This window comes from Ipomoea triloba, chromosome 9 (genome assembly GCF_003576645.1).
Source record: "Ipomoea triloba cultivar NCNSP0323 chromosome 9, ASM357664v1".
In the NCBI taxonomy this organism is placed as follows: Eukaryota; Viridiplantae; Streptophyta; class Magnoliopsida; order Solanales; family Convolvulaceae; genus Ipomoea; species Ipomoea triloba.
The window spans coordinates 24,143,314-24,287,492 of record NC_044924.1 but is presented as its reverse complement, the minus strand read 5'-3'; the positions used below and the strand labels follow the sequence as shown (position 1 = coordinate 24,287,492).

At 33.2% G+C, this 144,179-nt stretch overlaps 6 protein-coding genes and 1 non-coding gene across 12 annotated transcripts; 5 read left to right on the top strand and 2 right to left on the bottom strand.

Moving 5' to 3' along the window:
• Window positions 1-14,461: 14,461 nt before the first annotated feature.
• LOC116029799 lies at window positions 14,462-16,833 on the top strand. The gene is made up of 9 exons (XM_031271841.1): window positions 14,462-14,488; window positions 14,807-14,996; window positions 15,147-15,243; window positions 15,336-15,460; window positions 15,553-15,637; window positions 15,721-15,841; window positions 16,051-16,233; window positions 16,313-16,537; window positions 16,648-16,833. The coding sequence occupies exons 1-9, from the start codon at window positions 14,462-14,464 to the stop codon at window positions 16,831-16,833; spliced, it is 1,239 nt and encodes a 412-aa protein (XP_031127701.1).
• Window positions 16,834-57,973: 41,140 nt separating this feature from the next.
• LOC116029797 lies at window positions 57,974-59,751 on the top strand. The gene is made up of 2 exons (XM_031271840.1): window positions 57,974-58,918; window positions 59,068-59,751. Exons 1-2 carry the CDS (start codon window positions 57,974-57,976, stop codon window positions 59,749-59,751), a joined length of 1,629 nt encoding a protein of 542 aa, XP_031127700.1.
• A 1,722-nt stretch (window positions 59,752-61,473) lies between these two features.
• Window positions 61,474-64,673, bottom strand: LOC116029796 (zinc finger BED domain-containing protein RICESLEEPER 2-like). Its single transcript, XM_031271839.1, has 3 exons — window positions 64,026-64,673; window positions 61,617-63,431; window positions 61,474-61,512 (listed from the first exon to the last, which is right to left on the bottom strand). The coding sequence occupies exons 1-3, from the start codon at window positions 64,671-64,673 to the stop codon at window positions 61,474-61,476; spliced, it is 2,502 nt and encodes an 833-aa protein (XP_031127699.1).
• A 2,854-nt stretch (window positions 64,674-67,527) lies between these two features.
• LOC116030009 (CCR4-NOT transcription complex subunit 1) lies at window positions 67,528-86,523 on the top strand. 2 transcript variants are annotated; one of them, XM_031272087.1, is made up of 51 exons: window positions 67,528-67,858; window positions 68,474-68,771; window positions 68,912-69,140; window positions 69,553-69,892; window positions 69,990-70,103; window positions 70,707-70,835; window positions 70,946-71,137; window positions 71,229-71,423; window positions 71,699-71,836; window positions 71,952-72,071; window positions 72,157-72,410; window positions 72,758-72,861; window positions 73,224-73,318; window positions 73,412-73,651; window positions 74,223-74,384; window positions 74,517-74,595; window positions 74,719-74,786; window positions 75,177-75,322; window positions 75,455-75,563; window positions 75,666-75,812; window positions 75,924-75,971; window positions 76,051-76,179; window positions 76,276-76,515; window positions 76,596-76,727; window positions 76,830-76,915; window positions 77,020-77,125; window positions 77,256-77,351; window positions 77,499-77,651; window positions 78,219-78,392; window positions 78,478-78,713; window positions 78,838-78,955; window positions 79,040-79,165; window positions 79,654-79,698; window positions 79,891-79,968; window positions 80,075-80,191; window positions 80,550-80,676; window positions 80,746-80,846; window positions 80,940-81,077; window positions 81,160-81,240; window positions 83,049-83,195; window positions 83,284-83,409; window positions 83,555-83,602; window positions 83,673-83,819; window positions 83,905-83,966; window positions 84,139-84,295; window positions 84,404-84,595; window positions 84,680-84,784; window positions 84,955-85,089; window positions 85,195-85,437; window positions 85,639-85,740; window positions 86,156-86,523. In XM_031272087.1, the coding sequence occupies exons 1-51, from the start codon at window positions 67,760-67,762 to the stop codon at window positions 86,303-86,305; spliced, it is 7,203 nt and encodes a 2,400-aa protein (XP_031127947.1). In that variant the 5' UTR covers window positions 67,528-67,759; the 3' UTR covers window positions 86,306-86,523. The 2 variants fall into 2 exon arrangements, with proteins under 2 accessions (XP_031127947.1, XP_031127946.1); XM_031272086.1 differs by having other exon boundaries at window positions 74,223-74,423.
• Window positions 86,524-88,593: 2,070 nt separating this feature from the next.
• Window positions 88,594-100,154, bottom strand: LOC116028394 (DNA mismatch repair protein MSH5). 5 transcript variants are annotated; one of them, XM_031270106.1, is made up of 35 exons: window positions 99,988-100,154; window positions 99,807-99,856; window positions 99,286-99,317; window positions 98,949-99,043; window positions 98,602-98,682; window positions 98,378-98,522; window positions 97,939-98,002; window positions 96,795-96,949; window positions 96,592-96,693; window positions 96,467-96,494; window positions 96,337-96,368; window positions 96,197-96,254; window positions 95,869-95,955; window positions 95,413-95,469; window positions 95,212-95,313; window positions 95,087-95,131; window positions 94,255-94,332; window positions 94,136-94,186; window positions 93,978-94,059; window positions 93,315-93,388; window positions 93,125-93,224; window positions 92,772-92,868; window positions 92,579-92,668; window positions 92,396-92,460; window positions 92,246-92,313; window positions 92,089-92,165; window positions 91,812-91,898; window positions 91,235-91,296; window positions 90,907-90,968; window positions 90,318-90,371; window positions 90,134-90,219; window positions 89,746-89,777; window positions 89,637-89,660; window positions 88,961-89,076; window positions 88,594-88,867 (listed from the first exon to the last, which is right to left on the bottom strand). In XM_031270106.1, the coding sequence occupies exons 1-35, from the start codon at window positions 100,064-100,066 to the stop codon at window positions 88,778-88,780; spliced, it is 2,607 nt and encodes an 868-aa protein (XP_031125966.1). In that variant the 5' UTR covers window positions 100,067-100,154; the 3' UTR covers window positions 88,594-88,777. The 5 variants fall into 5 exon arrangements, with proteins under 5 accessions (XP_031125966.1, XP_031125967.1, XP_031125968.1 ...); XM_031270107.1 differs by having other exon boundaries at window positions 92,246-92,304; XM_031270108.1 differs by having other exon boundaries at window positions 92,246-92,304; window positions 98,450-98,522.
• Window positions 100,155-101,944: 1,790 nt separating this feature from the next.
• Window positions 101,945-102,015, top strand: TRNAG-GCC. The gene has a single exon. It is a non-coding gene; the product is annotated as a tRNA-Gly (tRNA).
• A 22,243-nt stretch (window positions 102,016-124,258) lies between these two features.
• Window positions 124,259-125,579, top strand: LOC116030886 (cyclin-U2-1-like). The gene is made up of 2 exons (XM_031273247.1): window positions 124,259-124,723; window positions 125,245-125,579. Exons 1-2 carry the CDS (start codon window positions 124,308-124,310, stop codon window positions 125,513-125,515), a joined length of 687 nt encoding a protein of 228 aa, XP_031129107.1. The 5' UTR covers window positions 124,259-124,307; the 3' UTR covers window positions 125,516-125,579.
• Window positions 125,580-144,179: the final 18,600 nt, after the last annotated feature.

Genomic DNA, 144,179 nt, shown 5'->3' with positions numbered 1-144,179 from the left:
CTCTTGCATGGCTTGCACCCAATCTGGATCACATAGAGCCTCTTCGATCACCTTAGGCTCTATTTGAGATAGAAAGCAAGCAAACGTGCTTTCTCTGTATGCTGATCTGGTTTGAACTCTGTCACGTACATCTCCAATCACTTGATCAGCAGGGTGATTTCTCAGCCATCTTAGGTCGGGTTGTGGCTCCTCAGTTGATGCTTCCGTTGAAAATTGAGATGTGGGTTGAACATCTATGATCTGGTTTTGATCAACTGAGTCAGGAGCTTTCTTCTTGGTAGACTCTTCATCATCTGATTCTGACTGGAGTTCCGCTACGTCTCGGACTATAGACTGCTTGTCTTCGAGAGGTAAGTTTGATCTCTCGATAGACTCTGGCTGATCTTCCTCAGCTGCTTCCGTTGTCTTTGATGGTTGATCTCTCGATGCCCNACGTCTCGAACTATAGACTGCTTGTCTTCGAGAGGTAAGTTTGATCTCTCGATAGACTCTGGCTGATCTTCCTCAGCTGCTTCCGTTGTCTTTGATGGTTGATCTCTCGATGCCCTTTCATCAAAGGTAACATGTATGGACTCTTCAACCACTAAACTCCGCTTGTTGAAGACTCTGAATGCTTTGCTTGTTGATGAGTATCCTAGAAATACTCCATCATCTGCCTTTTCTTCAAAAGTTCTTCGTTGAGCCTTCCCATTGTTGTGGATATAGCATTTGCACCCGAATGTGTGGAAGTGGCTTACATTCGGTTTTCTTTCATTCCACAACTCATATGGAGTCTTTCCAACTCCTTTCACGATCAAGGACCGATTTTGGGTATAGCACGCTGTGTTGATTGCTTCTGCCCAAAATCCTTGTGATATGTTGGCTTGTGAGAGTATGGTCCTTGCGGCTTCTTTGAGAGTTCTATTCCTTCTTTCAGCAACCCCGTTCTGTTGAGGCGTTCGAGCAGCTGACAGTTGATGATGAATCCCGTTCTCGTTGCAGTAGCTCTCGATTACTTGATTTATGAACTCTCCACCTTGATCTGACCGGATCTTTAGTATCGAGACATCCTTTTCAACTTGAACTTGCTTCAAGAGATTTGGCAGGACAATTTTTGTCTCACTTTTCTTGGTTAAGAACATGGTCCATGTGAATCTTGTGTAGTCATCTACTACCACAAGAGTGTACTTCTTTCCCTTTATGCTGGGTGGATCCACTGTGCCAAATAAGTCCATGTGAAGAAGACTTAATGGTCTAGTGGATGATGTCTCGGCTTTGCTCTTGAAGGAGGATTTGATCTGTTTGCAACGTTGACATGCCTCACAAATTTTATCCTTTCGAAACGTCACTTTGGGCAGTCCTTCCACTAGGTTCCTCTTAGTAAGCTTGTTGATAGTCTTGAAGTTCAGATGACTAAGCTTACTATGCCAATCCCAGCATAAATCTTCCTTGCTCCTTGCTAGCATACATAGGGATGGTTTTGCAGACCTCCAATCCACTATGTACATGTTTCCTTTCCTTGCTGCTTCCAAGACGACTTCGAGAGATTCCTCGCTCATAATCTGGCATTTGCTTTTGGTGAAGATAACTTTGTAGCCCTTGTCACAGAACTGGCTTGTACTAAGGAGATTGAACTTGAGCCCTTCGACGTAGGATACTCCCTTAATAACCAGCTCATTCTTTTGAATTTCACCAACAGCTTTTGTGCGTCCCTTCTTCTCGTTGTCGCCAAATGTCACCAAGGGACCTTCGATAGGTTGGATGTTCTCTAGCAGTGTTAGATTTCCCGTCATATGTCTCGAACATCCACTGTCAATGAACCACACGTCCCTGGTGTCCTGCAAGGCAATTAAGCAAGTTTAGGTACCCAAACTTTGGGTCCTGGTGGGTTAGTGAGTTTAGGCATCCATTTATACCTTGTGCCCATTATTCCAGGCCTAGGCGCAATGTAGCCATTGTACGTTTGATAATCATAAGGAATGCTAGCAAAAGTTTTAGGCCTCTTTGGTGCATAAATCAACTTAGGTAGAGACTTTTCGACCGGCTTATGCACCATGCCTTTCATACGCTGTTTGGTCATGTGAAATTGCTGAAAGTGAGGTTTCTTCCAGAACTTGTGATTTGATGACCAATTCTCACTAGATGGATAGAGTCTTCCTTTCTCCATCCGTGAGTTCCTAACTATGTGGATCTCAGACCTTCCATATTTGCCTTGAGGTGCATTATATGGAATGTAGCTCTTTTTGTACTTGGAATGGCCTTGCGAGAGATAGCAAGGTGATCTCTCGATATTGTTTACCCGGCCATTCTTCGTAGCTTTCCTATACTTTCCATTGCTGGTGTATAGGGACGGTTTATGAATAGCTACTCTGGTCTTTTCTGTTGGTCCTTTATGACCTTTATTTGGTTTGGGTTGAGATCCTCCATTTCTTGAAGTTCCCAAACCATTGGTCTGTTTATTTCTCGAGAGATGGTCTCGATGGAACCCTAGACCGGTTCTATCACTTGTAGGTCTGTGATCATTCACCATTTTCTCCATAGCTTTGGAGGAATTAGTGTATGATGCTATAACCTTTCTAAGATCATTTTCTGTGATCTCTCGAGTTTTGCACTCTTCAGTTAGTTGGATTATTTTAGCTTCTAACTCACTTACTTTGAGAGTTAGCTCCGAATTCTCTTTCGAGACGTTCTTAAGCATATCTCTTTCAGCAGTTAGCTTGCTGTTTTCCTCCCTGATTTTGGCATGAGTGCTATTAGCGACTGCGAGATCCCTTTTAAATGTTTCAAGCATCTCAAAGGGATCTTCATCGCTTCTGAAAGAAGAACAACGAGAGGTAGAAATAGAGCAGCGAGATGTGGAAGTAGAGGTTACCTCATTGTCAATGGCCATTAGGCATTGATTCTCTTCTTCCTCGGTGTATAAGCAGATGAGCCCCCTCTCATCCTCTGAGCTGCTGCTGCTTTCACTGGAGCTCGACGTCTCGGACTCCTCGATTGTTCTCTCGAGTTCCTCAGCAACAAGCGCCTTTCTGCGCAGATGTTTCTTTGTATCTCCCTTGAAGCCACTTTGTGCTGGCTTCTCTTTAGGTTCCTCCTTTCTCCTGGAGTTCCTACATTCTAGGCCTTGATACTTGCTTACCTTAGGGTAAGGACAGTCAGCCTTGAAGTGCCCCGGTCTCCTACAGTTGTAGCATAGACCTTGATCTTCTTCCTCCATTCCTCTGGATGTGTATTTCTCATTTTTCCTTCTTGAGGAGGAAGGTGAACTTGTATTGCTTTCCGGTGTCTTCTTCATGAACTTCCTGAATTTTCTTATGAAGAAAGCAAACTGTTCGTCAGATAAAAAATCAGTGGGATTAGAATCTGACCTTGAGGAGGTGGTTGGTTGGTCCGCAACCAGTGCCACATTCCGTCTGTCCACCACGTCCTCATCTCTTGGAAACATCTCAAATTCGAAGGCTTTGAGATCTCTGAATAGTTGGTCGGTTGTGGTGTTCTTCAAATCCCTGTGATCACGCATTGTGATCACCTTCATTTCCCACTCCTTGGTAAGGCCTCGTAAGACCTTCAGGTTTAGCTCCTTTTGTGGAATCTCCTTCTCGAGATCACTGATCTCTATTGATAGCTTCATGAAACGAGATTCCATGCTGTCGATGCTCTCCCCTGGCTTCATCTTGAAGTCCTCGAACTTCTTCATGGCCACGGTGAGCTTGTTCTCCTTCTCCTGTTCGTCACCTTCACCAATCAACATCAAAGTATCCCATACCTCTTTCGCCGTTTTGCACTTTCTTACTTTTGGAAAGATGGTTTCGTCTATAGCTCTGAAGAGAATATCCTTGGCAATGTTGTCCAAGTTGTTTCTCTTCCTATCATCACTTGTCCATTCTTCCCTAGGTTTGGGGACATACTTTGGTGTATCTCTGGTTTGCTCAGCAGTCGTGTTTACCATCATGATCTTGACTGGTCCAGATGTTATAACTTCGGCCATCTCATCATGGAGGGCTGATAGATACGCAAGCATGCGTGTTTTCCAGTCATCGAACCTGCTAAGATCAAAGAGAAGATGTCTCGACAACATGCTATCCATATTAGAAGAATTATCTCGTGCTTTGAAAACTTTTAAAGGATTTTTCAAAGAAGGATCTCTAGGCAATATAAACAAAGGTTTATATCGATCAGAGAACTTGCTCTGATACCAATTGTTGGTCCCAAGGGGATGGGGTACAAGTCTAGAGGGGGGGGGGAATAGACTTGTATAAGATTTTGCAAATCTTTTCGACCTCTCGTGTGTATTGAACTTAGGATGTTTAGGTTCGATACCTCACGAGGTGAAGACAAAGTTTTATGCGCAGCGGAAATGTTATCCCCTTTTAGTTAGCACGAGTTTGAGTTAGTTCGAGAGGTGTGTTTATATGCAGTGCAATCGAGAGGTTAGCGAGAGATAAAAGCAGTAAGTAAATGCAAGAGAGATTTTTAAGTGGTTCGGCCAACCCGCCTACGTCCACTCTTCTTCCAGAAACTCCCTGGAAGGATTGCACTAAAAACTTCCCTTTTTAGTACAATATCGAGCGCTTGAGCTTTGATCACGAAGCCCGCCTCAAGCCTCAGGTTTTTCGCCCCGCTTCTTGTTACTCCACCTCTCGAGCACTTGACCTTTGATCACCAAGCCCGCGTCAAGCCTCAGGATCTTCACAAGACAGCTCCCAGGTTACTCCACCTCTCCAAGGTCTTTCTCCCCGCTTCCAGCTACTCCACCTCTCGAGCACTTGACCTTTGATCACCAAGCCCGCGTCAAGCCTCAGGTTTTTTTCACTCGGACAGCTGCCAGGTTACTCCACCTCTCTTGCTTAATCCAAAGCAAGGTGTTTTTGGTTGTCACAGTTGAATGTAACAGGCTCCAATCTGACCACAAGCTATCGTTGAATCAACTTCGATGTAGAGCAGCTTCGGTCACCTTCTGGATGTATAACAGTTTAAGCTTTGTAACTCTCTTGAAACACTAAGATGTGTTTTCTCGCTGTTTTGAATATCAGGATGATATTCCAAGTTGAGCACTTGCACTTGAACGTTTTAGACAGACACTTCTTAAGAATTTCGAACCTCTTTTCTTTTTAACTCCTTTTTCTCTCTTTTTCCCTTTTTTTTCTTCTGTGTCTTTACGTCCTTATATATGAGAGTAGAGGAATAATTCCGTTGGAGGGAAAATTATTCCGTTTGAAATTTGTCTCCCATGCTGATCATGGGTCTTGCATATTTTCAGCATATTTCATGGAGTGGTGATCTTGTAACTTGAACCTCTTTGTCTTGTAGTGAATGTTCCATAGTTCACTTTTCTTGAGTCCATGCTCCACTTTCGTCTTTTGGTAAAAGTTACTCTTTTTATATTCCCATTATTCCTTGTTTGTAGGGAATCAGACCACTTCAGCATTGGTGCACCTTTTGACCGTTTGTGGTGGAAATCTGACGTGTCATCCATTTCCGCCCATTTTGAAATCTTCACGTTCGGCACCTCTTCATTATTCCATCTCCATGATATTCTTCTTCTCCAGACTTTAAGTATGACCGTCCTTCAGCTTTGTTGGAGAATTGTTAGTGTATCGAGACCAAGGTTGATATCTTGATTGCTTAATGTCTCGAACTCAAATATCGAGAGGTCTATCTCTCGAACTCTGTTTATGTCTCGAACTGGATAACTGTATCGAGAGGTCCTACCTCTCGAACTCTGCTTATGTCTCGAGACTTAGTTGATGTCTCGCAGACCCTTATTCCTCCAGTGTTGTCCCATGCCTTCTTCTGATCTGTCTATATGATTACAATACACGAGACTTCTAAGATGTTCAAACAAATTTACCTCAAGCTTAAATATTTTCCGAGTTGAGCTCAAAGTTACCCGGTTGTATTTTCGCTCTTGGTTTACTTGTCGAACTTACAGCGTTTTTGCCTATGCATCGAGACTCGGGGATTTCTACTTAACAGTTGGTATCATCAAAACCTATTACATGATGTTCCTAACATTAATTACTTGGGGATTGGTTGACAAAGAGAGTACTCAAATAATAACCCAACAAATTGAAGCGGAATCACTCTATTTTACTCTTATTGAATTAAATAAATTAGTAGTTACACCAAAAAATGATACATATGTATTTCTTTAATATCATGAAAAAAAATAAAAAAGAATAGTTTGAAATCAATTATATTAACTACTTGGGGGATTTGTTGACAATGAAAGTACTCAAATAACCCATTACCCAGCAAATTGAAGCGAGAAACTATCTTTTAATATCTTTGGAATACATAATATTTTAAATTTTCAAATTTTTATTAATTTATTTAATCTTTTTTCTTAAACTAGGGATTTCTTTATCCACAATAACTCATTCAACAATAATGGTTGAACCAAATGAACCCCAACCAGAACACCTAAAGGAAAGTCCATAGCTCCTATATCATAATCTCATTGTATGACGTTGTCATCTATGCTACCAACAATAATCGAATTACAAATAACACACTACCAACAAAAAGGAAGAGAACAAATAGTAAAGATGAAGACAATGACAATGTTACTCAAAAAAGAATTAAGAACACTTAGAANGAGACTTCTAAGATGTTCAAACAAATTTCCCTCAAGCTTAAATATTTTCCGAGTTGAGCTCAAAGTTACCCGGTTGTATTTTCGCTCTTGGTTTACTTGTCGAACTTACAGCGTTTTTGCCTATGCATCGAGACTCGGGGATTTCTACTTAACAGTTGGTATCATCAAAACCTATTACATGATGTTCCTAACATTAATTACTTGGGGATTGGTTGACAAAGAGAGTACTCAAATAATAACCCAACAAATTGAAGCGGAATCACTCTATTTTACTCTTATTGAATTAAATAAATTAGTAGTTACACCAAAAAATGATACATATGTATTTCTTTAATATCATGAAAAAAAATAAAAAAGAATAGTTTGAAATCAATTATATTAACTACTTGGGGGATTTGTTGACAATGAAAGTACTCAAATAACCCATTACCCAGCAAATTGAAGCGAGAAACTATCTTTTAATATCTTTGGAATACATAATATTTTAAATTTTCAAATTTTTATTAATTTATTTAATCTTTTTTCTTAAACTAGGGATTTCTTTATCCACAATAACTCATTCAACAATAATGGTTGAACCAAATGAACCCCAACCAGAACACCTAAAGGAAAGTCCATAGCTCCTATATCATAATCTCATTGTATGACGTTGTCATCTATGCTACCAACAATAATCGAATTACAAATAACACACTACCAACAAAAAGGAAGAGAACAAATAGTAAAGATGAAGACAATGACAATGTTACTCAAAAAACAAATAGTAAAGATGAAGACAATGACAATGTTACTCAAAAAAGAATTAAGAACACTTAGAAAAATGACAATGTTACTCAAAAAAGAATTAAGAACACTTAGAAAAATTCAAATTAAAAGTAGTATAGAATTAAGAACACTTAGAAAAATTCAAATTAAAAGTAGTATTTATTTAGACTATCATTTAAAAATTCAAATTAAAAGTAGTATTTATTTAGACTATCATTTTTAGATTCAAATTAAAAGTAGTATTTATTTAGACTATCATTTTTAGACCAAATATTTAGGCTATCGATTTTACAAGGTTGCAAACATTTATTTTAGTAATAACTAGTGTTTTACCCGTGCGGTGCACGGAAAATTTTTTATTATGAATTTAAATAAAAAAATTTAAAATATAAAAATATTAAAATATATTATATTTTTGTATATATTTGGTCAAGTATCAATTATCATAGCATACAAAATTAAAATTTTGTATGATTAATATAATCTCTAATCAGGTATATATAAATTTATAAAGAAAAATTTACATAATTAAATTGAATTATTCCTAATCGTATTTTATATATATTATAATTCTAACAATATGAATAATAACTAAGAATATTATACATAGAAATTAAAAAAATTGTAAATTTTAAACATTGTATATGTGATTTTAAATTCTAATCAGATGCATTTTCTTATATGATTGTGTAATGCAGTGTATATACAAATAATATTTATTAATATGTATATATCCAAATTCTATAATGTAATTTTTTCAATTATAATTTATATTGATATATTATAATTAAAATAATTAAAGTTTAAAAAGTTTAAAAAATAGCCTTTTAATTCTGTATGATTAATATAGTGCATAAGTATATGTATGCATACATTTTTAAAAATATAAATATGTACTAACACTTATTTTATTAATTATAATTAAGAAAATTACATTTATAAATTAAAAAAATTTAATTTTTAAATTTATATGGATTAATGTAGTCCCTAACTATATTACATATTTAGACGAATGTTTAAAAAATTTTTATTTTTTAATTAAGAGTATGAGTTTAGACATATTTTAAAATATTTTTTTAATAAGTAATCAGTGTAGTAATTAATGTGTATAATTACGCCAGTAATCACAATTCTATAAAAAATGTGTATATATTTTCATATTGTACAAAATATTATAAATATAATATATGTCTACATAAATGGATAAAAAGAGAAATTGATATTTTTTTTATTATATAGATATTGATAAATATTGTATAATTGTTTTCCTTGCATGAAAAAACATTCTTATTTTAAAATTTTACATTGATATCTGAGTTTTGTTTCAGAATCTACTTTGGTGATATTTTAAACTTTGAGTAACACTTGTGTGAGACCGTCTTACAAGTCTCAATCCATAAGATGGGTCAGATCTTTGATTAATGGATCAAATATTTGATTAATGAGTCGGATCTTTGACCTCGTTAATTAAAGATAAAACCCGTCTCACGGATTGAGATCATGAGACGGTCTCACACAAGTTTTTGTCTTAAACTTTTGTTTGTTATCATAAATAGTAATAGATGTCTGGAAATCATTTAGTTTTGTTTCTAAATATTTTCCAACCCATAAATGAAACACAATCAAAACATCTCTAGATCATCATTTAAATAATAGGTCCATAATAGACTTTGTAGTTCAATATTTGTAGATCTATGATATGGGTTTAACTAATTTATTGAAAATTTATTTCTTTTAGGAATTCTATTTTAATTTACAATTGTATTAGGGATAGGAACTGTATTACCATATTTTATAATATTACGCAAACCATAATATTATAGGTCTGTTTTGGGCGGGAAGTTAAAACTGAGGATATTGTTTTTATTANAAAGAATTAAGAACACTTAGAAAAATTCAAATTAAAAGTAGTATTTATTTAGACTATCATTTTTAGACCAAATATTTAGGCTATCGATTTTACAAGGTTGCAAACATTTATTTTAGTAATAACTAGTGTTTTACCCGTGCGGTGCACGGAAAATTTTTTATTATGAATTTAAATAAAAAAATTTAAAATATAAAAATATTAAAATATATTATATTTTTGTATATATTTGGTCAAGTATCAATTATCATAGCATACAAAATTAAAATTTTGTATGATTAATATAATCTCTAATCAGGTATATATAAATTTATAAAGAAAAATTTACATAATTAAATTGAATTATTCCTAATCGTATTTTATATATATTATAATTCTAACAATATGAATAATAACTAAGAATATTATACATAGAAATTAAAAAAATTGTAAATTTTAAACATTGTATATGTGATTTTAAATTCTAATCAGATGCATTTTCTTATATGATTGTGTAATGCAGTGTATATACAAATAATATTTATTAATATGTATATATCCAAATTCTATAATGTAATTTTTTCAATTATAATTTATATTGATATATTATAATTAAAATAATTAAAGTTTAAAAAGTTTAAAAAATAGCCTTTTAATTCTGTATGATTAATATAGTGCATAAGTATATGTATGCATACATTTTTAAAAATATAAATATGTACTAACACTTATTTTATTAATTATAATTAAGAAAATTACATTTATAAATTAAAAAAATTTAATTTTTAAATTTATATGGATTAATGTAGTCCCTAACTATATTACATATTTAGACGAATGTTTAAAAAATTTTTATTTTTTAATTAAGAGTATGAGTTTAGACATATTTTAAAATATTTTTTTAATAAGTAATCAGTGTAGTAATTAATGTGTATAATTACGCCAGTAATCACAATTCTATAAAAAATGTGTATATATTTTCATATTGTACAAAATATTATAAATATAATATATGTCTACATAAATGGATAAAAAGAGAAATTGATATTTTTTTTATTATATAGATATTGATAAATATTGTATAATTGTTTTCCTTGCATGAAAAAACATTCTTATTTTAAAATTTTACATTGATATCTGAGTTTTGTTTCAGAATCTACTTTGGTGATATTTTAAACTTTGAGTAACACTTGTGTGAGACCGTCTTACAAGTCTCAATCCATAAGATGGGTCAGATCTTTGATTAATGGATCAAATATTTGATTAATGAGTCGGATCTTTGACCTCGTTAATTAAAGATAAAACCCGTCTCACGGATTGAGATCATGAGACGGTCTCACACAAGTTTTTGTCTTAAACTTTTGTTTGTTATCATAAATAGTAATAGATGTCTGGAAATCATTTAGTTTTGTTTCTAAATATTTTCCAACCCATAAATGAAACACAATCAAAACATCTCTAGATCATCATTTAAATAATAGGTCCATAATAGACTTTGTAGTTCAATATTTGTAGATCTATGATATGGGTTTAACTAATTTATTGAAAATTTATTTCTTTTAGGAATTCTATTTTAATTTACAATTGTATTAGGGATAGGAACTGTATTACCATATTTTATAATATTACGCAAACCATAATATTATAGGTCTGTTTTGGGCGGGAAGTTAAAACTGAGGATATTGTTTTTATTAATAGTATAGATTGCGTTGCAGAGAAATATATATACTGAATTATTACCATTAGTAATTCTAGTCTAGAATTGTATTACGAATAGGAACGTAGGGAAGAATATATTTTATTAGGAATTCTATTTTAATTTACAATTGTATTAGGGATAGGAACTTTATTACCATATTTTATAATATTACGCAAACCATAATATTATAGATTTGTTTTGGGCGGGAAGTTAAAACTGAGGATATTGTTTTAATTAATAGTATAGATTGCATTGCAGAGAAATATATATACTAAATTATTACCATTAGTAATTCTAGTCTAGAATTGTATTACGAATAGGGACGTAGGGAAGAATATATTTTATTAGGAATTCTATTTTAATTTACAATTGTATTAGGGATAGGAACTGTATTATCATATTTTTTAATATTACGCAAACCATAATATTATAGGTCTGTTTTGGACGGGAAGTTAAAACTGAGGATATTGTTTTTATTAATAGTATAGATTGCATTGCAGAGAAATATATATACTGAATTATTACCATTAGTAATTCTAGTCTAGAATTGTATTACGAATAGGAACGCAGGGAAGAATATATTTTATTAGGAATTCTATTTTAATTTACAATTGTATTAGGGATAGGAACTGTATTACCATATTTTATAATATTACGCAAACCATAATATTATAGGTCTGTTTTGGGCGGGAAGTTAAAATTGAGGATATTGTTTTTATTAATAGTATAGATTATAATGAATTTTCTATATTATCTTGGATTCATATACTTTGAGTTAGATATTTAAATAAAAAAATTCGACATTCAATTACCCCGGTATAAAATTCTCCTATATAATCTTGCATTGATATACTTTCAAATATTTATTTAAATATAAACATTGGGCATTAACCCATTCGCGCAATGCGCGTATAAAACTAGTATGTATATATATATATATATATATATATATATATATATATATAATTTGAAATAAAGTTATATATATTAGAAAAAGAAGTAGAAACTATAATTCAAATCCATCAAACAAACTAAAAAAAATTTCAATTCATAACTTTCATAAAACGATGAAATATCCAAAAATCACAATAAAAGAAGTCCATAATAATATTTTAGAATAAAATTAAACACAATAAAATTCAAATTTCATATTGTTGAACATCAATAATTGGTGTAAGGTCTTAGCCTGCTAGAATTAGTACTGTCAAAGCGGGCTGGCCCGCCCCACCGCGGGCCAAATTTCTGGCGAGTTTTTGCGGGCCGGCCCATTTGTGTAACCCTAACCCGCCCCCGCGCGGGTTCGCGGGCGGCCCGCGGCGGGCTTTTCATCTTCAACTTTTTTTTTTTTAAAAAAAATAGTAATATATATTCACAGTGTGTGAATATATATATATATATATATATATATATATATATATATATTTATTATTATTATTATTATTTTTCTTTTTTTTACTTAGCCCGCGGGCCGGCCCGCGGCCCGTACGGGTTAGCCCGCGCGGGCCGCGGGTTAATTTTGGCCAGCCTCATTAGGCCCGTATTTTCGCGGACCTATTTTTTCATGACCCTAACCCGCCCCACCGCGGGGCAGGTGCGGGCCAGTCCGCGGACTTTGGCCCACTTTGACAGCCCTAGCTGGAGTAATTTCATCCTTAGTCATATTCATGATATCTTCTATAATCTCATTCAAGTCGGTTTATCTTGAATCTTCAAATTTTCAAAATAAACATTATAAGTCAATAAATATAACTAATAATGAAATAAAGAAAAATAAACAATGATTCTATTTATAAACTTTGTAAAAAAAAAAAAAAAGAATAGCATTACCTAAATCCCCAAAAAACCAATCTTTGCAACAGACAATTCCTTCTACAACTTCTGGTTAACCAATTTCTATCAATAAAATGAGCCGTAAGACATATATACCCATCAGTAGTACCAGAAGTCCACAAGTCTGAAGTCAAACTAACCCTACCAGGTGTTTCATCAAGCATGAATTTTATCTTATCATTTTCTCTTCGGTGCAATTTAACCATATCAGCTTTAGCAGTATTCCTAGAAATAGTAGGCACATCATCCTTTAAGTAGGGGAAAACAGTTCGAAAACCACCATATTCGACAAAAGATAATGGCATATTATGCATAACAATTGCAGATATTAGTAACTCCCGGAACTTTTCTTCACTAAATTTGCTAGTCTCATTAACATAGATCCATTCTCACCACCAATAAGCATTTGACCTATGTCACGTGTATTTTTCTAACACAATATCTGCACTTTGCTTTGATTACAGTCTCACCATTTGTATTCTTGGTGACCAAACGATCAAAATGATCCCATACCTGTGGTCTCAACTTTCTTTTGCGTTTCAGTGACTTTTTTTGATCTTTTTGTTATTCTTCAACTTCATCAACTTCTATACAATCATTTAGATCTTCAATTATTTCAACATTGTTATTAGTAATATCTCCAATTTCCATTTTTCCTAACCTGTGAACCTACAAAATTAAACACAATAAGAGTAAATTCAACACAATTGTTCAGACTTTTGCAATTCACCAAAATATATAGCATAAACCTAGCCTTTTAGCAAAATAAAAATACTATAAATCTATAATCTGTAGTAGAAATACTATAAATCTATTAAATCTTCATATATATAAATTTCTAAACAACAATTAGCAGTAGGTAAAATTCCAAAACTCCCAAATCCCAAATTCCAAACTAGTAGTAGGTAAATTTTCAAAACTAATATTCATATATATATATATATATATATATATATATATATATATATATGTATATATATATATATATATTAAAGGTTGCAAAAATTGCTAGGCGCCTAGGGGGCGCCTAGTTTTTTTTTTTTTTTTTAATTTTAAAAAAATTAAAAAAAAATATTTTAAGTGTTAATAATTGTAAAGTGTTTAATATTGTAAGTCTTTACACTTTAATAGTTGAATAGTTAATACTTATTAAGTTATTAGTTATTATTTATTAATTATTTGTGCATTACGTATTAGTTTAATTTAGTTATTACTTATTATTTTATTAAGTTATTACTTATTAGTTATCCTTCTAACAAACAAAGTCATATGATTTCGGCCAATCAAATGGCTCCATTTTCCCGCCCACTTGAAACTACGACGTTTTGGTTTTGGCTTTACGATTTCATGTAGTTTTCCCGCTCATGTTTACGTACAGTTTTGGCGATAATCAATAATCAATTACTATCAATCAATTACTATCAATTACTATCAATATATCAATTAGTATTTAAGTTTGACTTAATTACTATCTTTTCGCCTTCCAATTTATGGGAAGTTGTTATAAATAAATTACAGTTCTTATATATCAAGGCAATCCATCAGACTCAAACTACTTAAATGCCATATTGATATTACATACATCACATACATTACATAAACCCTAATCATATCATTAGGATTTCGAATTTCAAAATGCAGGCATGCGTATTAATCACCATGTCGTTTCGTTTATCGGTGTCTTGATAGGTTGCATCTTATGGTCATTCTTGGTCATTCTTCAGGCTCCAAAATCTTCTATAAAATGGATTTGCTTCCTTCTTTTTGCTATGTATTTCTTTTGCTGGCCGTTTTCCCTACCTTACAAAACAAAATGTCAATGTTGTATGTCTTAGCAAAAGACATTTCCCCTCAATCCTATAAGAAAGCAATTAGATTGAGATTGATTCGTACTTACACTGTGACTTAAGGTAGGAACAAATCTGCTATCAAGAGTCAAGAATGTATTTTTCATGACATTGAGGTTATTTCTACTCCATAATTGCTTCATGTTAAACTGCTAAATGTTATAATAAATTGTTAATAAACTGCTAATATTGAGTATAAAGTTTTTTAGTTTCTATTCTTTTTTTTTATAATATTTTTGTAGGGAACCTATGTTCATGCAAGTATACATGCTGATTTTATAGACCAATTTTCAAATCTGCTAAAAGAAGGTAAAGTTTATGCTGACAAAGACTTTGTGGCCGTGTCTTACTACCACCAGTATAAAACTACACAGCATAAATACATGATGAGGTTTAATCAATACACAACTATTGAGAGACATAGGAGAAAAGGTTTTCCAAGCCTTTTATTTCGTATTAAACCTATTGAGGACTTATTGCTGGAAAAGTTGAAGAGAAACAGTTGATTGGTAAGCTGTTTGCATTTTCATTTTTTTTTTACATATACATCATACTTCTCAACACATCTACATTTCATTCTAGATGTTATTGGTAGAGTAGTTGAGTTCTATTCTCCTAAGGATAAGGTTATTGCTGGTTTCCCCACACAGTTGGTTGATTTTTTGATTGAAGACTCAAAGTAAGTTTCTCAATTACTTACAAGGTTTAGATTATTTCATGTTTTTTTTACATGCTTTACACTGTTTCACTACACTTTTCCTGTTTACTTAGGGGAAATCGAATAAAATGTACATTATGGGATGAACATGTACCTGCTGTTATGCCATTTTTCAATAACCATGTGGATGGCCATTTGATCGTTTTGCTCCAACTTTTTCGTGCCAAAATAGTTGACAGTAAGTTCCCCTTCCCTGCCATCATAAATTAAAATATCAATCAGATTATTTCTTTGCTTGATTTATACATATTTTTTCTGTATTTTTTTTAGGTGAGGTCAGGATTTCAAGCTCATACACTACTACAAAAGTTTTATTCAATTTGGACTGCCAAGAGTTTGCAGATTTCAGAAATAGGTAATCTTAATCCCCTAACAACAGTTTTTACCTTTCTTATATCTAAAATCTCTAAAATAACATGTAATGATTTCATTTAACAGTTTGAAGGTTAATTGTAGCCCACTCAGAAGTATTTCAGTGCTGTCTTATGGTCATAATGCTAATAATTCCCAATCTCCTATGGTTGTCAGCACAATACGAGATTTGTATGAAAGGGCTGAGGTAAGCATAATCAGATTTGTGCACAACAAATTCAGTACAAACTAATTCATTAACTACTTTGTTACAGCTAAGTTGATTTTTATGTATTTCAAATTTGCAGGAAGGCTATTATTATGTCCCAGGTACCATTGTATCAATTGAGAGTGGAAAGAAATGGTTCTATAACTCATGCAGAAAACCAGGGTGCTTTAAATCACTTATTCTTACAGAGACTTACTACTTTTGTGACACCTGACACCTGCAAGACTAATTGGGCAGAAGGGAATGTGAGATACAAAGTAATTGTTAGGGTTCTAGACAAAACAAGTGATGCACCTTTTGTATTGTGGGATAAAGACTGTTTTGACCTTCTGGGCATTACTGCCTATGATTTGAAAACCAAGTATTCTATGGTAATTTTTTTTTATTTAACTCACTAAAAATCAATTCCTACTAACTGTTTTAATTCTACTAACTATTTGTGTTTCACAGGCTAAGATGCAGGTTCCAGCTGAGTTTGAACAGCTGAGGAACAAATCTATGGTGTTTAGAATCAATCTCAAGAATGAACACATTAGGAACCCAGCAAAGCCTATATCAGTGTTAAGTGTTATTCATAATGAGGAATTGCAAGCTCAATACTGTCCATCTATGGTGGATGATCACGATGAATTATCTAGGATGGTAGAGGAAGACGCAGATGACCTAGAATCAGATGTAATTGACTTTATATAACAGATGCCCTGTAAATCTAATTAGTTTACTTACATAACAGTTTTTTACTACTAAGCAGATGATCTATAAGTACTATCTTTTTTCATACACAGGAAAGCGAATCAGGTGATGAGGCTATTAGTCCATCAGTGCAAGCTAACTTGAAGCTAAAAGGTGTGGCCAATGATCAAGATGAAGTTAACACAGGTGTTATTAAGAGATGCCTACTTGACCAATTCTCATCAAGTCAGAATTTGAAGAAGTCTAGGCCATTAGTGATCAAGCAAGAAAAGAATTGATGAGAATTGCAAAACTATTGGGTTCTATGTTCCAGGGTTTATGGTTTTTGAACAATGACATTGTTAGACTATGCAGTAATACTGCATTTTTTGGAGAGTTGAACTCTCATTTTCAACTAAATATTTTTTCCAAATATTAATTGCTTAGTACACCCATTACTTGCTTCTGTTTTTTTTTCTTTTTTTTTGAATGCAGGTGCTTAGTTATGAAGAGTCAAAGCTCCAGGCAGTATAACATGCAGTTATTTATTTTTGTTTACCTTGAACATGTATCTAACAGTAGCTATAATAGTATTTGTTTTTTTTTTTTTTTGTAAATCATAATGTGATGTACATTCTATTGTCAACTTAAATAATAAGAAATTTTGTTTTGTTAATGGCAGCTATCAATTTAAACACTTAGACTACATTTAAATAATTAAAAGTACATATTTATTGCTTAATGGCAGCTAAGTACATATTTATTGCTTAATGGCAGCTATGATTTTAAACACTTAGACTACATTTAAATAATTAAAAGTACAAGGTAAATTTTGGATCTAACTTACCAGGAATATTTCTGCTATACTCTTCATGATGCGTCCTTCCAATGATCTCCATTCTCTTGAATATTTCTGCTAACAGAAAATAACACATGGCTATTTTTCCTTTTTTACAGTAATACAAACTTACAGCATAAAACATTTTGTGTTCTTAACATTGAAAGTAATTTATACTTATCATTATTTAAAATCACAAACAGTTAATCATTTACAGTAATACAAACTGTGAGCATAAAACATTTTGTCTTCTTAACATTTAATGAAATTTACACTTATCAATATTGAAAATCCCAAACAGGTAATCATTTATAGTAATACAAACTTAGTCATAAAACTGTTTGTCTTCTTAACATTCAATGAAATTTACACTTATCAAGTTTTAAAATCCCAAACACCTAATCATTTACACTGACACAAACTTAAAGCATAAAACTTTTCAAATTCTCAACATTCATTGAAAATTACACTTATCAATGTTTAAAATCCCTGAAATGTAATCCTTTAAAACACACTTCATCCCTCAACTTCTTCTATACTAGGTATAAGCATTTTACACAGAGAATACCAGGTATAAGCATTTTACAGAGAGAAAAAACCAACACAAGTAATTTGCCAAATTCCAGCACACAATTACATGAAGAAATTAACACAATCCTGTGTTATAGGCAATAAACATAGAGGAACAACCAACAACAAAGGTATTTATCCTCTACTCATGCTATGTATTATCTATTCTTCCAAATTATGTCGTTAACCCTATACTATAGTTTAAAGAACTCATCTTTATTTGTACTTTTTTTGCTGGAAGCTTCCTCTGTTAGAACACAACATAAGAAACACATATTTCAAATTTTAGATACACTTATTTTAAAAAACAAGAGCAGTACAGAATAATTGTATACCAGCGAATTAGAGGGATAGAGTTAGGAATTCTTATCTTGGTATACTGGGAAGGATATTTCTAGAGAGATTGAGGCGAGGTACACTGATGGAAATGTACATGCACCCGATTAGAGCTTCAAATAACCCTAGATTGAAATGAAATCATCTAAGAACGCATTACTACACAGATCCGTAAAATCACAGTAAGAATACCAAATTTAATCAAAAATATAGTTTAATTTGTAATCAGCTGCTATAATCAAAGATCGATGGCAAAAATTACCCGAATGTTCGAACGTTTCATTATTGCCAGAATAGACGAAATATAGATGATTTGAGTAAAGGATTAGAACCGAACTGAGTTAGGGATACTTAGCTTTGAACAAATATGGGCTTCTGGCGATAGGATTCCGACATTAGAGACCAAGAACAACAGCAGAACACTGTCGAGGAGTGTTCTAGAGAGAGAGACGAGAGGTGATGAAATGGGGGGTTCCTCTTGCCTGAAGCTACGTCCACCTGCTTTTTAGTTTATATATATATGTGTGTGTGTGTGTGTGTGTGTGAGTTATTTTTTTCAATAAATGATTGAAAATTAATAGGAGTTTATATTTACTTGAAATTAATTAATTGAATTACTATGTTATCTTACATTGCTATTCATTAATTAATTTTCCATTTTGTGTTTTAGGATTTTTAATCTATTTATTTATTCTCTAATAATATTATGTTTTTTTTTTCATTTTATATTATTTTAATCACGTTATGACTAAAATTTTTGATGTTGTGTGTTAGGAATTTTAATTTATTTCTTTATTATATCATAATGTTATTCCTTTTTTCCTTTTTTTAAATTTTAATACCCTAAATGCTATTTATTCTTTTCTAATCATTAAATATATATATATATATATATATATATATATATATATATATATATATATTTACGTTATTTTAAACTACTTTAATTTTTCTTTATCACATTCTGATTTAGAAAATGAAGAGCCACGAACATCTATTTTAATTCCTTCAAGTTCAAATGATGTCAATTTCAATAAGCACAATCCCCATGTGATTTTGACCAATAAAGTATTTTCGGTCAACACACCCAAAAGTCAACTAACACAAGGTCAGTTTATATTTTTTAATAATTCATATATTTTTAATTACCGTTTAGTCTATGTAACAATTTCGTTCTAATTCAGTTTTGGTACATTTTTTTTTCCAAACAGATAATCAACTCACCAAAATAACAAAGTCATGTGTTATAGGCAATAAAAGAAAAGCAACAAACAACAACAAAGGTATTTCTCCCGTGTGCTTATCCAAATTTTTTTTGGTTACATTTTATATTATTTTAATCACGTTATGACTACAATTTTTGATGTTGTGTGTTAGGAATTTTAATTTATTTCTTTTTTATATCATAATGTTATTCCTTTTTTTCTTTTTTTAAATTTTAATACCATAAATGCTATTTATTATTTTCTAATCATTTAATATATATATATATATATATATATATATATATATATATATATATATATATATATATATATTTACGTTATTTTAAACTACTTTAATTTTTCTTTATCACATTCTGATTTAGAAAATGAAGAGCCACGAACATCTATTTTAATTCCTTCAAGTTCAAATGATGTCAATTTCAATAAGCACAATCCCCATGTGATTTTGACCAATAAAGTATTTTCGGTCAACACACCCAAAAGTCAACTAACACAAGGTCAGTTTAATTTTTTTAATAATTCATATATTTTTAATTACCGTTTAGTCTATGTAACAATTTCGTTCTAATTCAGTTTTGGTACATTTTTTTTTCCAAACAGATAATCAACTCACCAAAATAACAAAGTCATGTGTTATAGGCAATAAAAGAAAAGCAACAAACAACAACAAAGGTATTTCTCCCGTGTGCTTATCCAAATTTTTTTTTGGTTACATTTTATATTATTTTAATCATGTTATGAGTACAATTTTTGATGTTGTGTGTTAGGAATTTTAATTAATTTATTTATTATATCATAATGTTATTCCTTTTTTTCTTTTTTTAAATTTTAATACCATAAATGCTATTTATTATTTTCTAATCATTTAATATATATATATATATATATATATATATATATATATATATATATATATATATATATATATATATTTACGTTATTTTAAACTACTTTAATTTTTCTTTATCACATTCTGATTTAGAAAATGAAGAGCCACGAACATCTATTTTAGTTCCTTCAAGTCCAAGTGATGTCAATTTCACTAAGCACAATCCGCACGTGATTTTGACCAATAAAGTATTTTCGGTCAACACACCCAAAAGCCAACTAACACAAGATCAGTTTATATTTTTTTAATAATTCATATATTTTTAATTACCGTTTAGTCTATTTTTTTAATAATTCATATATTTTTAATTACCGTTTAGTCTATGTAACAATTTCGTTCTAATTCAGTTTTGGTACATTTTTTTTTCCAAACAGATAATCAACTCACCAAAATAACAAAGTCATGTGTTATAGGCAATAAAAGAATCACCAAAATAACAAAGTCATGTGTTATAGGCAATAAAAGAAAAGCAACAAACAACAACAAAGGTATTTCTCCCGTGTGCTTATCCAAATTTTTTTTTGGTTACATTTTATATTATTTTAATCATGTTATGAGTACAATTTTTGATGTTGTGTGTTAGGAATTTTAATTAATTTATTTATTATATCATAATGTTATTCCTTTTTTTCTTTTTTTAAATTTTAATACCATAAATGCTATTTATTATTTTCTAATCATTTAATATATATATATATTTACTAATAACTTAGAAAATGAAGAGGCCCGGACATCTCTTTTTGTGCCTTCAAAATCATGTGACGTTAGTTTGACTAATAACACTCCTGACGTGAGTTTGACCAACAATGGATTCTTTCTCAACACACCCAAAAGTCAACTAACACAAGGTCAGTCTTTATTTATTTTTTATTATTTCCTATATTTTTAATTACCATTTGGTCTATTTAACAATTTCGTTCTAAATTGGGTTTGCTACATTTTTTTTCATTTTCCAAACAAATAATCACCTGACCAAAATAACGGAGTCATGTGTTATTATAGGCAATAAAAGAAAAGCAAAAGCCAACCACCAAGGTATTTCTCCCGTGCTATGCCCAGTTTCTTTCATTATATTTAATTTTTTTATTTCAATTAGTTTTCGGTAAAAATTATGCTCTCTTTACTTTTTAAGAGAAATTAGTTGTTTATATATCTTATTTTTACATTACTATTACACATTAAAATTTTTAATCTGTTTCTTTATTTTGCCATAATGTTATGAATTGGGTTTGATTATTTTATATTATTTTAATCAACTTTGTTTTTTATCACGTTATAACTTAGAAAATGAAGAGGCACGAACATCTCTTTTTGTGCCTTCAAATTCAAGTGATGTTAATTTCACGAACAACACTCTGCACTTGAATTTGACCAATAAAGTATTCTCTGTCAACACACCCAAAAGTCAACTAATACAAGGTTAGTCTATATTTTTTTTTATAATTCCTATATTTTTAATTACACTTTACGGTTTAGGTAACAATTTCGTTGTAATTTAGATTTGCTACATTTTTTTTCATCTTCCAAACAGATAATCAACTCACCAAAATAACAAGGTCATGTGTTATAGGCAATAAAAGAAAACCAACAACCAACAACAAAGGTATTTCCCCCGTGTCTTAACCCAATTGGTTCCATTGTCTTTACTTACGTATTTCATTTAGTTTACTGTTTTGATTATGCTCTTTTAACTTCTTTAAGATAAATGAGTAGTTTATATATCTTCTTTTTCACATTTCTATTACACATTAAATTTTTTTTGTTCTTATCAGTATGCTATGAATTGGGTTTTACGATTATTCAATTTTATTTTTATTTTAATACACTAAATTCTATCTATTTTATTAAATTCATTAGATATATGTATTTAAATGATATTTAAATTAAAATATATATTTTAGAATTTCTCAATTTCTTTTTAATTTTAGTAACCTGAATTGATTTCCATTATTAAAATTCTTTAAATATGTGTATATTTATATTGTTTTAATGATCTTTTTTGTTTTCACCTAATGAATTAGAAAATCAAGACCCGCAACCATCTCTTTTTGTTGGTTCAACTTCATGTGACATTAGTTTGACTATGAATACTCCGAACTTGATCTTCAACAACAAAGTATTCTCCGTTACCACAAACAAAAGTCAACTAACATATGGTAAGTCTATATATTCTATATTGTAAACAATGGGACAATTCTATATTTTTTTAATATCTTTAAATTCTTTCTGTTCATATTAATTTATTGTGTTATTAGATACTAAATCCTTTCCTATATATACGGATCCGACATTTGAAGAAGCATCATCCTCAATGAACCGTTGTTTAATGGAAGATTTTGATGATGCGGTTTTAAATCAACAATCACTTGCATCTTTAACAAATGGTAGGTTTGATCAATTTTTTAAGAATTATTTGCCAATTTTCTAATTATTGAAACTTATGTAGGTGAATATTTGGATTTTGCTGATCCCACATATTTATGTGCTCATTGTGGAGCGCTGTTTTGGTTGGAAGAACAAGTAAACAAATCAATTGGTACTAAGAACCCCAAGTTCTCACTTTTTTGTACTCACGGAAAAATTCAATTGCCCAAGCCTGCAACTCCACCATCTCATATTTATGGTTTGTTTTTCAATTAAGATGATCAAAGTAAACATTTTCTGGAGAATATTAGGTCTTATAATAATATGTTTTGCTTTACATCAATGGGAGGAAAAATCGACAGATCCATCAATGTTGGCACAAGCCCACCTGTATTTAGATTGCATGGCCAAAATTTCCATTTAATGGGGAGATTGCTGCCACAACAAGGTCAAAGGCCCAAGTTTGCCTAGTTGTATATTTACGACACTCAGAATGAAGTTACCAATAGAATGAATGCAATCGGGTAATTTAAACATCTTACTATAGAAAATCAATTTTAAGTATTCTTATGCCCTAATGTTATCATATATTAAAATTTATTTCACTGTGTTTTCCTGCATTGTTATTTTTGTAGGGACAATGATACTACCAACAGATTGCATCTTGATATTGTTCAAAATATTAAAGATGCTTTGGATGAAAACAATGCATTCATGAAGACATTTCGCAATGCAAGTGCGCATATTCAGAATAATCCTACAGCAGAGATCAAAATCAAATTGATAGGTAAGAGATCAAAAGATGCTCTGACATATAACTTGCCCCAAGTTCAAGATAGGTTGGATCATACATCAACATTATTGTATGCAAGAAGGTTGTTGCAACAATATATTGTTGATGCTTATACTATGATAGAGTCTGGCCGTTTAGTCTACATTAGGACACACCAAAAATCTTTGAGATGTGAATCTTATAAGTGCTTGACTGATGCTCTGACTAATGGAGAAGTAGATCCTATTGCTCAAGGAAAGAGGATCATCTTGCCATCTAACTTTACTGGAGGTGCCAGATATATGATTCAAAACTACCAAGATGCAATGGCCATTTGCAAAGTTATGGGTTATCCTAGCCTCTTTATTACTTTTACATGTAACCCAAAGTGGCCCGAGATAGAGAGGTTTTTAAAAGCACGAAATTTAAAGGTGGAAGATAGGCCAGATATTATATGCCGAGTTTTTAAAATGAAGCTAAACGCTCTTATTTTAGAGATTCGCAATAATAACCTTGTTGGTCCCAAGGGGATGGGGTACAAGTCTAGAGGGGGGGGTGAATAGACTTGTATAAGATTTTGCAAATCTTTTCGACCTCTCGTGTGTATTGAACTTAGGATGTTTAGGTTCGATACCTCACGAGGTGAAGACAAAGTTTTATGCGCAGCGGAAATATTATCCCCTTTTTGGTTAGCACGAGTTTGGGTTAGTTCGAGAGGTGTGATTATATGCAGTGCAATCGAGAAGTTAGCGAGAGATAAAAACAGAAAGTAAATGCAAGAGAGATTTTTAAGTGGTTCGGCCAACCCGCCTACTTCCACTCTTCTTCCAGAAACTCCCTGGAAGGATTGCACTAAAAACTTCCCTTTCTAGTACAATAACGAGCGCTTGAGCTTTGATCACCAAGCCCGCCTCAAGCCTCAGGTTTTTCGCCCCGCTTCCAGTTACTCCACCTCTCGANTTTCTTCTGTGTCTTTACGTCCTTATATATGAGAGTAGAAGAATAGTTCCGTTGGAGGGAAAACTATTCCGTTTGAAATTGGTCTCCCACGCCGAACATGGGTCTTTGCACAATTTCAGCATTTTTCATGGAGTAGTGGTCTTGTAACTTGAGCCTTTTGTTTTGTAGTGAATATTCCATATTCCACTTTCTTGAATTCATGCTTCACTTGCTTCTTTTGGATAAAGTTACTCTTTTTATGTTCCCATCATTCCTTGTTTGGGGAATCTGACCACTTCAGGATTGGTGCACTTCTTGACCGTTTGTGGTGGAGGTCTGACGTGTCATCCACTTCCGTCCATTTTGAAACCTCCCGCTCAGCACCTCTTCAATATTTTATCTCCATGATATTCTTCTTCTCCAAACTTAGAGTATTTTATCTGCACATGTTGACTAACATTCAGCCTCTTGGAGAAGTGCCGGTTTATCGAGACCATAAAAGATGTCTCGACCACTTGATGTTTCAATCCCATGTATCGAGAGGTCTATCTCTCGAATATTCTTTACGTCTCGAACTCGATAGATATATCGAGAGGTCCTTACCTCTCGAACTTGGCTTGTGTCTCGAGACTTAGTTGATGTCTCGTAGACCCTTATTCCTCCAGAGTTGTCTCGTGCCTGCTTCTGATCTATCTGTTTGCTTACAACACGAAAACTTCTAAGTTGTTCAAACAAGTTTACCTTAAGCTTAAATATTTCCCGAGTTGAGCTCAAATTACCCGGTTGTATTTTCGCTCTTAGTTTACTTATCGAACTTACATTGTTTTGCCTATGTATCGAGACTTGGGGATTCTTACTTAACAGTTGGTATCATCAAAACCTATTACATGATGTTCCTAACAAACCTTTTTGGAGTCGTTTCAGCAGGTAAATCATGTGAAATTTAATTTCTAATTAATCAGATTATCATTTTGTTTGAAACTAATTATTTTTTTTCTCCAGTCATTTATACTATTGAATTTCAGAAAAGAGGGTTACCGCATGCGCATATTTTGGTATTCTTGACAAAGAATGACTCTCCTAAAACCCCAAAAGATATAGACATGTGGATATCTGCTGAGATTCCAAATGAGATATGTGATCTGAGTACTACAAAGCCGTTCAAGAATTCATGATGCATGGTTTTTGTGGTTCATGTAGGAAGAATTCACCCTGCATGGTAAATGGCCGATGTTCTAAATTCTTTCCAAAGAAATATGTTACAAATTCAATGTTGGATCGTGATGGGTATCCAATTTATCGTAGGCGTGACAATGGCCGCACGATAAAGAAGAATGGGATCGATTTGGACAACAGATATGTTGTGCCTCATAATAGGTACTTATTGATGAAATACAAGGCGCACATTAATGTGGAATGGTGTAATCAGTCAAGATCAATTAAGTACTTATTCAAGTACGTCAACAAGGGAAATGATTGAGTAACTGCTGAGTTCTACAATAGTACCGTTGATGAATCCACTGGGAAAGAAATTGATGAAATCAAGATGTACTACGATTGTAGGTATATCTCACCATGTGAGGCTGCTTGGAGGATTTTTTTCTTTTGACATACAATTTCGGAATCCTTCTGTGGAACGCTTAAGTTTCCATTTACCAAATGAGCAATCTATTATATTTGATGATGGTGATAATGTTGACAGTATTGTTAATCGTCCGACAGTGTCTCAGAGTATGTTCACCGCATGGTTTGCAGCTAATTTGAAGTATGAGGATGCTAGGCAGTTAACCTACTCTGAAATGCCCAGGAAATTTGTTTGGAAGAAAGACAAAAGAGAATGGCATCCTAGACAAAGAAATTTTGCAATTGGAAGGATTTTCTATGTTCCACCAAAATGCGGTGAATTATTTTATTTGAGATGTTTACTAAACTTGGTGAGAGGTCCCAGAAGTTTTGAAGAAATAAAATTTGTTGATGGAAAGCAATATATGTCATTTAGAGATGCCTGTTACGCTAGAGGATTGATTGAGGACGACAAAGAATATGTGGACGCAATTTTAGAGGCATCACTATGGGCAACTGCTTATTTGTTAAGGAAACTTTTTGTCACGCTGTTGACATCAAGTTCAATGTCAAAGCCAGAAATTGTGTGGGAAGCTGTTTGGATACATCTAGCAGAAGATGCGGAATACCAAGCTAGAAAAACTTTAGGATTCCCAGGTACATATATATATATATATATATATATATATATATATATATATATATATAGACACACACACACACACACACACACACACACACACACACACACGATAGTATTACTTTTATGCATTACAAGATAAAGTTGAAATGTAATTCTTAATTCCATTACATTTGTTATTTTCCATAGATGTAGTTCTTACAGATACACAAAAGAAAAACTATGCTCTGATAGAGATTGACAAATTATTGAGTTCTTGCAACAAGTCATTACAAGATTATCCACTAATGCCTATACCTGATGGACCAAGTAACAGTTTATTAGTGAATCCTCTGATATATGAAGAACTATCATATGATCAGCAAGTATTAAAAGAAGAACATGACCTATTGGTGGGAAAGTTAACTGAGGAGCAGTTACTGATCTACAATAAAGTTATGTTTAATGTGGATACCAATAAAGGAGGGCTATTTTTTGTTTATGGATATGGTGGTACCGGGAAAACATTTTTGTGGAAGATACTGTCTGCTGCTTTACGGTCAAGGGGAGAAATTGTCCTAAATGTTGCATCCAGTGGTATAGCTTCACTATTGCTACCAGGTGGTAGGACTGCTCACTCAAGGTTTGCAATGCCGATTTGTATAAACGAAGACTCAACATGCAACATCAAGCAAGGTAGTCCATTAGCTGAACTCATTGTTAGAGCAAAGCTAATCATTTGGGATGAAGCCCCTATGATGCACAAACATTGTTTTGAAGCATTGGATAAAACAATGAGAGACATACTCATATTCTCTAATACTTCAACCTCAACAAAGACTTTTGGGGGAAAAACTGTTGTCTTAGGTGGTGATTTCAGACAGATACTTCCAGTTATTCCCAAAGGAACAAGACATGATATTGTCTAAGCAAGTATCAATTCTTCATATCTGTGGAATAATTGTGAAGTTTTGCGCCTTACAAAGAATCTAATACTGCGTAGTATTACAACTGAAGAAGAAATTGAGAAATTAGATACATTTGCCAGATGGATTGCGGACTTAGGTGATGGAAATCTTGGTGGTAATAGTGAAGATGATTGCAATATAAATATTCCTTCACAGTTTCTATTGCAAAACAAAGGAGATCCTATCAAACAAATTGTTGAGGAAACATTTCCTTTATTTGGTACTGGTGTTATAGATCCTAACCAGTTAAAGAGTAGAGCTATTTTGGCACCAACATTAGATGTTGTGGATCAAGTCAATGAATACATGAACAATTTGAATCAAGCTTCATCAAATACTTATTTAAGTTGTGATTCTGTTTGCAAAGCTGATACCAATGACAATATGTTGGCCGAAGTGCACACTACTAAATTTTTAAACAGTTTAAAGTGTTCTGGTGTACCAAACCATTCGTTATCATTAAAGGTTGGATCTCCAATAATGTTGTTGTGGAATATCGACCATTCGATTGGTCTTTGTAATAGTCTAATAGAACACGATTGATTGTTACCAAGTTAGGTAACCATGTGATTGAAGCCAAGATATTATGTGGCACACATTATGGAACAAATGTATTGATACCCCGGCTACCGTTGATTCCGTCAGATCCAAGACTTCCGTTCAAATTTCAAAGGAAGCAGTTTCCTGTTATGTTATCCTATGCAATGACAATAAACAAAAGCCAAGGACAAACATTGTCAGTAGTAGGGTTACTCTTAAAGAAACCAGTCTTCAACCATGGTCAGTTATATGTTGCAGTTTCCCGTGTTAGTAATCCGGATGGCCTCAAAATCCTAATTTCTGATGAAACCAAGGGGTTAGTCAACTGTACACAAAATGTGGTTTACAAAGAAATTTTCAATAATTTGTAATTGTATTTTCCATTCAATATTTAATGAAGCCATAATATTTTGGCCAATGACATTGCATCATTTTCTCGCTTAATGAATACTACGTCGTTTCGGAACCATATTTTGTTTAAGGATCAGATTTGTTAATCACCAAGATATTCACCTTCGAATTAAAGACAAAATTGATTCTTAATAATCTTTTGGGATTCCCTAAGTTATTGGAAGTTGTTACAAATTCAAACTCTAAATGTATACACGGCAAACTTAATGAATGTAAATGATCTAAATTTTTTCCCAAAATGGTCCCTCGACTATTGCTCATTCTCAATTTTGCATTTTGACTTTCAATTGCACCTAATGTGGTCCCTCGACTTTCAAAAACTAACCCAATTTGGTCCTCCGTTACATATTCCGTCAAATCAGTGTTAAAATGGAGGGTATTTTCGTCCATTTACCTATTGTTAGCCTAATAAACATTGAGAAATAGTTGAAGGACCATTTTGAGAATAGTCAAGGGACCATTTTGGGAAAAACTATTTTATTTATTTCATTTTTGTTTATTTTCATTGTTTAGACTCTATACAATTAGAATTTCGATACATTTTTTTCTTACAAATATAAATAGTTAAAATCGCGCAATCCAACCTCAAAATTTTTAACTTTCTTTACAGACTTTTCCACTCTAAATATACAAACCATTCCTATGAAGTTTTACAATAAGTTCCGTAAATTTCATAAATACTCATATACATTTTTTTTTATGTTCATAGACAATCAATCACTATGTATCACATTAAATATTACTTTTACCATTGAAAATAATATTTTTTTTCAAGCGTAGACACCCAAAGAGTGTAAAATGTAGGGAAAATATTGGACCGAAAGGTAAATTTTTCTAGTAAACTTCTCAGGTGAGCCGAAAAGTAAAATCCCGTCAATGTTTCCTGCAATATTTTCTGTATTTGATTTCGAAGTAATTATTAAATTTTATATTAATTTACATTATTTAAGATATTTTATGACATCTTTTATATGTTTTCCTCTTCTTATTTTTTTATTAATTATTAAGGCAAGTATAATTTATTTTGTAATGTGGACATATTATTTTTAATAATTTTGATTTAATTAAATTATACCTTAATTATAAAAATCCTACCTAATAATTTTAGTATATTACACGAGACACAATAATTATTATAAATAATGTTTAATAATTGTCAATTTGTATTCAACAATAAAATTTATAGTTAATTTTTTAAGTCAATCATAAAATCTTTTGTGTTGTGGGCACATTATTTTTAATTATTTGAGTTTAATAATATTATATCTTATTTATAAAAAGATCCAAAGTAATATATTTAGTACTACGGATGTGACTAAGAATTATTTTAATCGGTGCTTAAAAAATGAGTATTTATAAAATTTACGAAAGTTATTGTAAATCTGCATAGGAATAGTTTGTAAAAAAAGTTAAAAATTTTTAGGATGGATTGCAAGATTTTAACTATTTATATTTGTAAGAAAAAAATGTATAGAAATTCAAATTTTATAGAGTCTAAAAAATGAAAATAAACAAAAATGAAATAAATAAAATAGTTTTTCCCGAAAGAGTCCCTTGACTATTCTCAAAATGGTCCCTCAACTATTTCTCAATGTTTATTAGGCTAACAATAGGTAAATGGACGAAAATGCCCTCCATTTTAACACTGATTTGACGGAATATGTAACGAAGGACCAAATTGGGTGAGTTTTTGAAAGTCGAGGGACCACATTAGGTGCAATTGAAAGTCGAAATGCAAAATTGAGAATGAGCAATAGTCGAGGGACCATTTTGGGAAAAAACTCTAAATTTAATTTTACATATTAAATTAAATATTACAATGGTACCGTATGTAAATACTCAGAAATGGCGTTTCAGTATCCGATGCAATTAATGGTTCACCAAATCCTTCTATAAAACACGTTCTTCAACCCTTGCAAGTCAATTTAGTCATGTGCATACAAGGAGAGCTATCCCAGTTAGGCTGGTCCGTGGTCGTAGCATTTTTAGGTACAAGCAAATACCCGGAGTATTCCGGGGTTATCGATCCACAGGGAAGCGGGGTATCAAGCACTAGTTACTAATTAATTTACGAGAAGCTATTCCTACGTTAACAATGGGTATTTATCTAAAATTTGTAAACAAATTAAATGAAGCAAGGCAAACGGATTTTTATATACAAGAGATTAAGAGCGGGATTTTTGGAGGTCAAAGTGTTTAATCACCTAGTGCCAATCTAAAGTGAAATAATCATTCGGGTTAAACAAGTGTGGATGATTGCAATCTAAAAGGGAAAGATTACTCTCGTAATTCAATCCCGAAATAAGGTAATTGGAATACTCACTCTCGTGAGCTATTCACAACNTACTCACTCTCGTGAGCTATTCACAATAAATCCCTTAATCAACATGTCCTCTCTCGAGGTACAAGAATCAAGTGCAATTGTGGGTGCTCTAATTCATAGACAAATTTAGCAATGAAACAAGTAATTAGGATCCTTAACTACAAGCATCAAGAAATTAAGCCACAATTACAACACAAGTAATAAACCCAAATAGATATTTCATTCAAGCAATTCAAGAACTAGGCACATAGGTTCATAAACACTTATCAATCCAAAAATCCCAAAGGAAATCTTAGCCAAACATGGCTATCTTAGTTTCAACAAATATACAATAAAGCTTTAAAATAGAAAAGAGATGAAAAAATTCTCCCGAATGATGCCTCCAAGCTCTTCTCTTTGATCTCTCTTCTCCAATTGATTTTTCCTTTCAAGCTCTTTGAGAAGATGATAGCTTCCCTTTCTTGCTCTCCTTTGTCCAAAATCCGCAGCCAAGCTTAGGGTTTGAAGAGAAAATGATGCTTAGGGTGGAGAATGGAGGGCAAAAATGACAATTTTTAGAAGTTTAGAATCGCAGATCTGCGACATTCGACGCGTCGAATCCAACATTCGACGCGTCGAATCCAACATTCGACGCGTCGAATCTTTACAGCGCCGAAACGAGGCTATTCTGCTTCATTTTTGGGATTTTCGACGCGTCGAAATTTGAGTTCGACGCGTTGAAAATTCCTGTGACGCAGTTCCGACTTGCATCCTGATTTTGACTCTTTTCCCTTTCGAATTACACTTTGATGTCTTCATAAGAGTTGTAGCCCTTGAAGTCTTCTTTCCAATGGTTTAAGAATCACCTCATTTGGATATTTCTAGGCTGAGATATGGTCCAATTACCGAGGTGTCGCCATATTTAGCAGAAATTACAACTCTTTGATCTTTTGACCATTTTCCCTTTCAATCTACACTTTGATGTCTTCAAAAGAGTTGTAGCCCTTGAAGTCTTCTTTCCAATGGCTCAAGAATCATCTCATTTGGATATTCATAGGAAGAGATATGGTCCGATTACCAAGATGTCGCCATGGTAGCGGGAATTACAACTCTTTGGCTCTTTTGGATTGGCTTTTGTTCACAAATGGTTCTAATGCACTTCTAAACACATCAAAAACATCTAAACCAAGCATTATACCATTTTAAATATGAAAACATGGAAATAAGCATTGGACACAACATTTTATCACACAATTGACTATAAAACCTAAATAAAAACACAAGTAAAATAGGTACAAATGAGAGTGTATCAGTCCGAGTTGAAGCAAAGCAAGAGCAAAGAATGCATTTTTTTACGACAAAGAGGTAATATTAATATCACATTTTCACATGTATTATTTATGCATCCTTATGATCTATATTGTTTTTTGTTTTTTTTTTTTAAAGAATAAGCTTGAGAAACTGCAGAACATTAGATATTCACTGCCCATAAAAAGTATGACATATTTTTTTTTATGTTCCCCTACGTTACAAATCATGAATAAGATATCTAAATCCTCCTAAAGATACATCGTTACCTTTAAATCTTTCAGGGAGTACTTTAATATCTTCTTTTCCATATTTTTCCAATTTATTATCCAATTATTATTGTTTAAAATCACCAACTACTAATGGTCGTGCATCGCACGGGTGCAATACTAGTTACTTATTAGACTATTAGAGTATTAGTTCATACATTATAACATTAATAATTTAAATGTTTAAGATTTAAAATTTATAAAAAAAAAAAAAAAAAAAAAAAAAAACAGTCGGCCGGCGGCTTAGGCGGCCTAGGCGCCCGGCCGCGATTTTTGCAACACTGTATATATTAAATATAATGTATATAATACAACTAGTTTACAAATGCATATAATATATATTAAATATAATGTATACGAAATTACGAATTAATGCACTGCAGTTTACAAACACATATAATAATATAATATATATTAAATATTCCTGACACTATTTCGGTTCTTCTGAACTAATTTATGCTATTGAGTTTTTGGTTTCAAAAAATAATATATTTTAAATATAATCTATATCTATATATATATATATATATATAAACAAAATTCTCTAAAACGAAATCCTATTTCCCGCCCAAAATATTGTACATTAAAACAATAAAATAATATTGTACAATAATATTAAAACAAGAAATCCTAAAAATGAAGAAAATGAAGCAATTGTAAGGTTACATTAATTTGATAACTACTTACTATTTACAACCACCATATCTATATAATCTATATATATATATATATATATATATATATATATATATATACATATATATATATATATATATATACATATATATATATATATATATATATATATATATATATAAACAAAATCCTCCAAAACGAAATCTTATTTCTCGCCCAAAATATTGTACATTAAAACAATTAAAACAATAAAATAATATTAAAAGTACAATAATATTAAAACACGAAATCCTAGCTATAACATCAAAACATTGTTATATATTAGTATTAGTACATCTATATCTATATATATATAAAAACAAAATCCTCCAAAACGAAATCCTATTTCTCGCCCAAAATATTGTACATTAAAACAATTAAAATAATAAAATAATATTAAAAGTACAATAATATTTAAACACGAAATCCTATAACATCAAAACATTGTTATACATTAGGATTAGTACATTATTATAATATATATATATATATATAAAATCCTCCAAAACGAAATCCTATTTCCCGCCCAAAATATTGTACATTAAAACAATTAAAACAATAAAATAATATTCAAAAGTACAATTCTACATTACAATTCCTATGCATCACAATTCTACATTACAATTCCTATCATACTACAATTCTATCGTAATAAGACTACTATATATAAAAACAAAATCCTCACTTTAAGCTGCTCGCCCAAAACAGTCCTCCTAGATTATTACCTATTTTCCTATTCGTTGTACAATTCTACATTACAATTCTTATTCATTCAAATATCGAGGAGGAAGAAAAAACTAAATGCGATACAGTAAACATGAATATACTTAAGTTATAAAAGTATAATTACACATATATTATCGTAATTGACTATTAATAATTGTCTAATAATTATTATGATAATTAAACTAAATATTGGTCGTTGAATTTATTTTTATTATAATTATAATTAAATTATTTCTAATTTTTCTCATATTTATTTTAGTAATAATATAATTACATAAGTAATTGTTGTAGATAAACAAGTCATATGTTATTCAATAAATTGAGTAATACTTTTGCACTAATCTTATAATCAAATAAATGTACATGTTCAATATTAATTTTTTTTTATAATTTTGTCTTTATTTTTATTATCTAAATATATAATAAAAAATTTATCTATGCATCGCACGGGTAATTGGACAATTATTTGCTTTAATTCAAGTAAGGAAAACAGCGCTATATAATATATATATATTTTTTTTGAATCAGTATTGAGGCTCAAACCCACCACCTCCCGTATAAAGAGAAGGGTTTGATGCCACTGGACTACAAGGTCCTTGGCCAAATGAAACGAAATTAAACATACAATATTGCAAGTATTATGAACTTACCGTAACTAGTGGCGATCAAAGCATTACGGAGTAGATTATTTGTAAAGCTTCATTAGTTCAGCCATCAAGGGAGTATTTGATTCTTGAAGCCTTGACAATTTCACGATAAAAATTTGAGAATTGAGTTAAAAGTCTAAAACCATCTAAATTCTCACGTGAAAGATTATTTTATAGAATAAATATAAATATAACTAAATAATAATAGAACTTTCCAAATTCCAAGTCTTTTAGGGTTTTTAGTTTTTAATTTCCTTTTATATTAATTATTAAATAAGTAAAATATAACATTATAAGAATGGTTCATAGCGGGTTATTAACAGGTTCGTGTAAACGGGTTAACACGATATTATTAACGAGTTCTTAATGGGTTAAACGGGTTGACCTGTTCAGACACTAAAATGTTACAAATTCTACAAATTTTCACATTTCACTTTCCAATGTTACGCACCAGCATGTCAGCCACTCACTTCCATTTTGATTTAATTTGTTTTTGGGTTTTGCTTTTCCAAAGCTAACTATGCAGCATATGAGATTGCCAGCCACCCTGCACCACTTTGGTTCGTCATCTTACGCCACCACCACCCACTACAACCAATAATATTACGGAGCACAATTTGCTTTATAATGGTTCTCGGATCACCAGCTCGGGGAATGCCAAGGTGCACCTGCTCAAGATGGTTGGGGAGCTTTGAACGCACCGGGCAGTACAGAGAGATGGGCGTGGTTGTCCAGTGCCCCGTTAATGAATCCTAGACCAGCGTGACATGCTCAAAGATGATGATTCTAGAGATCTGCTCGGGGAACCTGCTTGGAAAAGAGGTGTACGAAGCCCGATCACCTTTATCTTATTTCATGCTGAGCAAATTCAGTGATTTGAACATGATCAAAATCTGTTCCGCTCCAAAGCTTGGAAGGACCATTCCTGGCCTTTTCCCTAGTTTGCCCGAGCATTTACGCTGTGGTTGGCGCGACCGGAGCTGTGCGCGTTGCACGGGTATTTCAATTTTATGAAGTTACGAACCTCTTCCCAGATTTTGGTTTTGATTTCCCTTGGTCCACCCTTTTTGCCAAAATGTGATGCAAGGTCAAAGGGCAAAGCAGAAGAATTATGGAGAATTCAAGGCCACAATAATCCATGTTAAATGTAGAGCGAAATCGGGAGGCCAACTAGAGAAAAGACTCCGACCAACGTACATATGCATAACTTCAAGACTACGTGCATGCTTGGACATCTTGGTGACACGTTCTCAGCATGTGACCGGGTGAGTGCACTCCTATCATTTCCTCGATGCCATACAGACCAAATTCCATGAAGTTTTGATTGGGCAAGGATGGTTGAGATCATGCGAATGCATGTACACCCCATTTTTTAGGTAGACACGTGTGAGTCTAGGTCTTGGTAATCTTCTTGCACCATTTAATTTCTACCTTTTCTGAAATTTTTCCTTCCACTACCTTGGTTATCACAATCCACCACCACATGAAGCCAATAGAAAATAGCTGAGCTTTCCTTATTTCTTGTTTTTGTTTTTTCTAGCACAACACTCCATGAACCGCCACCCACCATTGACCAATCAGAATCCATGCAATCCCTCCTCATGCACTGCCAAATTCAGCATTAAGAGGACCAAGACACCACTCTTCCTTGTTACTCCCACTCCACCGCCCACATCTGCCAACCTAAAGAGACTGCAAAGAACCACAAGCCAACTGAGCCACGCCGGACGGCAAGCAGGCAGCAGAGATTTGTGGGGCAGTGCTTCGCAAAGCGGATTCGGGCGGCAGAAGTGGTGGTGGGTTGCGGTGGTTGACAGTGTTGGTTCAGGCCGCCGGAAAGAGCTACAGACGCTGGGGAGATCCAGAGTCACCGGGCTGTTGTAGGTCGATGAAGGCAGAGGCCGCGATGGTTGCCGGCTGGAGCGGGTGACATGAGGGGATGGCGAGATGCAGACATGCAGTGTGGCGGTGGCCGTCAGCGGTGCACAAAGGGAGTGCCGGAGATAAAAGTGCGAGCAAAAATAATGAGGTCAACTGAACTCGTTGAATAATCACTTTTCTAGTGATATTCCGCCTTTGTATGCGAAGCAAATGTACAAGAATTGCTTTTTGGGGGATTCCGGGTTGTGTGGAGAGTGATTGGAGAGATGAAGGCAATCATTCTGGTTATGTTTGGTTGCTGAGGTTAATGTTTGTGCTTGCTGGTTTCACAAGGAGAGGAAATCAACGGGCGATCTTGCAGGTGATGATGTTGCTTCACCGTTTTTTGGTGGTGGTTGATGTTGCTAATCTGCTCGCCGTCGACCAAGAGCTTCAATTCGCCAATTGACCCTTTTTTAAAGAAAGCGTTGTCTTCGTAGATTTGCTCAAAGTAAGACATGCAAAGATTAAACTCGTGATTTTTATCTTTCTTGAACTCTGCTTCCAAGTTCTAGACTGCAAGAGCTAGTCTTTGGCCGGATGTGCAACATGCATCTCAAAAATGGTGGATGCCATTTTCCTCCTCCATTCGCAGATTGCACTTCTTCATTTTGATGGTTGAGGATAGGCTTCTAGCAGCGGTCCCCACAGACGGCGCCATTTGATAGTGTTAATTTCTTCATGCACTCCAATGTACAAAATACGTATAGAAGTTGTATGTAAAGCATGATCTTGAATGGAAAATTAGCCCTCAAATTCATCTCTTTTATTGCTTAATCTTGAATCACTCAGAGAGAGGAGAGGGCTTGGTTTCTCAAGTCTTTCTAGAGAGAAGTGGAGAAGGGGAGGAAAAAGCCCCTTTCATGTAGGACTAAAATCTTTTTTATAGGTTCATGCCCGTACTTGTATACCAAAATACGTATAACGTACTTAAGGCCGTATACCCGGGGTGTATTCCCTATCAAAAGGGATTTAGGAAAGAGATGTTATTCAAAAGTTGATGTTCAGACAAGTTGTGCATTTGTTCAATTTGATTTAGATGGGAATGGGATGTGGACTATGACAAAGCACAAGAAGCTTCATAATCATGATCTGGTTCCACCGAGCAAGAGTTATCTTTTACGGTCATATAGAATAGTGTCTACGAATCATCTTTCCTATCTAAAGGATTTGAAGAAGAGCGATGTTTCTATGGCGGATGGTATAAGGTTTCTTAAAACACAATCGGAGGGAGGTCACTACTTGTTGGTTTTACAAGTAGGGATGCATATAACTCTTTATGCACTAATGTTGAACAAATTGGATGGAACTTACTCAAACACATTGATTGAAATATTTAGGCGAAGGCAGTCAAGTGAAAATGATTTTTTCTTTGATTTTGAAGTGGATGATGAGTCAAGGTTGTGTAGTTTTTTTGGAGGGATGGAAAATGAAGCGGGATTATGATTTGTTTAGAGATGTGTTAGTTCATGATATAACATATCGTACTAACAAATATGATATGATTTGTGGCCCATTTGTTAGTATGAATCACCATTGTATGAACGTCATGTTCGGATGTGGGTTTTACTAAACGAGAGGATTGAGTTGTTTGTATGGTTGTTTAGGTCATTTTTAAGATCTATGGATGACAAAAGTCCACAAAGTATAATGGCTGATCAATGCTTTGCTATGGCTGCTACTATTTCTCAAGTTTTTCCAAGCTCACGACATCGCCTATGTATATGGCATATTGGTGAGAATTCAAAGAAACACATCAATGGATTAAGAAATCAAAAAGATTTTTAGACATATTCAATTGTTTGCTGAAATATACTGATACAGAGACAAAGTTTGAGCTTTATTGGACAAGGTATGCATTTTGATTAATGGTTGATCAATGCTCTGCTATGGCTGCTACTATTTCTCAAGTTTTTCCAAGCTCACGGCATCACCTATGTATATGGCATATTGGTGAGAATTCAAAGAAACACATCAAGGGATTAATAAATCAAAAGATTTTTAGACATATTCAATTGTTTGCTGAAATATACTGATACAGAGACAAAGTTTGAGCTTTATTGGACAAGGTATGCATTTTGATTTAACCTTAAACTTAGGATTATGTGTGTCCTATTGAGTGTGTATGTGTATTCTGTTATACAATTCTGTGCATTCTGATTTTGAATTCCATAAATGAGTAAACAAAAATGACTTTTAGTAGACTTAAGATTCTGTGTATTCTAGAAAGTGTTTCTGTGTATTCTGGTATATAATTCTGTGCATTATAAATTTTTCAATTTCATACCTCAATATATAGAGTTGGATAATATTTAGGCTTAGGATTATGTGTATTATAGTGAGAGTTTATGTGTATTCTCTTATATAATTCTGCACATTATAAATTTTAGAGTTCTATACCTTTTCTAGACACAAATGATATTTCGTAGACATATGATTATGTGTATTCAGTTGAACATTTTTGTGTATTCTATGTTACAATTCTATGCATTATGAATTTGAATTTCATACCTTAGAATACATAAAAGACATTATTTAGACTTATGATTATGTGTATTTTTCAGTCAATTTCTGTATATGTATTATAGTATTTGAATAGGTTTATATAGGTAATATATACGTTATTTTATTTCAGGATGGTTACAACATACAAATGTCATAATAATTCTTGGATTGAATAGCTCTATCAATGTAGAGAAAAATGGTGCCCTGCATTTATCAAAGATTATTTTTCCATTGGTATTTTATCTTCACAAAGGAGTGAAACTACAAATCACTCTATCTCTAGAAAGTTATCCAAAACTGCTGGACTATATGATTTTTATAGTTCGTTTGTTGGTGTTGTCTTAGAGTGGAGAAGTAGAGAGAATGTTGAAGATGTTCGTTGTTCCCAAGGTGTACCTACAATGGCTATGGATCACGTTAAGATTCTTTCACATGCTAGGGAAATTTATACGATTGAGATATATTACTTGTTTGAAGAACATTTTTTTAAATGGGCAGCATGCTATCAAGAGTGTGTGCTATTTGAAGATGGTGTGTATAAATATCATGTTTGGAGGCCTGAGGTTGATATTATTAGGCATGAAGGGATTTTTAACATTAGAGAGTTGGATATTGGCTGTAGTTGCAAGTTGTTCACTGAAAAGGGGATTCTATGTTGTCATTGTTTACGCATTTTAAATGTGCATTGTGTGTCTGAAGTCCTTGAGAAATATATTTTGGAGAGATGGACTAAAAAAGTTGTTGAAGAGAGAATGTTGATTTTGCATCCACATCTCAAGAGTTATAATGTTGCCTATTCTGTTTGGACTTTAGAAATCACTAGGAAATTTCAAAGGTTGGTTGTTTCTTGCCAAGAAAATAATGAAGGACGAAAAATTTGCAAGCAAGCAGTTTCATATGCCAAGAGAAGAATTGAAGTTGAGTGTGGTCCTATTTTGTTTGAAGATGAAGATTGTGACATAGAATCCTCAAGCGATATTATAAAGGAATAAAGGATCCATCAAGCAAGCGGTTGAAAGGGTTGCGTAATAGAAAGGTAAGTACTATGATTGAAAAGAAATACAATAAAGCAAGGGGACGAAAACATCTTGCTCATATAGCTGCATCTAAAACAAAATCGGTTGTTCAGTCTCAAGTTAAAGATGTTATTTATAATATTGTTGGAGATGGATATCTTGTGCATCCAAGGTCTAGAGGTTCAAATTTTTGTCATTTTAGGTCAATTGCAAATCCAGAGGATAATCAAAGTGTATCTTAATGTGTGTATGTGATCAGTGATATAAGTTGATCCGCGTGTAGGTGTTTGTTCTGTTAGCTTTTTTCAAATCAGAAGTTGTATGTGTTATACACAGAATTATTACGCGTAATACATAGAGTGTTACTTTAGGATACACAGAATTATTTGTCATCAATCATAACATGCACAACAACATAAACCATTTGATGTTATTATCATATATTGCACTATGTACAGAAATATAACATATAATACACAGACTGATACTTTGTAATACACATAATGTATATTTCATCCCATACCATATCCATAGATACAAACCAGTTGGGTTAATACATAGAATGATACTTCTTAATACATATAATGATACTTTGTAATACATTGAATGTATATTTCAACCCATAACATGTCTAGAATGTACTAAACAGAATTCTCAAATGTAATACACAGAATTCTTTAACGTAGTACACAAATTTTTTTAACGTAATACACATAATTATAACCCATAATGCACAGAAGTAATTGCAATACTGTACAAAAACTTAATAGATATGCCACCCCATAATATAACATGAGACAAAAAGATTTTTCATTATCAGCGAAATAAATGTTATTTATACCATTTTTTCACATCCTTACAAGTCTATGTTCGAAACACACCATTACAATTTCACATCCCAACAAATCAGATGAAGTTTCAGTTTGATTTTTTATATTCGTTCTTTGCTGCCTTGGTAACTTCTGCCAGCTAGTCATTCATCGGCCACATGATTATATTTGCTGCATATTTTGCTCGCATTGATCTCTTTTAAAAACATATTCCATTTCTATTCATTTAACCAACCAAACACTAAATTACAAATCCTAAAGAATATTCCTTCAATGAACCAAACAATAGAATACAATTCATGTTCTATTCTTACGGACCTTATCTATTCCATTCCTTATGGAATAACATTCCTATTCTCTCAAAATTCATTCTATGAACCAAATGTGCTATTAGAGTTTAAATTTACTCATACAAAATTTAAAATTTATATCTTTTTCTTATTTCTAAATATAATTTTCTTAGTTATTACAGAGTATTTATGAAATTAAGGGGTTAACCTAGAGTCTAATAAAGCTTGAGTGATTAAAGCTTAGATTTAACTTAGCAATATCAAACTCATTGTGGTAATTAATCTTGCTCAAAATGATGAACATGACATAATCTCTTGAACAATCTAAACACACACATAAAACGAGCAGCAAAGAAGAAGTTAACTAAGCTGCAAATTGTAAAGAATGCACATGGCTCGTTTGGTAACCCAATTCAAAGTACGAATATTCCTACATCTAGGGGGAATCCCATAAACAAGACTACTGATGTGTAGCAAAAATGAGTGATGGTGAGTGTACGGGTGTGAAATGTCGTTCCGCTGAGGATTGGGGGTTATGGCACGCAATATGCAATCACAAAACTAGGCACTAGCACAAGGAAATCAACAAGAAGCTAAGCAAACAATAACAAGGTAGAACAAACACATATAAACAATAGATACGTGCAAAATAAAGAAATAGGACTCAAGTTAGGGGCATTACCATCTAGATGCTTTAACCCTTAAGTTTGGGGAAGAACATTAACCCTAGGTTCTTGAGGCAAGCACTAAAGGATCCAAGTTTCCACAAAGATTAGAACAAGGATTGCCCCATTTCCATGGTGTATCAACCTAAATTCTTGAAGAACAAAAGCTATTTAAGCCCCAAATCTACCGCTATTTCCATAGAAGAGAAAATGGGTTTGAGATTGGGTTGGTTCAAGTCTCCCATCCAATTCTCATTGAGATGGAAGACTTTTCAAAGACAAACAACAATCATTGTACACTAATCATTGAAAGATAGAAATAAACCCAATTCAAACTCAAGAACCCTAAATGGGTTTCTTCCCTTTTTTCACAATAATCACAAGCTAAGCATCAAAATAGATAATACAACCCTAACTCAAGCTCATAAACTAACTACTCATAATTAAATAGCATAAAGAACACAAAAACACAAGTAATAAACATAAATCTTGCAAAAGAAAAGGGATAAAGGAAAGAAAGCTTTTCTATTGAAATGGTTGGTGGAATCTTGAAATCCAAGCTTCAAATTCAAGATTACAAGCTCCGAAAGTGCTAAAAAACATAGATCTAAACCTAATCTAACCTAAAAATATGAAAGGGAGTGAATGGGAGTGTCTAGGGTTCAACTATGGGTCAAAATCGAGTTCAAAATGCTCAAAAAGAGCTTAAATACTGAACAGAGTAGGTGCCATACGGCCTCTCATACGGCCATATGCATGGTCGTATGCTTTTGTGCAATTTACAGTGCGTTTCTCAAAATTCTGTGCAACTGCTTTTCCTTCTAGGCTATTTTTAACCATCAAAAACACTTCATTAGCTTTTATGGTCTTCATCAAAGTTGTATCCCTTCAGATTGGCTTTCCAATAGTGCAAGAATCACCTCATTTGGACATTCCTATGCTGAGATATGGTCAAAATACCGAACAGTGACAGATTTGGACGAAATCTGAAAGTTTGGACGATTTTGACCCCTTTGTCTTCCTTTTAAAACTTTAATGTCTGAATGAGAGTTGTAGCCCTTTGAGTCTTCATTCAAATGGAACAAGAATCACTCAATTTGAATCTTTATAGGCCGAGATATCGTCCAATCACTAAGATGTCGACGTGCAGAAATTTCAACGCATTGACCTTTTGCTTCTCTTTTGTTTTAGTTTGTCCAAATGATCAAATACCATTGAAAATACAACTCTTAGGCTCCCTTGGAAGTGTTGCACCCATATTTATAACTTCTCCTTGACTCTCATTGACTCCAAATTCATCTAAAGTGCTTGAAAATCACCATCTTTGCTTCCAATACTTTCTAACTCATACTCCTTGCAAAATAACACAAATAAGCACTAATTCTCATGAAATTTGGAATGATCTAAAAGCAAAATGACTTAGCGAAAGGGAGAAAAATATAGACAAATGAGCATTTATCAACTACCCAATTCACAATTACTTTAAGAAATGATTCCATGAATCATTCAACGGTGTACACAGTAGAATTCAACAACATCATGCTAGAACTTAGCTATATTTGACGAATACTCTAGTGAAGAATTGGCCTCTAAATCTCGCGATCTTCACAATTTTGGCTCCCCTTTCAATTGCAGCTTACTCTAACTCCCGTCCAGATTTGAATGGGATTCACAGCCTAATTAACAGTAAAGAGTTGAAGAAACGACTTGATGATTTATCTTGATTTAGCACACAATCTATCTAGAAGTGAATTCTCAATCTTTTTTTATTTATTTATTTAAAGAGCCTATGTCTTCAAGATGGAGCCAGTTGAGGTTTTATATGAGAACATTTGTACATTTATATACAAAAAAATCTTATGGGTTTCCAAACAGGTTAGGCCCGTTTACTTCAATTTTTTGTTATCTATTTTCTAATTTTTCATTTTTCATTCTCTGTTTTCTATTCAGAAAACTTATTTACTAACACTCATTTTTTTAAATTTATTTATTTTTTAGTGGGAAATATGTTTTAAAAAGTTATACCTTTCAAATTGATACATCCATCTATAATGAACAGGTCCGCTAACTTTAGCCTCATAAGATAAATGAATGGGTAAGTGCACCATGGAATCAAAGAACTCATGTGGAAATTTTTTTTCTAACTTACAAAGGATTTTTATAATGTTTTTCACCAGTATTTCCAAATGTTGAATTCGTAATTCACTTGAACAAATTTATATACTAACGTTATTACAAATTTGCAAATATTTATTGTAGTGACAATTATAATTAATCTCTCATATATTATCTTGCATTCATATACTTTGAATTACATATTTAAATAAACAAATTAGACATTCAATTACCTATGCATTAACATCTCCTATATAATCTTGCATTGATATACTTTGAAGTACTTATTTAAAAATAAACATTGGGCATTATCTCATTTGCGCAATGCACGTGAAAAACTTTTGTTTGTGTGTGTATGTGTGCATATATATATATATATATATATATATATATATATATATGGTGATATGAGAACAAAATTAAGCCGTAAAAATCAAGAGATCAATGACTATGATTAAAAGTTAACACTCTGAATTCATACGCATAATCAACAATCCAAATCCTCTATAATATCAATTAAGGGGTAAATCTATCAAAGTAAAATTCTAAACTTCCGTCTAAATAAGTAAGTCAATAACAAAATAAGCCTATTTTTTTACATAACAAAATAAACTCATCTTTGAATATAATCGTTTTTCTCTTATTTAATTTCTTTCTTTTCGCCAAAGACCTTGTGGTCTAGTAGCATCCGGTGTCCCGGTTGTAGAACTTGAGAGAATAATGTGTATTCGTATATATCTCAATATGTAGAACTGTACAGACTACCAATACTTATACAAAATAGAGGAAACCCTAATGGGCTTATCTATAAACGGGCTTTAGGGTTTAACACTCCCCTTCAAGCTGGAGAGTATAGATCATATGCTCCAAGCTTGTTACAAATATGCCCAACTCTAGGAGCTCTAAGAGACTTTGTTAAGATATCAGCCAACTGATCTGCAGAGTTGACAAAGCTAGTCTTGATACTCCCATACGCAATTTTCTCCCTGATAAAGTGGCAGTCAACTTCAATATGTTTGGTTCTCTCATGAAAGACAGGATTTGAGGCAATATGAAGAGCTGCTTGGTTGTCACATATTAATGTCATTTGAGCTACTTGACCACACTGTAACTCTTGAAGTAAATGCTTCAGCCATATCAACTCACACATGACAAGAGCCATAGCACGGTATTCAGCTTCAGCACTGGATCTAGCAACAACATCTTGTTTCTTACTCTTCCAAGATATAAGATTACCACCAATGAGTACACAGTAACCTGAGGTAGATCGTCTGTCAAAAGGACAACCAGCCCAATCTGCATCAGAATATCCCAACCTGAGGTACCTCTATCTTCATACATTAAACCTTGCCCTGGGGCTCTTTTGATGTACCTCAGAACCCGAACAGCAGCATCCCAATGAGTATCACAAGGACTTTCAAGGAACTGGCTTAATACACTGACTGCAAAGGAAATATATGGTCGAGTGATTGTGAGATAATTCAATTTCCCGATTAGTCTCCTGTATCTCTCTCGGTTAGACAATGGCTCCCCCTGTCCTGGTAGAAGTTTAACATTTGGATCCATTGGATTATCCACAGGTCTACAATCCAACAAACCAGTTTCTTATAGAATATCCAAAGCATACTTCCTTTGAGAGATAACTATACCACTGTGAGACTAAGCTACTTCAATACCAATAAAATATTTCAGCTTGCCCAAATCCTTAGTCTGGAATCGACTGAAGAGATACTCTTTCAGCTTGGATATGCCTTCTTGATCACTTCCTGTAATAACAATGTCATCTGCATACACAACAAGATATATGCATTTCCCACTAGAATGGCGATAGAACACAGAATGATCAACTTCACTTCGAACCATACCAAACTCACACACCACTGAGCTAAATCTCCCAAACCAAGCTCGTGGAGACTGCTTTAAACCATACAAAGAGCGGCGAAGCTTACAAATCAAGCCAGAAGACTCCCCCTAAGCAACAAACCCAGGTGGTTGCTCTATATAAACTTCCTCTTTAATATCGCCATGGAGGAAAGCATTCTTGATATCCAACTGGTGTAGGTCCCAATGATTAATGGCAGCCAAAGACAACAACAAGCGGACTGATGCAATCTTAGCTACAGGAGAAAAAGTATCAGTATAATCCAAACCAAAGATCTGCGTGTAGCCTTTAGCCACCAGCCTTGCTTTAAGGCGATCAATCTTACCATCAGGGCCCACCTTTACAGTATAAATCCATCGATATCCAACAACAGTCTTACCATCAGGGAGAGGTACCAACTCCCAAGTGCCACTGGATTGAAGAGCCTCCATTTCTGTCAACATGGCTTGGCACCAACCTGGATCTGAGAGAGCCTCACTAGTAGTCTTGGGTATAGGCATAGAAGACAGATGAGACAGGAAGGCATAGTATGGGGAAGACACACGATGATAACTCAAGAAGGTATATATGGGATGGGGATTACAAGTAGAACGTGTACCTCTACGAAGATCAGTAGGTGCCTCAGTGGGATCAGTGACAAATTCCAGTGGAATTGGTAGAACCGCAGCAGGAGGATCAGATTGTCTGGGTGAGTCAATAGGAGTCTCAGCTGGTGTATTGCGAGGACGGCGATGATAAACCTGAAGTGGGGGGTTAGGAGCAGCTGGAGGATCAGGTGGAGGACGTTGGGCAGCTGGAGGATTAGGTGGAGGACCAAGGTAAGGAATATGAAGGACTTCTCGACCGGTGTCTTTTGGAGAAGGCTGGAAGAAAGGGGATGACTCAATGAAGGTGACATCAGCAGACACAAGTGCCTTTTGAGTGACGGAGAATAACACCTATAACCCTTTTGTAGCTTGGAATAGCCCAAAAACACACACTTAACGGCTTCAGGATCCATCTTTGACCGCCCTGGTGTCATGTTATGGACAAAACAAACACACACAAAAACCCGAGGAGGAAGAGGGAAAAGATTAACAGAAGGATATACAATAGAGTATGGGGTAAGGTTGTTTAAAACAGATGATGGCATGCGATTGATCAAATAACATGCAGTAAGGATAGCATCAGCCCAAAAATGAGAGGGAACATGATAATGCAATATCATAGTACGAGCAATTTCTACCAGATGCCTATTTTTTCTCTCAGCAACCCCGTTTTGCTGAGGTGTGTAAGCACAGGACTTTTGGTGTAACATACCCCGAGATTGCATAAAGGTTTGGAAAGGAGCAGATAAATACTCTTTGGCATTGTCACTACGTAAAACACGGATGGGAGTACCAAATTGGGTTTGTATTTCATTGCAGAAATTCTGAAAGATTTTAAACAACTCAGAACGATTTCTCATTAGAAAAACCCAAGTACAACGTGAATAATCATCAATAAAGGTTACAAAATACTGGAAACCTAAGGTAGAATTGACTCGATAAGGACCCCAAATATCTGTATGCACTAAATCAAAGAGGGACACAGCCCAATTATTGACTCTTCTTGGAAAAGACTTACGGGATTGCTTTCCAAGATTACACGACTCGCAATCTAAAGACTCAACAGAGATACCCGGAACCATCCGTTGAAGTTTGGATGGGCTCGGATGACCAAGACGACTATGGATAAGCAAAGGTGGATCTGTGGATGCACTGGCAGCAACACCCCCTCGCATGTAGTAAAGACCCTGTGACTCAAGCCCTGTGCCAATCACCTTCCCCGTACTGCGATCCTGCACAATAACCGAATCAGCACAAAAGGTTATAGAGCAATTATGGGTACGGGTGATTTTACTCACAGAAATAAGGTTGAAAGGACTATTGGGCACATATAACACAGACTCTAAGGGGAAAGAGGGAATGGGTGAAGCCTGGCCAACACCAACAGCTGGAGTTTGGTGACCATTTGCTAAAGTAATCATGTGTAAAGTTTTAGAATGAGAAACATTAGACATAAGCGAGACATTACCAGAAATATGATCTGAGGCACCTGAATCCAGTATCCAAGTATTAGGAGTATTGGAATGAGAGAGACAAACGAGAGAAGAGGTACCAGTATTGGAGGAAGATGTGGTAGTGGCTTCTCAAGAGGCTTTAAATTGGAGGTACTCTTCATAGTCATTTGGGGCAGAACTACTATGAGCCTGAGTCTCTAAACCAGTGGTCTGCACCATATTGACAGAACGTGAGGGCTTGCCATGCAGCTTCCAGCAGCGATCCTTAGTGTGCCCCACCTTGTTACAGTACTCGCATCTACGGACACCACGGCGACCACCATTGTTACTGGTATGTCCAAACAGCTCCTTCTCTACTGTTCGAGAGACTAAAATAGAATAATCTCCAATGGGCTCAACAGGAGGAGCAGATGCAACTCGGAGTAGTCTAGCAGCAGTCTCATTCAATGTGGGTACAGTAGGGCTAGCCAAAATTTGATCACGAACATGTGCAAGGTCAGGACTAAGGCCAGCCAGAGCAAACACCATAAAGAACTTGTCATACTGCTTAATGTGCTCATCAGCATCCGTCTTATGTGACATGAGATTATGGAACTCCTGTTGTATAGCTTCAATCTGGCCTAAGTATTCAGACATATTCGAATCAGCAGTTCCACGATGATTAAGGACATTTGCGAATTTCGTGACTAGTGAATAGAGACCCTGAACATCGTTGGTGTATAAATTCTTCGCTTTATTCCACACCTCATAACATGTCTCATAAGTCTTATAAATGTTATGGAGCTTAGGGTCAATTGACTGCCATAACATGTTTGTTAATATGGCATCGACCTTCTCCCACTCATCCTTCTTTTCTTTAACATCTACACCTTTCATATCTAAATGTGCAGACACTCCTTGCCCCTTGAACCACAATTTAACAGATGCAGCCCATGATACATAGTTCTCACCCCCAACTAACTTATCAACCGTAATAATAGGGTAGGAAGTAAAGGAATGTGTAGATGATGCCATAATAGGTAAAACAAAGAAGAGAATACACTGTTTTGAAGTACTGGTCAGTTCGCCGGAAAAGTCCATGGCGAACAGCGGCGGCCGGCAGCGAACGGCGGCGGCCGGTGGCGGTGACCGGCGACTGCAGCGGAAACGATCGGCACTAGGAGATGCGTTTCCTCAAGCCGAGTCCAATGGTGGCAACGGCTACTCAATCGGAGATCGGAGGAAGAAGATATGGCCGGAAAACTCCTGGACTTCCCGGCGGCGGTGGCGGCGACGGCACGTGCGGCGGCGAACGGCGACCGGAGTTGGACCAGAATGCTCGCGACGACGTTCATGAGGGACTTGTGGTGTCAGTTTGGAGAAAAAACCACGAGGCCGAAGTGGAACGTGAATTAGTTCACGATCTATGGGACTTCCGGCGAGGCGGCGGCGGTGGCGGCAGGGATTGGGTCCTAGGGTTTAGGCTCTGATACCATGTAGAACTTGAGAGAATAATGTGTATTCATATATATCTCAATATGTAGAACTGTACAGACTACCACTACTTATACAAAATAGAGGAAACCCTAATGGGCTTATCTATAAACGGGCTTTAGGGTTTAACACCGGTTAACACTCCCACATGGATGATTGGAGTGGGTTCGAGCCTCGGTGGAGGCAACTGTGACTCTTTGTGTTTATGTGTGTCGCGTTTGCATATATATTCAAATTTGTGTGCATTAATGAATGAGTTTACAAATTGAGTGCAAAAAAATCAACATTAGTTCACACTACCTTTAAAACCCAACACAATACGTAACACATCGTCATCTTAAATAGATGGTGACTTTTGTTGATGGACAATTCATTTAGATTTGAATTCTGATGATAATTCCAATTAGCCCCATGGATATCCACCGTACCCTACTCCCATCTTTATTGATAAGATTTTTTGGGGCAAGGTCTTAAAAAATTAAACCCGCAGTGGGTTGGGTTATATGTGAGATGTGTCAAAAACTAAAATAAGAAACAAATTATTTTTGTAGACAAAAATGAAAAGCTTTTGAAAGTTGGACTAAAGTGAGAAAAGAGCATTTGAGAAATGCGTTTTATGTCACAAACACATCTCCCAAATGCGTTTGTACATTTTAGTTTATTTTTCTCTCATATTGACTACATACGCAAGTGGGACTTGCGTCTCATGTATTTAAAAAACAAAAGTTGGTCGCCTTCTCCTTCGTCGGAGAAGGCGACTAGTTGGTCGCCTTCTCCTACGCTTCTGTGGCGACCAACTGTTTTTTTAATACATGAAACACAAGTGAGACTTGCGTCTATGGCCAACATGTGAGAAAAAACAAATAAAATTAACAAACGTATTTGGGAGATGCGTTTCTGACATAAAATGCATCTCCAAAATGCTTTTTTCCACTTCAGTCCAATTTTCAAAAGCTTCTTATTTTTGTCAACAAAAGTAATTTGTTTCCCATTTCAGTCTTTGACCCTATGTGAGATATATATACTAGTATTTTCTACGCGTGATGCGCGAAAATTCGTGCCCAATATTAAAACATTAATTAAAATTTTTAATTTGAATTATATATACACAAATAATATATGTATTTTATATATACACATATATGATTTACCATTCATAGAAATTTAATTAAAATATAATAACCATTAAATTAATTATATAATGATTTTAATAAAATGATAATTAAAGAATAGGAAAAAGATATGATAGATATATGTGTATGGTAATAATTATGGAGTTAAAGTAACGGTGTTATAACGGTGTAAGGGTAATTTTGTATAACAAGAATTTATTAGGGGCAATTTTGTCTAATAACATTGAAGTGTACAACATTTAAAGTATAATGTATACATTTATTAGCATACAAAAAGATGGACATAAATCAAGGATATAACCTTGATTGAGACTTATTAAGTTTTTAGATATATATATATATATATATATGCAAAATTCACATAAAACCTAACATAAACCACCATGATAATTAAAATAATTAATTAATAGTAAAATAAATATTAGTATATAGTTAATTCAAAACATTTGTATTACTCTTGTTAATTTTATACTATTTTTAGTTTTAAACTAAAACACTTATTTGAAAAAAGTTAACAATTTAGTTATTATATTTAAATGTTTTTATTATTTTGTGCTTGAGTTATTCAAAATATTTCTCAATTATAGTGGTTTTTCCCAATTTCGTTCTAAATGACTTTGCTGACCTAATGGAGTCCCAAACATTTGTGTTTTTGCTCAATATAGTCCTCTGTTTGTTATTTTGTCAAATTGGTGTTAAATAAATGGACAATTCAGTAATCTCAATATTGACATCTCTTTACTCTTACGCCTACGAAGTGCAAAATCCATGGTTGCAAAAATCGCGCCTAGGCGCTAGACTGTGCCCGACCGCGTCGAGGAAGGCCGAAATCGGCCTCCCCCGCGGCCGGGTGCCTAGGCGCCGCCTAGGCCTCCTAGCCCGCCTGGGTGTTTTTTTTTTAATTATAAATCTTAAACATTTAAGCTATTAATGTTATAATTTATTAACTAATACTCTAATGGTCTAATAAGTAATAACTTAATTAAATAATTACTACGTAATAACTAAATTAAACTAATAAGTAATGCACTAATAATTAATAAATAATACGGAGTAATTAATAACTTAATAAGTATTAACTATTTAACTATTAAAGTGTAAAGACTTATAATATTAAACACTTTACAATTATTAACACTTAAAATTTAAAAAAAAAATTAAAAACTAAAAAAAAACCTAGGCGCCTAACGATTTTTTCAACCTTGGCAAAATCCCTCTTTCTTTTATGAATTACTCCCAGACCTGTGAATCAAATTTTATATTCGTAGGTTTGGGAGTAATTATGGGAGTAAATCGTAAAAGAAAGAGGGATTTCACACTTTGCAAGTCTAGGAGTAAAGAGATGTCAATATTGAAATTACTAAATTGTCTATGTATTTAACACTGTTAGAGATATAAGGGTTAGTTGAGAGATCTACTCTTAGCCCTAGGTTTTAGTGTTAGAAACCTGTAGCTATGGTTAGTTCTACACTAGTATAAATAGCTCTACTCTCCTGTACATATACACACAGAACATATATACGAATACTTAGTTGAGTTTTCTAGATAGGTATTCTATTGTTTAAAATGGTATCAGAGCCTAGTGGGCATTGATCTGCGCAAGGAGGCGACGCCGCCAAAGGAAGCGGAGCTGCCACGCGCCGCCGCTGACCGAAGCTCTGGTGACCACACGCCGGCGCGTGAGGCCTTTTTCCGATGATCTTGTGCGACGACGATCACACCAGGAGTCTCGTCGTGAAGAGGAGGTTTGACCTAGGTGGAGAGTGAGAAGTTTTGTTGGGGTATTCTCCAGGTTTGTGTTGTTTGTGCCGTGAACAACCATGCTGCCAACACTGGACAGTAGTAGCAAATGGTGGTGGACAGTAACAACAGATGGTGGTGGACAACAGTAGTAGATGATGGTGGTGGTTGTCGCCGACAGTTTGGAATTGGGGGTGACCGGCAATTTATGATAGAGATAGTGGAAGAGGTGGCGCAGACAACAATAGGTCTGTGTAGGGGTGGAAATAGGTTAGGCCGAGCCAGGCTTTAGAAATTTAGACCTGGGCCTGCTATGGAAATCTAAAGCCTGAGCCTGGGCCTGGGCCTGCATGTAGGCTTTTTTTTAGGCTCAAGCCTGAGCCTACAGTTGGCCTGGCCTGGCCTGAAGCCTTGTTTAAAAGCCTATTTAATATATAGTGTTGAATTAAAAAGTTTGTCCTAATTATTGGCAAAAAGGAATCCCAACTCAAGTCGGAAAGAAGATCACAAAGACTGAAGATCAAATCCCAAACAAACTAGGAATAATACTAGTACTGTTTTTATTCTGATTAGTTGGGTATTTAAAGAACTTCTCAACTAAACCTAAGACACGAATTTCCTAGCCAACATTGTGAGGTATAAGAGGTTTTTGAGAGGATTCTAAATTCCCCTATAAAGTAGTACATTGTTTAGTACAATAGATTAGATAGGAGAAGATCAATCTATTGTGTAATCTCTGGTCCCAAAACTATGTACTTTGAATATTGAGCTTTTAGTGGATTTAGGCAAATTCTCAAGACTGAGAAGTGCCTCGCAGAATAGGGTTTTTTTTTTCCAAACTGCGTTATCAAGTCTCTTGTGTTACAACTATTGTTTTAACACCTCTGTGTGCTGCGCGCTACATTTTTCAATTGGTATCAGAGCCAAACTGCTTAAGTTATTAGCAGGATCCTAATGGAATTCCCCAGAGAAGGACTATCAAACAACAGGCCACCAGCCCTAAGTGGTACAAACTACTCCTATTGGAAAGCAAGAATGAAGATTTACATATTAGCCCAAGGAGAAAGAGTATGGAATGCTGTTGAAAACGAATGGAAACATCCCCTTGATGACAATGACAAAGCAAAAGGTCGTGCTGATTGGAGCGAAGAAGAACTCAAAGAATTCGACTATAACTCAGAAGCTATGAATGCCATCTACGGAGCCATAAGTGAAGAAACATTCAAACTAATTGCTGCCACAAATGTAGCAAAAACAGCATGGGATATATTGTGTGATCATCATAAAGGAAACTCGACAGTCAAACAATCAAAACTACAAATGGTCCAAACTCAATTTGAAAATCTGAAGATGGAGGAAGAAGAAGATATCACACAGTTTAATGGAAGAATACTAGAAATTGCTAGAGAAGCCTATAACTTAGGAGAACCCATCCCTGAAAACAGGTTAGTAAAGAAAGTGTTACGATCATTACCAGAAAGATTTATGATGAAAGTAACAGCTATTCAAGAAAGCAAAGATCTCAATACCTATAAGTTAAGTGATCTAATGGGAAACCTTAAAACATATGAGCTTGAGATGTTGCAAAGCAAAAAGCCCAATGGTAAAGGAATAGCCCTTCAATCAAAACAGGAAACCAACTCAGATGAAGATACTGAAAACATGGAAGAATCCATTGCATTGCTGACAAAAAACTTCAACAGAGTTCTCAAGAAATTTAACAAATTTAGAAACAAAAACAAAAGCTTCTCAAATAATCAGGGGAATCCATCATTTGCACAAAACCAATCCATTAATACCAAGAAGAAAGGAAATTCAAACCTAGATGGAATACAGTGCTATGAATGTAAAGGATATGGACACATTCAGTCAGAATGTCCAAACTACCTAAGGAGGAAGAACAAGACATATGTAACAACCTTGAGTGACGACTCAGATAGTGAAGAAGAGAACAACACAAATTTTGTGGCCTTTCTCACAAATCATGAAGGCAATGATGAATCAGAGGGGGACATGCAAGATCTATTAAACTCCTACACACAACTGCATGCCAAGTGGGAAAAAATCATCAAAGTAAACCTAAATCTCATGCAAGAAAATCACTTTCTTAAAAGTGAAAAAGAAAGAGAAATACTTTTCACAAAGAAACTCAAGAAAAGTTAATGAAATCGCTAAAAGAAGAAGATAGGTTACTACAGGAAATAAGAAGACTAACTGAAGGTACAGTACAACCAGACTCAACAACAAGAAAAGATTCTGCAGTCGAAAACAGAGAAGTGTTGCAACATCACTTTCAACACCGAAGAAGAATCAGATGTTACTACTGTCACAAATTAGGACATATCAAGGCATACTGCTATAAAAGGCAAAATGATCTCCATAACATAATCTAGGTAAGGTAAGAACAAAAACCAGCCCAAAGAGTCTGGGTCAGAAAAAATCAAACACCAATCACAGCCTATACTTCAAAAATCAGCAAAGAGACGAGTGTTTGGTACTTTGACAGTGGATGTTCAAGACACATGACAGGAAACCCAAACAATCTAGAGGACATCCATTACAAAAGCGAGGGACATGTAACCTTTGGAGATAGAGAAAAGGGGCAAATCATTGCTAGTGGAACACTAAATGTCCATGGTCTACCCAGATTACCAAGAGTCTTCTTGGTACAAGGTTTAAAAGCAAACCTTATCAGTATAAGTCAACTATGTGAAGATGAACTGAAGGTAGAATTTTCAAAAGAAAATTGCAAAGTGTACAACCAAAGACATGAATGTGTCATGATGGGAAAAAGATCCTCAGATAAATGCTACACATGGGATAGTCACTTAACCTGCAATCAAACCACCATCAATCAAGCACTCCTGTGGCATCAACGTATGGGGCATATAAATTTTCATGATATGAAAAAGGGACTAAAAGGAGGGGCATACCGAGGTGTTCCAAAACTGGACATTGATGAAAATAGAAAATGTGATGCTTGTCTTGAAAACAAAATGACAAGAAGTAGCCACAAAAGAACACCAGGAATTCATACCTCAAGGATTATGGAACTTCTCCACATGGACCTATTTGGACCCACTCAAACAGAAAGCATAGGAGGAAAAAGGTATGTTCATGTAACCGTTGATGATTTCTCACGATATACATGGGTAAACTTCCTCAGAGACAAATCAGAAACATTCAACGCCTTCAAAATCCTCATCAACAAAATACAAAACGAAAAGGATCAAAAGGTAAGAAGAATCATCCGGTTAAGAAGTGATCATGGAAGAGAATTTGAAAACTCACAGTTCAAAACATATTGTGACGAGAATGGAATTCATCACGAATTCTCGGCTCCTAAAACACCGCAACAAAACGGGGTAGTTGAACGGAAAAATCGGACCATACAAGAAATGGCAAGGGTCCTACTGAATCATAAAAGAATATCACCAAAGTTCTGGGCAGAAGCTGTAAATACCGCATGTTACTTGATCAATCGAGTGTACATACGGAAAGAAACAAACATGACACCCTACCAATTTTGGAAAGGTAAGACACCAAATCTAAAACACACACATGTGTTTGGTAGCAACTGCTACATACTGAGAGATAGAGAATCCTTAGGAAAGTTCGATATCAAGAGTGACAAAGGAATCTTCCTAGGATACTCATCAAACAGTCGGGCCTTTCGTGTGTTTAATCTCAAGACAAACAGTGTGATGGAATCCATAAATATAACCATCAGTGATGAAGATTCAGAAAGAAAAACTGATAATGAAGAAGACTCAGAAGTTGTTGAAACAGCAGTTCCACCACCAATGAACGGCTCTACAGAAAAACAGAAACAGAGACCAAATCAGAAGATGAGGGTGAAGAAACAGAGACCAAATCAGAAGATGAGGGTGGAGAAACCAAAAGACAGCCTGTCATACCAAAATCAAGAGCTCAGAAAAATCACCCCCTCGAAAATATCATTGGAGATCTATAAGATGGAATAAGGACTAGAGGAAAAAAGAGAGACTACCACAAGATGTCTGAAGGAGATTTTTGCTACACATCAAAAATCGAACCAAAGAACACAACAGAAGCACTGCTAGATGAATTCTGGATAGAAGCCATGCAGGAAGAATTAGAACAATTCAAAAGGAATGAGGTATGGGAATTAGTCTCCAAACCACAAGATGTCAATGTCATCGGAACAAAATGGGTCTATAAAAACAAAACTGATGAACAAGGAAACATAGTAAGGAACAAAGCCAGACTAGTAGCCCAAGGGTACACACAAGTCGAAGGAACAGACTTTGAAGAAACTTTTGCACCGGTAGCCAGAATTGAGTCCATACGGCTTCTAATAGCCGTAGCATGCATCCTAAAAATGAAACTGTATCAAATGGATGTAAAAACCACATTTCTAAATGGGTACCTAAAAGAAGAAGTCTATGTAGCTCAACCAAAAGGCTTTGAGGATCCATATCATCCTGAACATGTCTACAAGCTCAAAAAGGCACTATATGGCTTAAAGCAAGCTCCACGAGCTTGGTACGAGCGATTAACCCAATTCCTATTGAACAAAGGTTACCAAAGGGGGAGTGTAGACAAGACACTATTTGTAAAAACCCATAACAAAGATATCATGATTGCACAAATCTATGTTGACGACATAGTCTTTGGATCAACACAAAGCTGCTACAAGAACCAATTCATTACAGATATGGAAGGAGAATTTGAGATGAGTATGGTTGGTGAACTCAGCTACTTTCTGGGGCTACAGGTTAAGCAATTAGAAAATGGAATCTTTGTCTCACAAAGCAAATACGCAAGAAATCTTGTCAAAAGATTCGGGATGAATGAAAGCAAAGTTGTCAGAACACCTGTTCCAACAACAGAGAGGATCTCTAAAGATTCAGAAGGAAAACAAGTGGAACAAACCCTGTATCGAAGCATGATAGGATGCCTACTCTATTTAACAGTCAGCAGACCAGATTTAAGTTTTGGGGTAGGAATATGTGCCAGATATTAAGCCAATCCCATGGAAACACATCTAAAAGCTGTAAAAAGAGTTATCAAATATGTAAAGGGGACCATTGATCTAGGCATATGGTATTCCTTTGACACAAACCAACACCTATCTGCTTACTGTGATGCAAACTGGGCGGGAAATATGGATGATAGAAAAAGCACATCAGGAGGATGTTTTCTACTGGGAACAAACTTGGTGTCTTGGTTAAGTAAAAAACAAAGCTCTATATCCCTATCAACAGCAGAGGCCGAATATATCGCTGCTATGAGTTGCTGTACACAACTATTATGGATGAAACAGATGTTAGAAGACTATGGGATTCACCAATCAACAATGACCATATACTGTGACAACAAAAGTGCAATAGACATCTCCAAAAATCCTGTTCAGCATTCGCGAACCAAACATATCGACATTAGACACCACTTCATAAGGGAATTAGTTGAGGATGAAATTGTAACGCTCACACATATCAGTACCGACAAACAATTGGCAGATATCTTCACAAAAGCACTCGATGGAAACAGATTTGCAAAGTTAAGATCTGAAATTGGCTTATGCCAAGTGTAAGCTGTTTGATAATAATAATAATAATAAATAAAAAAAAGGGGTGCTTCACGAACAAAACATAATTCATCTAATCGGCCCACTTATGGCCCAAAATCCATCCAAAGCCCACAAAATAAAAACCCTTAGTGGTCTTCTTCCCACGACTCCGTCCTCTCCAAACAACACCCACGACACCACTACTCCACTCACACCATCACCATACCACTACCTTCCTTACACAAAATTAACATCCCACAACATGGTTAAAACCCGCAATCAAATCAACTCAAGCACTTCGGGAAACACACAAGACATGAAAAGGTCAAAGAAAGCTAAACCTCACGTTCCTCGGAGGGGAACTTCGCAACCCGAAGGCGTCGGCAGCTCCTCTGTTGCAGAGTACACCGGCGACCCAACCACCATCATCATGAACCCAGTATATGTGTCACAGGTGCCGTTCCAAGAGATTCAAGACAACAGAGCATCACTCGCCTCAAATCTTGCATCTCCAGGTAATCCGATCTCACCCTCTGTCGAAAATGAAGAAGTAGCTAACCCTATGCCAATGGCGGCTAATCTGGGGGAGAATGTGATTGCAAATCCGGATGATAAACTCTATCAATCCCCGTTGGCCCTCAATCGGGCGTGTCAACTGTTAGATGAAGAATCGAAAGAAGAACGAGTGAATATCCAAAAGGGGATTTTTACACCCAAACCTAGGGTTCCAAATTCGTCCCCCTCGGACACTCTTGAGAAGGATCTATATGTTTTTCTGGAAGAAGAAAGAGAAACAGAGCCTCAAAATGAGGACACTGAGATTAATTTCCATCCTAGTATGTTAAATACAGAACACCTCACAACTCAAAGTGTTGAAACCCCTGTCCCAACACGTACAAAACACCTCCCGACTCAAAATGTTGAAACCCCTGTTCCAACACCATCAACAGACAAAATAGAGAGAAAAAGGAAGAGAGTAGATCCATTTGAAGGGGCAGATCCGCGGGCTAAAAGACCTGAAGATTTCCCAATTTCAGCCAGACCCCCTAGAGGAAGACCTAACATACCACCTCCAAGAAAACCAAAGACAAACAAGAAAAAGCAAAAGGAAACAGAAGAGGAGACCAGCTGGAACAGTGAGAAAGAAGCAAGTGAAACTGAAGAGATATCAGAAAATGTGGGGACAAGAACACGTGCAAGAAAGTCACTAAGGAAACACACTGCCAAAGAAAAAAGAAAACAGTGGCTGAAGAGGAAAGTGGTACACAAGCCAACACATCAAATCTGCCAAAACCCTACAGTAAAAAATTTTTGACCAAACAAAATGCCACAAAATGGGAAAAATTCACAACTAGAAAGATCATCAGTCAAAAACTCCTAGTGCTTGATAAAATGAAGGATAGTGAATAGATCTCAGAAATTCTCACTCACAGTCAATTGCTTGGAACAGTAACAAACATTGAACTATATGAAGAAAGTGTCATTCATGAATTTTACAACAATCTGGGAGCAGGAACATCAACCCCAAGTGATCCAATGTACGGGAAGATCTACCTAAGAGGTAAATTCTATGACTTTACACCCTCCTTGATTAATGACTACATGGGCACCTCAACCATAGAAAACTCTACAAGCATCAATAGTGAACAAGTTGCCCAAGAACTGACAGCTGGTAATGTAAGCTTTGAGAAGAACAAAATCAAAGCAGCCTCTCTAACAAGCAAGTATGCCATACTCCAAAAGATTGCTCTGGTTAACTGGATGCCCTCACTCCATGAAAACACTGTTAAGTGGAGTCTAGCAGAACTACTATACAAGATTGGTAAAAGAATCAAGATCAACTTTGGAGAAATTGTGCACAGCCAGATCATGAATTTAGTAGGAAATGGAACTCCCAAAGCTTCTCTAATATTTCCCAACCTGATTTACACACTGCTGGTCCAACAAGCACTCAAGCAACAGAAACCCACAATTCCAGTCAAAACACTCTCAATAACCATCAAACTAAGGAAGGGAACACACCAAAATGACTTGACAACTACCACTCCAAAGGAAGATCCAACAGATAAAACCATCCTCATGAAATACTTCTAGAAAATACTAAAAGAAATAGTGAAAGAAGAGAAAATGATCACAAAGAGACATCTAGAACTCAAAGAAGAAAAAACAGAGGTACTACAGTGGTTGCAAGCACTAAAGAAAGACACAGAAGAAGAAATCAGTCAAGAAGAAAGACAAGAAGAAGAAGAAGAAGAGACTTAAGGAGAAAACTCAGAAGAAGAAGGTGATCAAGAAGAAGGAGAAGATGATCAAGATGTTGGGAGTCAAGAAGAAAGTCAAGAAGAAGAAGAAGGTGATCAAGATGTTGAAAACTCTGTTTCAACACCTTCAGAAAATTTTTGAGCAAAAAGGGGGAGAAGTGTATTAAGTTTCTAGTATTTTGGTCCTGGTCTTACTGGCTTTTTGGAGAAGTATTCTGGCCTTACTGTTATACTGCATTTATTTTCCTTGCTAAACATGCTAAACATGGCTTTTGTGATAATTATGTTGGTAGGACAGTTAAACATGGCTTTTGTGATAATTATGTTGATAGGATAGTTGCAGCATCTTTTGTTGCTGATGTACTGTCCCAAAAAGAAACAGTATGCTACTGCTAGTTTTTGCATTATCCTTGATGTAGTGGAAATCAAGAAGAAGGAACAGTATGCTGCTGCTAAGTTCTCTTTGCATTGTCTTTGGGTAGTGGAATGAAGTGACAACACTAATGAGTAGATTGCTAATGATGAACAAATGATCCAGATCTTTTACAAATATTGAAAAACAATTCCATGTTGTTATAATCAGCTCCTTTATACTCCCAAGACCATTGTGAACTCAAGTCACAAACAGAAGATTCAAATTTCAACAAGTCCTAAAAGGGAGGATCAACTAAGGGGGAGAAATCAAGGTTTTTTGCCAAAAATTTGACAAAGGGGGAGAATGTTGAATTAAAAAGTTTTTCCTAATTATTGGCAAAAAGGAATCCCAACTCAAGTCGGAAAGAAGATCACAAAGACTGAAGATCAAATCCCAAACAAACTAGGAATAATACTAGTACTGTTTTTATTCTGATTAGTTGGTATTTAAAGAACTTCTCAACTAAACCTAAGACACGAATTCCCTAGCCAACATTGTGAGGTATAAGAGGTTTTTGAGAGGATTCTAAATTCCCCTAGAAAGTAGTACATTGTTTAGGTTACAATAGATTAGATAGGAGAAGATCAATCTATTGTGTGATCTCTGGTCCCAAAACTATGTACTTTGAATATTGTGCTTTTAGTGGATTTAGGCAAATTCTCAAGACTGAGAAGTGCCTCGCAGAATAGGGTTTTTTTTTTCAAACTGCGTTATCAAGTCTCTTATGTTACAACTATTGTTTTAACACCTCTGCGCGCTACATTTTTCATATAGGCTTTTAAAAAGGCTTGTAAATAGATCCTAAATAGGTTTTGAGCTATTTAAATAGGCTTTGAGCCTATTTAAGGCCTACATTTTAAAGCCAAGTATACCTATAAAAAGTTTACAAAAAATACCTAAGTTTATAATAATCATAAAAGTTCATATTTCATAATACATTATCCAACACCAAAAGTTCGTAATAAAATTCAACAGTACAACTAATACAAGTTGTGTACCACAAGTCCATAATACAAAAGTCCAATGGATCAACACAACTACATAAATACAAGTTTAACAACAACAAAAGCATAAATCTATAATACAAACATAATAACAACAATGTAAACATAGCAATATTCAAACATAAAATGAAACAAGTCACGGCTTAAGCGTAATCTCCTCTTGTCCAGAATCCTCCTACACAAACACAATGAAAAAAAAAATGATAATGAATAAGTAAGTCCATTACAAGATAAAACTTTAAATTTTAAATAAGTAGTAATATAAAATAATATTCTTACCTTTTCTTTTTTCTTCAACCCATACTTGTTACGAAGCCAATCCCCACCACAAATAAGAGCTTCAATAGATTGTTCATTTAAGCTAGCACGATATTCATTAATCACCCTTCCCCCGGCACTAAATGTGGATTCAGATGCCACACTTGAAATAGGAACAACTAGTATATCAGCAGCCATCTTTGACAAAACTTTGAACTTTAAACTATTATCTTTCCACCACCCTAAGGCACAAAAAGATGAAGAAGAACAAGAATGAATAACAAGATTTTCCTCAAGATAAATCTCCAACTCTGATTTTGTAAGAGGAATTGATTGATTTCGGTGGACCATAGTCAATATCTTTTGCATCCCTTTATCCATTTGCTGTACACCATGAACCACATTGGTGCTTTCAACATTGAATTCACTATGTCCACTAGTAGAGGAAGCATCTTGACTAAACAAGTTCACATAATCAAGATATAATTCTTCTAATGCCCTTTTCACCTTTTCCACATTCTTATCAACATCACTTTGTGTTTTATACAACAAGGGAAAAGTTATCTTAATACTATTTAACTTCATCCTTGGATCTAAAACACATGCAATAGACATTAGCAAATTACATTCCCCACAATATTTATCAAATTTTGCTTTCATAGGTATTTCCATCTCACTCATGAACATATCAAAAGACTCAGTTGCATTATCAATAGCCTTTTTCACCCTTTGAATTTCAGCAAGATACAAGTTAGAAGTAGGGTAATCACTACCTGATATGACATGTGTGGCATCGTTAAAAACCTCCAAAAGTTGACAAACCTTCTCAATCTTGTCCCAATCCTCAAATGATGGTGCATACTTATAATGTGGTTCTTTTTCATTGTAATATGAAAAGGCATATTTAAATTTAGCCGCAGTACACAACATCAAGTATGTAGAGTTCCATCTTGTTGGACAATCAAGAACAAGTTTCCTCTCTTTCAATCCTTTTAATTCAACAACTTCATGAAATGATTTTAACCTTGCATCTGAAAAATTTATAAACTTGACACTTTCACGAACATTGAGAATGACATCTTTAATAGTGCTAAGGCCATCTTGCACTAACAAATTCAGAATGTGAGCACAACATCTAACATGGAATAATTGTCCATCAAGTACCATTTTACTGCTCAATGACATATTTTCTTTCAAACTTCTTACACAAGAGTCATTGTAAGATCCATTGTCAACGGTTACTGAGAATATTTTATTCTCAATACCCCATCCTCTCAAACACTTAAAAATAGCATTTGCTATATCTGTTCCCCGTCTAGGAGGAGGCACTTTGACAAAATTCAAAACTCTCTTTTGAAGGTTCCAACTTGCATCAACAAAATGACCGTTTACAACCATGTACTCAACTACTTGGTGACTTGACTTCCACCTGTCTATTGTAATGCTAACCTTACTCACATTATTCAAAATTTTTTTCAAAGTATTCTTTTCAGCTTCATACAATTGCAAACAATCGCTTCTTGCTGTTTTACGAGTGACATTTCTTAAATTTGAATTTGCATATTCAAAAGCCCACATGAACACTTCATCCTCTACGATGCTAAATGGTTGCTCATGCACCATGATTGCACTAGCAATAATCTCTCTCATCTTTTCATTGGAGTATTTACCACCAGGAATAATGAAAGGATTTCCTCCAGATTCAATAGGCGGGAGAAATTGTAGCGTTGTTTGCTTATTTTCTTGAGAGATATGCAACTTTTTCTGCAAGCAAATCTCTGAGTGCCTCTTAAGATGGCTAGTGCTTGCCCCCCTTCCACCAGTAGATAACTTATCCTTACAATACAAGCACATTGCTTTCTTTAACTACTCAACTACTCAACTAGTAAACATTAAACACTAAACTAGTAAACTTAATAATTAAACAACTAAACATTAATAATTAAACTAGTAAACAAATAATTAAATAAACCAAGAAACATTAATCAATATAAATTAAACCAGTGGACTACTAGCTCTTAATAATTAAACAAGTAAATAATAAATTAATAATTAAACCAATAAACATAAAACAACAACTCACGTAGAAGTAATAATTAAACAAGTAAATAATAAATTAATAATTAAACTAATAAGCATAAAACAACAACTCACGTAGAAGATTTTTTCAATTGCGGATGAAGACACACGTTTGGATTTGTTCAATTGGGATGGGGAATATCGATTAGGGTTATTTGGTTAATATATATATATATATATATATATATATATATATATATATATATATATATATATATATATATATATATATATATATATATATAGTGGGGGTTATATTATAAATATGAAAGATATTAGTTATAAAATAAAATATATAATAAATATAAATTANTTACTGCTCAATGACATATTTTCTTTCAAACTTCTTACACAAGAGTCATTGTAAGATCCATTGTCAACGGTTACTGAGAATATTTTATTCTCAATACCCCATCCTCTCAAACACTTAAAAATAGCATTTGCTATATCTGTTCCCCGTCTAGGAGGAGGCACTTTGACAAAATTCAAAACTCTCTTTTGAAGGTTCCAACTTGCATCAACAAAATGACCGTTTACAACCATGTACTCAACTACTTGGTGACTTGACTTCCACCTGTCTATTGTAATGCTAACCTTACTCACATTATTCAAAATTTTTTTCAAAGTATTCTTTTCAGCTTCATACAATTGCAAACAATCGCTTCTTGCTGTTTTACGAGTGACATTTCTTAAATTTGAATTTGCATATTCAAAAGCCCACATGAACACTTCATCCTCTACGATGCTAAATGGTTGCTCATGCACCATGATTGCACTAGCAATAATCTCTCTCATCTTTTCATTGGAGTATTTACCACCAGGAATAATGAAAGGATTTCCTCCAGATTCAATAGGCGGGAGAAATTGTAGCGTTGTTTGCTTATTTTCTTGAGAGATATGCAACTTTTTCTGCAAGCAAATCTCTGAGTGCCTCTTAAGATGGCTAGTGCTTGCCCCCCTTCCACCAGTAGATAACTTATCCTTACAATACAAGCACATTGCTTTCTTTAACTACTCAACTACTCAACTAGTAAACATTAAACACTAAACTAGTAAACTTAATAATTAAACAACTAAACATTAATAATTAAACTAGTAAACAAATAATTAAATAAACCAAGAAACATTAATCAATATAAATTAAACCAGTGGACTACTAGCTCTTAATAATTAAACAAGTAAATAATAAATTAATAATTAAACCAATAAACATAAAACAACAACTCACGTAGAAGTAATAATTAAACAAGTAAATAATAAATTAATAATTAAACTAATAAGCATAAAACAACAACTCACGTAGAAGATTTTTTCAATTGCGGATGAAGACACACGTTTGGATTTGTTCAATTGGGATGGGGAATATCGATTAGGGTTATTTGGTTAATATATATATATATATATATATATATATATATATATATATATATATATATATATATATATATATATATATATATATATATAGTGGGGGTTATATTATAAATATGAAAGATATTAGTTATAAAATAAAATATATAATAAATATAAATTATATATATAAACAGGCCAAGCCTGCGGGCTCGTAGGCCAGGCCTTTACATATAGGCCTGAGCCTATTTACATAAATAGGCTTTTAAATAGGCCTAAGCCTGGCCTTTTTACTAAACAGGCCAGACCAGGCCAGGCCTTAAGTAGGCCAGGCCGTAGGCCCCTACGTAGGGGCCTAGCCTATTCTCACCCCTAGGTCTGTGCTGGAAAATGACCAACCCTGGAGAAGGATAAAGTTTATAAATAATTAGGCAGTAGGTTTTTGTTTTGAGTTGTTTGGTTTATCTCGTCAATAAGTCTTGAAAGTTTATGTTTGGTTTATCGTATTTTTATGGCTTGTATAAGTTAATTGAATATGTGGTTAGTATCATATTTGGAGTAGTGCCAAGGTGTGAGAGTTGGAGGCAGTCCTTGTACAAGGGTGTTGCAGTGATGGGCAGCACATGTGCCAGGGGTGGTGTGGACTTGGCAGATGTCGCGGCTATTGTGGAAGGCCGGCGGCTGAAGAATGGTTCAGGAGGAACCAGTTTGTGCGCACGCAACAAGAAAACTGGAAAACATGTGTGTTAGGCAGCAGTGATAAGGGTTTGTGGAGTGAGAGGCCAGTGCGCTGCGGTGTTAAGCAGCGGTGATAAGGGTGTGGGGTGTGAGAGGTAGGTGCGCTGCGGTTGTGGTGTTTGGCCTGGTTTGTAGCTTTGTGGAAGCTTTGTTGGTGCGACAAGGTGCATTGTGGACTGACTTGGCACAACATGGTTCGAAGGTTCAAGTGGTTCAAAACTTATGGTTCTAGATGTGAAGTCTTATGGTTCATGTGACACATATGTAACAAGTTTGGCATATTGAAATCTATGCTCCAACTTGAGGGGGGTGTTATAGATATAAGGGTTAGTTGAGATATCTACTCTTAGCCCTATGTTTTAGTGTTAGGAACCAGTGGCTAAGATTAGTTTTACACTAGTATAAATAGCTCTACTCTCCTGTATATATACACACAGAACATATATACGAATACTTAGTTGAGTTTTATATATAGGTATTCTATTGTTTAACAAACATCAAATGGAGGGAATAATAAACGAAGAACTAAATTGAGCAAAAACACAAAATTCTAGGACTACATTGGGTCACCAAAGTCGTTTAGGACGAAATTGAGAAAAATGGGTCACCAAAGTCGTTTAAGACGAAATTGAGAAAAATGATTATAGTCGAGGATTATTATTATTGTTATTATTTTTGAAGTTTTTTAATAAAATACTAAAAGGTGGGCACTCCCAGGGTGGGGTGAATTTTGAAGGGTTGAGGTTAGGATGAGTGGAGAAATTATAAGGGTGGATCAAGATGGTGGATGTAGCTATTAGGATGAGTGGAGAAATTATAAGGGTGGATGTAGCTATCCCGACGAAATACCTACTGAAGTATTGGGGTTTGAACCGACTTCTTATTTGAGAAGCGAAATTATAAGGGTGGATGTAGCTATCCCGACGAAATACCTACTGAAGTATTGGGGTTTGAACCGACTTCTTATTTGAGAAGCCACAACTATGCCGCTCGACCGGAAGGTTTTTGGCTTTAAAATCTAAATTAGTATTGAGGTTTGAACCTGAGACTTCTTATTTGAGAAGTCACAACTATGCCGCTTGACCGGAAGATTTTTGGCTTTAAAATCTAAATCTAGATATCAATAGTTGCCACAAGGCCTTTGGCTTTAAGATCAAAATCTAGATATCAATGGTTGTTTTGTTCGTTGATTGGACATCTTCTAGTTGTCATTGACAGCTGATGGCTATTAATTTAGAAAAATTTAAAAATTTAAAAAATAAAAAATAACAAGTAAAACAAAAATTTGTACATTAGTCTAATTAGTGTTACTGAATTTATTAAATGTTAAAATTATGGACTAATTACACTATTTTGTCAATTTATGGTATCTCATTGAAAATTTTCAATTAAAAAACACTAATTTCACTATTTGTTTTTTTTTTTTTTGAGTACTACTGACTCTGTTATAATGTAGTATCCTACTTTCTCAACCTCTGAAGCACAATGAGTCAACAGTTGTCTCCACTGAGGCTCCAACCCATTCCCATCATCTATGTAGGAGTGTTAACCGGGACACGGGATACCACTAGACCACAAGGTCTTTGGCCACTTATTTATTTAAGGGTAAATTGACACATTTTTCTATGAAAATTATGGACAAAGTTAGGGCTAAAATTTAGATATTAAATAATACATGGGATAATCATGTATATAAATAAAAGAATTGTACCCAAAAGGAATTATTGGCAAAAATAAATGCAAGAAAAGAGAAAAAGGGAAGAGAGAGACTGACAGTAGCAAAGGCAAACAACGTAGGCTCAAGTGCTCAACACACATAAAAAACCCTATCGTGCCCCACTTCAACGTTTCTCTCATCGTTTCCAAATTCCAATCCCTTTTCAGTTCGATCTTCGCTATCAAACCTCTGAATCCATTTCGATCTCACTTTGCTCTGTTTATTCTTACTCACAAAATCCCCAAAAAGAAAAGAAGAACTCTAGGCTCAGTTCTTCGCGATGATTCCGTTCGCTTCGACCACTTCGTCCCAGATTCGGTATTTGCTGCAGAGCTTAAATGATTCCAACTCTGACTCGGTCTTCCAGGAGCTCTGCCAGGTTATATACTTACTTTCCATTTATCTATCGCTGTATATATCGATACGTTAGTCTGTGGATGGATTTTGCGTATTCATGTGAACGCACCTATTTATGCTGTCACTGAATTTCTCATTCCTTGTGGTATTTGTACGTTATTAAAGATTGTAGCTTTGGGATCCTTAATTATTGTTTGATTGTATGGGCATTGTTGAACCCTTAATTTTGCTTATTTATTTAAGTTGTCTCACCACTGATGTCCAGTCTTTGTGGATGTGGGTTGTGAGATATCTTTGTCTCACCACTGATGGTTTAGCTTGTTACTTGGGAGAGAGTGGTGGTTATTATGGAATTAGGGTGTATTTGCAACTTTTGAGGGTTGGTAGCATCCATTGACACACTTCTCTTTGCTTAGGGTCTTGGCTATTCAAAGAGCCAAAATTATAGATTTGGAATGCAATTGCTGGGTCAGGCACTTAAACAAAGCACACAATTGAAAGCTTAGTATTTAATCTTACGAAACCCTTTCATAAACATGTTTTTTTTTTTTTTTTTTTTTGAAATCCTGAAGGGTTAAGAATTTAGTGGGCATGGCTTTTATGCATCAGTTAGCTGATTTAGCCTATTTAACTGCAGTTTGCAACATATGGAATTGAGGGAAGAATACTGCTGCTTGGAACCATCTTTGATTACCTGAGTATTTATGGAAAAGACCTGAAGAATATTCAATTCGATGCAGTTTATTCTTCAATTTTCAAGTATATCTTGGATAAACCTAATTTCAGCACTGTTTTCTGTGTGTCCATAAGAGGTGTTACAATTAATGAGGAGTTTCTGGAAAATCTGTGTAATGCATTACGGTTGTCGGTATCTGAGAAAATTGAAGTTGGTCTTGCTTTGTCTGATTCTGAGAATGCTGATGTCAAAATGTGTGGTAAGCCCTTTTTAACCCATCACTACTGAGAAACTTATGCTCAGATCAATGTTGCTTTATTATATTGAATATAATGACAGCTAGATACACAAAGTACTGATGCTTTATATTCCAATATGGAACCTATTAATATATTTCAGGGAAAAGCTACTGCATGGGCCAGATTGTCGAATTATGTTCAAATCAAATGTCTTTTGATTCTGTGGAACACATTCAGAGCATTCTATTGTTGATTAATCAATCTGAAGGCCTTTCTAAGCATGTAGATTTGTTTATGCACATGCTGTCTCTTGTCCAATCAAAAGGAGGATCCCAATTCATTTTATCCCCATTGCTTTCTGATGAACTTCGTGAAGTCAACTTTTGGAGGTATTTTTTGCTGATATTGACTTCTTCTTATTGCTGTTATTTTCATTATTATTAGTTTTGGTGCATCTGAGGGGAATGGAGTGAATGGGAATTGAACTTAAGAACTCTTATATAGAGTCTTGGACTGTTATTATTATTTCTTAATAATTAATAATAGGAATTTTAACTCCATATTATAACATTACATACACACACATGTATATGCATATTTTTTCTTTAATTATAGTTTTCCGATTTAATTATAGTTTTCCAATTTAATTATAGTTTTCCAATTTAGTTATTACTACAATAACAATATTATTATTATTATTATTATTGTTATCACCATAATCATCATAATATATGTGTGTATTAATTTTGAACTCTAGTTTTCCAACTCATTTTTATCTTTTTATAATTTTATTTGCTGTAGGAACTTTGATGATTTTAATGAAGACAGTGAAGATGATTTTGATGCGCTTTTAATGGAAATGGAAAAGGAAATGAGCATGGCTGATACAATGAAAGAGCTGGGTTATGGATGCACAGCTAATGCCTTGCAATGCAAGGAAATCTTATCTCTTTTCTTACCATTGACTGAAATTACTGTTGCAAGGATACTTGGAATGATTGTTCGTACCTACTCTGGTCTGGAGGATAATCAGAATATATTTTCAACATTTCGAGCTGCTCTTGGGAGTACCACTGTGTATGATTTACCATCGCCAAGTTCTTGGAATGGTGATGTACTTATTGATGCAATCAAGGAGCTAGTGAGTTTACTTGTTTCTTTTATATATTCATCAATATTCATCAATTATAGGGTCTGTATTCTGTGTTTTGTTTGCTAATTCTTATTGATTTGCACAGGCGCCTGGGCTAAATTGGGGAACTGTTATGAAAAATCTAGATCATGAAGGGTTTTATGTCCTTAATGAAGCAGCTTTTGCCTTTCTTATGTCCATGTACAAATGTGCATGCCAGGTATGTATGCCAAATTTAACTGTGCCTTAGCATGTTCACTTTATTACGTGGATGTTTGGCTGCATATACAGTTTGCAGTGCCAGAAATTTGGGTCAGTGGGGAGAATGTACACTCAATAATAAGACCTAAAACATTTATATTATTATATTAAAATAGAAATACTATTAGAAGTGTAAAACTTAGTTATCATTATTCTTGATATGTGCTTTAAAATAAAATAAAATTAGGATTTCAAAATTTCAAGTTAAACAAAGAAGTTTTTATGATTACTGACTTACCGTTTCTCCTTAAATCAAATTTAAAAATTCAAAAAATTTGATAAATTAAATTTTTTTATTGAATAGACTAATAGTGTGATAAGCTGAAAAGGAAAGAAAATGTTAGATTTATGGCAAAAAGGGTTTCTTTAGACTAGTGCAAATTGGACTTTAACTTGTAGATTTATTATTAATCATGCTGTTTTTTTTGTTATTTTTTAAACTAATGTGTGGGTGCGGTTTTGTCTTTACGTACTAATATTCACTCCTGGTTGTTTAGAATGAGTGGGTGACTACCATGTTCTAGATGCTAGTTTTGTAGTTTAATTTGCATTTGTGGCTTAGGATCCCTTCCCTCTACAAGCTGTCTGTGGCTCTATCTGGAAAAATTCTGAGGGGCAGTTATCATTTCTTAGTCATGCTGTAGTGGCTCCTCCAGAAGTATTTACCTTTGCTCATTCTGGGAGGCAAATGGTATGTTTCTTTAATTTAGTATCTTCTTTTTTTTTTTTTTTTTTTTTTTTTGTTTTTTTTTTTTTTTGGGTTTGTTTGGCTGATCTGAACTGCCATCACTTTATGAGCAGGCCTATGTTGATGCCGTGAATGACCATAAGTTTCAACATGGACATTCAAACCATGCTTGGTTGTGTCTTGATCTTCTGGAAGTGTTGTGCCAGCTTGCTGAGAGGGGACATGCAAATTCTGTTCGATCCATTCTTGAGCACCCTCTTAAGCACTGCCCTGAACTCTTACTTCTTGGCTTGTCACACATCAATGTACTGATCTTAAAACACAATGTATCTTGTGAATCCTTTTCATTGTTTTCTGTATTGACATTGAATAGCAATCTTGTTATACCAAATGCAGACGGTGTATAATCTCCTTCAGCATGAAATTTCTTCAACAGTTTTCCCTATGATACTGAAAAATGCGCCAGGGATGGGTATGATTCATTATTTATGGCATGTCAATCCAAGCATTTTGGTGAGGGGTTTTGTGGATGCTATAACAATTGATACAGACAATATTAGCAGAGTTTTGGAGGCCTGCCAAGAATTAAAGGTTTGAGTTAATTTCAAATTGAAGAGTTTTAGGTACATTGTGTTTCTTATAATATAAAATTGTTTTCTTGTAATATAAATGTTCATTATTTTTCTTCTTTTAGATAATGAACAGTCACATCCTTTGGTTGGAGACTTTTCTTTCAAATGAAAACTTATACAATCTGTGCCTAACATTCCCCATTTGCCCTCTTCCCTCTCTTTTATCCTCCTTTGCCAACAACATGGAAGGAAAGATAATATATCTTGCATTGACCAAATTCCTTTTTAATGCAGATTCTTTCACCAGTATTGGATATGCTTCCTTCTAATCTTAGTATTAGACTTGCTGCTGTAGCCTCTATGAAAGGACTCATAGATCTTGAGAAATGGTTGAATACCAACTTAAGTACATATAAAGATAAGTTTTATGAGGTAGTTTCTCTTGTTAAATTGAGTTTCACTTTCACATTCTCTAATTTCTGTATTATTCCTGTTTGTAATGTGAGAATCTTGACTGTTGGGCTGAAATTTGTCTTGCTACTTATAGGAATGCCTAAAGTTTCTAAAGGAGGTTCAGTTTGGCTCTCAAGATGTTTCAACTAACTGCTTTCATCCCCCTAACACACTGTTGAATATTTATTTGGAAGCTTCTTCCATGTTCATTAAGGTTTTGGGTTTAGCTGTTGGACTAATTCATTAACAATTGTGCCCTTCATTAGTGTTCATCTAATCCATTTGCTTGTTATGTCCAGCTGCTTCAGTCTCATACTGGGTTAATTTCCTCTCATTACTTATCTGAGGAATTGGAGAAGCTAAATATGACATACATGAATTCTAACTCAAGGCTTAAGACTGTTGGTGCTTCTAATTCGTCAACTTCAGATGCTCATGCTGATGACATTGAAGCAGAAGTAAACTCATATTTCCAACAAATGTTTCATGAGGAACGGTCGGTTGAGTCAATTATTCAAATGCTTTCTCATTTCAAAGAATCTTCTGATAAAAGGTTTTCTACTTTTCTAATGCTATTCCACCTGTTGTCAAATTACTACACTTAAATGCCTAATTCTGTCAAAATATTTTATTGGGTATAATTTCTATAATTTTCGTTTGCATGTTGTTATGAAAGTGCACTTCTCAAACTCTGTAAAGAAAAAAAAATTGAGTTAGCGTGTAATGCTTTCACATAATGCGGTTTGGGGTAGGAAGATGTGTATGTAATGTTAAATATATTTTGTACAGAGTTTTTCCTAGGGGATTGGGAAAGGATTTCTATTGCATGTACATGCTGGGAATGATCAGTGATTGATCAAAGCATACTCTATAATGCCTAACCTTTATTTTTGCTTGCAGGGAACAAGCAGTTTTTGAGTTTATGATTGCTAATCTTTTTGAGGAATATAAATTCTTCTCAAAATATCCTGACAAACAGCTTACCATTGCTGCAGTTCTCTTTGGTGAGCATTTCTGTATCTTCTTGGAGGTTCTATGATATTGTTGGGGTTCTTGCTATATATATATATATATAAGCCAGTTGGGCATGGTTTTGCCTAAATTGGCATGGGTGGAGTTAGTCACTTTTATATCGTTGCCTGTTCAATGGAATTGAAGATAATTTGTATATCTGTACTATAGTGCCATGGTAGATAATTAACATCCTGGTAGATGTTAACCTTTTGTTATGTATGCATGATTATTTTTAACATAATTTTTACTTCATTATATCATTGCCAGAAATGACCATTTCAGGAAATTGAATTCCTCTGTGAAAAGGGGACTTGAAGTTATTGTGCTTAGTTCATTGTTCCAAAATTTTCAGGATCCCTTATCAAGCGTCAGCTTGTAACTCATCTTACTCTTGGAATTGCCTTGCGGGCTGTCTTGGATGCTTTGCGGAAACCTGCTGATTCAAAAGTACCATTTTATTTGTTTCTTTAATTTAATTTTTAATGAGGTGGTTCAACTGTTTGTGTAGACTTGATATTGCTGATGGCTCTCTATACACAGATGTTTTCTTTTGGCACTAAGGCTCTGGATCAGTTTCGGGAACGTTTGATTGAGTGGCCACAATACTGCAATCACATCTTACAAATATCTCATCTCCGTGTAAATCATTTGGATATTGTTCTATACATTGAACGGGCACTTGCAAGAATATCCTCTGCACATTCTGAGTCTGACATAGGCAATAATGCTGTTGCTGATCCGTTTCCTGGAATTATCCAGTCTTCAACATCAAATGTAGAGGTGAATATATTATTGTTTTTATTTTTATTATTATTGGGCTTGGGTGGGGATTTGTCTCCTGTATCATTTAATGGTTTAAATGCATGAAGAATTTGACAAAGACATGGTGATATTTTGTGGGATCCTATAATTATCTTATGCACAAGTATAAAATCTTCCAGATGCTGCCTTGCTTCCATGTTTGTCCACAGAACCATATTTTTTTCATTAGAGAATGCCATGCCCTTTAATTACAGTGCAAGGGGGTAACTTAGGGTGGGGCAATTTGGATGCTGACTGAGTCAACTGGTAGTTTTGTAGTTTAGCTTGAAATTTATTATGTTGGATTAAGAAAATATCTTTTTTTCGTTGATTGAGACTATACCTGTGTTACTCCAGCCTGCCTTACTCCAAGAAGAATGGCTGAAATCCTTGGCTCCTTGCTATCTTTGTATTTGTAATTTGTTTGTTTCGATTGCTTAAATTCAAACTAAATCAATTGGGGTGTGCATTTATGGTGCAAAATCAATTCAGTCTGGCCATTTTGGTCACAACTTATGTGAACTGAAAGTACTTAATATCTTTAATGCAGAATTCCCCATTTACATTGGGTGGACCTATGAGCTCCCAATCATCAGGCATGCAATTAACACCTCCAGTTCAGCTCCCGCCTAGACAGCAGAGTACCTTAGATGAGAGGAAAATTTCAACTATTCCTAGCCACATGAAAACTTTGTCCTCCACAAGTCAAACAGTGGGTGTTCCTTCAAGTGACGCATCTAATATTCCAAAGGCCTGTGCTTATTTCTATATGTTTATTTATAGTTTGGTAGAGTTTGCCAATTTTAATATTCACTTTTGCGTTTTGTCATTTCCTAAAATACAGTCACAGAGTGCACTCAATTCTGCAGCAGCGCACACTTCATCCCCCGGTTTTACTCGCCCAAATCGAACAAACTCAACTAGTACACATTACTTATTCTAAACTCATTACTGTTTTACATTATACTATTATGGGTATCCGTAATTATATTTCTGCAAACATCTAGTTTGTAGCTTTTGGTGTTTAAGCTGATTCTTTTTTATAGGGTTTGGGTCAGCATTAAATATTGAAACACTTGTTGCTGCTGCTGAGAGAAGAGAAACACCTATAGAGGTAAGTGTTTGTCAATCTGTGTCAGTTTTGTCTAGCTATGGATTTCTATTGTTTAACCTTGAATAAAGGAATTCTTATCTCTTCCCAAGGTGAATTAGTATACTAATTGCTTATTTATTAGAAAGTCATTGCTACTCCACTAACCTGATGTCTCCTCATTGTAAGAAAGCCTTCATATAGAAAGGTGTTCTGTTTTGTGTATTGCTATGCCAATGCTGCTACTGTGTTCTGCTATAAATTGTGTATCTTGGCAGCAGTCAAGTGTGTGCATGTTGACTGTGATCTAACAATGTGAAGTCTGTAACTTTTTATAAAGTTGGAGTTGCAATTTATCCCTTTTTCCTTTAATGCTGACTAAACTAATATATGCATTCATTAATCTCTTTACAGGCTCCAGCTTCAGAAGTCCAGGATAAAGTCTCATTTATCATCAATAATTTGGCTATTCAAAATGTTGATACTAAAGCAAAAGAGTTTGCTGAAATTTTAAAAGAGCAGTATTACCCCTGGTTTGCTCAGTATATGGTGATGAAAAGGTGAGAAGTTAAATATTTGGTTCTTTACTTTACTTTATAATGCTATTATGTATAGATCATTGTAGCCATTTTGAGACTTTCTCACCTGTTTGTTGTTTTATTTGGTTTTCTGTTTAATCTCTGCTTGCGTAGAGCGAGTATTGAGCAAAATTTTCATGACTTATACTTGAAGTTCCTAGACAAGGTGAATTCAAAGGCTTTGTACAAGGAAGTTGTCCAAGCAACGTATGAAAACTGCAAGGTTCATTGTCTACTCATACGACAAGTGCTGCCTATTAGAAAAGTTAAAACTATAGGTTATATCTTATTTGTTTATTTATTTATTATTATCATTAATTTTCAGGTCCTGTTAGGATCTGAACTTATAAAGTCAAGTTCAGAAGAGCGTTCATTGCTAAAAAATCTAGGAAGTTGGCTAGGGAAGATAACAATTGGCAGGAATCAAGTTTTACGTGCTAGGGAGATTGATCCCAAGTCTTTGATCATAGAGGTTGATTTTTTAAAATGTAGCTTTTGGAGTTCTTTTGACATTACATTTTGGTTCCCACTAATCTGGAGGCCTTCTTGTATTTAATGTGTTGAGCTATTGTTTTTCTTGCAGGCTTATGAAAAAGGGCTAATGATTGCAGTTATTCCTTTCACCTCAAAGGTTTCTGCAATATCCTTGTATTTGTTATTTATCTTGTGTTCTATGATATTTTATTTTATATTGTCATTGCTTGTTGCAGATATTGGAACCATGTCAAAGCAGTCTAGCATACCAACCCCCTAATCCATGGACCATGGGTATACTTGGATTACTTGCTGAGATCTATGCAATGCCAAACTTAAAAATGAACCTCAAGTTTGATATTGAGGTAAATATATGTATGCCTAGCTTTTTATTTTACACATATACTGTCTCTTGGATTGTCTTAATACTTGTTTTTCTCTCCGTTCTTTTTGAATTTCAGGTGCTGTTCAAAAACCTTGGTGTGGATTTGAAGGATGTTGCACCAACATCACTTCTTAAAGACAGGGTTAGAGAAGTAGAAGGAAATCCTGATTTCTCAAATAAAGATGCTGGGTCTTCTCAATCCCAGATTGTTACCGATGTCAAATCAGGACTTGTGTCTACTCTTAATCAGGTTGAACTACCACTTGAGGCTGCCACATCATCTCATCCTGGTGGTCACTCACGTATATTATCTCAGGTATATGCTTCTCTTTTTTGTACCTCTATTTCACTTTAGCTATTACCATTAGCAATAACTTTTTACACATGGTGGTTCAGTATGCTTCTCCACTCCATCTTCCTTCTGCATCACTTATGGAGGAAGAGAAGCTAGTAGCTTTAGTAGATCAGCATCAAATTCCTTCTGGTCAAGGTATCATACCAGGGCAGACACCATTTTCTGTTAGTCAGGTATTTTGGCAGCTGCATTTGTAATTAATTATTTAATTTTGTATTAAGTTTGTTTTGATAGAACTGGATATAAATTAATTAAATGTTCAACTGTTGCTGTAGCTTCCTACACCTACCTCTAATATTGAACAGCAAGTTATCATCAATCCAAGACTTCGTGCTCTGGGCATGCATGTGCATTTTCAAAGGTCTGAAGCGCAAACTGGAACTCAGCCATAATGGAATTGCTTTATTTGTTTGTCCTGTTAGTTATTACCTTGTTCTTAAGTATTTGTTATTTTCCTTGCTGCAGTGTGCTTCCCATTGCCATGGATAGAGCTATAAAAGAGATAGTTACCAGCATTGTGCACCGCAGTGTTTCTATAGCTACTCAGACAACGAAGGAACTTGTTTTGAAGGTTTTAAGAAGAAACCCTTCATCTAATTACATCCCGCCTTCCCTTTTCCCTAAATATACTGTGTCTTCACTTAAATTGCTGTAAAGGTCCTGTCTTCCTCTGCTGAATCCATGAATTAATTTATTGGCAGGACTATGCCATGGAGTCAGATGAGACCCGTATACGTAATGCTGCACATCTGATGGTTGCTAGTTTAGCAGGAAGTCTAGCTCATGTGACATGCAAGGTAGAAAGAAAATATTTTTTCTGTGTTTTTTTTTTTATTTTTATTTTTTTGTGTGTGTGTGTACTATTTTAGTTATTGTTCTGCTTGATGGTTACCATGCATAATTTGGTTTCTGATAAGTATGACGAATGTTTTTATGACCTTTAGGAACCTTTACGTGGTTCAATATCGAGCCAGCTACGGAGTACACTTCAGGGATTAAGTATTTCTAGTGAGCTCCTTGAACAAGCTGTACAACTAGTGACTAATGACAACCTTGACCTTGGTTGTGCATTGATTGAGCAAGCTGCAACAGAGAAGGTCTTTTCTAGCTTGGGTTTCTTTTACTTTTAAATGATGTCACTCTTGGTTGTTGCTTGGTTTTTTTTTTCCTCTATATTAGCATCTTGTCCAGTTTATTTGTGTTATAGGCTCCAAAATGAACAGGAAAGAGCTCTAGACATTGGACTCTGTATGCATAGATTTTGTAAAGTGTTACTCACCCATCATGTACTTCTGTCATATTTCTTTCTCTTTCCTTTTTTAGGTTTTTGTGCTCATGTTTGTTATGTTACTATGAACAATTTCTCCCGCATTGGGCAATTGAAAACTAACTTTTAAAGTTATATGGAGTGAGAATTTAGCTTGTGTTCTAGGGTTCAAATTAGTGGTGAACTTAGATGCTACATAAGATAACCTTTTTCATAGCTTGGAGGGTTCTTTTACACAAGATGGACTAACATATGATCTGCTTTTATTTTGTGAGAGCTTAAACCTCACTGTGGTTAAACATATTGAATCTTAAGGTTTTAAATCTGTTGCCCTGTGCTTTGTCTTTAATGTTGAGTTGTTGATCTCATATGTGGTTTATCATTCTACTGTATGCAGGCAATACAAACTATTGATGAAACCATTGCTCAACAGCTTGCTATAAGGAAGCATAGAGAGGGACCCACATTCTTTGATTCAGGTGTCTATACTCCAGGACACATGGGAGTTTTACCTGAAGCACTTCGTCCTAAACCTGGCCGTTTATCCCATTCTCAACAGCGAGTTTATGAGGCACACACGATGTCCTTAGCCTTATTTGCTTCTGTATTGACACTAATTAAGATTTATGTCAAGTTACATTCAATTCTGTCTACAGGATTTTGTTCGCTTACCTCTGCAAAATCAATCGGGACAAAGCTCAAATACTTTGCCTGTTGGTCCTTCTCCTTCACCAAGTAGCAGTGGTCTGTCCCGGGCTTATGTGGCTGGCTCTGGGCAAATGAACCCTGCAATTTACTCGGCTGGCCTTGTTAATGCAGGAATTAGTTCTGTTCCACAGCCTCTGGATATTGTATCAGAAGAAATAGATGCAAGTTCATCTCAGCTTCATAGGTGGTTTTTTCTTTACAAACTTAATTTAGAATCTTTTTATTGGCTGTCTGTTGTTCTGTATGTGTCCTCCAAAGAACAATTTTGAATTTTTTATTGTTAATGCCTCATTCTGTTTATATTGTAGTGCTTCCTCACCTAGCAATGGAATGGGTGATGGCGGTTTTGAAAATGACACTATTGCTCAATTATCTTCAGCATCTACAGCTGAATTGCAGCCTGTTGAACAGTCTAATGTTGTAAAGGTAGTTTAGGTTATTTTATGCATGGTGATCAGTGATCTTTTTAGTTTGGAGTCTTGCATGTAAATATGCAACTGCTTCTTGCAGGAGCCAGGTCTCTCTGTACAGCCACCAAATTCAACACCAACCTCTGAGCGTCATGGAAATAGTATTTCAGAGCCACTGTTGACCACAGGCGATGCTCTGGATAAATACCAGATTATTTCAGAGAAGGTTCATTACTTCTGTTTTATTTTATCTGCGTGCGTGTATTTTGCCCATAATGATAAATTACACTTTTGGATCATCAGATGGTATTCCTTATTCACCCCTGGTTCTGATCTTATTTTATCTGCGTGCTTGTTTTTTTTTTTTTTTTTGTTTATCCCTAATGAATTCTAATTACTTGCACAATATATTGGAGGAAGACAGCTATTTTCATTTTGTTTTTGTCCTATGCTCCTATTGGGGGGGTTTGTGCTGGTTGAGTTTTCGAGGTGGTAAAATAAGTCAACATAATCTATATAATTGTCTCAGTTTCTTTTATTATAATCTTTTTATGATGTAAATTTTAGCATAAATCAACAATTTCACCCATGCATAAACTTGACTATGAAGAATGTAAGAATAGGAAGGTGGTGGCTACGGATTTGACTATTATGGATATTTTATTTTATATTCGTTGCTTTTATCTAATTTGACCATTTATGTTATTTCTACAGCTTGAAAATCTGGTATCTACTGATGCTAAAGAAGCAGAAATTCAGGTATTCCCATTGTCTTTCTTTTTGTGGACTAATTCAGAATAAATTGAATTCTTTTAATTATAAAAAATGGAATTGCTTCAAATTACAGCATCCACATTGTTATTTTTATTATCATTTATTCTGCTTTTAGAAATTTCTTCTCCAAACTTCATCAGGATGTGATTGCATGTAATTATATGGCTCTTTTGACAGGGTATTATTGCGGAAGTTCCTGCAATAATTCTCAGGTGCATTAGTCGAGATGAGGCAGCCTTGGCAGTGGCTCAAAAGGTGTGTTATTCTCCTTCTGTAGGGTAGAATTGTATTCACCAGGTTTAATGTAGAGTAGAGTTAATATTTTGTACACGTGATTTGAGGTTTCCTCATCTTTTTTAAGGTGTTCAAGGGATTGTATGAGAATGCATCAAATACTGTGCGTGTAAATGCTCATCTTGCTATTCTGGCGGCTATCCGCGATGTCAGCAAGCTTGTTGTTAAGGAGTTGACTAGTTGGGTATGTTGCTGAAATATCTTTACTTGATTTTTTTATTTTTAATTTTTATATACATATAGTCAACACTCATATATTCTTATCATGTTATAATGTTATATACTACTGTATAATGATGTACTACTTTTTGAGGGTACTGGAGGAAGTATCATCTTCAAATCATATTTGATTGTTTCGTAATGTCATACCCTTGAATTTTCTATTTCTCTCCCCCTTTTGATTTATTATTAATATTAATTTTCGTTTGGGTGGGTAGTGGCAATATGGTAAAAGATTTGCAGTCTAGGCTCATCCTATCCTTGCCATTCATCACTGAATTTTAAAATTCTGTTGATTAAAATTATATATGTTATTTTGGCAGGTGACTTACTCTGATGAGGAGCGGAAGTTCAACAAAGATATTACTGTTGGTCTGATACGGAGTGAACTACTGAACCTAGCAGAGTACAATGTTCATATGGCAAAACTTATTGATGCAGGAAGAAATAGTATGTGGCCAATAACTTTTTACTGATATTTGCTTTTAGCATTTCTAATTGTTTGCTTATGATGTGCAGAGCCTGCAACTGAGTTTGCCATATCTCTCATACAAACTTTGGTGATGAGTGATTCCAGAGTCATATCTGAGCTACAAAATCTTCTGGATGCACTTGCAAAGGCAAGCTCTTACTCTTTATTATTTATTTATTTATTTTTCCATACACAGCATTGGTCTTAATGAACTAGATTTTGAATATTTTAAAATCTGCAGCTTGCTGCTAGGCCTGGTTCTCCTGAGTCATTACGGCAGCTGGTTGAGATAGCTAAAAATCCTTCTGTTAATGCTTCTGCTTTGTCTGGTTTTATGAGCGGGAAGGAGGATAATATGAAACAACCTAAAGACAAAAAGGTTTTTCAAAATGGCTATTTTTACTCTGCTTAGTATATTACCAACTTTAAAAAACTGATGTCTTATGTTTATTTTGTGATAGGCTTCTGTGCTCCTTCAAGCTGGTAGAGATGACACAGGCTCTGATTCTGTTGAGCCTGACCCTGCTGGATTTCGTGAACAGGTATTTTTCTTACATATCTGCTTAGTTGTCTGATTCTACTTTCAGTTTTATAAGGGTTATAGAATAAAACTAGACAAGGAGTAGTTTCTGATAATTTTGTTTCAATTAGCATTTCCTTCTGTTGTTGCTCATCTCATGGTGCCATGTGTCACGCCCCACCTCCGGGACATGACCCTGCCATGGCATTTACTGTGACAATACGAAGCCTGACCCAACATACTCAAATCCTTCTTTAAAAAAAGCACTTATATATTGAATACTAATCATTAGTACTTCCTCAAAAAAACCATCAACCACCAAAATTGAATATTTACATCCTAGAGTAGTAAGCCCCACATCAAGAATACACCATGGGCTACCAAAAATACAAACGCCTTAGTTAACATCCAAAGGAAACCAAAAATCCATATCAAGCTCCAAGTGCTAAGACTAAAGCTCCTAGTTCTTGGATCAAGGAAATAGTGAGGAAATTTAAGTGATATAACTCTTCCCAACCCCAGATCAAGCAAACTTAATAGTATAGGCATGGAATAATATTTAGATACAAAATCTTACTGTTCAAAATCCTATCAGAGTTATAATTATCATTTCATACGTATATGCAAGTTGTTTTCAAAATAGAAAAACTTAACTATAAGGGCATTCAAAACCATTATACCATAACACTAGCAAAAAGCTCAATTTTCTTTCTTAACATATTCAGAGGGCACAAACGCTCATTGGCAACCTACAACTACTATTATATCCCGTGGCATGGGCGTGAATCAGAATTAGTCGGGCTTAATGATTCAGAATGAGTCAAGCTTGGCAATTCAGAATGAGTTCTTTGCAACGTTCCAAGCCGAAACAAAACAAATTAATCATATCTAGGTTACCCAATGAGCAAGGCCAAACATTCACAATAACCTTTATAACCAAATAGCGCATTGTAGTAAACATCATTTCTTTAAAGTGCATCCATCTTTAAATATATATATATATATATATATAGGCTAATATTCAAGTGCATCCACCTGTTTTTCTGAGGCCTTTCGTAAATGCACACAAGCTACTACACTAATGCACGCATAGCTTGTATGCATTGTTATGTATTAAATGCGCAAATGTGTTGTGATTGAAATCAATAGTCGTTGCAAAACATTTGTTTGTTTTTACATTTTTTGCAGGGTTACTTAGACTGTTTAACTAGAAAAATAGTTCTTCTGCTATGATATTTAAAAATGAAATGCCTTTCAGTGTCAACTAAAACTTGTTTAATTTTACTGATGGCTTGGCTGAGCTGTAAATCTGTGACAATGGAGGATTATGTGTAAATTGTTTGCTTGGGTTTACTGACTTTTATACAAGTGGGGGATGTAGTATATGCTTCATCTTTCTTGCCTGGCTCATAGAAGAGAGGTAGATTCAAAACTGTGAATGCTATAGCTGAACAATGCTGTGGTCAGTTATTATTAAGCAATGACACAAGTCAAAATCATATCAAGAGCTCAGTTTTTACTTTTTCTTGGTTCTTCCTTTTTCATTCTTAGTGGGTAGTTGCTGTTTGGAAAATCTTAACGAGTGCCTTTTAAATTAGTGGCTAACTTCAGATGGTTACTGAACCAATATTGGAAATGTGAAATGCTGAACATTATCGAAATCTAATGCATTGAAAAAATTGAAATTGGAAGTATATATTTTAGATCTATTAGTCTATAATGTTCTTCAGCCAGTGCAGTATGCCATTACTTTAGAATTTAGAAATACCCATCTCTCTTATAATTTATTTATTTGGTGCAACTGCCTCTTTTCATTCTTGGCTCTTCTAGGTCTCCATGCTGTTTGCTGAATGGTATCGAATATGTGAACTTCCTGGAGCAAGTGAGTCGGCGTATGCACACTATGTTATACAATTACACCAGAGTGGCCTATTAAAAGGGGATGATGCATCAGATCGTTTTTTCCGCCTGCTCATGGTTAATTCTCAGTGTCTTTCTTTTTCATGATTCAAAGTGAGAAATATGACGCTTTTTAGATGCGCGCTAACTATGCTTTCTCCTCCAGGAACTTTCTGTATCACACTGCTTATCATCTGAGGTTATTAGTTCAGGTCCTTCTCAGTCACATTTAGTACCTCTGTCATTCCTTGCTATTGATATCTATGCCAAACTGGTGTATTCTGTTTTGAAGGTTAGTATTGTTTAATTCTCTCTCTTACTATTGTTTAGCTTTTCAATAGATATTATCTTTATTCGACCTGTTAGTAATTGTGTTTGATTAAACTTCTTGGGCTTTTCTTTTATTTTTAATTTTATTTATTTATTTATTTTTGTAGTTTTATCCTGTGGATCAAGGAGTCAGTAAACTCTCTCTTTTGCCTAAGGTATGAAATCTGTATATGAAAGTTTAGTTGTTTTGGCTTAGATATTTAAAGTTCTTGATTTCCATGACAGGTCCTTGCTGTAACAGTAAAGTTCATCCAGAAAGATTCAGAAGAGAAGAAGATATCCTTTAATCCCAGACCATATTTCAGACTATTTATTAATTGGCTCTTGGATTTCGGTTCATTAGAACCAGTTTTTGATGGTGCAAACTTTCAGGTGGATTCTCAGGATCTCTTCATTGCTGATGCTGGTGGTTCCTTAACTGTTGTATTCATTTATTGTTTTTGTATGTTGTTTTCAGGTTTTGACTGCTTTAGCAAATGCTTTCCATGCTCTTCAACCCCTCAAGGTTCCAGGATTCAGGTTTGTCTTCCATTATATAAGTACCATTGTTCTTTCAAATCCATATTAACTTCCAGGATAGAGATTTAGATACATTGTTGGGTTGATATTTTGTTACTTTTCTTTCTATAATAATTTTCACTACAAACACTTTATCTTTCATCCTTTTGCTTACTTGAGGATTTTCTTTCAGCTTTGCATGGCTTGAGCTTGTTAGTCATAGGAGTTTCATGCCAAAATTACTCACTGCAGCAAATGCTCAGAAAGGGTGGCCTTATTTTCAGCGGTTATTGGTGGATCTTTTCCAGTTCATGGAGCCATTTCTGAGGAATGCTGAACTTGGAGAAGCGGTTTGTCTTTGTTGAATGGATTTATTTAAAAGTTATTTCACATTTTATTGCTTTCATACAGTTTCGTCTTCACATCCTCATCTCTTTTCTTCATAAACTTTATTGTAGGTTCATTTCCTATATAAGGGGACACTCAGGGTGTTGTTGGTTCTTCTGCATGACTATCCAGAGTTCCTTTGTGACTATCATTTCAGCTTCTGTGATGTTATCCCTCCGAGCTGCATACAGATGCGAAATATTATTCTTAGTGCATTCCCTCGCAACATGAGGCTACCTGATCCTTCTACTCCCAACTTAAAGGTGATGATTCGACAAAAAATCCTCGCAAACAATTGCTCTAATCATTCTGAGTTTGGAAAATAAACCTCTTTTGTTTGCTTTTAGATTGATCTACTGGCAGAGATCAGTCAATCCCCACGCATTCTTTCCGAGGTTGATGCTGCTCTTAAAACAAAGCAGATAAAGAGTGATATAGATGAATACTTGAAGGTAGATCTAAAAGAGAATAATTTCATCATTCTTCAATTTGGATGTACTTTTCAAATGAGGCTCTATAAAGTCACTTTTGCAATCACTCAAACCTTTTCTTTGTCTCTATTTATATGAAAACTATGTTCATTGTTCTCATGAATTGTGTTCTTGCATTGATCAATATACAGACAAGGCAACAGGGGTCTCTGTTTCTTAGTGAGTTGAAACAAAAAGTGTTACTCTCTCCAACTGAGTCTGCCCGTGCTGGGACTCGTTATAATGTCCCTCTCATAAACTCGCTTGTACTTTATGTTGGGATGCTGGTATGTACATATGATACATGCTACAGTTTCTGGAAATTCTTATAGCTATATCATGTTTAATCTTTTTTCTTTTCATCGAATAATTGTTGAATCACGTTCCTGTAGGCTATACAGCAGCTGCAGGCAAGAACAGCTGCTCATTCACAGTCGATGGCAAGTAGTGGTGTTTCATATCCTGTTTATTTGGTGGGTGCTGCTCTGGATATATTTCAGTCATTTATAATGGACTTGGATACTGAGGGGCGTTACCTCTTCTTGAACGCTGTTGCTAACCAATTGCGTTATCCAAACAACCACACGCATTACTTCTCCTTCATTCTCCTCTACCTCTTTTCAGAATCAAATCAGGTGTGTTTTTTTACCCTGAGAATTTAATGGTGAAATGTTTCTTCTGATTTGATCTTCTGTGTGTTCGATGATGAATTGAATTGCAATTGAATCTGCTGGTTCACCTTAGCTAGCATATGTAGGCATTCTATTATCATAGAAAGTTCTAAAATCAGCCCCTGTTCTTAATTTGTGAATTTTATATATTGGTGCATCAAGCAGGAAGTAATCCAAGAACAGATCACGAGAGTCCTATTGGAGCGCCTAATTGTCAACCGGCCTCATCCATGGGGACTTCTTATCACTTTCATCGAGCTCATAAAGGTAATGCTTGTGATATTGTGATGTCCTCTATTGATTTTGTCTGTGCCTTTGCAAAAGTTGATGGCCTCTTAACATATGGGCAATTAGGGGTAATCCCAACCACATGGTCACAAGTTCGAATCCTTGCCCCCACCGGTTAGCTATGGGTAATCTTGACTGGTTTACTTCCTTATGGTCCTTTGCCGGCTAGTCAGTCACACTCAAAAGGGTTGTGGGGTTACCATCGTGTCATCCAATTAGGCTATGGGTTGATTCATTCACCAATTTATTGAATTCATTAAATGGTTGGTCTGAACTGTAAATGTGTCCATATAAACACCCCATTAATCCATTTAAACATACACATTGATATGAATTCCATAGCAATTAGCTTATCTTCACGGGCTCTTAATGCTCTTATTTTTTGTTTTGACAGAATCCTCGATATAACTTCTGGAGCAGATCATTTACTAGGTGTGCACCTGAAATCGAGAAACTGTTTGAATCAGTTTCGAGGTCATGTGGGGGCCCTAAGCCAGTAGATGACAGTGTGGTTTCTGGTGGGATTCCTGACAACATGCACTAATTCCATGTCTGTGCCTGTGTGCTTACATTAACAACAGACAGTCTTTTGCTACTTTGCTACTTCAATTTCGTATCTGATTGATTGCATTTCTAACTTTTGTTTTGCAGCTAGTTGGTGTGTAGTGTAGATAAGTTGTGTACTTATTCCGTACTTGAAATGATTTTTAATACATTGTTGTAACATTAGATTATAATTTTATTCACATCTTTTTACTATTATTAGGACAGTGCTACATAATAATAACAACAATGACAAAATAAGGACAATCTTAGATGTCTTTACATTTGTAATTCACAAAAAAGCCATCCCTAGGTCTAATAGGTCATTTGAAATAAATAAGTAAAAGAAAAACAAACATAATAGAACTAGTCATTTCTTGAGTGGTTTTGTTTAAATGAGAATTGGGCTACTTTTTAAGATTGATTTCAGTTGTTATCACTCATCATTGGTTAAGGGTTTTAATAAAAAAAAAATCGAGTTTAATAATTATTTCAAACATTTAAGTTTGCAAATGGATGGATGATATGGGAGGGTTCAGGTGGACTCCTGAAAGAGAAGTGGATATAGAAAGTTGAATCCCCTCCCCCCTTCCCCCCCCAACCACGCAGTCCAAATCAATGACTCTAAAAAAGGAGAAAAGTTTTTAAACTGTACATACTACACTTTCAAATATTAGTTTAGAAAAAATTCGGTGACATTTTTGTAAATATCAAACTAATACTACTCTTTATACTCGTAGTATAAAATTTATGCACTTTGTAGTATAAATCTGTGTACGTCAAAAAAATTATCAAAATGTCACAATATATTTTTTAAAATTTCTTATATATATGGGTTCGTGTGCGATTGGCTTTCTCCAGTGTAGTTGTGCGATTGCTTAAGTGCGTGGTTTGTGTGTTTTAAGGTGTGTCAGTTTTGAAACTTAAGGTGCACAAACCTAAAGCTTTAGGTGCGTTGTTTTGCTTCTTAAGGTGCGTTATATTTTAAAACTTTAGTTGCGTGATTTGTCTGAAAGTGCTTTGTTTGTGCGCTTAAGGTGCGTAATTTGTGTACTAACTACTAAAGGTGCACTATTTAAAAACTTTAGGTGTGTGGTTTGTGTTCTTTACTTAAGGTGCGTGCTATGTACTAAGGAGCTTTGTTTGTGTGATTAAGGTGCGTAGTTTCTGTACTGAAAGTGCACTATTTAAAAACTTTAGGTGTGTGGTTTGTGTTCTTAGCTTAAGGTGCGTGGTTTGTGTAGTTAATGTGCGCCGTTTTAATGCTTAAAGTGCGTAAACGCATAATTGCACGGGAAGCTATTCGCGCACCTGAACCCCTCTCTCTCTCTCTATATATATATATATATATATATAAACAAGGAATTGCAAACAATCAACATCTCCGTTCCCCAAATAGTATCCCCATCTCCATCCTTGGTGGGGCAGGGATCAGGGATGGAAAATTGCCATCCTTATCAAAGTAGATGATGAGTGTTGGCAAATTTTGGACATTCTTTCAATGAAATAATAAAAAATGCTAGGAGAGTCACGGTTTTGAAACTTTGTAATTTGTATCACTTGAGACTTTGTACTCGTACTCATGTTTGTTGGGATCTGTCACTGAATTTGAATTGTACAGAAATGGGTACTTCTACAACCCCGGCTGCCAACCAACGTCGCAAGAGGACAGAAAGGGGTGCTCCAGTGCTCCAATTTTGCACTCTCAATGTTGTGCTTGTCCGTGGACCATGAATAAATAGTTATTTTTAATATATTAAAGATACATTACATGTGTATTAAATGTTCATTATTTGGTATACCAAATAATGAATTTTCAGTACTTAAATAATGTAGATTCAAAAAATAAATTTCTATTGTATTAAAAATATATCTTTAGTATATTAAAAATTTACATTGTAACAGTAGTCTATTTACAAAGTAAATTATAATCCATGGTATAATGATGACTTGTCATGAGCATTAACTTTATAGCCTTTAGAGCATTTATATCGGTGAATTTTATGTGGTCTTTGAAGAGGCTTAAGCTTAAGTGAAATAGAGAGGAAGAAAAAAATAGTGCTGCAAGAGAGATTAGTATTTGTCTCTTATTATGGATCCCAACAAAAAAAACCTATAACCAAGCACCAACACTGCCCAATGGGCGTGTGTTGAGGGTGGTCGCCACCCTCATTTAATTGTTTTCTTTTGATTTTTCAATTTTTTTTTCTTCCACTCTTTTCAACTAGTTGACATTTAAAAATGTGTAAAAATTATACTAATGGAGATGCTCTTATGGGCTACTTGTACTTGGGTCGGCAAAGAAGCTTAAATGACATTTGGGCAGATGTGGCTTTACCAATATTTACATTTCTATACTATCCCTTGATGTCCAAAAGGACCTAAACAGTAGATGCATTAAAGAGCAGACTGAAATATAGATGATTCATATGTCTTGTACAAGCTAAGTGAAGGATAAATGTAGATCTGTCTCTTAGCACTGGGAAGGAAAAATATTTTCGAAAAAGAGGCGCACATCTCCTTCATTCATCACATCAAAGCCTAACATCTTCTCCACTGCATCCTGCATTTGAACTCCAGACAAGTGCATGTGTTTTCAAATTATATAAATAAAAGATTAATCGAACAAAAAAAAAATACTATTACTGGATATCACCTTATAGTGCTGATCCTGAACCAATATATTCTCGCTACAGAGCCGCTCAACATGCCATTCATTTTGGAGAGCATCCAAAACAAGCACTGCTCGCTTCACAACTTCCTCGGGTATTCCTAGATTTATAACATTACGATAGTTTACTGGAGGATAAAGTTGTATTGAAATTTGAGGTTGAACTCGTAGATTCTAAACTATTAGCTAGGACTGGTGGTATATTCTAAGTTGGTGTTCCAGGTCACAGCAGGAATACTGCAAATATATCTGGCTTAGGTGGCCTGGAGGTTGTTTTTCATCCAATGCAAGGCTCCTATATCTGGGGAGGGACACAACTTGCCTCTGAATACAGAGAGTGAACTTATAAGATGAGTAGACTCTACTTTTATCACTAAACTCAGTCCGTTCCCATATTGATTGGGCACCAGATCTATATCATGAACGTTTCAATAGATGAATTCATTGTCGCTGTTTGGTAAAATTTATTTTAGAGCTTATAGTTTATTTAAACTACAAATAAACTATAAGTTCTGTTTGATAAAAGCATAGAAGCTTAAAATAATAGCTCATTTTGAATGCTACGTGTTTCAAAATAAGCTAGTAGTTACTAGCTTTTAAGCTAGTTATGCTAAAGATTACAAATGCATTATTGAGTTTGAAGGGATTTTTCTAAAACTACCTGCAAGCTGTGCACAGTGTAACCCTGCATCAAATTGAAGTATTTAGTGATAGTATAAGACCTCTAACTACAAACAACTTTCAATACAGAACTGCTATTAGACACTTACCAAAGCTAAGAAGTGCCTGACCAGGAACCAGCCTACCAGACATTGGACATGTAGGGTCATTTTCATATATATATATATATGATCTTGGCAAAAATCATAAATGACAAATGAAGCTTTGTATTGTATGTAAAACTAATGATGTAGTCTGCATCTTTAACTAAATCACTTGGTGCAGGAATGAATATGATACAACATAATCATATTATTACGGTCTAATCTTCTCACAATTGAACAGAGTAGCAGAGATATACTGTGAATGGAAGTTAGATAGCAGGGAAATGCCAAGATGACACTAGAAATGATATCAACAAATTCATCGACATGAACTCTTTTGGATACTCCATAATTCATAGATATCATTTGAGAAGAGAAAGTAAAACTAGAATACCTGTACAAGAATACAACATCTTCAAGATCTGCAGAATTTTTCTCTGGACTTAACACACTCATGGTGTAATATTTGATCCTTTCTGACTGAAATTTAAACAAAAAAATGGCCTGAGATGTTGTTACAACCTAGAAATTGGAAAAAACTTGATATCTGATGCGATCAGCAAGTTGTAACATCCTACCTCCAATAAGCATCCACTGTCAAATATCTCAGTCAAGTGAGTACAAACCAGAACCTGCTATTCAATTTCAGACTTCCGATTATATAAACTTTTTGGCAAAGACTTAAGTCAACAGATAAGCTGAACAAGAGGAACTTGTGAGTTCAGGCTTTCTAGTAAGTATACAATGCCTTGTATCACTTTATGGCTTCTCAATGAAAGTAGGTTAGGACATGGTAATTTAAGAGTGATGAGAGATACTACAAAGTAACAAAGAGATGAGCTTTTCCCAGAAAATGTAAAAAAGCAACATTGACAGTATAAATAGTGACAAAAAATCAACTCGTGTTTTTTAGCAAAGATTTCTGCAACTACTTAGATGCATAGAAATGCTGGTTTTATGTAGTTGAGTTAGATATTGGCATGGTCAGATGTATCCCAGTATTTGCATAGAGGCTGCTTTTCTGACTCAAACAAGTGACATTCACAGGTTATGATTGAGCTATCTTACCATTAATCTAAGGTTATCCCTTCATGGTACAATTTTAAATGACAGACAAGAATATATACAGTAATCAGAATATAACAAAATGAGAAAGGAATTCCAGACCTTTGGAGGGTCATAACATGAGACAAAATGATTTATAACTCCACCAAGGAGACCAATGCCATCTGACATGAGGAATAAGATATGTTATACCTCTATATAACAGTAGAAAACTAAGGGCAGTACTTTTTTCCAAATTGTTCGGAATCGTCCAAGTCAAATGGTTAATATTTGCAAAGTTTTTATTTTGAGGTATAAACTGAAGGAACTATAATACAAGTTTATAGCAAATTATATCCAAACAAAGCATGCACATAAATCAGTGAGGTCAGACTTATTTTGAAATGAAGTATAGAGAGATTCATGGGCTCAAGCTGCTACTCAAACCAACCTTCAGTAAGAGTGCCTTTACCAAATTCATCCAACAAGCACAAGGATCGAGAGGTTGCATGCCTGGTAATGTTCACGTATATATGTGTATAAGAATTAAGATAATGCACAGATGAGTAAAAAAGGTAAATTATTAGGTAGGCTATGGTGCACCTAGCTTGCTAGGCGCACTATATAAATGAAGTTCAGATTGTATGAAGTAAAATTATTATGTCTGCTATGGCAATAATGTTTTGATCCTAGTATATTTATAATGATGTTAATGTTATCATAACCTAGACATATTATAGTACTCCGTATAATCTAAACATTCCAACGTGGCATACATAGCTCATATGCCATGCCTAACTAATAGCTACTGGAGCAATATATATTGGCAGAAACTCACCAATAGCGTCAACTTTAAGCATTTTATCCATTTCTTTATCCTTTTTCTTTGGATCAAATTAGGACTGTATTTAAAGCCAGTTTTTCACTTGATTCTTTAAAAAAGAGCATTCAGCATGCCCCTATTCAGCATTTATTACTTAACTTCTTTGTAGAATTCTTAGACTTTAAGAGTATATTTGTCTGCATACCTTAACATCATTCCTACTTGATGCAGATCAATCATAAATGTCGACTGTTCAGCAGTCATAAACTTGGTTCCCATTGCACAAAATATCCTGTCATTTAGAATTTGCTACTTGTAGTGCCACATGATGACAGAGATTACCAAAAATATTATATTTCACAAAATCAATTAATTGGTATTTAGAGAAGGAATTGACTATTTGGTTTCATAAATATGCACATATAATTACATAAAAAAGTAACAAATAAATTAGTTTATAGACGATGGGAAAATATCAGTACCTGTCAGTCAATCCCACTGTGGCTGCCTCAGCGGGTACAAAACTTCCAATGTGAGAAAGAAAAACTATTAAAGCAACCTAAGAAAGTGTTTTAACATATTAGAACAATAATTAGACACCAAAATATCATAGAAAGGTAAGACAGAGACACCACCCACCTGCTTTACATAGATACTTTTACCAGAATAATTGGGACCTGTGATAATATTAACCTTTCCTGAAAATTCTACAACCAGCAGCATGACATGTGATGTAACAGGAAATGCATTGTTCTAATGGATCAATCTCAGAGGAAACATTTCAAGTACCTTCATCTAAAATCTTTGTATCATTGGGAATGAATGTATCCACTGTCATTTCCTGCAAAAGATGTCTGACAAAAGGACTATTTTCATGGCCTCTTATATGGGTGTCAAATGGTCCAAACTAATTTGAAACTGCTACTACATTGTGAGAACAAGGTACTCTAAATTCAACTTAAGAAATCTCACCTTCCATTATGTATATCAAGAATATTTTCTGCAGTCAAGGTTGGCCTTGCATAATTGTTTTGACGAGCAACCAATGTTAATGACAAGAGACTAGAGGGAAGGCAATATACTGTCAGAAAATTAAACTAAACAAAAATATGGTATTTCACTCAGAAAATCAAGGAAACATAAATACCATTATTGAAATTCTCACCAATCAAGCTCAGCTACAAAATTAACAGCATTGTGGATGGGCACTACAAACTGCAGGATGTGAGACACAAGGTCCCTTGTAATTGCTCTCTCCATATCTACATACAACTTAGATGAAAAAAAAAAAAGGTACGGAACCAGAACAAGTTTGAATTATTATATATTACTCCACGTCAACTTGAATCTATAAAAAATTAAGCACCATTCACCTTATATACTCATACAATCATATTAAGTTTTGCTCTTTTGGTAAGAAATCAAGTCCTCAACCTCTTATTCAACAAATATTCATAAATCTAAAGCCATTAGGATCACCATATGGAAATTTTCATCAGAGTGTCCACTAAGGCATACCCAGGATTTTATGGTATATATCTCCAAGAAGGGTATCCAATTCTCGTGTTTTTGAGGTGCGGTAAAAGAACTTCTTGGTATCTCCATCCTCATCAAGAAACTATGAAATCAACCAACAGCATTGGTGCAGATAAGAATGTTACAACTGCAGAATGTGTAATCAGTAGTAGAAATTGGCCAAGTGACATACAGCAAACTCAAAATCAGGAAGTTTCTCTTGCATTTCTTCATCGAGTTTTTCATTGAAAATGCACAACAAGTAGCCTGTATGTTAACAAAACAGAAAAGAAAGGAAGCATAAAATGTTACAACAAAATCTTCATTGAAGTACAACACTTTTTGTCAATACATCAATAATGGATTTGTAAACAAAAAGCATCACTGAAAATAAAGAAACATATTTAAATGAGCCCACCATGCTGGAATGCCACAGCGTAGTCACAAAACTAGACTTGGTATGTGATATAGTTTCAGTTTCCTTTTAAATACTTTGGGAGGGGAAGGGGGTAAATCTAATTCTAGTTACTACTAGTTCTGACAGTTTATACAGATTTATAGGTCGCCCAAGATACTTTTATATACTTCTGAAGGCCTGTATATACTCTGCTGTTTTATATGTAAGCTGTCATTTTTTTATGAACTAATCATTACCACTCATCTGATTCTATGGGTAGGTACCAGTGTATCACAAAAAGTTATGTCCACTATATTTCCTTTGTCAAAAAAGAAGTGTCACCACAATCAGTATTGATGGTTACTAATGACAAAGAACTCCCAATCAAGTGAATGGCATGCAATTCAAATAGAAATTGCAGACAGGCAATAGCAAAATGATCACTGGTAGAAGGCACACCTATTTGATGTATATAGACAATACAAGGGAGACCATTTTCCCCAACCATGTGAGGGAGTCTTGCAAGTTCCAATGATGACACCTGTGGAACAGTCTATATCAAATCCTGTCTATACAAAATTCCTCTGCAGTCTAACTGAAAACATAAAAGCAAGGACCTCTTCCAGAAAGTCTGGCAATCCTTCATATATTTGCCTCAGCTCATCCAACTGCAACAGAGTGAACAAAATGACTACAACAAAAAAACTAAAATGTAGAGTAATTAGCAAAATTCCACCTCATTACAGAAGCCATCTTTCACAATCGTCTCATAACCCTTCTCTTTACTTCTGTTTACATCAAGAACACCAATCACCTGCACAATGTATCAAGATTCACAAGTCAACAATCATATAGTTACAACTAGTCATCCATAAACCATAACTTTCAAGTAAACGAAAAATATAAAGCTAGTAAAAGAAAATGGTAGAAGCATAACAATGAAGAGGATAGACAGAGACACATTGAAGGAAAGAGCTAAAGCAAGGCAAAGATGAAAAATGTATGTGTGGGTAATAGCATAATGAGCAAGTGACTACAAACAAGAATTAAACTTCAAAGGTAGAGCTTTGAGATCACTTCCAATCAAAAGTTCCAAAACAATACTCCTTAATATATATTTATTATGAAGAGCATGGATATTGACGCAAAAAAGACAAGCGTGAAAGCTAGATAATGACAAACCTAACCATCATAACAAAATTTAGCAAATGATTAGAACAATAGAATAAAACTTCTAAGGTAAACTTATGATGAGAGTTCTAATCAAAACTTCGCAAGCAATGTTCTTTAATAATATATAAGTACTTGTTTCAACTTTCAAAAATCAGATATCAGTTGCTCATCCCACTTCAAAAATTCTTGTGAGGATTAATACAGGAAAAACACATTCTGCACTTTAATACTTCATAGAGTCAAGTTTACATATGTATATGGAAATCTCTGTAACACATGCATCTGAAGTAATACTGAAGTTCTAATATGAATTCATGACTACAGTGAAGAGAAAACTGCTCCAAGGTGCCTTGAATGTCATGCAATAATAAAAGAATAAAGGAAAAATAGCTAACCAGTTCACAAATAAATGCCAGATCACTTGAAAGGTGATCACCAGCCTGCAAAAAGTTAGAACTCTGTGAACTAACAAACTAAAGAAGTTATACAATGAAGGAAAAGTTGAGACATAAGCTAATACCTTCTTGACAATACCTAAGTTCAAATACTTCAACTGTTCTCGGAGATCTTCAGAAATGCCCACTTCAAAGATTTTGTTGATATGCAAGAGTGAGCAAATGCTCTGGAGAAACTAAAACGTCAGATGTTGAAAATGCAATGTATGGAAGGAACAAATGCTAGATCATTTAAGCTGAAGAAAATCAGAAAATTGTTGGTCTACCTTCAGAAATGCAGCCCAGTCTGTACTTGTACATGTACAACTTGGGGAGTTGAATTTCTTCCAGTGGCATGAGAGAGAGAGAGAGAGAGCTAAAGTAAGATCTTCATGGAAAACGTAGAAAAATTACCAGTAGAGATAGGATTGAACTTGTAGCAAGAATGATAATGGAACACTAATAGGATTCCAAAACTGGTTAATCAAATGCCATTGCCAACAATTTAAGACAAATACTTAGAAACAATAGAACATCTTTTTTTATAAACTTCAACTGAACATATGCAAGTGAAGTAGTATAAATCTTTTAGAATGTAAATAAGGTAAGGTAACATGATTTCTCCAATTCAAGGATAAGATAATGACATGTTAGAACTACTCATCAGTAAGGAGCAAACTATACATATGGAATACAAGCATTTATACAAGGAATATATACAGAAAAGAATATTTCTATCAAACCTTGAGTATATAGGGAACATCTTTCACAGACTTCAATGTTTCACGTAAGGAAACAGATAGTTCTTCAGCAAACAAGAGGAAGGATATCTTCATCAAATAAAGGAAAACGTGCACCTTGAAGAATAAAACATAGGGCAAACTAGAAAATTATAAACAGCATTTTATGGACACTGATAGTTCATCACTAAGCAATGTAATGAAAATTCTAAGAAACCCTATTTCAACCATATCTCACTAAAACCACTGAAGTCAATATGATCCAGCCTTACAAGTCAATGGGTTGGGTCCATAACAAAACCAAATTGAATTTCAGTTATGCCAAGAATACAGCATCAAGCCGAGCATTTAAGTCATCAAGATCCAGTATGGGCCTCAGAAACCAGTTCCTGATAAAAACAAAATTGTTAGGAGGAACACCTCAGGTACATATAAATTAAGAAGTGATATCAAACTTTCTCAACCAGTTACCTTAAGAGACGTCTGCCCATTGGTGTAACACACTGAAAAAAGTAAATAGAAATAAATGTAATGTTTTTCTTCCTGTAGCTCAGCAATCACAAGAATGAAATAACTGCAAATAAAAATCAGCTTCCTCAACCTTATTCATCATCCCAAATACAGAGAACCTGTAATAAAATAAATAAAAATAAAGCACACACACACTCTTTTAGTTTGCATTTTCAAACAAAACGTACAAAGCATAACATAAGAATTGAGATTTACCCCTCTTTTGCTCTTCCAATCCCCATATGGCTAGGATGTTTGTCAATTTGGAATATTTGCAATGCCTCAAGAGCAGCAGAATCAACTTTCAAAAATTTGTTTCTAGATGTGAGTGTTACGGCACACAACTTAAAAACATAGTTGACCAGAACATATGTAGAATATGAAGGATAGCTAATTTTTTACACCCATGCAAAAGATACAATGAAATTTCACTGACTGAGTCAACTGCAATAGATGCATTTTCAAATTCATTCTGTTCATGAACATCTATTATCCTTTCATCCTCCAATATAGCAAGAAGCCCTCCACTTGCACGCACTTGAACATCACTGCTAATGTCCATCATAGAACTCAGCTACAGTAGTCCAAATGAAGAAAGCACATGTAAGCTCATGTTATACCAACAGGTCAGCTACAGTAGTCCAAATGAAGAAAGCACATGTAAGCTCATGTTAAACCAACAGGTTCCCACTTCAATAGATTGTGTCTTTGGTTCAAACAGTACCAAACAGAATAAAACTACTATGCAACATGAATAGTGTTAAGAGTCCCACATTGATAAAATAAGAGAGAATATATGAATTTATAAGGCCATGGGTTAAACTAGCTAATTGGTTGGATTCAATCTTTTAGTGTGGTTTAGCCCATGTGCATTATAGCCCAATTGAAATCTGGTCAGTCTACTTTGTGTTCACCTGGTTAGGGCCATGGGTTAGACTAACTAATTGGTTGGCTTCAATCTTTTTAGTGTGGGAATATATGGATTTGTGGTTTGGACCATGTGCATTATAGCCCGATTGAGTGATCCTAGCCCAATCTAAGATTATAACAGAGAAGACAACAAGGAGATATCCACCGGCAAGCAGACCGCTCTCATGGTTCAAAAGTATATGGTGATTATGGTCAAACTGTAACTGGTATTGATTCAAAAAGTGCATTATAGCAGCAAAACAACTACCATCTTGAGAATGTACAATGTGATTTCTCCTTTATGAAAATGCTTCATTCGCATGCACAGACTATTTTTGTTCTTTCAACTACTTGGGTCAAAGAAAAAAGTAATAAAATTGGTAGCATACAACTTTTAATGCATGGATTAGTCATTTTAAATTATTAACCAGATGACTATTTCCTGATATGCAATGGTTAATCACTTCACGTCATACCTCCATGGCTCCATACATCTTTAAAGTCACTGACTATCAAGTTGTAATTTATTGTAACAAAATTACCCACTCCATCTCATTTAGGAGTCATCCCCGACTTCAAAGATTACAACAGAAGCAAATAAAGAGCCTATAGATGATATCTAAGCATATTCAAGAATGTAATTAATTAACTCACAAAGGAAATTCTCTCTTTGATATTTAAGCTATCATCCATTCCTGTGACCTGAAGGTACATCAATCTGTGAACCCAAAATAAAAAAATAAAAAAAAAAAATCAACAGAGATATTTTCAAGTAGGAAAGACTAAGAAAAGGAGAGTATTTAATCCATTGAAACATAACACACCCAAATTAAGTATAAGATCCTTTTAGTTTCACTACTCAGTTCATACATAGGTCATAGAGAGTGAAGGAAAGAGAGAGCACAATAAATCCAAATGGTTCAATCAATGTAATTTGTAATTTGGTTTTCTTTGGGCAGATTTTCAAAAGTAACTTTAATTATCCATTGCCAAATCAGCCAAAGCAATTCTTCCCTCACTAGGAGGATGGATTAGAACCAAATGACTGCAACTACAAGTATATGATGATACAGACATATCCTTAGAGAAGTACATTAGAATAGCCGAATAGCAAGAGTCATAGTAGTATGCACATAGGTGCATCTTTCTAGTGATGTCTCCACACCTGTGCCATGCTTGCTCATAGCTGAATAATGAACTTTTTACCAGCTTTACAGTGGCAGCCTCACTTGTATTGTCTGTAGCACCATAAACGAATAAATAATTTTTGTGCAAAAGTTGGATTTTGAATAGTCATTCACATATGCAGCAACTTACCGCATCTCTGTAAGGCAGCCAAGAAAGACTCCTCACTTTTTGTACTGGTGTAGATGACTCCAGGCTGGACTTGGTATTTTACTGAACCAGAGACAGACTCAATGAAAAAAACTGCCAAAGACACATCAAACTGCAAGCAAAACATGTTGCAAGAGCATTTTTCTCAACTGAATGTTTTAGTAACTAGTTGCTTCATAATGAAAGCCAAAACATTGAGTAAAAGTAGGCCTTATATGCAAACAAGGATGCCAATTTGGTACTGTATGTCAGCTTTCATCAGATATATAGCACTCAATATTCTATGAGGAAGCAAAATTTAGCACTTCCAATGAAGTAAAAGTCCATACTCATATCAAGCAAGGGAAAGTCTTTACTCCCATCTTCCCAAATTTCCATTACATAGAGTTGGCGTATGCTGGAGTTATAATAGGAAACTCCAATTCTGCAAATAAATTCAATTCATCAAGAATTATTGGTCAGAAAAAAAAAAACACTGGTCCATAACAAGCATTTGACTAAAACTTTTTAAGACAACAATTGAAACAGAAGAATGAAAACAATTTTTTCTGATATGTTTCACATGAAGACAATGTGGAGACAAATAGAGGTATAATGGGGAGCATAGTAAAATTTTCCTTTACACAATCCACTCATAAAATGAAATTCTGAAAATGATAGACTCACCTATGACCATGCATGATACATGCCATATAGACCTGCAGCCACAGTGAAATTTTATTATTATCGCCGTTGTTGTTATTATATTAAGGAAATTCTGTAAATCCAAAAAAAAAAAGAAGATAAGCATCATAGACTATTCTCCTTTAATTCTACTACACTTCTATTCATCATAGAGTCAGCTTAAGATGGAATAGGGGTTTCTCTTTAGTGTAGTATCAAGTATGTGGGATCTGAATCATCTGATGCAATAACTTAGCAAATGATACAATGCTAGTTGTATTAGAAGCTCCAAAATATCCTCTCAGAACCATAATTGAACAAGATTAAATTCAACTCCAATTTAATTTCGACTTGATTCATATTCCGAAGATGCAATCCATTACTTCCAACAACAATGAAAGAAAATTATATGCATACATGCATATACATATACATATAGACGCGCAAATATATACTCTGCAGCTGGATACATATTGAGATACAAACAAATATGCATATATTTCGTCGGTGCGGATAATATGTACCTCCAACGTGTTTTCATTCTCTAAGGAATCCGGAGATGGCTCGCGAAAACCTTGTATCATTATCAAATTAAAATTTGAGAAAGCAGCAACATTATATGTGATATCGTCCGTGTATTTGCGTGTAACAACTAAGAAGCACAATCAATTTTCAGTATCATCAGGTGTTTCGTGATGGTGGTACCTTGAGCAGAGGAATCAGCCGCGCTTGCCTCCGCACAACAGAAGGGATTCCGAGCTCCGGACACTGACGATGCTTCCATTAGTAGCTTGAGGGAAGAGAGAGGGAGAGAGGGGAGAGTCTGAGGAGTGTCGTCAATGGAGAAAGATGGAGTTCAGTTTAAATGTCTTTTCCCCGGGTTTGGATTTTGCCGAATATAAACCATACTCGTATTTCATGAGTGAAAATAATTCACTTTTGGTCAGTTAATAACTAAGTACATATATATCATTTAGATCTTGAGTATTAATATTTTTAAATTAAATGTATGATTATATAATTTGTTTCACATTTCTTAGCTATTACGTAGTAATATTTTCAAATTAGGTGCATGAATATATAATTTGTATCCCATTTGATTTTACCGTTTAATTTTTTGGCAAGTTTCTGGCCCATTATTACTAGAATTTCAACGAGAAAAATAATTTTTCAAGCAATAGTTGATCAAAAATACCTTTTTAATTAGAACATATATTTTTTTCTCGTTCAAATTCTGACAATACTTCACCAGAAAATTAGACGGCAGAACTAAATGTAATACAAATTATATAGTCATGCACCTAATTTGAAAATATTAATCTCTGAATGAATTAATTGTAATGATTTTAATTTTATATATAGTATAGATTAATATGTCTTTTCTACACGATATTATGCAATTACATTAATACGTGAATATAAAAACAATAGTACCAATTAATAGATATTAGTTAATTTTCATTTTACATTTTTTTACCAAATAAGTTTTATTAATTATTTGACCAATAAAATATTTAATTAATTGACTACAAAAGATTGTGCAGGAAAATGAAATATGAGGGTTTTACTTTTATATATAGTAAGTATTAATATGTCTTTTCTATATGGTATTATGTTATTACGTTAATATATGAATATATAAAAACAATATTACCAATTAATAGATATTAGTAAATTTCCATTTTACGTTGTTGTTGTTATTATTATTATTATTATTATTTATAATTTTTGGTTTCGCCATTATGTAAAAGGGCATGAAGCACCAGTGGTCTAGTAGTAGAATAGAACCCTGACACGGTATAGATTCGGGTTCAATTCCTGACTGGTGCATTCTCCTGAGGCGGTGAAGACGTGTGCACACTATTGGTGATTGGGTCGCTACTATTTGTCTTTTGATTCAAACGGCGATGGAAAGCGCATATGAGCTTCCCAAAGCTTGACTGTTGTGGAATGTTTCTATAGATAATAAGTATGATCCCCTACTATGTTTAACATTTTTATCTTTCAATCCCACGAGATTTGAGTTAAAAAGTATATATACACTAACATTATGCAATTAAAATTATCAAATGGAAATCATATTTCAACGCAATCTGTACAAAGAAAAAAAAAATTAACAAATCCATAAGATTGAAATAGTGTGAGCTAAACTAAAAANAAAAAAAAAAAAAAAAAAAAAAAAAAAAAAAAAAAAGAAGGTAAAATTAGAAAGCATTTGTAAGAATAAAAGAAAGAAACATATTATATAACTTCTAAATGCAAATAATTTCACCAACACAATTTAAATTTGTTGTTATCACTTAAATTAACAATTAAAAATATAAGGTCAATTTGAAAAATAAATTGTAAAATTGAATATTATTTTTATAAGTACAATAAAGAATGTATAAGGTATAAATTACTGGTGCAATGTATTACACCAATATAGAATTTATTTTTGTTTTAGTACTACTATTATTGGTTGTTATATAATTTAGTATATATTGGTCTTTTGTTGTTCAATCTCTCCCAAATTTATCTATTATTATTGTTATTATTATTATTATTATTCTTCTATAATATCATAATAAAAATAAATGATATATGGACAGAGGATTGTTTTTGCCTAAACTGAATTTAGAAGTTGTCTAAATAAAACGAATAACTTTGCAATAAACAAGAAGCACCAGTGGTCTAGTGGTAGAATAGTACCCTGCCACGGTACAGACCCGGGTTCGATTCCCGGCTGGTGCACTGCACTTTTGAAACGATGATTACACATGCTTGTTTGTGATGATTGGGTCGCCACAGGCTGAATAACTGACATTTTCTAAAAAAATAATATAAAAGGATCACTATATACAATAATTAACACATTGTAGTACCGTACAATGCTTCGCTACCAGCCAGCAATTATTTATACCCGAGAAAAAAAAATTACAAATTGCATTTTATTTAACGCTATTAAGATAACAAATTTGCTTACAATTAAATTGAGATTTTGCTTACAATTAAACTGAGATTAGCTAGACTAAATGCTAGTGCACCAACAGTTGGTTCTAACAACGACCGAGCATTATCGAACAACCTACTTGGTTGGAGCAACGATTCTTGTATATTATTCTGATTGCACAATGACTCGTTTTCTTAAAAAATAAAATGTCCGAGTTAAATCAATTGTCAAGGAATGACTCGTAATATAAATAAATAACGAAGAATCCATTCAGTAATAAACATTTCATTTTATATGTTAATTAGATATTTATTATTAATCATTTTTATTCTACAATTTTTAATTACATATTGTATTCAAGATGAACATAACCCAGGATAACACTTTCTATAATTTTCTAAGAAAAAAAACATTGCTGCCCAAATTAGAGAGGCCCTAAAACGACGTCGTTTTGGGGATGTGTGTGTGTGTGTGTGTGTGTGTGTGTCTGTATATATATATATATGCTTTCAGACTGTGCACCATACGCTTTCAAAGGACGCATCATGTATTTTTAATACACACTATTAAAATACTAATCGAACTATTTGCATAAGTGACACATTTCGCATATAAACTGCACACCATGAGGTAAAACTCGCGCACTTCATGAAGAAAATTCACGCACCTTATGGATTTTGGTAGTTTGAACTTTTCTTTTTGTTTCAAGTCTTTTAATTAGTACACAATTCAACGCAATCTAAGAATTGAAATCATGCAACTTAAACAATTTGATGACGCACGTTACACTATAAACCAACGCACCCAAATTATTAGGCACTTCCAAATGTTCCTTTTTTTTTTCACCACCTTAAAACTTTCTCGTGAATCAAATCAGAAGCTTTAAATGTTTGAGAGAAAAGACAACATTGAACGGTCATTTTGCACTTTATTTCTGTATACCACGCACCTTGTATTGTTTTTCGCTCACCTTACAACTTAAATTGACGCACCTCAATTAATAAAATCGCGCACCTTGAGCCAAATGTTCCTTTTTTTTTTTCATCACCTTAAAACTTTGTCGTGAATCAAATCAGAAGCTTTAAATGTTTGAGAGAAAAGACAACATTGAACGGTCATTTTGCACTTTATTTATGTATACCACGCACCTTGTATTGTTTTTTCACTCACCTTACAACTTAAATCGACGCACCTCAATTAATAAAATCGCGCACCTAGAAGTATTAATTGAATTATAGATGCATGTGTGACTAGTGTATTAATTGTCAGCAAAAAATATAGCTTTCTCGTGAAGGAAAGTCAGAATCTTAAATACATTAATACAATGGTCTTTTGAAACGTCAAAATTCATTGCATATGCGAAAAGTAATCGCATCTTATGCATTCTAACCACGCACCGTGTAGTTAATTCTACGCACGTAAATCGATAATTTGACGCACCTTCGTGTAGTGACAACTGTATTAATTGTCAGGACGTTAAAATTTTATCGTGAATGAGATCAAAATCTTTAAATGTGTGGATTTCAAGGGATTTGTTGATTCAGAAACCGTAAGGTGGATTTAAAAAAAAAAAAAAAAAAACCCTAAGGCCACAAACTTGATTGCCTATAAAAGGGAAAGAAGAGCCAACTTCTGAAACCGCAAGTAATTCTTTCATGTTTTCTCTTCTAATGAGGAGACTAACTCCAAGCAAGGTGAAAGACAACAACAAAAGAGAGCCACAACACCCAGCAAGCCAGAAGATGCATTCGACACGTCTATGTGAAGCCAGTGTAACACCCCACTTTTTCCTCTTATGAAAATACGGGTATAAAATTTTTTCTATTACAATTCAACTATACAACAGCGAAAGCTTCACCAGTAAAAAGGAAAAAGGGGAGTTATGCCACGTTCGAGTATCTCACTTATACGCAAACACACAGGCTAAAACCACTTAACTAAAACCACTAAAATTCTTATACTAATACAAGATGAATTCTAATGGATTTAATTACAACCTTCATAAAAATTTAACGCGAATCACTCTCATGCCAATGCCATGTAATCCATACCTGCAAAATGACTAAAAGAGGGAAAAACATTATCAACACGATGGCTGGTAAGACTTACTCCACCCCGTGAAACATTTTGCACATACCACATAACACCTTGGAGCACATAATTCCATATTAACCCCATAGGATATTTTTATACTCATCCACATAATCATTTTTAATTGATTAGAATATTCTCATTCTCAATTCAACCACATAATAATTTATCATGCTTTACGATTTCACGTAACATTCCAAAATAATCATATAATTATTTGATTCCATATAATTCTCCATAACTTCCACAATTTTCCACTTCCATCATTAATAGGAATCAAATATCAATTCAACCTCATAAACAATTATTTAATTCCACATAAAATTTTACAACTTCCACATTTTACCATTTTCATAAACAATAGGATTTAATCCTTTATTTACCATAGTATACTTTTTAAAAATCATTCTCAATATATAAATATAATGAAATTACTTATCCAATTAAAAATCATTCTTTCATCAAAATTTTCATATAACCTTTACTCAAAAAATTAGTTCTCAAAACTTTTCATAATAGCATAATTTCTCAAATTTTTTTTAAAATTTTATTTTGTGCCATATTTGCACACCACAAAAACACATATGGAAGAACACAATTACCATGCAAATGAGACAAGATCATTTATTTATAGGCCCTAGTGACCCTCAATTAAAGTTTTGAAAAGCTTCAATGTTCTAAGTTTTATTTTAAGAATTACTTAATCGGTTGGTGAAAATGAAAAAAAAAAAATAGGCCGTTTTAGGGGGGTTACAGCCAGCCCTACTCCAAGAACATCCAAGCCAAAAGAAGCGGTGTTAGAGTTTTTGTGTCTTAGCCTTCAATAATGTATTGGCAAAAATATCTTCAATGGCGTAGATGGATCCCACTTTGGGATGTTCTCTGCCGCCGATTCTATTTTAATTGAACCCCCCCCCCCCCTCCGCACACCATAGAGAGTAAGTCGAGTCACCTTAAGGTCTTAATCCCCGCAACTTCCGGTATATGAATGATGAGTGCGTGGACTAAGACCTTAAGATGCGTGGATTTGCTCTCTAGGGTGCGAGGTTGGATGTCTATTAAAGTGGAATCAGTCGCAAAAAACATACCAAAGTGGTATCCATCTACACCATTGAAGATATGTATGCTGGTACTCTATTGAGGGCTAAGGCTAAGTGTAATGCAACTACTCTATCGCCATTTCTTCCTCTTCTTCTTCTTCTTTTTTTTAGCACAGTAGTACTAGTTTTAGCGTTTGTACTATTTTAGAATTTTTGTTTAAATGTACTCAAGCGCACTTTAAGCTTCAAGATTACGCACGTTAAAGTGTAACATTTCACACCTTAAGAATGAAAATCACGTTACTTATGCGTTTTTCAAGATTTACAAGTGATTTCGCAGCTTATGCATTTTGCAGTAGAAACTCTTTTTTTTTTTTTTTTTTTTTTTGTTACAAGTGATTTAACAGACAAATCAATGCACTCTAATACTTGAAACCGCACACCTTAAACAATGAATCACCGCACATGAAATTATTGATTCACGCACCCAAAGACAACATATTACGTACCTTAGCATTTCAAACAACGTACATTATCAATTAAAATCGCGCATATTAAACTATTATTTAACGCAACTTAAAGTATTATGTTAGAATGATATGTAATGCACAAAACAACACACCTTAATATGTAATCCAACGCACTTTATACTACAAATTAATCCACTTTAAGGTATGACAATAGAAGAATTTTTAATGTATAAAGTAACGCACCTTAAGCTTTTAAAAATCGCACCTTAATACTTCAAAAGGTGCAACGCACCTTACGAAGTTGTTCCAATTTATTGATTGGCATTAACCCTAGATCCCTGCCCCCCCCCCCCCCCCCCNAAAAAAAAAAAAAAAAAAAAAAACTAACTACTCGAGCTTCATCATGAACTATTTCCATGAAAACCCAACAAGGGTTCTCGTAGAACAGAACAAATGATGTTGAGCCAAGAGCATCTTCATTCCTATATCAAATGGTGGATGTAACAATCCACAACGGATCGTGGCCTTCAAGTCGCACGTTGCTTTCTACCATATCGTTTCAAACGAAGTTTTACCATAACATTCCTATAATTTTAATTTGGAATCGGTATTTGTAAATGTTTTCTCTCAATTTTTAAAACAATATATATTTTCCCCTCCCATATAGTACGGGAGGGGCAATATATGTATCGTTTTGAAAATTGAGGGGCAACATTTACATCACTAATAATTCATTGGTGGCATTGATAATTGACATATTATGGAGGGGCATAAATTACAATTTTCACTAAGATAAAATGACATTTTTTTAAATTAGGGAATGAGGTTTTTAATTGAAGGGTAATCAAATCTCATAGTTATATTTTAAAAAGTTGTCAACTAAATAGTACCTATGGTTTTGATTCTCATTCCTAATGTATAAACTCATGAACCAAACACACCCTTAATTGTTTTCATCCTCTTTGCCTGCTACCTGATTCTTTGCCTCCCTCCTGATCTGGAGGGTAATTAAGATTGAGCTAGCTTCTCAATTATTTCAGTAGTCATGCCAACATCAAATTATTATCAACATCAGCAGTTACATCTGCGTTTGCTTTCCAATGAGTTATACTACACATACTCTCAAATTCTACTCCTTTACTTCTATTCCCTGATGTGACAAACAGACATTGGTTATTTTCATCATGTGGACCCACAGAAAAGTGTCTACATAAAAAACATGTGAGAGGAAATACAAATCGGGAGTATAAAATGAGAGTACACCAAGTATTTTCCGCTTTCCAATAGCCAGCATATGAAGCATTTTTCAACATTTCCTTTCCCACGTCGATTTCTACTCTCCTCTATTTCCGATTCAAGAAAAGATGGAAACTCAAGTTTGACATATTAAGAATTTGTATTCTAGACACAGTAAAATTCATTCTACCTCTCCTTATATTATTAGAAATATTACCATTACCATTTTATCCTGTGTGAAACTCTTTGTATTAATTGTATCCTTATAAATACATTTCTTTATCATGTATTTTATATTATCATGGATTGATCAATAATAATATTATTCCCGAGCTTGAAGTTTTTTTTAGCTCTGGTTTTCGTTCTCTACATCCACTAGATTTGTTCCATGTTTCTCAAGTTGTTCCATGATAATTTCATTCACAATTAAGCCGGTTACATTCTTGCTCTTACTCTTCTTCGATCGCTGATAAATGAGTTGAAGAAGGAGAAACGAAGAAGAAAATACCAAGAAGGAGAAACAAGTGCTGTCAATAAGGATTTGAAAATAGAGAAACGAAGAAGAAAAAACATAGAGAAAATACGAAGAAGAAAGGGATACAGTGGAAGGAGAAATGGGAAAGGGAAAATAGAAAGTAAAATTAAAATTATATTTTTACCCTTACTAAATGGTGCAATATAACGGGTAATCATAACTCTGTTAAGGGACACTTCACACTCGTTATACCGTGGACCACGGTGGTCACTGATACTACAGGTCATCTCAAAAGATAATATCTTACATTTGCTTTTTATATTATTGAATGAAATTGTAGTTATATCGAAATGTAATTGTAGTTGTGTTGAAATGTAATTGCAGTGTATATGAACTGATACTGATAACAGTTTCACATTTGTGTTTTATATTATCGAATGAAACTGTAGTTATATCGAAATGTAACTGTAGTTGTGTTGAAATGTAACTGCAGTATATATTAACCGATATTGAATAACAGTTTCACATTTGTGTTTTTATATTATTGAATGAAACTGTAGTTATATCGAAATGTAACTGCAATTGTGTTGAAATGTAACTGCAGTGTATATGAAATGAAAGTGAATGGCGTGGAACGGAGGTGATTTCATCTGTCCGTTTGCATTAATCAAAACGACGTCGTTTTGATGGGCGGTCCACAATATAATTTGCGGTTAAGGGATGGACAGTATATGAAACATTTTGAAAACTGATGGGCAACATTTACTTATTTACATCATTAATAATTAAGGAGTGACATTGATAATTGACATATAATGAATAACATAAATTATAATTTTCCTTAAAAATGAACCTTGAGCATTTAAATAATTTAAAATTTTAACCATTTTATGACAATATGAATTTAATTTTTTAAAATATTTTATTTAATACTAATATCAAATTAAAAAAAACTCCTAAAATAAAGAAATATTTTCAAAATAAAAAATTTTAAAACCTAATTATTTTCTAATAGTCTTGTACTGGCCTGGTTCTTATTTTAAAAAAAAAAACTAGATATATACTAGTATAATTATACTTTCACTTAAAAAATAAATTGTTATTTTTTCTTAAATATAAAGAATAAAGTAATAATTCATTATTAGATATTATATATTTAATAATATAAGTATAAATAATACACGCAAACATGAATATATATATATATATATATATATATATATATATATATATATATATAATTCTAATCATATGAGAATTATGTGCCCAAGTGAGAACGTGAGAACGTGAGAACAAATCTAAACCATTGATCTGTAAGATCTGATGGATGGGAAATCAAGTAAAAAAATGAGCGGGGTCATTTTTATAAATATTATAAACTTTTAAAATGAGCATGGTCATTTTCATAAATATTATAAAATTTTGTTTATTTCAACCGTTAGATCTACTAGATCGATGGTTTGGATTTGTCCTTACGTTCTCACCTGGGACATGGTTATATGTGTGTGTGTGTGTGACACAAAGAGAGAGAGAGAGGAGAGAGGGGGGNGGGGGGGGGGGGGAGAGAGAGAGAGAGAGAGATAGATAGATAGAAAGAGAGATTAGCCATAGAAAATAAGTGATCAATGGTTATGATTAAAAGTCAATTAAAACCATTTCCCACGTACCCATATCAATTAAGTGGCTAATTAGGCCAAGCAAAATTTTAAACTTCTGTCAAAATAGTCAATGATAAAATAGGAGTTTCTATATTATTAAATCCTTTCATTTAAATAATAAATTAGTGTTATTATTATTATTATTAACATGTGTAAATGTAAATCCTTTCATGTAAGTCAATTTTTAATTACCATTTTATAAATGTAAAAAGTGAGGGAAAAAAGAAGGATAACTTTGCAAGTGTAAGAAATGTAGTCCACACGAATAAGATTAGTACGTCTTGGTATGAGGTTGCTAGTAGGGTAGGTGATGACACTGTGGTTAGACCAAAATGGTGTAAGAAATGTAGTGGGATAAGCTCGTAGAGTCGTAGATAATTATAAGAGTGGAAAATTTTATTCTTACCTTTTTCTTCTTTTTTTGTTTTTTAGTGGTGAGTTAAAGTGATAATGTAAAGTATTAGATAAATATATACTTGAATAGATTGTTGATGTAGTAACAAAATGATGAAGTTATCTAAAATATTGAAATCGTAGGGTTAAAATTGACCAAAAATAAGATATGATAAAATTGATTGAGTGATAATAACATATATAGAGGCCAATTGGTAATTTTGCCAATTTATATACTATTACAACTACGCTAAAATGGCACATTAATTTGATATTAATGTCTTTGGGAATAGAGCAGCCTTATATCTCCAGGCTAACTGTCCCATCGAGTAGAGGTACCTACAATCCATCGAAGGAATTAGTTACAGTATCCGGCCGTGGAAACCATGGGCAACATCAAAAAAAAAATATCAATGTTTAGAGCATAATTAATTAGTTTAAAATTCCCCACAAGATGAATGCTATAAATATGCTCATTAAAAAAAGGAAAAAAAGGAAAAAGAAAAAAAGAAAAATCCGACAATAATTTTTTACAACAATTATATCTAAGTTTTTAAAATATGATAATAGATTAATTGTTGATTTATTCGTCTATGACTTTGATGATAATTTCATATTTCATTGGAAGTAAGACACAATTGGCAATGAGTGACTAAATCTGGAGTTTTCATCAAGGTCAATAACAAAATGTGGTCAAATTATCAATTGATAATTTAATTTGAAAATGACCCTATATATAATTGAGAACAAAATTGGGAATTAACTCGCTCATTACTAAATTTTAATGATTTTATAGATATAATTATCATATAAACATTTGAAATTTTATCACTAATATAGTAATATATAATATGCTACTAGTGTATTACCCGTGCGATGCACAGATAAATTTTTTTAATTATATGTTTATATAATAAAATTAATGATGAAATTATAAATAATTCTAATATTTGAAATTATAAGATTTGTATATTGGTGTTGAAATTGATTACTTAAAAAAAATTATATTAGGAAAAAGTCTAAACAAAAAAGTAGAACGAAGAGAAGGGCTAATTGATACACAGTATTATTTTAAGTAACAAAAATCAAATGAAGGGAATCTCTATGTTTAATTACGATTAAAGTATTAAACACACAGGTTGATATTATGGACATAATATGTGTATATTTAATTTCTTTTAATTATAGACATAATATATGTATGTTTATTTTCATTTAATTATCCACTGTAATATGTGTATGTTTAATTTTATATATGGACAGAAAAAGTTACCATTAATTTCAATAAAAATGAGGTCGTTTTATTATGACTACAATATAGTAATTAAGGAGTATATATTATACTTAATTAATATTATGCTAATTATGACATCCATGTAATCTGAATAATTATGATAAATAAGGAGTATATATTATTCTTATTAAAATAATATGTGTATGTTTAATTTTGGACGTAATATGTGTATGCTTAATTTTCTATATGGGCAGAAAAATTTATCATTAATTCCAATAAAAACGAGATCATTTTATTATGATTACAATATAGTACTTAGGGAGTTTATATTATACTTAGTTTGTATTAATTCCTTAATTGTCATAATTTTTAAGATTCTATTCAAAAGTAATCAAAGGAAGTGCACGGATAATTGATATTATTTGAAGTAAAAAAAAAATATAAAATCATCCTAAGAAAGGATTCTCTATGTTTAATTATCATAATAAATTTAGATGTTAAATATGGTTGTTAATTACCATTTAGATGGTAAATAATATAGTGTAATTGCCTATATAGATTATCATAATAATAAACGGGTTAACATATGTATCAGTATTATATATAAAAAAGGAAGGAAGACTTTTAGGTAAATTATATTAGAAAAAATCAATTTGGTTAAAATATTATAGGAAAATTATATTAGAGAAATTATATTAGAAAATTGATTAGATGTTATCAATCCTGGTAATTTTTTCTATTTGTAACTATAACGGATTTAATAGGAAAATTTAATTAGGATCTTAATAATTGGATTATTATTATTATTATTATTATTATTATTATTATTATTATTATTTTTATTATTATTATTATTAGTCCTAACTATAATCCATCTATTATTATTTTCCTAACTATAATCCATCTATTATTATTTTTGTTGTTGTTCCCATAAATTCATTCCTTAATTCTTGAATTCCTTAACTCCTTAAATCCTTAATCTAATAAAAGATACAATGGAGGTACGATGATATAATTTTTGGTATGCATGAATTAATTATGAAATATATATATATGAAATTAATTCATAAATTCCGTAATTAGAAACATAGAAACATTCTATGTAATTATATTTATCATAAAAATTACATACATACATTATATCATATCATATATATGAGTGCATAATAATAAAAGAATATACTAATATATATGAAATTAATTCCTTAATTATACCGGTTCTACATTCATCATTACATACATAGATAGGAAAAATTTTACACTGAAAATGTCTACTGCTATTGCCCATCACAAAGGCTCCATAAGAGTAATTGCTTTAAAAAAAAATAGTGTTATTTGCTTCTGGTATGGCTATGGGACTTTCTTTTGGGTTCTGCTCTCTATTTAGTTCATTCCAAACAGGACACTAATTTTACACTCCTACGCTCTTATTTTATCTAATTACCTTAAGCGTGTGATGGGGAATGGAGAAGATCAAGATTGCAATATTCAATTTGTCTCTATTGTATTTATAGGTATAAAATGTGATAAATATAATTTGGCAATTTTTGTTAAAAGGAAGTGTAATTCATTATTTAATTCTTATTATTATTATTATTATTATTATTATTATTATTATTATATAGATATTTGATATTACAAAAATTCCCTTGATCAAATATTTAAATAATACAGTTAGTAATTGTCACGAGCTATTTAGATGGTAAATAGTATATGGTAATTACCTATATATATATTACCATAATAAATGGATTACCATATAGATCAATATTATTATAAAAAAAATGGAGGAAACCTTTTAGTTTAGATATATTAGAAAAAGAAGTATCAATTAATTAAAATATGATAGGAAAATTATATTAGAGGAATTATATTATAAAATTGATTAGCTAGTCTCAATCCTATTAATTATTTCTAATTCTATATTTGTAATTATCTTTATAAACAACGGATTTAATTGAAAAATTTAATTAAGAACTTATTATATTAAGAGTTTTGAATTATTATTACTCCGTATTATGGAGTATTATTATTATTATCATCATCATCATCATCATCATCATCTTCGTCGTCGTCGTCGTCGTTGTCGTCGTCGTCGTCATCATCATCTTAATAGAATATATTAGTAACTTATAACACTCTAACGGGGTGTTTGGTTCACGGAATAGGCAGGGAATGGCATAGCATTCCCAGTAATAGCCTATTCCGTTGTTTGGTTCGCATTTGTATTCCCAGGAACAATGTTCTTGGGAATGAGCTATTACCCTTGCAAGGGTAATAGCTATTACTAGGGCCCCCCTGGTATTAGTCTATTCCTGGCTTCTCAGGAATAGCTATTTTAATATATTTCCTTTTTTATCCTTTTTAAACCTAAATTCTTTTAGGCTCGCTTTTCTAAAATTCATCGACTCGCATCACCTTTCTCCCTCAGTCATCGCACACATCTCACCTCCTTCATTGCAAATTGGACTTCTTCTTCAAAATATTTTTCAATCTTCTCTTTTTTTTACAGATTATTATTTAAATTTATATATATATATATATATATATATATATATAACAATTGTTGCGGCTGCAGCGTGGGACAATATATTTGTAGTGGCAATATATTTGTACTACAAATATATTGCTGCGGCTGTGGCGCTGTGCCGTAGCCGCAGCAATATATATTTGGTAATATAAATATATATTGCTGCGGACATTCGTTCTAAAGAATGTGATTGCTTCATCAATTATATCCGTGCTATCTGCATGAACAATATAATATAAGCAGTTCTCACCCTCTCAAGAACAAAAGAAACATAGGAAAAGAGAAATCTTAGATTTTATAGTAATATTAGGACTCTTGAATATCTAATTATTTGTTGCAGAAAGACTCCTTGAAATAAGGAGAGAGACACATCTCAAACTAACTTCTTGAATACTTAATAATTTTTTCTTCTGAATATTATTAAATGCTCTTTAAATTTGTTTGTTATTTATATGAATATTTTTTTTACATAATTTGTAGATCATTTTTTAATATTGTAATTCCTATAGAATAATATTATATAAAAATATTATATAATATTAGTAGTAATAATAATAATAATAATAATAATTTTGTACAAGGGCATTTATGTCTTTTAAATATATATTCCATTTCTATTGCTTCCGCGAACCAAACGATGGAATACAATTCCAAGTCTATTCCTTCCGCGAACCAAACGCTGGAATACAATTCATATTCTATTCCTTACCTATTCCATTCCTTATGGAATAATATTCCTATTCCTTTAAAATTAATTCCGTGAACCAAACGTGCTGTAATTTCCATATTCAAAATTAAGGGTAAATTCTTCCCTTACATAAACATCTAACTCATGGGTGTTATCATCACACTGAGGTATTTCTCCTATATCTAAACGCTAAGGCTAATTTACAACCTAATCCAAACGCTAAGGCTAATTTACAACTTAAAATAAATAATTCAAGTCCAACTTAATACAGTAAATTGAAATAAATATACAACCATATAATTTTCAAGATAATAAATCTACTGCAAAGTCTATTCTTAGATATACTTAATCCTTCCTTTCTTAGATCCATCGTGAATTACTACCCATCTTCACCTATAAAATAAAAAAAAAATCATTTCACATAAAAACATGGTGTAGACAAAGTTAGCATAGGCTTGGATATTTATATATTTTCGTCCTACTACTACAACAACAACATAGAGAAATCACTACCTCATCATCACCATCTAATCATCCAGAATTCTTACCGTCACAGGTTCAAGGCGAGAGAGAATAGAGAGGAGGGGAAGAGACATGGTGATGGGGTGATAAAAACTGGCGAGAGATAGAGAATCATGGATGAGAAAGAGAGCATGTAGGGGAAAGAAAATAGCATAACTAAGAGAGATGAAAATTGGTGGTGATAGTTGATTGGGTTTCTTCTTATATTTATAGTTATAAAGAGAGAGATAGAGAGAGTTGTAGATGGAAGAAGAAAACAAATGGTAGTACTTCACATGCATGAATTAGGGAGGTTATTTAGGTGCTACATAATTCTGACCCCTATTAGCTAAATTAATTAAGGGAAGATTAGGTAATTTGGGTGGTTGTTTGTCCCAAAAATTAGTCAAAAAAAAAAAAAAAGAAATTGTCAATCTCTCAAAATAAATTTGAGGAAATAAATTTAATTGGAGGAGAATAAATCTTGAGATAGGAAATTTGGATTAATTTTTATAGAATTACCATTTTTGTCTTTATTATTATTATATTATATATTATATTATATTATAATAATAATTATTATTATTATTATTGTTGTTGTTGTTGTTGTTGTTGTTGTTGTTGTTGTTGTTGCTGTTGTTGTTGTTATATGTGTGTGTGTCTGTGTAATAATTTGTGAATTGAAATAAATTGTATAATTGTATGGGCTTAATAATCTATTATTTTAGCACAAATTGCAATTATATATATAGTTAGTTACTTAATAAAATCAATGATTTTTAATTAAATAATTATGAGATTGATTTTACAAAAATCTCCTTAAGTTTTAGGGGGAAAATTTAGCTTGGCACTTCTGTTATTATATATATATATATATATATATATATATATATATATATACACTAGTATTTTCGCCCGTGCGTTGCACGGAATAGATTTGTTATAATATTTTAAGTATATTTGGATCGATATACAATTATTTAAATTGTAACATCAAATATTATATAGCGCAATTAATGAAATTGGTTGAATTGATTATGTTTTCTGATGTTTTCCTAGCTTGAATTAGAGCAAATAATTGTCCAATTCTCCGTGCGATGACATCGAATATTATATAGCACAATTTATTTTTTATTATATATTTAGATATTAAAAATAAAGATGAAATTATAAAAAATTCTAATATTTAACTTATACATTTATTTGATTATAAGATTAGTGCAAAAGTATCACACAATTAATTGAATAATATATGACTTGTTTGTATACAATTATCATAAAACTAGTTTTATACGCGCATTGCGAGTATGGGTTAATGCCCAATGTTTATATTTAAATAAATATTTGAAAGTATATCAATGCAAGATTATATAGGAGAAGTTTATACATAGGTAATTAAATGTCGAATTTTTTTTATTTAAATATCTAACTCAAAGTATATGAATCCAGGATAATATAGAAAATTCATTATAATTATTACTAAAATAAATGTTTGCAACCTTGTAAAATCGATAGTCTAAATATTTGGTCTAAAAATTGTCATGTTGTGTGGCAATTAAATACAAACAAGACAAGAGATGCCATACGCCACTAATATCATGCTCAATTAGCTTTCCTTCATCAACTTTGGTCAAATTGCATTTATTTATCACAATGAAGAAATTTAATATTATTAAGAACATAACATTAATATTTAGTGGTAAAAATAGATTTAAATATGAGGTAAAAATATGATCAAATATGTCCTTATCATTAATGGCGACGACGATCAAGACCAGCAATGACGACAACCACCATTCTTAGAAAAACCTTAGAGAGAGGATCCAATTCTTGAATCTCTTGAGTAGTGCACAAGGGGAAGACAAACCCAAGTTTGATCCTATCATTTTATAGGCATGGCGTAGGGATCTTTTTATTTTTATTTTTATTTTTATTTGCATGCAATTAGTAATTCTCGTTCCCTTTTTCAATTTTCATTTTATAGTATTAATGATTAATTTTTGTTTTCTTTTTCATTTTCAATCAATTAGGGATCTTTTTTATTTATAGTCAATTAGTGATTTTCATTTCCTTTTTCATTTTCTATCAATTACGTGCCAATTAAGGCACAAATATGCATGGAGTTATATTATTATTATTATTATTATTATTATTATTATTATTATTATTATTATAATATGATTGACATTCGTAATATATTAGCATATATATAATATAATATAATTGAAAATATTTGTTACGATTTAATGAAAAAATTAATTTATAATTAATAGATATTATTTTGTAATTTTCAATTTCAATAATATGTTATATTCTTGATTTAATTTTCAATTCCAATAATATATCATATTCTTGATTTAATTTTCTACTAATAAATGATGACTTTATGGACGTGATATTCGTGTGTGTGTGTGTGTGTGTGTGTGTGTGTGTGTATATATATATATATATATAAGACAATTTTCGTGTATATATAATAATATAAATATTACCAATTTTATTGCACGTACATTACCGTGTATAAGTGACATTAATATGCTAGTATTTGTTACGATTTAATGAACAAATTAATTTAATTTAATAAAATAATATTATGTAAGCAAACAATTCATGTTAGTAGGTTATTACCATTTGAGAATTGGTTGGAAATGATTTGAAAATAAAATATAATAAATATTTGATTTAATTTTACATGGGACTTGCCAATTACAATTATTAGATATTATTAGCATATATAATATAATAAATATGATTGACATTCATAATTTTTGTATCTCAGTCAGAATATGAGTACATTTGGATAAATATTACAAAAAATTGTAACAATCAAAACCACATTCTTATCTCATTAATATTATTCTATCATAATAATTACCATAATTACTAATAACATATTATAACCAATTATAATTAATATTATTCTATCATTAATATTATTCTATAATAATAATTAATATTATTAATATTTAATAATAATAACAATAATAATAATATTATTATTATTATTATTATAATTACCATATTACTAAAATACCCCTACATTTGGGCGGGAAAATTCTAGAGGAGGATAATGCTTTTATATATAGTATATAGATTAGAATGATAAATAGAGGAGGATAATGCTTTTATATATAGTATATAGATTAGAATGATAAATATAATTGTTAGTGTAGTAATCTTAAGTCTGACAATTATTAATAAACGAATTATGCATTTTTTGTTTTTGTTTTTTTTTTTGTTTTAATCTCGTTTTTCACTACCTTTTAATGGGAGAAATTTTTATTTGAAATTTAAATTCACAACTGAGAACATTATGTTGTGATTCATCAAAACTGCTGAAATAGTTGTGCTTTCAATAACAATATTGTGTTGTTTTTCGTGCTGTTGAAGAATAGTTATGGATTTGTGCGATCAGTACGTGTTGAGAAGATGAAGATTACTTTGAAGTTTAAAGCCATTTGCAAATGTAATAGATGAAGATTGCATTGGAAAAGATGAATATTACTTGGAATGATTTGTACGATCAGTGCTGAGATGATGAAGATTGCTTTGAAGTTTAAAGCCATTTGCAAATGTAAAAATGAAGATTGCATTGGAAAAGATGAATATTACTTGGAATGATTTGTGCGATCAGTGCTGAGATAATGAAGATTGCTTTGAAGTTCAATGCCATCTAAAAATAGAGAAGATGAAGATTGCACACGGGATGAAGATTGCTTTGAAGTTCAATGCCATCTACAAATGGAGAAGATGAAGATTGCACGGGAGAAGATGAATACTCTTAGAGGGATTTGTGCGATCAATGCTGAAAAGATGAAGATTGTTTAGAAGTTCAAGGTGCAAATGGAGAAGATGAAGATTGATCTGGAGAAGAAAAATATTGCTTAGGAGGTGACTCATGAGAAATTAAAAAGGAGGAATTAAGATCCTACACATAGTTACATAGGTGTATTTATAGGTGTAAATACTTGTAAAATGACATTTTTGTCCAACTATTAATATTACAAAAATAGCCCTAAGTTTTGGGGGGAAACTTGGCTAGGCACTTCTATTATTATTATATATATATAGATATAGATATAGATATAGATTTATAACCTCCATTCTAAAAGTATTTTGGACTAAAATTAATTTTTCTTGAAATAGTCATATACTAAATGAGTTAATTCCAACAGAGCAATTTTAAATTTAGTCTCAAACTGTCGCTTTTGTCATTTAATACCCCAGACTATCATATTTTGGATACATTTGATCATTCTAATGACTTTTCCGGCCAAACCTTATTTTAGGTAGGGGTGTTTTCGTCTCTTCAATTTTTAAAAAAAAATTTCTTAATGAGTTAATTCGGATGGAGGTCCTTTGTCTTTAATGACATCTACAAATTTAGTACTAGACTTATACGCTACTAAAGCTTTAAATACATGGGCAATTTTATTAATGCTTTAATAACATATAAGTCAATTGCTATATGGTGGTGTGGACCATGGTCCAATATGGTGCCATTTCTTTTATTTAAACAAAATGGTTGTCATTACGTCCACCAATACGGAAGTAGTGATGTGCCTTTTTTAAAAAAAATGTAAAAAAGAAGAACCCTGACCGATCCAAATTTGAGTCGCAAGATTGGTTACAACGGAGCACCCATCCGGAGCTTGAACAAAAGAAGCCAGACATGGTAAGGTGTCATCAATGTATCCATTGAGATTGTCCGTGAAGAAATGGAACAAGTTGGATGTATTTTTCACTATTTCCAGATAATTACTGTTGATTATTCACTTAACGTAACTGTTTGATTTATGGATTATCGTTAACCCTAATTCGTATGACTAATTAGTTTATGAGACATTGATGACTTGTGTGAAAAATTAAACAAACAGAAAGTAAATGAGTCAGAGTATTGTTTACCTAGTTCGATACAATTGTATCTACATCTAGGGGACCACCATCAGTGAGTTCAATCCACTACCTCAACCACAATTCGTACAGACGATAAGAGAACACTTTCTCAACCCAATGTGTGATATACCCCACACGGTACAACCCAATCTGATGAAGCTATAGAGCATTGTCAAGGCCGGAGATCCGTGCTTCAATAATCCAAAAGTCCTGTTGGAGACCCATGCTATTGTTGTCCGTTTCACTGACTCATCCACCACTATGCTACAATTGTATGGGTTATAATCTAAGAGATAAAGACGTCGTAGAGTTTCTTCTCAAGTTTCTTCTTAAAACTTCAAATCTTTAGCAGTATCTTGAGAAGATAGTTTCTTAGAGTTTTTTTTTTTTTAAATCGTAGAGAGAGTGTTTCTTTCAAATCTTGAAGTTCATGCATTGTAATCTTATTGTTGTTGGTGCCACTTCTCTCTCTTTGGTATATATATTACTCTAATCTTGTAAGATACCTAAGTCCATGATATCACATTTAATTAGAACCAATTACTGTCTTACCCTCGAGGTATTAAATGAGAGATAGAGATATTCGTGTAAAATAACATCATGTCGCGTAATTGCTCTGCCAGTTGTAAGTTTATAACAAATAAGGCGATGTAGTACTCAACAGCTAGTTCTAAAGGCTCTGGTGTAGGTTATATTCAGTCTGTTCTTCAATCAGCACACTGACGACTAGCACTAGACTTATCCTATCTATTAATTGCCATAATAATTCACCAATTACAAAGTTGGGGTTTTACAAGACTAAACACTAACATTGGATTTTTCATAATAGATAGTTTGAAAATGCAAGTTTAATGGATATAAAGTGATGAGTTGCCTGTAGGGTATTTATTGGGGTTGGGGGTGGAGATGAAACATTTGAGATGGTGCGAGTGGAGGAAGTAGTGTCACCGACAAGTGGCAGTGATAGACAGCGGCGATGACAATTATGGTAGGGTTATCAGCAATGGATCCTAATACCATATATATGATCAGAGCAATAATTTTGAGAAGAATTTTATTATTGATCAATCCAATTTTCAAGATACATAAAAATATATATTTATAAGGATATAAAGAGTCATAGTCAGATAAGACATGAATGATAAAAGATAGATTTACAATAACACAGAGAGAGGGAGAAGGAATTCTAAACTAGAATACAAAGTTCTAATTAATAGAACAAAACCTTTGGCTTCCTCATCATATCCCATTGTTATCTCTTCAACTTTCAGAGCAAAAGCACTTGCATTCTTCCTTTCCAGCACAAATATTGCAATCCTAAAGCTTCATAAGATGATAATCTTGTTATTTTACCTGCATTCCTTACTAAAATATATTCAAAAAATAGAGATAAAGTTTCACAAACAACTAAAAGTTCATTTCTTGAACACCAAATGCTAATAAAATATAGTAAGGTTCATTATATGTATACACACATGATATTTGATTTTACAAATTCTATTAAATAGAGTTTTTAACCCATTTGGAACTAAAAAGCAGTCATAAATCATTCAAAACTAAGATGAGATTATTGTGATACTTGAACAATAAACTTGTAATTGTTTGAAAGTGTAAGAAACATAATGAACCTAAAATATTTGATAGTATAGTAATTGATTGAAGGTTAGGTAACTCTCTCAAGATTCCATGGTCACGCTTAAGCTATTGCACGTGTAGTAGCTCCTACTGCAATAATAACAATACATTACTGCTCAGTCTCAGCGTATTAATTCTTGGCACAAATCTCGAAGACAGACTTCCCTAACTTTAAATGCCGTCTCAAGACTTGACCCCCATTTTAATAATCCCTCTCCTGCTTCGGCCTACTTATAAATTATTATTATTTTTTTGAAGAATATCGTAACATTAATTCAAGCCCGAAAACAACACTGCACTTTACTGATGGCAGGGGAGAGTTGAAGGTCCGAAGACAACAAATTAAAGATGATAGGGGAGGATTGAAGAATCATTCAAAACAATCAGACTTGAAAATAAACGGATTGTTGAGCTAACGTATGAACTGCCCGATTCGCTTATCCTTTTCTAAACGTAATAAACACTTCAGAAAAATCACTCAGTAGAGCTAGTTATATATTATAAAGTATTGATTTTGTCGCCATTAATTTATACTGCAACTGTTTTTTCCCTATCTTTCTTCACTTCAACATTATCAGCTCATTTAAGGAGTTTGGATGGGAGGAGAAAATTAAAAGAAAAATTATAATTAGATGAAAATAGAATAAGGTAAAATAAAGTAGGATTTCAAATGACATTGTTTGGTAAGGAGGACTATAATTATTGGAAATGAAAAAGTAAAGATGTGATATAAAGACTAAAATGTTATTGTAATAATAATAATAATAATAATAATAATAATAATAATAATAATAATAATAATAATAATAATAATCAAAGGTAAAAAAGTCATATTCTTATTTTTTTTTCCTTCCATGCTATGCTGAACTGGAATTTAGGGGAAAGGAGGTATGAATTTCAATTTAACAAAAGTAAGGAATTGCAATTCTGTATAATTACATTGCAAAAAAATTATAATTACAGCGTACCAAACATCCTATTAGTCTTATACTTTTAATTTTATAATACAAATTAAACTTTAAAATACATGTGTTGACATGCATAAATATAAAATTAAACTTTAAAATACATGTGTTGACATGCATAAATATAAATATATATAATTATCACTTGACAAGAAAAAGATATATATATATATATATATATATATTTGTGTGTGTGTGTATGTATATATATATATATATATATATATTTGTGTGTGTGTGTATGTATGTATATATATATGTATATGGTAGGGTTCCAATGAGATCACTTGTTTAGGTAAAATCGTGAGATCAGATCTTGTAATATTTTTTAATGGTCTAGATTGATTGACACACACTCCGTTCGCACACATTTAATCACCGTTCGCACACACTTCAATTTGGAATCTTAATCAATTTAGACCATTAAAAAATTTTGAGATCAAATCTTGTACATCAATCTAAAAAATTTTAATGGTCTAGATTGTTTAACACATCCACTCCGTTCGCACACATTTAATCACCGTTGGCACGCACTTAATCACTGTTTACACACATTAAATCACCGTTCCCACGCATTTTATCACCGTTCACACACACTTTAACTTAGAATCCTAAATCAATCTAGACCATTAAATTATTACATGAATGCACAAGATATAATCTCACGATATTACCTAAATAAGTGATCTAATATGATCCTAACTATATATGTATGTATGTATATCCAACTATGATTATAGTAGCTACAGGCCAGGGATACAGTATTATAACGTGCAAGTGTTTGGAAGTGAGCATATGGCAATATAATAAGAGATAGATGCAACATTTATTTTAAGCTGAAAAGTAGCTGTGGTTGTCTGTACTTTGCCTTTGTTACAAGGAGGCAAATATCTCGTAATTTGATACTAGGGGCAACCCCTCTTTCCTCCCCATCTTCCATATCTCCTATTTCCCTTTCTTTACTCACTTTCAAAACCACAGTCCCACACCAACCATAATATAAGATTTTGAAATTCAACCTTTGTGTGTGCATATATATAATAAAATAATATCAAATGAGAACTAATATTTTTGTTTCAACATGTAAACTACTTTGTGCAATTCGTAATGTCTGATTGTATAACTTGTAAAGACTATTATCAAAACTTACTGTAAAGTATTTAAAAAAATGCAGTAACATTTTTATAATTAATTTGAGATTACGATTGTTCAACATGTAATGCATGGTTATGCAATTGTTGATCCCCTAGCTTGCTGTGCAATTTGCACGGGAAGACTGGTTCTCATTTGATTCTGCCCCTATATAAATGAGCATGATCAGATGAGAACATGATCTTCCTGTAAATAAGTGAGGAATGATCTAGTTGCGCATCAGGATTCATCAATATAGTTGAATGTTTTAGTAAAAGAAATACATGATCAATTTTATAATAATTAAAAAAAGTGAGGACCGATCTAGTTGCCATCAAGGATGCATCAATAGTTGAATGTTTTAATAAAAGATATACATGGTCAATTTTATAATTATTGAAAAAAGTGAGGACCGATCTAGTTGCCCATCAGGATTCATCAATAGTTAATGTTTTAGTAAAAGAAATATGTGGTCAATTTTATGATGATTAAGAACTTTCAAGTTTTCAATATTTATAATAAAAAAATTTCGCGTATACCCAGATAATTAAATGGATCATATTAATCTACACTTTTTTTTTACGGAAATGTGCACTTTTTATAGGGGAGTCTGTCCTCAAGGCAAATTATTGTGTGGACCATAGTCCACATAACTGTGTGAACTATGAACATAAGGTACATTATTTTTGTATTAAAGGTACATTATTATTGTACTGAAGGTACATTATTTTATATTAATATAAAATAATGTACTTTCAGTACAAAAATAATGTACCCTAAAATAATGTACTCTATGTACAAAAATAATATACTTTTAGTATATTAAAAATGTACTTTTTATTTATAGTCCACACAACTGTGTGAACCATGGTCTATGCAATAATGATTGCTGTCCTCACTTAACCCTCCCGTATGTATAATTTTATTTGGAACTAATTAATGATTAAAATGATTATTGAATAAATTTATGACTAGATTAGCAGGCCAATTCAAATAGTTAAACATATATACAATAATAAAGTGGTGATCACCACTAGGCACCAGAGAGCTTGGCCTATATAAATAAATTCCTTCAAATCAAAATTATATTGAACCATCATATTCTAGCTAGCTATCTGCCTATCTCTCATTCCTTCAATTCCACCAGAAAATGGCCTCTCCTGAAAACTCAATTTCTCCAAGAAAGCTTAGGGATGATCTCTACATGTACACATACCAACAAGATTCAAACACCCCACTAGTGATCTCAGTCCTTGCTTCTTTAATGGAGAGGATCCTAGCCAGGAATGAGAGAATCGCCAAGAGTTTCACCAATTGGGGTCTCCCAAACCCAAAGGATGCGAGAACAAGGGTATTTGAGTGGCATGAAACCCCAGACATGAGCATCCAATCATATCTGGAGAGGATTTTCAGGTACACCAGAGCTGGACCATCAGTCTATGTGGTTTCCTATGTCTACATAGACAGGTTCTCCCACCTCTACCCCGACTTCAGAATCACTGCCAAAAATGTTCACAGGCTCCTCATCACCACCATCATGTTGGCTTCTAAATATGTTGAAGACATGTAAGCTAATTGTAGTGTTTCTAGGATATATATATATATATATATATAAATATAAACTCTTTCTTTTATCTTAATTAAACCCACCATAACTCTGACATACACAATACTGATTGTTGGGCGGAAATCAGTAAAGGGTTTAAGTCCATCAATTGGTAACTAGCAGGATTGTTGGGCGGAGGCAGGTGAAGGGCCAAGTCCAACATCTTGCTTCTTGAAAATGTGATGGCGGTCTATAATGAAATAAAGTTATGTATTTGTTACTGGCAGTAGTTTTTGGCATAGTGGTAAGCGTTTGATCCTAACAAGTGGTATTAGAGCCAAGTTATGGGGTTCGAGTCTCGAGTCCCCGTTTGAGCAAAAATACAAGTGCGGTGTTGAGATGGGGAATTGTTGGGCGGAGGTCAGTCAAGGGGCAAGTCTAGCATCCTGCCTCTAGAAAATGTGCATTCACTATTAGTTATAGTTTTTGGCGTAATTATAAACATTTGATCCTAACAGTGTTTAATTATTAATTTTGACAGGAGTTACAGAAATGCTTACTTTGCAAGAGTGGGTGGCTTGACAACAAAGGAGATGAACAGATTGGAGATTGAATTTTTGTTCCTTATGGGATTCAAAATGCATGTGAACCTAAGTGTGTTCCACAGCTATTGCCGCCATTTGGAAAGAGAAGTGAGCATCGGAGGAGGGTATCAAATTGAAAGGACTTTAAGATGTGCTGAACAAATCAAATCCAAACAAACACACCATAATACACGATATGCCGACACCACACATCGTCTATTGTTGTAATATTTTGCATAGCTTGTACATTCTACTATTTTATACAAGTTATAAATGTTACACTTTACACAAATTACAAGTGTCTCTAAGCTTTTTGATAAATCTGAAAACAATGGGGTAGTTAAATATAAGGGTAATTGCACTTTTCTTCTATAAGTTATAGATAATTGTAGAATTCGTCCTTGAGTGTTGGTCATTCTCGGGTTGCACTCTCATGAGTACTCTCGCTCAGGAGAGAACTGCGGACAAATCACAGCCGTCCACGTGTCCAGATCAACGAATCAGATGCAATTTAAAAAAAATGATGCAGTGGCATTTTCGTAAATAACTGGAACTTTGGTGCACCTAGTTTCACTTACAAGTGCACCTAGTTTTACTTACAAGTGCACCTAGTTTTACTTAAAAGTACACCTAGTTTCACTTACAAGTGCACCTATTTTCGCACCTATTTTTCACTTACAAGTGCGAGTAATTTACCTTGTTAATATTCATGCACCTATTTTCGCAAATATTTTCACTTACAAATGCAAGTAATTTACCTGGTTAATATTCATGCACCTGGTGCAACCTAGGTGCACCTAATTATAATATTAGGTGCACCTAGTTATAACATTAGGTGCACTTAGTATTGATGCTCAGTGTACAATTCACTTGCACCTGTAATACATTTTACTTGCATCTGCAATACATTTTACTTGCACTTGTGCAAGTAATTTATTTTGTTAACATTGATGCACCTGGGTGCAACCTATGTGCACCTAGTTATAACATTAGGTGCACTTAGTATTGATGCTCATTGTACAATTTACTTGCACTTGTAATACATTTTACTTGTACGTGTGCACATATTTTCACTTACAGGTGCAAGTAATTTACCTTGTTAACATTTATGCACCTAGTTATAACATTACGTGCACCTAGTTATAACGTTATGTGCGACTACATTCTGGACAAGTGGCGCGCTGTGATTCGTCCGCAGTTCTCTCCTGGGCGGCCAGTACGCACCTGAACGCGATCCTATATATATATATAAACACTATACCTAAAGCTATAACTAGTCGTAAAGATGCAATGTAACTTTATTTTTTTTACTTGCATAGCATTCAACGCCACATTTCGATGGCAGGATGCCAGCTCCTCCTAGCACTTGCCAGCATGCTCTCAATGAAATTCAAACTCGTGACCTGCTCTGATATAAATTGTCATGATCGAGAGCGCACATATATATATAGCTAAGATTTTGTTAGTTTTTCTTATTTCAATTCAATATTTCTAAAATAAATAAATTTAAAATATTATTCTTATTATTATGTTGTAATTTGAATTATAGTGATAAGGAGAAAATAATGATTTTTTATATAATGGTAAAATTCACTTTTGAAAGTAAAAAAACGTTTAAAAAAGTATGGTAAGAAGCTAAGAATATAGATGGTCTTATCATCATCAAGTAAAAAAGCTGATGCTTTTTCTATTAATTTTAAATGTTCAATGGAAATGATCAATAATGAAAACAGGAATAATATCTCATGATTAAATGTACAAATTGATATATGAATCATTTGAGGGAGGTGGGGGGCAGAGAGAGAATGCTTAATTAAGATGGAAATGGGTCTTTCTTTTAAAGGTTGTGAAATTATAATAACATTAACGTATGATTGCAATGCCATCCCAACAGAAGACAAGTTGTGAACAAAGAATGGCTGATATCAGATTATGGAGCAATTACATTATTAGTCTAAATAAACAATGGGCAATGGCTTTCTTTTTCTTTCTTTCTTCAAAAAAAAAAAAGTTTTGTTTTCTTTCGTGGACTATTATGATTGCTAAAGTATATTTAATGATCAATCCTGCTACTTCAATACTTTATTGGGTTTTTTTTTTCTTTTATTTTTTTAATATGGAGTATTTGATTAATTACTAGTTTCCTTATTTAACGTGGAGCAAGCTAGATTAGTTAATTCACATGTAATTAATGAATAGAACAAGTTTCAAATCATTAATCTCATATATAAATAATGTCATTATATTTCAGATTGTGACCAATTTATTATAATTATTTATAACTTGATTACTATTTAAATATATATTAAAAATAATATCCGTGCGCCGCACGGGTAATATACTAGTTTGATATAATGCAAAATTTAATTAAAGAGTATTTTAGAATGTGATTTGTAAATAATTTTATTTTTATTAAAAAGAATTCCATACGAACTAGAATAAACTTAAATTTAAATACACACACAAATTGACGAAATAAGTATAACATGGACACTATATTAACAATGTTCTCAAAAAAAAAAATTTAACATGGACACTATATTAACAATTTTTTTTCCCAACAACATCAAATCCATCATGTTTCTATCATTCATGTACATTTAACGTTATAATCAACTTAATGGACGGACAGGTAATCAAATCAAATAATCTGGTCGGTATGCAATGGATTATTAGGCTACAATATTATTGCCCAATAAACCAATGCATAGACTTCAGTCAATGTATTTTTGTAGCCTAATGTGAAACAAACAAATGCAATTAAGGTGGATATTATTTGTCTTTGGATTATAGTAGATAATACAAAGTTGGAAAACATGCCAACAAAATTGTCGGTAGTTAACTAGACGTATGTAAAGTCCGGAGAAATCCCTAATCTTCAAAATACGTAGCTTTGTGCGTTTTACATTTCGTATATGATTTTTGGGTTATTGTATATGAGCAAAATTTATTAAGTACACTAAAAAAAAAACTTCTAAAGGAAGTGTAGAAATAATTATATTAATTGTGTTCGATACATTTTACACTTTTGACGACGGTTAGTTAATTATGAGTGTTCTAGACATGTGCCCCTACAATCGAGGGGTAGGTTCACAATGATAGCGTTCGGACTACAAAGGCAATAAGTGTAAGGGGAAGTGGCTATCTGCTCGATCTACTCTTCCTCCGAGGTTATCCCCCTCTAGATTTGATCTAAAAAAACTATAAGTGCTCAGCTGGAAGTCATGAAACTCTCAAAGATCATAAATACTCAATATTTTTATGTTGGTGTCTACAGCAAAGTCAATTTTATACCGTTTATTAATAGGAATTAAATTTTAGATATGCTCTGCGTCTATCAATAATTAAAATAATTAAGTTATTTAAATTATTAATCAATTGAGTTTGGTGAGAGTAAAGAAAAGTGTGATGATGAATGATTAGTATTTATGAAAAAAGAAAGAGGTTATGTAAGTGGTTCAATGAATTTTGTTTTCATGATTAGGCAGTGCCGTTTGTTTGGTGCTACTTTTTAAATGGATTCAGCGCTATTTTGTTCCCACCACAACTCAGCCCGTCACCCCTGGGTTTCTCACCTAATTTAGTTAGGTTTATGTTTTTTTTTTTTAAAAAATTAGTTAATTAAAAGTATTCAATTATATATAATAATTAGTAAAACTATTTTTTGAATACTACTAACTCTATTATTACCTCCTATATATATAAGACAGCAACTTGGTATCACTGCACCACAAAGTCCTTAGCTAATTAGTAAGACCATATTTTCTCTTAAATTTATCTTCTAATGTGGCATTATTCAATTAATATATATATATATATATATATATATATATATATATATATATATATATATATATATATCTACATATCTACTATACTAATAAGAGTCAAAGAGATTTAGGCCTAAAATAGATAGAAAAAATGGCGGTCAAATTATTTAATCAAATGGATGGTTCAGATGAATTATTTAATCAAATAGATGGTTAAGATAATTCAGATTAATATTATTAATAGAGATTACCTAATTTAACCTTACTTTTATGATTATCCGTTAATATTCCGTTAACTTTTAACTTACTCATTAATTTCTATAAGAAAGGTCTTAGGTTTGAACCTCATCTCAATCAAATTTGACATAATTAAGTTTCTCACTCTATTTTACTCTTATTAAATTAAATAAATTAGTAGCTACAACAAAAAATGATACATATGTATTTCTTTAATTTAAAATTATGTGTCTACAATAACTTTATTTGAAGAAATTATTCATTATCAAAAAAATTAAATTAAATAAGAGAAATAATTTCATTAGTTATATTGTCCTTATTTTCTCTCATGCAAAGATTCTTTACATTTAAATTTATCAATTGATATTCATTACATTGTCTGTTATCTTATTTTTACAATATCTTATACTTAAATATCAAAGTTATAGTACAAAATAATGTTATATATTTATTTACCAAGTATTTTATTAATACTATGAAAAAAAATTTAAAATAATTTGAAGCTAATTATATTAACTACTTAGCTTGGGGATTGGTTGACAAAGAGAGTACTCAAATAATCCACCAAATTGAAGCGAAATCACTCTATTATACTCTTATTGAATTAAATAAATTAGTAGTTACACCAAAAAATGATACATATGTATTTTTTTAATACCACGAAAAAAATAAAAAAAAATAGTTTGAAACCAATCATATTAACTACTTGGAGGATTTGTTGACAATGAAAGTACTCAAATAACTCATTACCCAACAAATTGAAGCGGGAAACTACATTTTAATATCTTTGGAATACATAATATTTTAAATTTTCAAATTTTTATTAATTTATTTAATCTTTTTTCTTAAACTAGGGATTTCTTTATCCACAATAACTCATTCAACAATAACGGTTGAACCAAATGAACCCCAAGCAGAACACCTAAAGGAAAGTCCATAGCTCCTATATCATAACCCCATTGCATGACGTTGTCATATATGCTACCAACAATAATCGAATTGCAAATAACACACTACCAACAAAAAGGAAGAGAACAAATAGTAAAGATGAAGAGAATGACAATGTTACTCAAAAGAGAATTAAGAACACTTAGAAAAATTGAAATCAAAAGTAGTATTTATTTAGACTATCATTTTTAGACCAAATATTTAGACTATCGATTTTACAAGGTTGCAAACATTTATTTTAGTAATAATTATAACGAATTTTCTATATCTTGGATTCATATACTTTGAGTTAGATATTTAAATAAAAAAAAATTTGACATTCAATTACCCATGTATAAACTTCTCATATATAATATTGATTTGATATATTTTCAAATATTTATTTAAATATAAACATTGGGCATTAACCCATTCGCGCAATGCACGTATAAAACTAGTATATATATATATATGCTAAAGACCCTGTGGTCTAGTGGCACCCGATGTCCCGATTTACACTCCACTTGGATGATGGGAGTGGGTTCGAGCATGCAAACTTGAACATTGAAATCTGCACTTCTCAGAATTTTTCAGGAATGCACATTTAGTTGTTACAGAATGCATATTTAGTATTAACAAAATACACATTTAATATTAAAACATTGCACTTGCAAAAGTGCATTGCACTTAGGGTTTGAATTTTAGCGTTTATACTGAGTTTTTTGTTTTATTTGGTTTAGGGGTTCACTTTTCACTGCATATTGTTTATCATTTACGATTTAGATTTAAATTTAACTTTTTCATTGATTTTATAAAATTTATCCAGGACTACATAATTAAGTATTACAGAATGCATATTTAAGTGTTCAAGTTTGCATAGTGAAGTTGATGCTAATTACAAAAATGCCACCTTTTAAAAAAATAATATTATATGATATGCTCAATTTTCGAGTAAATACCAATGGAGGTCCTCCGACTTTGATTGCACTGCCACTTTTAGTCCTCAACTTTTAAATTAACCACTTTTAGTCCTCCGACTTTGATGGCACTGCCACTTTTAGTCCTCAACTTTTAAATCAACCACTTTTAGTCCTCTTACTTTTTGTTTCTAGCCACCTATGGTCCTTCCTTTACAATTGGACATCTAATGTCATTTTCTCAAGGGCAATTCAGTCATTTGGTCCAAAATTTAGTGTTAACAAAGGAGAGTGGAGAATAGGGTTTCTTCAATTATTCTGATGAGGAAACATAATACTTAATACATTAATTATGAAATGACTGAATTGCCCTTAAGAAAATGGCATTAGATGTCCAGTTGTAAAGGAAGGACCATAGGTGGCTAGAAATAAAAAGTAAGAGGACTAAAAGTGGTTGATTTAAAAGTTGAGGACTAAAAGTGGCGATGCCATCAAAGTCGGAGGACTAAAAGTGGTTGATTTAAAAGTTGAGGACTAAAAGTGGCGGTGCCATCAAAGTCGGGGGACCTCCACTGGTATTTACTCCTCAATCTTTATAGATGTAAGACTGAGATTAGTTCTTAGTTTTCTTCTGGGGATGTGTTCTCATTGGATCATAAGCATATATATATATATATATATATATATATATATATATATATATATATAACCATTCACATATAAAAACTATGGACAAATATGGGCTGTTCATCTTGGGTCATTTGTTGGCGGAGATTTATCTCATATTTTGTAGTTATAGTTCGTTATTTAATTATTCAAGGGTGGTTTGATAAGTTTTCGTGTTTTGAATGTTTGAGTTTTATTTTTCAGCGTTTGCTGCCATTTTTTAGGAATTTAATTGTTGAGGTTTTTACGTTTACTTCATTGGCAGGCTCGACCTACCCTGGGCAAGGACGACAGGTCGAGCCCTTGCCCAAGGCCCATGCTTGAAAGGGGCTCACCCCCTTTTATATATACACTAGTCTTTTCTATGCGTAATGAGCAAAAACATATGATCAATATTTATATTTTATAAATAACTAATAAATTTTTACTAATTAAAATCTAAATGAAAAAAAGTTATTTATTATATTAATCTAATATATAATGTCTACAAATATTATTATCATTAAAGAATATAATAAAATATATGGTAGATGCATGTGCATGGTAAAGTTAATGGAAAAGATAATGGAAATTATAACGGTAAGGGTATTTTTGTCCAAAAAGTTATATAGTACAACTTTATAAACACAATGTACAAAATAGTTAGCACTAAAAACATGGACATAAATTAAAGATATAACTTTGATTGAAACTTTTTATGTTTTTAGAATATAGATTTTAGGTATAAGTATATACATTTTAGTCAAGTAAATTTGATTTAGCTTAGTTAGTGGGACATATAGTTGTCAATGCAGAAGTCATGGGGTTGAGCTCTCATGGCTCCATATATATATATATATATATATCGAATTTAGGTATATTATTTAGTATTAAAGTTATAACTTATGGAATTTAATTTTTCCCCACTACTCTTTAGAAGATGAATTTAGGGATATTAATTATATAGTATTCAAATTATAACGTATGAAATTTATTTCTATTTCTAATTGTATTTTAGGAGTTGTAACAATGTGATTTTTTTTTTTTACCTTTTTATAATTATAGTGCAATTTATAATATATATTGATTTGTGATTCATAGCAAATTTTGAATCTATTTCTATTTGAGTAATTTAGTACTTATATTTAGAACATGTGTTATATATTTTGTGAACTTTATAATGATTTATCTATATGTAATGCACTAGTTTTTCATGCGCATTGCGCGACTGAGATAATGCCCAATGCTTATTTTTAAATAAGTACTTCAAAGCATATCAATACAAGATTATATAAGAGATGTTCATGCATATATGTAATTGAATGTTGAATTTGTTTATTTAAATTGGTAATTCATAAAGTACATGAATGCAATATAATATATGAGAGATTGATTATAGTTGTCACTAAAATAAATGTTTGCAATTTTATAAAGACGCTAATCTAAATACTTAGTCTAAAAATGATATATAGTCTAAATAAATATTACTTTTGGTTTGAATTTATCTAAATCTTTTAAATTCTCTTTCAGGTCATTGTCTTCATCTTTAGTACTTTTTTTTTTAATTTATTGGTAATGTGTCATATGCAATTTGGTTACTGGTGGTAGTATAGAGGGCAACGTCATGCAATGAGATTATAGTGTAGGAAGCTGTGAATTTGCCTCGTTGTGTTTGTGTGTATGACTGGGATCTTAGTAGTATGAAGGATTTACAAATACATAAATAATTTACTTTAGACATGATTTGCTCATCAAAATGTCCAATGTTCATAGTTTACTACATTACATAATAATTCTCCACAAAGATATAGGGATTTCTTCACTTGAAAATTCAAATTTACAATACAAAATGCACATTCTAGATTTCACAAGTTGTAGGGGCTTTGTTCTCTAGTTCCATCTTCAACAAAAAGAAAACAAAAATTAGAATAAAATAAACAATCAATTAATCACTATTTAAATTTATAAGAATCGTAATTCATAAATATTTACTTTCTTTAAAAATAAGTAGGAATTAAGAAATTAAACTAAGAACTTGTCAACTTGGAACATTATAATTTAAGAATTTGCAATCTGCAAAGTGCCAAAATGCAAACACAAATAAGAAATTTAAAAATGTTTTAAGAGAAATTGAAAATAAGGAAATCTTTACCACTTTATCAGCTGCAATTCATGCAAAGCTTCTTTGGCATATTCAATTTCAAAGTTAGTTCTCAAAACATACTGTCACAACACATTAAAGATTGAATTATAAAGTATAACACTTAACAAGAAAACTAGGAAAATGTAAACTTTGAAGTGTAAACACTTACCAGCTACAAATAGGCAATTTCAAACTTTCAACTTCTAAATTTCAAATTTAAATGTTAGCTTCCCAAAAAACATTTAAAAAAAATAAAAAATCTATTAACAAATAAAAATTAAATTTTAAAATGTGTTAACATTTAAAATGGAAATTAGCAACAACAACAAAAAAAAATCCTAACCAATTACCACTTTATCAACTGCAATTCATGCAAACAATGAATTATAAAAGTATAACACTTCTTAACAAAAAATTAGGAAAATGTAAACACTTACTAGATTCACATTCTTTGGCACTTGGCAGATTCACATTTGAACAACAGGATCCCAAAAACACATTGTTAACATACTATTACACCTTCCAAGAGATTACCGGTGCAACAAAACCATAACCTCACCATTTTACACTTGCCATCAACATTTGGGTCTAAGTCATTAACAACCACATCTATGACATAAAATACAAATAGATGTGTAAGAAATTTAGCAAATAACAGATAATTTCACAAATAATGTATATGAAGTTTAGAAGAAATAAAATAGATTATTACATCTCTGTGTTCTCAAAAATATCACAATCTTCCTCAACACGAATTGGTTTTTTGTTATGTCCAATCCAATCTTGGGCACAAACTAGTGATTCCACCATTTTAGTGTTAAGCTACTTCTGAAGTCATCTAGTACCCTTCCACCAGTACTATAAGTAGATTGAGATGCAATTGAAGAAATTGGGACAACTAGAACATCTCGTGCCATTTCAGCCAATATAGGAAATCTTGATTGATTAACTTTCCACCAAAGAAGAATATCAAAAGATTGTTCATCTTCTGTATATCTTCCCCCAAATATTTGTCTAATTCTATTTTTTTTTTAAATTATAGAATCGGATTGACTTTTGAATCTTTTAAATTTGCTCATTACAAATGCGCCTTGACTACCTAAATCACCAGTTACAACACTTGAAGCTGAAGAAATTGAACCCAAATTTTCAAAACTAAATTTTAGAACATGAGATGGATGCTGCCAACTTATAAGTTCAGCTGATTAAACAATTTATAGGTTGCATCTTTAATCATGATTTCTAACTTTTTTCTATGTTCTTCCCCATGCATTTCTGTTAACACAAATGTTAGGAAACCTAACTTCTTTGTTAGATCAAGAATTACTGCAATGAAAAATTGTTTATTCATCTGTTCAAGTAGTCCCCAATACTTGTCAATTTTATTTATTTATTTATTTATTTTATCATCCTACATGCCTTCAAACTGAGTTCAATTCATTGCAACATTTCCACTCTTGCAAGATATTATCAATTGCACTAATTTCAGGTAGAAGTGTATTAACAATGACATATGAATTCCCTGAAACCCTAACTATCATTTCATAGAATAATTTAAAAAACATTAGCAGTTTTCTTACAACTTCCCAATCAGTGTCATTCTGTACACTAACTAATACAACACTCAATTCCTTTTCAAACTGAAGATCTTGCCTCTCATATCTCTCAAATGCCATCTAAAATTTTTCGACAACATCTAGCATCATATAAGTGCTATTCTACCTAGTTGACATATCTAAACAAAGAGCTCTATTACATTCAATTTTCTCCATCTCAGCACAGTCCATAAACTTTAAGCCTAGTGGGGGATTGTCTAACATACCTAATTGCAGCTCTAACAACATTTATAGAGTGAGATATGTCTTTTAAACCTTTCTGAACTACTAAATTCAATAAGTGGGAAACCCACCTCATATGTAAATGTTTAGAATTAGAAATACTAGTACCTCAATTCCTTAGTACAGATTTTAAGGATCGAATTGCACTATCATTGGCACTAGCATTGTCCAATGTAACACAAAACTATTTGTCAATCCCCCACTCAATAAGGCACTTCTCAATTGTTTCAACAATATCAGCACCTCTATGAAATTAAAATTTAAAACACTTTTTTTTACAAATCCCATTGTTCATTTATCTAGTGTGTTGTGATACACATATATGAAATTCTTTGATTAGATGTCCATGTATCAGTTGTAAGAGAGACTATGTGTTTACTTTGTTTGATTATTCTCTTTATATTTTCTTTTGTTTTAGTATAAACTTCCAAGCAATCTCTAGTTATTGTTCTTCTTTATGGCAACACAAATATTGGGGGTAAACAATTACTAACAAAGTGCTTGAAAGCAAATTTCTCAACCACACTAAATGACATTTCATCTGTTATTATCATTGCCGTTATTGATGTTCTTGCATTATTGTGGTCAAATTTTCAGTTGCTTGGTTTACTTAAAACATATTCACCCTTGGAATTGAGTTTGACCTGGTTGACCTAAACAATTACTGACAAAGTGCTTGAAAGCAGATTTCTCGACCACACTAAATAGCATTTCATTTGTTATTATCATTGCCGTTATTGATGTTCTTGCATTGCTGAGGTCAAATTTTCAGTTGCTTGGTTGACCTAAAACATATTCACCCTTGGAATTGACTTTGACTTGGATTTTTTATGTTAGGGTTCTGTTTGCATGTGACCATGTGATTTCTTAGATTAGTTGTTCCATATTTTTTTGGGATCTGCAACCCACACTTTCTTACAATAGATACATTTAGCTTTTACCAAATTACCATTGTCATTAGTAATTTTTTTCAAAATGAACCAACACATATGATATATCTTTCATTTTTTCCTTTTGGTTTAGATTTCTATTTAGTTGTAACAGGTTCAATATGAGGATCACATGTTTCTAAACCAATTTGTTCAATTGGTTCAACCATCTGTGATTTGCAAAATTTTTAAATTTTAGCATGGTTATTGTAAACTTAAATTATACTTTAAATTTAAACTTCAATTGACTATTAATTAATTACTTAAGTATGTTCAATCTTACTAAACTATTTATTTAAATAATATGTCATTAAATAATTAATTAATAGTCAATTGAAGTTTAAATCTAAAGTATAATTTAAGTTTACAATAACCATGTTAAAACTTAAAAAATTTGTAGATCATAGATGACTGAACAAAATGAACCAATTGAACAAATTGGTTTAAAAACAGTTGATCCACAAATAGAACTTGTTACAACTAAACAGAAATCTAAAAAAAAAAAAAGAAGGAAAGAAATAAAAGATAAATCAGATGTGTGGATTCATTTCGAAAAAAATTACTAATAACAATGGTAATTTGGTAAAAACTAAATGTATCTATTGTAAGAGGGTGTGGGTTGTAGATCCCAAAAAACATAGAACAATTAATCTAAGAGATCACATGGTCACATGCGAACAGAACACTAACATAAAAAATCCATGTCAAACTCAATTCCAAATTAACAAGCTCTTGGTAAATGATAAGGGTGAATATGTTTTAGGTCAACCAAGCAACTGGAAATTTGACCATAGTAATGCAAGAACATCAATAGCTGTAATGGTAATAACGGATGAAATGTCATTTAGTGTGGTCGTAAATCTGGTTTTAAGCACTTTGTCAGTAATTGTTTACCCACAACATTTGTGTTGCCATCAAGAAGAAAAATAACTAGAGATTTCTTGAAAATTTATACTGAAACAAAAGAAAATATGAAGAGAATAATGAAACAAAGTAAACAAAGAGTCTCTCTTACAACTGATACATGGACATCTAATAAAAGAATTTCATATATGTGTATCATAGCACACTGGATAAATGAATAATGAGATTTGTAAAAAAAAGTGTCTTAAATTTTAATCTCATTAAATCTCATAGAGGTGCTAATATTGCTGAAGCAATTGAGAAGTGCCTAATGCCTTATTGAGTGGGGAATTGACAAATTATTCTGTGTTACATTAGACAATGCTAGTGCCAATGATACAGTAATTCGATCCTTAAAATCTATAAAATCTGTATTAAGGAGTTGGGATACTAGCATTTCTGATTCTAAACATTTACATATGAGGTGTGGTGCCCACATATTAAAATTAGTAGTTCAAGAAGGTTTAAAAAACTTATCTCAGTTTGTAAATGTTATTAGATCTGCAATTACATATGTTAGGCAATCCCCCGCTAGGCTTAAAATGTTTATGGACTGTGCTGAGAGGGAGAAAATTGAATGTAATAGAGCTTTTTGTTTAGATGTGCCAACTAGGCGGAATAGCACTTACATGATGCTATATGTTGTCGAAAAATTTCAAAGGGCGTTTGAGAGACATGCGAGGCAAGATCCTCTATTTGAAAATGAATTGAGTATTGTATCAGTTAGTGTACCGAATGACACTGATTGGGAAGTTGTGAGAAAAATGATAAAGTCTTTAAAATTCTTCTATAAAATAACAGCTAGCCGGGTTTCAGAGAGTTCATATGTCATTGCTAATACACTTCTACCTGCAATAAGTGCAATTGATGATATCTTGCAAGAGTTGAAAAGTTGCAATGATATTGAACTCAGTTTGATGACAAATTAAATATGATGATAAAAAAAAGTTGACAAGTATTGGGGACTGGCTGAACAGATGAATAAACAAATCTTGATCTAACAAAGATGTTAGGTTTCCTAACATTTGTGTTAACAGAAATGCATGGGAAAGAACATGGAAAAAGGTTAGAAATCATGATTAAAGATGCAACCTATAAATTGTTTAATCACTACATAGGTTGGCAACATCTATCTCATGTTCTAAAATCTACTTTTGAAAATCTGGGTTCAATTTCTTCAGCTTCAAGTGGTGTAACTGGTGATTTGGGTAGTCAAGGCATTGCATCTGTAATGAGCAAATTTAAAAGATTCAAAAGCCAATCTGGTTCTATAATTGAAAAAGTAGAATTAGACAAATATTTGGAGTAAGATACAGGAAGATGAACAATCTTTTGATATTCTTCATTGGTGGAAAGTTAATCAACCAAGGTTTCCTATATTGGCTGAAATGGCACGAGATGTTCTAGTTGTCCCAATTTCTTCAGTTGCATCTCAATCTACCTATAATACTAGTGGAAGGGTAGTAAATGACTTCAAAAGTAGCTTAACACCAAAATGGTGGAAGCACTAGTTTGTGCCCGAAATTGGAATGGACCTAACAAAAAACCAATTCGTATTGAGGAAGATTGTGATATTCTTGAGAACATAGATAGAGGTAATAATGTATTTTATCTCTTCTAAACTTTATATACATTATTTTTGAAATCATTTGTTATTTGTTAAATTTCTTACACTTCTATTTGTATTTTATGTCATAGATGCGGCTGCCAATGACTTGGGCCCAAATGTTGATGATAAGTAAAATGGTTGCAACTTACAAGATTATTATTTTTTATTTATGTATTATATCGAATGATATTTTTTGAGGTTATGGTTTGTTGCACTGTTAGTCTCTTGGAAGGTATAATAGTATGTAAAGAGTGTGTTTTTGGGATCCTGTTATGAAAATGTGAATATGCCAAGTGCCAAAGAATATGAATTTGGTAAGTGTTTACACTTCAAAGTTTACATTTTTCCTAATTTCTTGTTAAGTGTTATATTTTTATAATTCATTCTTTAATGTGTTGTGACAATATGCTTTGAGAATTGACTATGAAACTCTGAATATGCCAAACATTGTTTGCATGAATTGCAGCTAATAAAGTGGTAATTGGTTAGTTTTTTTTTTCTTTTTCTAATTTCCATTTTAAATGTTAACACATTTTTAAATTAAATTTGTATTTGTGAATAGATTTTTTATTTGTTTTAAGAATGTTTTTGGGAAGCTAATAATGAAATTTGAAACTTAGAAGTTGAAAGTTTGAAATTGCCTATTTGCAGCTGTTAAGTGTTTACACTTCAAAGTTTACAATTTTTTAGTTTCTTGTTAAGTGTTATACTTTATAATTCAATCTTTAATGTGTTGTGACCGTATGTTTTGAGAATTGATTGTGAAGATGAATCTGCCAAAGAAGCTTTGTATGAATTGCAGCTGATAAAGTGATAAAGATTTCCTTATTTTCAATTTAACTGTTAAAATATTTTTAAATTTCTCATTTATTTTTGCATTTTGGCACTTTGTAGAATGCATATTCTTGAATTATAATGTTATTATAATGTTTCAAGTTGACAAGTTCTTAGTTTGTTAATTCGCACTTATTTTTAAGAAGATAAATATTTATGAACTACGATTCTTATAAATTAAATAGTGATTAGTTGATTTATTATTTTACTCTAATTTTTGTTTTCTTTTTGTTGAAGATGGAACTAGAGAACAAAGCCCCTACAACTTGTGAAATATAGAATGTGCATTTTGTATTGTAAATTTGAATTTTCAGGTGAAGAAATCCTTGTAACTTTTGTGGAGAATTGTTATGTAAAGTTGTATACTATGAACTTTGGACTTTTTGATGAACAAATCATGTGTAAAGTAAATTATTTATGTATTTGTAAATCCTTTGGATTGTGGACTTTATAAGTTTAATTTGTAAACTCAGTGAAACAATCTATTTAGAGTGTGAATTGTGGTCTTTATAAGTTTAATTTGTTAACACAGTGAAACAATCTATTTAGAATACATATTTCGGGTTTTTAGATCTAAACCCGAACTCAACCCAATCAATTTAACCCAAATCCAAAATTATTTATACATATTTCGGTTCGAGTTTAGTTGTGATTTATTCACACTTGTAATATTTCAGATTTGGATTTTGCCCTCGAGTCGAACCAGAACCCTACCTGTGCCCACCCCTAGTTGGGCGTTTATTTTTGTGCAAAATAAAATCCATACAACCTGATACTGGGGGTAAATATAATAAAATGTACACTACCTTGGCTCAATTGGGTATCAATCATCGTATATCTTGTGCTCATACACAATCAAAGCCCGTTTGGTTGCCAAAGGGTTTAATCGGATTGCGGGTCAAGATTTCTTTGACACCTTTAGTCTGGTGGTGAAGCCAACTACAATTCAGCTTTTATTGGCTCTTGCATTTTCGTCTGATTGGGTGATTCGCCAGCTAGATGTTCATAGCGCTATTTTGAATGGCAACTTGTTTGAGATAGTGTATATGCGTCAACCGTCTGGCTACACTGACATACTGGGGCATGTGTGTCTGTTGCAACGATCTCTATATGGAACTAGACTGCATGATTTCTTGATTCCTGTTGGCTTTCATGCTTCTAATACTGATGTCTCCTTATTTATTTATACACAGGCTAATTCTCGTATGTATCTGTTGGTGTATATTGATGACATATTAGTTATCGGCAGTGATCGACAACTGGTTGATGTGCTTTTGTCGAAGTTGTCTGCTGTGTTTAAGATTCGAGATTTGGGGTCCCCAAGTTTCTTTCTTGGGATTGAGACCATAGCTCGTTATGGTGGTCTTGTTCTTTCTTAAAAGAGGTCTATGTGTGACATTCTGACGCGTGCTAGTATGGTGGACAGTAAGCCTCTCGCCACACCGGTTCCTTGTTGTGCATTCTACTATTCATTCAGATGAGTTGTTTGCTAATCCGACCAACTTCAAGAGTTTGGCGGGTGCTCTTCAGTATTTGACAATCATGTGATCGGACTTCTCATATGTGGTGAATTTACTCTATCAGCATATGCACTTGCCTATGGAAGCTCATTGGGCTCAGCTGAAGCGTGTTTTGCGGTATGTGAAATGCACCTTGGACTATGGATTACGTATGCAGAAAAGTGTTTCCTTAGCTCTACATGCCTTTTCGGATTCTAATTGGGCTGGTTGTCCCGTTGATCGTAAGTCCACGAGCAGCTTTGCTATGTTCCTCAGATTGAACTTGATTTCTTGGGTTTGTAAGAAGCAACAGACTGTTGCTAGGTCATCCATGGAGGCTGAGTTTAAGGTGTTGGCTGATGTCTCTGCTAAGGTGACTTGGATTATGTTTCTGTTGCGCGAGCTTGACGTGTTGAAGTTGCCCGCTCCTAGGTTGTGGTGTGACAATCTAGGGGCAACCTACATGAGTGCTAATCCGGTGTTTCATGCTCGGACCAAGAAAGTCGGGATTGACTATCATTTTGTGCGGTATAAAGTTACTATGCGGGAGCTTCAGGTTAACTTCATATTTACCAAGGACCAGTTTGCTGATATTTTCACTAAACCTCTGGTTGCTCCCCCATTTGTGTTCATTCGCAACAAGCTTCATGTTATCAGTCGAGAACCTTGTGCTTAAGGGGGAGTGTTATGACTCTACCGTCCTAGTTGTAGTATATCTCTATTTGCTTATTGTTCTTTGTATTAATTTTGTATTCTATTTCAGCTCTGAATATATACATAAATATCGTTCTCATCCTCTATGTCCAAGATCAATTTCTACTACAACACCTTCAGAGGCTAACCCATGGCTTTCAGATACATAAGGGATGCTATTAGTCTCTTGATTTAAAGAACAGTCTTGCAGAGACTCCAGAACCTGAATAGAATTACATATAAGCACCCTACCCCTGCCCCTACCACCGCCACTACCTCTACCTTCTCCCCTATTTCTACCCCCAATCTCAACAAACACCACTTCCCCTATCTGAACATTCTGACACCCTGCAATCTACTGCTGCTAACCCCCCCAACAAATGCTTAAATAGCCCTAAATCCAGAGGACTCACTTCACCATTTAAATCAATTCCACTCTATACACTTCCTGCCAAAGGATCCACAAAGTTAGCATTGTCTCTTATACATTGCTCCTCAAGATCACATTGCTGAACCTGCACCATATCCTGTTGTATCTCCATACAATCCTGACCAGAATTCTGGAAATCAAATTGAACATGACTATGCACTTTACCCCAATGTTCTGACCACCACCTAAAGACTCATAGGATTCTTCCCATTAAACAAAAATCTGCTCTCTCATCAAAATGTTCAAGCAGTGACATTCTTGGGGAAAAAAACCGAAGAGACATGCCTGGAATCAATCAGACCTACCTCCATTGTACCCTTAAAAATGAATGTAGTAGCAAAGAATTTTCTAATTTATTCCAAAGAAGGCTTCACCCTAGGCAACTTCCCTATCAATAATTGACTTTCAATCACATTCATCTCAGCAATCTCCTCTTCTCCAAACCTAATAGCAGCCATTCCCCTATGAATCTCAGGAGTTTTCTCAGATATATTTGGTTGTGGCAAACCACTAAAAATCCCCCTATTCCCTCTCCTGGAATCCCTAGCAAAGAGACTAGCAAATTCCTCCTAGCAGCATTACCACTCCCCCCACCACCATATACATTTCCTCTCAAAGCATTAGCCCTATCAGCACCCTCCTTCCAGGATTATTAGCATTAATATCTACACTAGCATTAGCAGAATTGGAATAAGCATTACCATTAGCGTCACACACTGAGTTCACATTAGCATTAGCATTAGTGTTGCTATTAGAGCATTAGTATAAGAAACTATTAGAATTATTATTAACAGTATTAGTATCCTTTCCTGCAACAAAGTTCATAAAACTGACATTATTAGCAGTAATCAACTTAGTATTTTCAGTATTAAGCATCACATTACCTGACATCACTGTCGGCATATCAGCAAAAGTGAGGGCACAATCCATCAAAACCCTGCCTATCGGAGACGCGATCGTTCAATTCCCTTCAACTTCTTGATCCTCTTGCGACCGCATAGACGCCGAGCTTACAGAGGTCAAATTCAAACTCACTCCATTATTAATCACCCCAATTTGAGCATCCGAAGCATCCGGAGTTGAGACCACTGTCGGACCACCAAGCGCACCACCACCAAGGTCGCCGGCCCATGCCGAACCTTCTTGATCACCTCTAAGAGGATGCATTCAACGTTCAGATCAGTAGAATTTAACAAAATCGAACAACCAAAGTCAAACTTCAAGAGTGACGTAAAGAGAGCAGTGAGAAGAGGGAATTAGTAGGGGATCAGGGAGGGAAAGGAATTTAAATTACACTGATAGGAACGAATATAATAATTGGATTTTTTTTTTTGAAAAAATAATAATTGAAATTAAAAAAGGAAGAAGTAAGTAATTAATATAATAATTGAGAATTGAAAAGGAAAAAGTATGGAATATAATAATTGAAAACAAAAATTAAAATATCTTTATATAATAATATAATAATAATTATATTCTCAAAAAAAAATATAATAATAATTATAAGAATGATAAAAT

Bases quoted from the DNA above. Each gene is read 5' to 3' on its own strand.
- LOC116029799 (XM_031271841.1), top strand. From the start codon at position 14,462: ATGGATTTGCTTCCTTCTTTTTGCTAT. The intron at 15,244-15,335 runs GTAAGTTTCTCA...CTGTTTACTTAG, and splicing joins TTTTTGATTGAAGACTCAAA to GGGAAATCGAATAAAATGTA. The intron at 16,234-16,312 runs GTAATTTTTTTT...TGTGTTTCACAG, and splicing joins TGAAAACCAAGTATTCTATG to GCTAAGATGCAGGTTCCAGC.
- LOC116029797 (XM_031271840.1), top strand. From the start codon at position 57,974: ATGAAAAGGTCAAAGAAAGCTAAACCTCACGTTCCTCGGAGGGGAACT. The intron at 58,919-59,067 runs GTACACAAGCCA...GATAGTGAATAG, and splicing joins AGTGGCTGAAGAGGAAAGTG to ATCTCAGAAATTCTCACTCA.
- LOC116029796 (XM_031271839.1), bottom strand. From the start codon at position 64,673: ATGTGCTTGTATTGTAAGGATAAGTTATCTACTGGTGGAAGGGGGGCA. The intron at 63,432-64,025 runs GTAAGAAGTTTG...TTGTATTGTAAG, and splicing joins GATCTTACAATGACTCTTGT to GATAAGTTATCTACTGGTGG. The intron at 61,513-61,616 runs GTAAGAATATTA...GTGTTTGTGTAG, and splicing joins GGTTGAAGAAAAAAGAAAAG to GAGGATTCTGGACAAGAGGA.
- LOC116030009 (XM_031272086.1), top strand. From the start codon at position 67,760: ATGATTCCGTTCGCTTCGACCACTTCGTCCCAGATTCGGTATTTGCTG. The intron at 74,424-74,516 runs GCCTGTGCTTAT...CCTAAAATACAG, and splicing joins ACGCATCTAATATTCCAAAG to TCACAGAGTGCACTCAATTC. The intron at 83,196-83,283 runs GTTAATTCTCAG...TTTCTCCTCCAG, and splicing joins GTTTTTTCCGCCTGCTCATG to GAACTTTCTGTATCACACTG.
- LOC116028394 (XM_031270106.1), bottom strand. From the start codon at position 100,066: ATGGAAGCATCGTCAGTGTCCGGAGCTCGGAATCCCTTCTGTTGTGCG. The intron at 95,314-95,412 runs GTAGACCAACAA...TAGTTTCTCCAG, and splicing joins ACTGGGCTGCATTTCTGAAG to AGCATTTGCTCACTCTTGCA. The intron at 93,225-93,314 runs GTATGTCACTTG...TTGATTTCATAG, and splicing joins TTCCTGATTTTGAGTTTGCT to TTTCTTGATGAGGATGGAGA.
- LOC116030886 (XM_031273247.1), top strand. From the start codon at position 124,308: ATGGCCTCTCCTGAAAACTCAATTTCTCCAAGAAAGCTTAGGGATGAT. The intron at 124,724-125,244 runs GTAAGCTAATTG...TAATTTTGACAG, and splicing joins TCTAAATATGTTGAAGACAT to GAGTTACAGAAATGCTTACT.